A 136,271-nucleotide genomic window follows, 5' to 3' on the forward strand; every position below is an offset into this window, starting at 1 on the left:
AGTTATTAAACACAATAAGGTTCATGACTTGTGTTGTAAGATTAAATATTTTGACTTAGATCTATCTCTTGATTTTTTTTCAATTTAGTCTTTATATATCATTAATTTTCTTGTACATTTATTGGCAAAAATAATTCTTGATTTATTTAATTAAATACATGTATCAACTTTTTAATTTATGATTAGAGTTTTTTTCTGTCAAAAATTTTGTTTGAAAAGCCTGCTCAGTTATTTTTTTTGTGTTAAAAAACAATTATTTGACCCTACAATTTAGATAACTAATAATGATTTATTTCTTGTTGTTCTTCACATTTAACATGATATTAAATCAGTTTTGAAGGATTAATTTCTATGAAACGTTTCTAAAGGTTTAGAATGTAATTATCAGTTTTGTGATCCTTTTGTTGCTACCTAATAAATGGGACTTACAAATCAAAAGGATTAAAAAATGAGTTGCCACTTAATTTTTAAAGAGAATAATAATTCTGAAAATAAAATGCTCTAGTTACACATAAAAGGGTGACATGTTACTTTGCTGCGTGAGTTGACTTTTTATATGTTACTGTTTATTCTATTATTTTTTAAGTGTATATATGAATTTATTTTAATTCAAATCTCCAATACAGATTTTAAATTAGCATGAAAACTAATTCATCATATTTATTTTATTTGGGCATTTGAAACCCAAAATTAATTATTGGAGAAATTTTTTAATTTCATGATTTCTAAGAATTGATAAATTCATGAAAGAAAGTTAAATTAAATTAAAAGAAGCTAAAACCCCTCGAAAAAAACATTGTACCTCCACACTTAAAAACATTGTATACTAGAACAGTGTAATGATGATTTTGCCCCTCCACCTAAAAAACTTAACACTTGTTATCAAGGGCATTGGAGTCTTTTCACATGGCCCATTGTCATTATCAAATTAAACAGAGACAAATAAGTATTTTCTCATATTAATTACACAATGAAATAATAAAAATATTATTGGAAGCAAAAAATATAAACCTATCATTATAGGACATTTTTGTATTTTATAATGGTTTTTTTCATTATTATAATGTCAGATAACAAGCAAATTGGTATTTGCCCAAATGTAAAAAATAATAAACAATGAAAATACATGATGAAGCAACCAAAATGCTTTTAAAATAAAAAAGATTTAAACCTAGAGGCAATAGGTATTTTTGGCTTTTCACAATTGTTTTTTTGTTATTATTAAGTCAGATTAGGGGCACTTTTGGTATTTTTCCAATTATAGAAAATCATAAACAATTCAAATGAACAGTAAAACAATCAAAATACCTTTAAAATAAAAAAAAAATTTAAACCTGAAGTCAATAGGCATTTTTGGTTGTTTACAATGATTTTTCTGTTATTATTAAGTCAGATCATAAACACTTTTGTATTTGGATAAATAAAAAAAAAAACAAAACAACAAGGTTGGCGCACGTGTATGGCACTAGAAGGCACGTGGGAGACACTAGCGCACTTCTGGTGTTCAAAAATTCTCTTCCATCGTGTCGTTGGAAGCGTCATTCTGTCCCTTTCTATTTGAAGTGACGTGTGTTGGCATTGGTGCTCTAGGTTATTGTCAGTGGATTTTATTTTTTCTCTCTCTACTCTCTTGAAAATTACAACTTGCCACTCTTTGTTGTTGGTGTTTCAACTTTAATTCTTATTATTTTGATTTCTAATTGTTGTTCTTAACTCTTTTGTAGAAGTTCATTTGTTTTCAATTTCAACCTTCCATCTAAATTTACAAATAGTATTTTATTCAATTTGGTTTTTATTCTTTTGATTTCTAATTTTTCTCCTTGACTCTTTCATAAAAATTTTATTTGTTTTTAATTTTATTATTAAATTCAAATTGATAATATTATACTTTTCAATTTGATTCTTTTGGAAAGTTATTATTCTTTTTAATTTCAACTTTCAATCATAATTTTTTTATATCAAATTTGATCATAATTCTTTTGATCTATTTTCTCTTTTTGATAAATTGATTTTTCTTTTCAATTTAACCCTTCAATAAAAAATAAATTTTATTTTGTATTTGAATTTTAATCCTTATTATTCTTATTGATATTTTGTAAATTCTTTTGTATAAATGAAAATCTTTTTGATAATGGTTTTTTCATATAAGGTGCTTCAAGTCTAATTATTCAGGTCATGCGTTTGAAAAGTTAACATGGTTTTTTAAAAAATTATCTTTATTGTTTTATTTCAGTCTCATGATTTGGATTGCGGGTTTTGTGAAATATCTTGAGTTGGCTCAATCTTGATTACTTGGGTTACAAGTTTGTCATATTTACTTGAGTTAAACGAGATCGGTTTTTTTTATATCAATTTTTTACCTCATATTTTTCTTTCATATTTAATGATTTATGGATTGAGATACATCATTTATCTCCTTTTAAAAAGATATTTTTTTCTCATGTTATCCTAATAACTTTTCCTTTCGAATTGAATTCATCAATTATTGTTTTTTTTTTTTGTCTAGTTGAATTAAAGCTAGCTTATTTGACTCAATCAAATCTATAACCCGAATTATATATTTTAAAAAAACAATATATATTTACAACAACTAAACATTGTTTTCTACATTAAAATATGAAAATTGAATCCTGCACCATAATGGAAAGGAGGGGTTAGCTGGCTGAGGAAGTATGTTTAACTAGGAATCTATAGTAGATCTTAATTAGGAGTTGAGCCTTATTTTCCTGTGCCAAGATTGTAGCCAACATGTTAGAAGACATGTTTCTTTCATTTCTGCGCTACCAAGAGATTCAATTAATACCAAAATTAAGCCCTAAAATTGCATGAGATATTATCGTTTCTGCCTTCCTTTTTCTGCCCAAGCATCATTAATAAAACGGCGTCGTTGCCTTTCCATATTCATTAGCCTATTCTTCCATAGTTTAAGCAAAACACATCGTTTCACTTAAAGTGAAACGGCGTCGTTTTTGCTTTTCCGTCAAAATTAAGTTTCCTTGCTTTCCCGCTCTTTTTGTTGTTTAGTAGTCCATGGACTTCTGATTTTCTTATTTTGGTCAATTTTTAACCTTTTTCCTTTAATTCCTTTCAATTTCACCCATATCAAATTACAGCATGATGCCCTCTAATTTTTCTATTGCTCCCATATCAACCCTTGTGCTCTTTAATCTTTCACATCTAAGCCAACTTGATGCTTATTTTAAATTGTTTTTCACTTAAGCTCTTAATTGATTCTATAACTTGGCTATTTATTTCAAATTCATCCTTCAACTTTAATTTCCTTCAATTTTAGCCAAATTAAACCATTTTAAACCCTTTTTCTTCAATTTATTCTCCAATTCAAACCTTAATTATGGCCCTAAAATTTTCAAACCTAATTTTTGCCTATAATGCTGAATTATCAATTCAATTTCAAGCGTAACTATTTCATTTATTTATTCATTTATTTTTAATTTTTTGTATTTTTTTATGATTTTCAAGATTTTTTTACACATAAAAATAACAAAATAACACAATGATTAAAATTAACTAAAATTACTGAAAAAATACTTCTATTTTTTTTAAATATGAACAAAAATAAAGGTAAAAAATGGGTTACTAAATATATAATGTGATATACTTCATGAATGCTACAAATAATGATTCGAAAATAAATTGCATAACATGATCAGAATATCTGGTACTAATGACTTTCGCAACAACTTACACACAAGCCTAATGGCTGATGGAACCTAAAGATAAAAGAAGCATATAAATCCTAAAGAAACCTGCAAACTATTCAAATATTCCATACAATCTGATGTGATTGTTGTTTTTTACATGATCAATCAATCATTTGATGTTTCTAAGACCCACAAATCACCACTTATCACATATATTTATTTCTAAATAATTTTCTGCTCAAGATTACAGTTTTCTGGGTTGAGTCCAAATCAATCAACCTAAGTTTTAAGAGAATGCATGGTAGTGTGGCAGAAATTGTGTTTTATCCTAACCACCAAAATTAACCTTTGGTTGCCAATTAAAACACGGTTTTAGAGTGAGTCTCATTAAAAGCTAAGGTTTAACCACAGTTTCAAGTGAAGCATCTTGCTCCTACGTTTCCTGAGGTTAGACCTCAATTTATTCTCTCCCCACCGACAACTTGTGTAAAAAAAAGAGAGTGAAAGAACCATTGTGAAAAGGACATACCAAAAGACCACCATCTTCTTCTAAGAACCCCCATTTTCTTCCATCAGAGTTGTCTGCCACTTCTCTTCTTCTCTAATGTGTAGATCAAAATCTTGAGGTCAAACCTTAGTTTATTCTCTCCTCACTAATAACTTTTGCAAATAAAAAAGAGAGAAAACGAGAAAGAATCGTTGTTAAAAAAAAAAACCAAGATACCCTCATCTTTTTCTCTAATGTGTAGACAAACTCATGAATTCCATTATCACTTGTATCAACAAATCTTGGTAAGTAAACATTATGAAGTAATTTTGCCCTTGATTTTGTTTATTTCAGATGTTTTGTTCTTATTTCTCATGCCAAACTCACCACCTTTTTCTTTACTATCTCTTCACAATAAAAATCAAAGATTTGTCACCTATTTGCTTTCTGTTCTCTGCCAACCAATGCTGTGGCCATGCTTGGAGAGCAAGAACAGTTCCAAAGAGGCAAATCTCTACTCACTTCATTGATTTCAGTCATTGTAAATGAAACAACATACACAGAGAGGGTTTGTCATGCCGGTTCCATTCACATGTGCTTCTCTTATCAGAATTATTATCCAAAACAATTGCAGTTATTGACATCAAGAACATAACATGCCTGAAATACACAATTGTTAACATTTTTCTTAAGAACTGATGATTGAAATTGACTCCAAGTCATTGTAGTCTACATAAGTATGCTTCTAATACAAATCATGTTCAACATGCCCACTAATATGGCAACAACATAAAACACAAACTGCCAAGTTGCAGGTCATTACTACACGTACCATAGTTCTTCACTGGTCAGCATATTTTAGTATCCTGTTCAGAATCATCGTCCTTGCAAGGCTGATGTCGCGATTACACTTATCAGCATGTGCAGCTAAATCTTCAATGATTTCCATGAACACCGCCATCTTCTTTTTGATCTCATCTATCACAAGTTTCACAGCATCTTCTTCTCTGATAGCAAAGTCGGCGTTGTCCAAGAGTGACTGGATTCCCATTTGCAATTTGATGACAAGCACACGTATACTATCCATGTCATTGATTGTAACAAAAGTTCCAACCTGCATTGAGCTCACTAACTCCTTCTGTTCCTTCAATGCTTTCTCATAACGGTTCCAAAGCATGTTGCACCATTTTCCTACAGAACCAATTGGAACGGCTATCGCACCTGCTACGGCTGTTAAAACAGGCGGTGCAGCAATGGCAGCTGCTACCACTGAGATAATCAGCACAGAGACAAAAGCAGATACAAATAACACATTTGACACCCTCCTCCATGTCTTCATGGATTTCATTTTCTTATCAAGCTTCTTCTTTCGAGATTGCAATTTCTTCAACATGGACACCTGTTGCTCAGAAACTGATTGAAACAGAGCAAAGAACTGGGGTGTAAATGGATCACCCGCTGCCTTAAACTTCTGCAATCCTTCCAATGTCTTCACAAACTTCTTCTCAACTGCCCCATCTTGCATTTCTACTTCTTCCTCAAACTGCTTAATTGCAAACTGTATAATCAACTGGCTATTTTGAGCACGTTTAAGAGAACTTTCAAGAGCCGCACAAAACTCCATGGTTTTGACACTATTCTCAAAGTATTCCTCAACCAAACCAAACAATTCTCCATTATTCCATATATCCTCCTTGCTTTCCAGTATGACTTTCACAACATCTTGGTTCATTTCAAGAAGACAATTTGTGACCTCTTTAAATGAGCCTAAGGATAGAATCCCCACACCAGTAGCAAGGCTGTTTATCACATGATTAGTCCTTTCATGGAGAGCAGCATCAAAGGATTGCAATTCTGGATCTCGATTACAAGCATCCTCATATGAGCTCAAATCTTCTGTGAGTTGGGAATTGGTGTTAGCTTGGAGAGGTAGTGACGGGGTATCATTTCCTCTCGTTTTGCTAGATTGCCCTCCCATCATATCCAAATTATAACTGAAAATAATTTAACAAACCCAATGGGATCAATAGATTTGATCTCTTTCACTTCAAATGCAAACTTAGAAAGAATTAAATTTAAGCAAAACCCCAGTAAAGATGTGATCTTTTTTTTCCTTCAAATGCAGTCAGATTGCGAAACTATCAAATCTAAGCAAACCCGGTTATCAAGTTGACTTAAACAACACAATCCAATTCAGGAAAGTTTCAAAACTGTCCAAAGTTGAAGTTAAAACTAGCTTATTGAACAAGAAAAGACTCAGATTAACAGATTTCTACTATAAACTTCAAAACCCAGAACCAAATTCTTCACTTGATGACAGGAATTAGATCTACAATCAAACCGAAACCCCAAAGGCAAGCCAAAAATGTAAACTTTTTTTGGGTATGAAATAGCTTACAGTATATTCCTCTGTATCAGACGAGCTTCAACTACCAGAAATTCAGTTGAAATAAGTAACTTCCTCTCACAATCAAGCAACAAAAAAAAGAAAAATAATAAAAGCTGAGATCTTATGCACCCAAAAGAGATTTTGCTTGTGTGAATGTAAGAATTAAAGCAATAATAAGTGACAAGAAAATGAATTACGAGAAAAAGACAGGTTTATAAACAATGAAAATAAAGCGCTAGAAAGAGAAGAAGGGTTTGAAGGGGCCTAGTTCAGCAGTGGCTTCTTAGGACAAGAAAGCGGAGGAAATGAGAGAAAATGCGTGGAAAAGAGAAAGAAAGAACAACGTTGTCAAAGAGAACGTCCGTAAAGAATCAGTAGATTTTTATGTTTGGTTGCAAGAGTAAAGAAGATTCGAACCACGCGTCTGAACCGTTCTTATCTATTACAGGCCGGCTGGCAGGTTAACCCGGGATTCAAGAGCCGGAGTTACCCAAATAAAACCTTTTTTTATGTTTATATTTGTTTAATAAACAAAAAAAATAATTTATAAATATCTAGTCTAACATTATTTTTAGCATGTTTTTGAAATTTTATATGTGAAACAAATATTTATAGGTAAAAAAAGTATAGCCATTATCTCATTTGCTTAGGGGCAATAAAAGTTTTTTCTCTTGATTATACACACAAGCCTTCTATTATTATTTTTTATCAATTATTAGTTGATATTAAAGTTCAAAATTTTATTTTTTTCAATACGTGATTGAAAGCCTATTAGTATATATATTATATATTCACAAAAAAATTAGTTTCTTTCAATGTAAAATAAAAAAAATATTTTTTATTTAAATATTTTAATTTAAAAAGAAAAATAGTATCTTTCCATTATGAAATAAAAAAATATTTTAAATTTATTATTTATAATATATATAGTTTACATTCACATGAATTATTTTTTAAATTTTTTTCATGTAAGATATTAAAATCTTAAATATTTTTTTAATTTCCCGGGTTGACCCAAGTCAACCCGAGACCTGATCCCTTGACCAGGTTAACATCCAGACCGGTTTTAAATGAATGCGATAGAAATTGTTTTTTAAATTTATTTTTTCTTGAAAATACATTAAAAAAATTATTTTTATTTTTTAAAAGTTATTTTTGACATCAACATATCAAAACGGGATAGACACTTATGTTATTGCTGCACGAGTGGCTTGGCTAATTGACTCGAAAGGTCTATTTAAGAATATAATAAAGGTTATTTTTCAAAGTATTTTTTATTTAAAAATATATTTAATTTTTTTTTTAATGTTTGGTTCATAAAAAGGGTTTCAGAGGCCTAGTTCAGAAGTGGCTTATTAGGACAAGAAAGCGGAGGAAATGGAGAAAATGCGTGGAAAAGAGAAGGAAAGAACAACGTTGCTAAAGTCTTAAAGAGAACGTCCGTAAAGAATCAGTAGATTTTATGTTTGGTTGCAAGAGTAAAGAAGATTCGAACCACGCGTCTGAACCATTCTTATCTATTCCAGCCCGGCTGGCAGGTTAACCCGGAATTTAAAAGTCGGAGTAACTCAAATTAGATCTTTTTTTATGTTTATATTTGTTTAATAAACAAAATAATTTATGAATATCTGAGTCTAACATTGTTTTAAGCATGTTTCTGCAATTTTATATGTGAAACAAATACTTATGGGTAAAAAGATACAAAAAGCATAGTCATTCTCTCGTGCTTAGGGATAATAAAAGATTTTCCTCTTGGTATGCTGAACCTATACATGCGAGTCTCCTGTCATTTCCTTATTAATTATTAATCTATATTAAAATTTATTGATTAAATACTAGAAGAAAATTTAATTTTTTAATATATGATTGGAAGCCCATTAGTATATATAATTTATATTCACAAGAAAAAAACTGTATTTTTTTAATGTGGAATAAAAAATATTTTTTATTTAAATACTTTAACTGAAAAGAAAAAAATAATATTTTTTTAATATGAAATAAAAAAATTAAAAAAATATTTTAAATTTTATTATTTATGACCTGTAAGGATTATTTTTTTTCATATAAAATATTTTAAATTTTAAATATTTTTTAATTTTTGAGGATAACTCGAGATTACTCTAGACTTGATCTCTTAACCTTCACACCCAGACCAGTTTTAATAATTGTGGTCCAAACTCTCTTGTTGATTTTTCTTTCAAGAGAGTAAAGAATGTCTGAATGGAAGCAAATAAAGGTAGGCGAGCGAGACAGGAGCTTCTGCTGCTGTTATGGGAGTGGCTTGGCTAAGAATAAAAAATTCATTTTTTAAAAAAAAAAATTAATATATTTTATATGTTTAAAATTATTTTGATGTGCTGATATTAAAAATAATTTTTTTAAAATAAAAAAATATCATTGGTATATATATTTCGGTACAAAAAATTATTTAAAAAACTATCAGAATCACACTGCCAAATATTCTTTCATTGACGTAAATAATTGAAAAAGATGGTGGTTGAAATTTTTTCTTAAAATTTTTTAATTTAAAAATATATTAAAATATTTTATTTTTATTTTTAATATTAGTATATTAAAACGGGATAGACTCTTTTGTTGCTGCTGCTACTTGAGTGGCTTGGCTAATTGACTCGAAGGTTCTTTTTAGAAATGTAATAAATATTCTTTTTCAAAGTATTTTTTAAAAAATATTGATACAATGAAATATTAGATCGATCTAAACAAATTTTAATTAATCAGTCAAACTCATTAATATCACAATTTATATTTTTCGGTGCCAAAATTGATCTCAACCCACATTTTCTCTTTCTATTACTAGAATCTGACAACCTTTTCTTTCATCTCTCTCGAATCAGGGACTAAGAAATAAAAAAATTAATTTTTTGAATCAAAGTTAATTGTCAAAAATTAAAAGGATTGAAAAATGATCATTTGAAAGTACAAGGATCACAATGTTTTTTTCACCAATTTTGAAACAACTATCTATTTTCCATGTCTTTTTTACTTTGATCATTTGTCTTTTAATTTTGTCATTTGCTAATAATTTGGAAGCAATTGGCCTTCTATTTGGCTAAAAATTGATTCAATTATAGAGAAAAAAGTTCAGGAATCAAATGAAAACAAAATAAATTTACTGCTTAAATCCACAGTGGAGTGTGATAAATAATATAGTAATTGGAGCTATAATATTTTCCCCACAAAACATCATAGAGACCTTAATAAACTTGTTTATTGCCACAAATAACTCAAAAATTGTTCAAAAAATCCAAAATCAATATGAGTTTGAATAATTTCCTGATCTAATATCTGCCTTCTCAAGCAAGGGGAAGACTAAGGAACACCTTAACAAAACCTTTCTCATCGAATGAAACCTATTAATACCATGATTGATACTTTTTCGGTGCTAAAATCAACCGCAACCTATATTTTCTCTTTTTACTACTAGATTCTGACAACTTTTTCTCTCATTTCTTGAATAAGGAACTAAGAAATAAGAAAAATAATTTTTCAGATCAAAGTTAATTATCAAAAAACTAAAAGGATTGAAAAATGATCATTTAAAAGTATGAGGATCAAAGTGTTTTTTTCACCAATTTTTCACCAATTATCTATTCCTCCTATCCTTTTCACTTTGATCATTTGTCTTTTAATTTTGTCATTTGCTAACAATTTGGAAGCAATTTGTCATTTATTGGGCTAAAATGATTTAATTAAAGAGAAAAAAAGCTTAGGGGTCAAATGAAAACAAACAAATTCACTATTTAAATTCACCGTGGAGCGTGACAAAAAGTATAATAATTGAAGTTACAATATTTTCCCCACAAAACTTAAAGCTTAAGTTTCTTTTAATCAATGATAATTTTAGTAAATTAATAGATGTTTTGCTTTCCAATTCACGGTTTTTTTGAACATTTTGTCACTCAACTAATAGGATTAGGACAAGTTGAGGCTTGTATTATCAAATTAGTCAATCAAGTCCTTCGACTTTCTTTGCCGTCCTAGAAACGGGATGATGAGTCCAATCATTCTAATTGGTCCTTACACCAATATAGTTTTTGTTTTTTATATATATAATTTATATTTTTTTCAATTTCAATTTTATTTTTCAATATTAGATTTATTAGGGATTAAGCTTATATTTTTCAATTTATTTTTTATGAGGTTACCCTGAATTCATGACTTGAACAACGAGTTTGAGTGGTTAATTTAGTTGATTTGAGTTGTTTTACCTCCTTTTCTAATTAAATTTTTTTTAATTTCATCATTCAACATTAGGTTGATTGAGAATTATGTTCGTAACTTATTTTGGTCTGAGTTTTATGAGATTATTCTCATCTCATGACTCGGGTTACAGGTTTGAAAGGTTAATCTTGGTTAATTTGAGTTGTTTTTTGTGTTTTTTTAATCGATTTTTTCTCAGTTTTATCTTTCATCAGTAAATTAATTGAGAATTGAGTTTCATAATTTTTTTTTAATGTGTTTTCTATTGGGATATCCCGGTCTCATAACTTGTGTCACAGATTTGATAAGTTAACCCGAGTTGACTTGGGTTATTCTTTGGGTTTATTTATTTTAATTGACTTTTTTCTTCAATTTCACTTTTCAACATTGAGTTTATTGAAAATTGAACTTCATAATTTATTTTGATTTGCTTTCTAATGAGTTATTATTATAATCTCATGACTTGGTATGCAGATTATGAGGTTGACCAAATCAATTCAATATGTTTTTATCTCAATGTTTATTAAAAAAATTATTTTAAATATTTATCCTAAGTCAAATTATGTTGTTACTTGTTATTCGAGTTATCTTTAAATTTATTAAAACTACCAAATCGGATCAATTTTCATATATTTTAAAAAAAAATTACTAAAAAAAGTATTAATAATATCTAAACATATTTTTTACATTAAAAAAATTAATATGACTCATAGAATATCACGTTACAAATCATCTAGTCGGTTTCTAGAAAAGTAACTCTTAAAGATGTCCCCACAAACCATGAATCATCTAACCTCAAAATTTGGCGAATCTAAGCAAGAAAATCTCCATTATTTGCTTAAATATTGCACTTTCGTCACTTTCCATGTTACTTCACGATCAAACCAATTCATTTTTAACTGTTTAATTTGAAATTTTCACATATGCTAATTAAACTTTGATATATTTTTAAGACATTTGATTTTTTTTTTAAGATCAGGAAGTCTTTTTAAAAATAAATATTCACAAGATTTCAAAAATATAGAAAATTTATGTGATCACAAAATATGTTGCATGATCAAATGTGTAATGTGCCACCTAACTAAGTTATAACCAGATTAGTCTTGAAAAACGGATGTGCTAATATTTTGAGAACAAAACTAAAACTATCTAGAAAGTTCATCCGATTTTGTTAGGGCTCTCCACAAAATTTGGACTTTTTTTTTGTTTTTATAATTCAGTGAGTTTTTAATTTAGAAAATAAATGGAAGGGGGGGGAGGTTTGTCTGACAATCGAATGAAATGGAGTCTGATGGATGGGCCAAGGAGCCCAAAAATTTATAGTTCAAGGACTTGATTGAACAATTTGATAGTATAAGCCTCAGTATTTGAAATGGAGGGTCTACCGAGAAAAGTAAGGGAAAAAAAAACAGAGAGAGGTGGAAGGTTGAAGGCCCACCAAAGTCCAAATGGGTTCCTACAGTCTAAATGCAAGAGCCTACCAAAGGGGACTTTTCAGAGTTTAGGCTAGCATTTAGCAATGTTGGTGTTGGTTTTGGTTTTGGAGGTGGCTTTGATGCTCTGTTTGATTCCCAGGGTTATGTCACTGCTGAATGCCTTGAAAACTATGATTTGATGAAGCTGTGATTGATTGGATTATAATTTAATTTAAATTTAAATGGATATCGACCGTACCAATCTAAATAGATTAATATTTTTTAGATAGTAAAATTTTTTACGGATAATAAATAAAATATGAATATTATTAAATCCCACTAGAAAACTACCGAATCTAATTCAAAATATTTATTTATATTATATTGATTTATTTGTAGGATATTTAGATTTTTTTATGTTATATATATATATATAACTATTTTATTTTTAATTGAATAATAAATAATAATGGATGATAGATATTTATATGAATATCTAAATTTTGATAAATAATTTAAAAATATAAAAAAAATTAATTGAAGAATAATAAATAAAATATAAAAATAATAAATTCAACTAATGAAAACCCATTACCATTCCTCCTCATATTCTCATTGTCGTTTGCGGTTAGCGTAGCTACATTGAAAACGACATGGTCTCATAAATCCAGATAAATCTAAGATTAAGATGACAAATACAAAAACAAGGTACGGCTGGTTTTTCTTTTCCATATAGTTTTTTGATCAACTGCAATAACTAATCAATGAATTAAGTAATTATGAGAGAAGATTTTAGATGATATGTCAATGCAACGCAATTGAGTTAACCTTTTAAGAATGTGTTTGGTATTACGATAGATATTATGGTTGTAATTTGAAAAAAATTGTTTTATAAAAAATACTTTTAGTTAAGATTGGTTTGAAAAAATAGGTGTTTGGTTAAAACTGTGATTGAAATTGAGATTGAAGAAAAAGTAGTTTAATGTGTTTGGTTAAGAATGCTTTTGAAGTTGAGGTTATAAAATAATTTTAAAAAATATACATTAATATTGATGGTTTTAAATTTAAATATTGTAGAATTAATTACTCCTATTACATCCTGAAATAAATAATACTTTATATAAAGTATTTTTTATTATTCCATTAAACTATTTACAATTCCATCATGTATAAATTTCATCCGATAAGAACTACACTTTTCATGACTTGCAACAAATTCATAAATATAATGTGGTGGTTGACGCGCACCAACACATTTGGTAGTTTTTTATTGTTGCATTAAAAAGATAAAAAATTATAAAAAATAAATAATTAAAAAACATAATTCTAAATATCACAAAAACATATTCATAATTACCATCTAATTTCAAAACATAAATCAAAGTGTTAGGTCCACACATATAATCCAAAATCGATTATTTTTTTTATATATAATAAAACTAATTAATTATTAATACCTTTTTATTTTAAAATTTATTTATTTATTCTCTATGTATTTTCTTGGAAATGAATTAAAAAATAAAAAATATTTTTTTTATAAATAATACACAAAATTACTTAATTTTTTAAATAAATTTTATACAAAAAATATATCTCTTTTCTAAGGCTATCATAATTTTTGCTAAAATAGTAATAAGATGTTGTCATTATCATACTTATTTAATATAAAAATATCATAAGAAAACAATGACATCAACTAATTTGGAATCTCTGCATTCAAAAGCTACTCTTTCTTTATTCTCATTCTCTACTTTTCACATTTTCTAATAAGCAACTATGGCAAAAGCAAGACAGATTTTCTTCTGTATTTCTGCGTTTGGAACGCATTTTTATGTGGGATCCATACATCAAAAAGCATGGCCTGTTGTTAACCAAACATATTATAATTATAAACGCAGCTAAACGTGAACGCAACCACATAAACAAACAAAGTTTAAGTATACATGGAGTTAGCGAGGAGTACATCCATTTATTTAGCGTTTAGTTATTTTTTCAGATAGAAAAAAATAATGATAAAAATAAAAAAGACAATTTAAAAATAAAAGATATATAACTCCAATTAATTCATAAATAAAGAATAAACTTTAAAAAGATTAATTCAACATTTGCATATCCTATGCAGCTAAACAATTCAAACCAGGTCATATTTTTAAGACAATCAAAACATCCTTATAATTAATTGAAGTCATAAAATAACCTACATTAAATACAACATTAATGCTTAAAACTAAAATACACAATATTAATACCATTTGAGTTCATTCTTACTCCAAACATTAGAATTTACTTAATTATAAGTTACATGTTTAACAAAAACATCTTTCACAAAATCACAATATAAAATCCCAATAACAAAATTGTATACATGAGTCACTCAGTGATAAAACAGAGTAATATAGGCATTATCACTCTTGTCAGGCTTGAGATGGACCTAAAATAACTAATTAACATATTATTGTATTAACCTTTATTAACAAATCATATGAAAGAGCAATTAATTAAAACAAAACATCCAATCCATCATAATTTATTTTTATATCATTTTATTCTTCCTTGTTATATAAACATTTAAATTTAAAATTTCTTTAATACTTCATAATCCAACTATTTCTCATGGATACCCATAGTATTCGACTAACCCACGAATAGCCAATTTAATCAGGCAATTTTAAAGAATGCTAGTAATTTTGATAATCTCATTTGATTACTAATTATACTCGACAACCTAAATTGAATGCTCATCAAACCAACATTCCTATATATAAGTCTATAATTATGGTACTCTCATTAAATACGAATTAATTTGGTATTTTTATTTGAAAGTTCATAATCTGGTATTCTCACTAAATACCAATTAATTCAGCAATTTCACATCCATGTCAATTAATTTGGTATTTCTAATTGAAAGCTAATTAAATTTGATATTCTTATGTGAATACCGTATACTCTAGAAATCCCCTTTTGGATGCTAATCCTTCACATATACTTCATTCATTTTTATTTTTCTCATATAAGATTCATAAATTTCACAACATTAATGAACATTAAAAGAAATTGCAATTATCATTAATTAAGAATTTACTAATCATATTAAGAGTGTGTTTGGCAGTGTGGTAGTGGTTGCTTTTCAAATAGCTTTTCGTGCCGAAATACATGCAAATGATGTTTTTTTATTTTTTAAAAATCATTTTTGACATCAACACATCAAAACGATCTAAAAAGTACAAACCGCACTCAATTTTAGCAAAAATTTTTTTTTAAAATTTGATCAAACGTAGATTCAATCGCAAAGCCAAACAGACTCTAAGATGAATATCACCTACTCGTTGTCGGTTGTCAGATGTCGAATAATAGTCCTTGTTATCCGTGCCCCTTCCCATTTAAATTCTTTTTAGATTCAAAATTCTCTCCATAAAAAAAATTTATTTTCTCAATTTCCACACATCTCACAATTCATAGATTAAAAGACTTTCAAATATTTAAAAACTAATATTCTTTTTCATCAATTAAACTTTATTCATTTATTCCAATTTATTCAACGTCTCAATTATTTTTCATAAATTAAACACCATTATCAACACTTCTACTTTATTCTTCTAAGCCAAATATTCTATTTAAGATATTAATAATTTCTCTTTCAATTCTTCATTTATTTCAAATCTTCTCAAATTCATCCCCACATTTATATTCTTTCCTTCCTTCTATGTTATTTTTTTTTTCATCATCATCAAATTCATCCAATTTAACCCATAAGCTTAATAAAACCCATCCTCCCTTCTCACTATTACTTTGGTCAGCTGTAAGGATTAAGGAAAATGGAATTTTTTTTTTAATTTCCACACTTTTTACGTCTTTTTAACCATTTTCCATCTAAGTTAGTTTAGTTCTACATAATTCATACAACAAAGGTAGATTTTTTCCTTAATTCTTGCCTTAAACCTATTATTCAATCTTTTCTTATATCAAGAATCGTGATTAAAACACAATACCTCAAATTAATACACTAAATTTTAACCTAAAAGTTCATCCACGCAACTCATCAATCCATAAAAATGAATTCAAATTAAACATAAAACAAGATTGATTACTACTTAATCATAAGAAAATCAAAGATAGAAAGCAAGGGAAATAAGTTTTCTCCTCCTTTTCTTTCTCCCCTTTCTACCCGCCGCTGCTATTCACTCTCCAAAGCTGCTATTCACTCTCCAAAGCTAAGATTTCTTGTCCAAACCCTTTATAATCCCCTTTTTAATCCATTGACTCTCTCTTTTCTAGTGTTTAATTTGTTTTAATCTAGGTTAAAATCAAGTTGAAACACACAAAACTCTCATCCCCTCTCTCTATCACTTGGTCGGAAGCCATACATGTATTTATATATGTAATTTTGGCCTATTTGCAATTTTTCCCTAAGTTCTTTTTATTTTCACTTGATCCCCATTTATTTTTTTTATCTCTTTTATTTATCCAAATGCTTTTTTTAATTTCACTTTTAGGTTCCTCTTTAGCTAATCATAATATTAATTTTTATTCATTTTCTTCTTATTCTTATTATTCCTAAACTAACCCCTTTTTCATTCAAGTCAATTTATATTCCTTTTTATATCAAAATATATTTTATTTATTTATTTATTTTATTTCCCACAAACTCGAAAATTCTAACCGGAGATTTACATTTTCCCCTCCTTAAAGAAAATCCAATCCATGAATTTTTTTTTATGTCATATACATTCTAGAAATAACTCAAGGTATTTTCTCCTCCTCTTTGTTTCTCTTTTCAATGTCTCTTTGTTGACTTGGGAACTCTTCCATGATATTTTTACCATCGAGATATTTTTATTTCTAAATTCTTTTTTACTTTGATTTAGTATTATCATCGGTTTCACTTTTAAGATTAAATCTTTTTTAATTTCCAAAGGAATCTAAGGTAACACCCAAGAATGATCTACTTTAATTTTGTGTAGCACTGAAACTTAAAACACGCAATGAATCTTGGCTAAATGTGGAGGTAAAGTCAATTTATAAACCGCAAGCCTAATCCTTTTTATAAGTTCATATGGCCTAATATATCTTGGTGTAATTTTTTTTCATACCGAATCTCAACAAATATTTATTGGGAAACTTTCAAAAACTTTTATCAAAAAGCTTTTTAATTATCTATGGAAAAAAAAATTATTAAGTCCTTTTTAAATCCTTTTGACATGCAGAGACCTAATTGCAAGAAAATTTTAACACGAGAACTATTTTTTTATCAATAAGCTTCCAATTATCTGTAGAAAAAATTATTAAGTCTTTAGAACAAAAATAACTTTTTCCAAGAATTATAAGGACAAAATGAAAATTTGTGACAAATTATGTTTTAACAGGAATTGTATCGGCAAGTATATTTCAGGCATGATTTTATAGGGTAATTTCTTAATGGATATAAATGAGATATTATTTTAGTGGACAGGGTATAAAATCAGCCTAATGGATCGAATATTTGTACATTGTCATCCCTAGTCACCATTATATAATTGATGCGAAATTAGCTCTCGTTATATAGGTGGCTCGTGTTATATTATTAGTCGGGTTAAATTTTTCCAAACATAATAAAAGGATGTCCAAGCAATGATAGTATTTTTAAAGAAACAAGAAAAATCTATAACCAGGCTATTGATTTGAATGTATTTAATAATTTTTAATTAATTTAATAATATGGTTAAAAAAATCAATACAAAAAAACCCAAAACAATGCCAATGAAAAATAAAAAATAAAACACTAGTTAATATTATAAAAAGATACCTTCTAAATATTCTTAAAATATCTCAATAATCTTATTTAATAATAAAAAAATTAAATGAGAATGAGAAAACTTGACAAAGATAAAAATAAAAGAAATCTAAAGCTTAATTACCAATAAAAAATATATTGAATGATGAACTAAAAGAAATTAAAAAAAATAAAAAAACCAGACTCGAGTCAGAATGTTAAATATGTGATCTGAGCATGAGACTAAGATAACTTCACACAGAAGAAATTTAATAAAAACAAAATAGAGGTAAAGTCTCAAGCAAACTAAATTATGAAAGGCAAAACTGAAAAAAAATATAATTAAAAAAAAAACCTTGAGTAAACCCAGGTTAACTCAACTAACTTGCAACATGGGATATGAGATTGAGATAACCCCACATAAAAAACAGAAAAATTATAGAGTTTAAGACCCAACAATCCAAATTTAAAAAATGAAATTGAAAGAGAAACAATTGTAAAAGATAAACCTAAAAAATTAAAGTTAAATCGGGTTAATCTGAAACGTGTGACCTAGACCATGAGATTAAAATTACTCTATAAAAGACAAATATAAAAAAAATTATGAAGCAAAATTTCTAATAATTCAAAATTAAAAAAACAAAACAAATAACAACCAAAATAAGGAAGACTAAATATGGTATAAAAACTAAATGAAAAAAAAATGAGGGTCTCAATTGAAAAATAAAATAAATAAATAAAAGGCTAAAAAATTAAATAAAGTAGCAAAAAAAAAGAACAGAATTGTATATATGAATTAAATGAAATAAAATATTGATAGATAAAATTAAAAATAAGATAAATGAAAATAAAAACAAAAAGGAAAAGCAAAAATAGTAATTAAAAGGAAGAGGTTGAATATCAAAATTTAATGAAATAAAATTTTAAAAAATAAAATTAAAATAAAAAGACAAAAAAAAAATAATAATCAAATTCCTTGTAATGGACACTGACACGGGGACTTAACCATCAAATCATTCATCTTCATTAAAGCACCACTGACCTCAGCTTTTATACCCTATTCTCCGATTGTGAGTTGTGACTTGAAAAATCAAAAGGCACTGAACCCCACTCTCATTTTCTCCACTCGTGAATCATGGCCAATGACATTTCTCCATCATCAAGTCCATTATAGCTAAGTTAAAGAGTTGGTGGGTCTCCTGCCATTAAAGACTGATTTGACACTTCTTGTTTAGGGCTTGTTTATTTTTACGTTTTAAAAACGTTTTTAATAAAATTTAAATTTTTTTTATTAACTTCAAATTAATATGTTTTTAGTGTTTTCAAATTATTTTGATGTGCTGATGTCAAAAATAATTTTTAAAAAATAAAAAAAATTATTGGCATGTATTTTAACACAAAAAACTATTTGAAAAGCAACCGTAACCACATTGCGAAACAAACCCTTTTAATATTCCACAAAGGGATTCCATTTTCCATTACTTATCACACCTCCATTCTTCATGGAGTATAGGTATTCCTTTCCAGTTTCCACAACTTGAAAAGGAAGTTTTGTCTATTGTTACTTTTATATATATATATTGTATGAAATTCATCGAACAACATAGTCGTTGTAGTATAGTGGTAAGTATTCCCGCCTGTCACGCGGGTGACCCGGGTTCGATCCCCGGCAACGGCGTTCTTCTGTTTTCTTTTTTGTTTTTTGCAGAGAGAGAGATAGAAATGACATCCTTCTATTCTTGGCATGGAAAGGGACAAAAATATGGGAGTCTATCAACGTGTATCCCATGCTGCTACTGGAAGGTGAGCAAATATCAACTGCAGCCCAATTGAAGTTGATTTTCCATGGCGTTCCAAGTTCATGAATTCCTAGGACGAGGACAGTTTCACACGAAACAACAATGGAAATCTTGTCTTCCGCTAGTAAATACTGAATGGTCCACAACCATTGGAATGCTTAGGTCACCACCAGGTACCAAAGTGCGATGTCAGGATGATACTTAAGGCTGGTCTTACAAGCTCTGAAAAAACATGCATTGATTCATTGTATCTGAGATTTTTCTAGGAGTAGTCAACAAGGGACCTACGCTAGAAATCAAAATTTACATTTTGCAGTCAAAAAGAGGACGGCGAAATGAGAGTGGACTTCATCAAGGGATTCCCAATGTAATGCAAGAAATTTCTCTCATTATTAGGCGCCTCTGAGAGGCTGCACAAAAATTTGAATCGGAGTTGATTATCACAAAACTTCAAGGAATACAAAATCAGCAATTTCATTTTCAGTATCAATTACTCATCTTGGTTTATTCCAGCAACAAAAATATTAGAAAGAACAACAAAACAAACCCGGACTAGAACCTCGTTTATGGTTCTCCGATTAGCTGCTTAAGAGTCTCCAGAAGAGGCCTGTTCGTAATAGCGGCCCAGCGTGCCCAGCTCAAGTTCAAGAAGCTAGAAATCAGTGCTTTTGGCAGAAAACAAGAGGCAAACAGATTTGCATGCAATGGTGCTACAGGACATGAAGAAGCACACCAGCATGAGAAAATACAATAAGAGATACAGAAAACAAAACCACTTACAGTTTGCTGAGCAGAAAGGAAACATAAAATTACAGAGCCTACAACTGTGTGCTTTGAGGGAACAGCAAACTTCAAGCTTTCAACAATGCAGATGCCTCAAATCTATGAATGCATTCTTCATCTAGACAGAACTACAAAAACCAGGAAGTCCTAAGAGGGTTAGCTAGGTTCTGAAAGATAATCTTTATTTGCAATTCTTGAACGACACTGAAGAGCTTTACACGCTGTCACAAAACATTCTTCTTGCATTTAGTGCATATTGAATTCACTTTATAGACCACAATTCTTATCAATGAAAAACCTGACAATCAAGCAAAAAGAATGACAAAGCAACTAATTGTCAAGTAACCCCAATTTCAAGGGGAAGTTCAACATGCTTGTTTTACAACCAATGAAAACTTAAGCACAGGGAGAAAATTAAGTTGTCCCTATTGCAATTGATCTGAATCGCGACATTGGCACAACCTCAGTAACACAACATTGATGCAACAAGCACTCCCTCGAAAACCGTAGAGGAGATCTAACTTTATACAAAAACAAGGCAACCGAGAAACAATTGTAATACACCATAAATTAGTTTTGCCTGTAAGCAATGTAATTAGCCAAAGCAATCAACGGAGCGGCCTTCTCTTGATCAAATCCAGCAACCATGTCCTTGGCTTCGTTCAGCAACCTCTCAGCAAACTCCCGAGACTTCTCAATTCCCATTAACCTAGGATAAGTAACCTTATCCGCAACCAAATCCTTCCCTGCAGTTTTCCCCAATTCTTGTGAAGATTTGGTAACATCAAGAATATCATCCACTACTTGAAACAATAATCCAATACTTCTTGCATATTTTCTCAATTTCTCAACTTCCTCATCGGTTCCTCCACCTAATATGGCCCCTAGAACAACAGCACCTTCCAACAACTTCGCAGTCTTATGAACATGAATAAATTCAAGCTGCTCCAACCCCACTTCGGACAACCCTTCAGAACAAATATCAACAACTTGTCCGGCGACAAGTCCTTCAGCACCAATAGCTTTCGCCAATTCACCAATTGCACGAACAATTCTAAGAGGCGAAACATGGATTGTAGACACTGCCATATGTTCAAATGCAAATGACAGTAAAGCATCCCCTGCCAAAACCGCAACATCCTCGCCAAAAACAATATGATTGGTGGGTTTTCCACGGCGAAGATCATCGTTATCCATGCAAGGAAGATCATCATGCATTAATGACATAGTATGGATCATTTCTACGGCACAAGCAGCAGGCAAAGCCATGGATTCAGACCCACCAACAAGGTCACACGCAGCGAGACAAAGCACTGGCCTAACCCTCTTGCCACCAGCCAAAAGAGAGTATCGCATAGACTCATGGATTTTAGCCGGCTCTTTAAGTGAAACAGCAGCATCTAATGCTTTGTTAACAGAATTGGCTTTTTGTAGCATGTAAGACTTGAAATCAAAAGTGGGTTTTCGTTGATCTTCTTGAAGAGTCTCTTCTTTTGTGAGAACCGCACTAATTGAAGACATGGGTTTTCTCTGCTTTTGATGTACTGAAGGAATTTGAAGACTTTTAGAACCTGGAGATAAAAATTTTGAGATGGGTATGGATCTGGGTCCTGTATCTTTGTTGATGATTGATGTCCGAAACCATGAACCCAGATTCACAGAAGTCATTTTCTCTGTGTGTGTCTCAGAGGGAGAGAGAGACAGAGAAAGAGGGGTTGATCTTACTATGTAATTGTAATAAAAAGCTGAACTACAAGTGAAACACAGGTTAGGTTCTAAACAATAGCACTACAAAGGTTGGCCATGAGAGTTAACTTCAGCCAGAAATGGGAAAACATTCAAGTGTCCACGACCACAAGACCACGAATGAGAAAAGGAGCAATGAGATTCCTAATAACAAGTACTGAGACGATAAAGGTCTGCAGAGAGATAGGAATCTAGAGAGAGAGAGAAATTGGAAATTTTGGACATAGAGTGCGCGTGTGGAACTGTGACACTAACGATTAGAAATTTTAAATTAGTTTTTTTAAAATTAAAATTTTTTATATATTTAAAATTATTTTTATTCGTTGATTTTAAAAATAATTTTAAAAAAATTAAAAAATATTCTTTTAATATAATATAAAAATATTTTTAAAAATAAAAGAAAATTTTTTTTCACTAAAATTCCAATGAAAATAGAGAAGTGACAAAGATAGGATTTTGGATTGCTTTGGATGGGTCTTATAGGACGCTTTATCAGCATCTTTTCCTAAAGCATGTGTGAATTGTCGGAATTTGACTGGTGATTCTGTTTTTCCATATAAAAGTAGGTTTTTTTCAGCACGTTAAAATAATACAGCAAAAAAATATATTTAAATAAATAACACATGTTAAAAAATTAGAATTGAAATCTGCTACTTGCAAGTTGTTGCCATCTGTGAAATAATTTCCAATAAACAGACAAGAAAGATTAAAAAAAAACAAGGAAAAAATAAAAGAAATTTCATAACATAAAAACTTTGAAGTTAACGTTATTGATATTATTAAAAAAATCTTAATAAAACAAATATAATTATATATATAAAAATATTCAATCATAATAAAAATAAAGCACATGAGTCGCTCAAATACAAGTAATTTTTGAAACTTTTGAATGGCTGTATGATTCATTTTATTTATTATTGATGATTTTTTTAGTGTTATTGTTCAGTAAATTATTGTTTTTTTAAGTTATTAGCTAAATTCTTTATATTTTTAAATGAGTTAATTTCATTCTTGAATATTTTTAAATTTTCTAATATATTATTTTGGTAAAAGTTTTAGACTAAAAGTTTGTTATTTGATTTACAGATAAAAGTTTTTCATTTGTCTAACACACAAGGATATTTTGAAAATAAAAAATAATCATGTTTAAATCACTTGATTCATTATGATTGTTTGGCTAGAAAATATTGTCAAAATGATAAATTAAAAACTTAATGTTTATTAAAAATATAGTTTCATTAAAAATATAATTATGTATTGAAAATTACCCTATTATATAAGAATAAATTTTGCCATTAACTTCTTTTATGAATAGTTTAAATTTTTAATCCTACTTTACTTTTATTACATTTTTTTTATTAATATACTACATTATCTATTATCTTTTAGTATGTTTATAGAGTATCTTACTTTGACATAATTGGATTATATTAAAATATTATTTTCAAATTAATTAAAAAACAAGAGGTATAAAAATAAAGTTCTTAAAATTACAATATTATATTTTTTAAAAAATAATAATTATTTTATTGATGGATGATATTTGAAAAAAAATCCTTAACATGAAAAATAATGTAGTGTGACAATTTTTTTAAAATCAATTAAATTTAGTGATAGGCAAGGATAAAAAAGGGTAAAGTCTGACTATCCTTGTTAGAAAAAAGAAGACTTTTTTTTTAACTTTTAGCTATATTTTTAATATATAGATATAATACTGATATTAAATATCATTATTTATGAAAAATATAATTAGAGATATTTTGGTCAATCTAATATGGAATGAAATTTAGACATTGTGGCGTGAAAATATTAACACCTTTTTTTATAAAACTAAAAACAAAAATTAGATCACATCAATGCTTATTATTTACCTCCATGATTATATTATCATCTCCTTCATGTTTTCTGAAGATGACGTCGTGAAAGTTAAAGGTTAAATTGAACTTTTTACAGTGTGATCTTATGATTATAAATTTTTTTAGATTTGGATGTTTGAAGCATGATCACTTTGTGCTCATCAACACAATTATTTTTATTTTTATTATTTATAAACAATATAATTTTGTTATTCTTATTACTCAGAATATATCTAAACATAAATATCTATTAAAAGAATCCTTAACTTAAATCTCAACTCATTTAAGATCCAAATCAAATTTGTCCACGAGCTTATTAACAATTAAAATTCTTTCAAAAAATCTCGAAATCATTTTATATTACACATGTTTAACTCAAACATATCTACAACACTCAATTAAATATATTTAGAATTTTTCACTAACTCAAACTAAATTAAAAATCAACATTGTTATGAATAAAACACAAAAACAAAACAAAATGATATTATTTTGTTTTTTTAATGAAACAATGTTATTTTAAATAAAAATTAAAAATAAAGTATTAAAATTAACTTTTTAAAAAAATTTCATCCAAATTTAATCGGGTAAATTAAATCAAACAAATCAATTTAACTAGTTCAATTACAAACCGGATCCAAATAGAACTCAGCTTTGGCTTGGCTTTGAGTCAACAAATTATTAGTCGACGTGTCAGACCAGATTTTTAATAATTATGTTCAAGACATGTTTAACAGAGCATTATGATTCATCTTTTTCATGTGTTTAAACTGTAGTTTTCTCGTATAACATCAAAGAACCTCACACCAGAGCATGTCTTCAATGATAAACTGTAGCTAGCTCATAATTTACTTTTTGGACGCAAACAAGAAAGCCTTTCAATTTCCTTTGCTTCTGGGTTAGGGAGAAACACTCTCGCCTCTTTTTACTTACACAGTAGATACAAACAAAATAGAATACCATCCAATTACAAATGTTTAGTTGTAGATTTTTTATACTTATTTCAATAATAAAATATAATTCTTCTAATTTTAGGCAAGGGCCTCTCAAAATTATTTTTTTATATGTGATGATGTCCCAAAAAAATTCAGATAGCTTAGAAATAAGATTTATATGTTGGATAATTGGTTAATCTTTTGGTTTTAGCAATTCAATTCATTCCTCCTAATCAAGGTGACTGGTGCTGGGTACTTGGTAAGCCAAGGTAGTTGGAGATTGATATCTATAAAAGATCTTTTTTGGTAGATTTAGGAACTCTTAGATACTTAAGTAAATATCTTTTTAGAGAGAAATGCTCTAAAAATATATATGCAGTAGAAAATAGAGATTTTAAACATGGAGCTTAAATGATTCATAAAAGTATTTATAGCTTATGAGTCTTATCTTTTTGTGGAGAGGAGGAGCAAGAATGTAATTTTTGCTTGATAGTATTGATGAAGAAAAAATATCTAGTACACGAACATTAATGCGATGAAAATATGGTAAGTTCTCAAAGGACTTTTATATTTTATCCCTTACACATCATTAATGTTGATAGAAATATGGGAGGCTTTTAGAGGACTTTATACACATAAGGGTATAGAAAAAGTAGAATCTAAAATGTAACTGAGTCCATGAGGACCGAGCTTTTTCCATAAGTCGAGTCAATGAGAGCTAAGATATTTTATTAAGCTGAGCTCATGGTGTTTAGTTCTTCTTTTAAGTTGAGCCCACAATATTAAACTTTTCTCCTAAATTGAGTCTAGGAGGGGCTTTTTCTAGACCAAACCCAAGATGTTGGGCTTTTTTTTTATGCCAAGCTCATGGACGTCGGGCTCTTCCCTAAAGTTGAGACCATGGGTGGGCTATTTCCAAAGCTAAGCCTATAAGAACTGGATTCTTCTTCTAAAATGAGCTTATGATGTCTATGAAGGCTACCCTCTTTCTTAAAACTGAACTTATAGAGGTTAGGCTCTTTTCTAAAGTTGAGTCAATTGAGGCTAGGCTCTGGCACATTATTTGAGTCAATGGGTCTTAGGTTTTCAGTGGGGTTTATTAATAAGTTCGAATGATTATTATTACTTTTGTAAATACAGATTTTATTTGATTGCATGCTTATATAATTAAAATGTGGTAGGGGTTATTACTTCCTTCAGGCAAATTAACGAATTTTTTATTTTTATTTTCTTGCAAGGGTAAACGATGCTTATGTTACCATGCTTCCTATATTTTAAATTTAAAAATTAAATTTCAACTCAATAAAACTTTTTTTTTATCCTCAAATCTAAAAACAAAAACCTTAACTTTATGTAAATAATAGAATATGTGTGTCAAATTAAAAATTAAAGTATGAACTTTAAAAAATTTACATCAAATAAATATGTGTGTATTTCCAGTGTAATTTTTATTTCTATTTCATGGCCAGCTCTTTTTCTTCTATTTCACTTTTCTCTTTCTTTTAAAACAATCTTTCTTTCTTTCAACGAATTAGCTGCATGACTCTCGACCACCCGTCCATCTTATTATCTAGACATATCAAGCGATATGCTACGGGTTTGTATTTTTTTTTTATAAAAATTAATATATGAGTGTGATAAGCGTGTTTTAAATAAATAAAAGAAATTAATAATTTGAGTTATAACTGAATTTAATAAATTAATTTTATTTTAACTGGATGATAAAAGAATAGACAACAGTAATAAACAAATGATTTTTTTTAAAAAAAGACCACCATATCTTGGAAAAAAAAATCTTTGGAAGTATGAATTTGGATTAAAAATGGATAAAAAATCAACTTGAGTTAACTTGAAATAATGCAATAGACACATAACCTGAGTAATAAAAGGTGGGTCAATCCAAGTAAACCTGCAAAAGTCATGAAATAGGTCATGTGATTATGATAACTAGACATAAAACAAATTGAAGAAAACCACAAAGGTCATTCTTTTTTTTTAAGAAAAAACTAATGTTGAACGATGAATTTAAAAAATAAACTAGAAGTACCATACATGAAAAACAGCAAAGCACAATCTCCAGCAAATCAAACACTAAAAAATAAAACCAAAAAACAATTAATTGATGAAGGGATCTAAAACAAAAAAATAATATTTAAATGAATGATGATGAAAATCAAAATAAAAAATAAATTAGAAGGCAATTATTTTTTTTTATTGCAGAGTTAAATTGAAAAGAAAAAGAATTCTAATAAAAAGAAAAAAAATAAAAAAATGAGGACTAAATCAAAAAAAATAACACACCATGAACTTGGATTGAAATGTAAAATTGAAAACCAATAATACTTTTATAAAAAGACCAAGGAGAAAATCAAGTTCAAAAGAATAATGATCAAATTAAAAAAAATCAATATATAGCAAAATGAAATTGGAAGACTCAATTGAAAAGAAATAATATTTATACAAAAAAAGCCAATGAAAAAAAATAGAAATCAAATAAGAAAAGACAAAGAGCACCAACCTACAATTTAAGGGGGAGCTGAAAGAAAATAAGGGAGAAAAAGACCCACTAGCAACAAATTGTCCAACCTCAGCTGATATATATCGTGACCGCTCTTTTAAAAACATGATAAAAATACAATTTTGACCACTGTGAGGCACAACATACATGCCCCAAAATGCGTAGATGTCTCCCACACGCCAACAACTTTTTAAATTTTAATGTTATTTAATTTTTAACAAAAGACCACAATGTCCTCATTAAAATAATAATTAAAAAAATAACATGAAAAGAAAAGAAAAAACCCTTGACAAAAGGCTTCTTCAAAGGCATTTAAGTAATTTTATTGCATATTCAAAAGTTAAAAACCAAAAATTCCCCTAAATATCATACATACATTATCTGTCTCTAATGACATTTTAGTATTTTTATTATTCATAAAAAAGAAAACGACTATCACCTTCATAAATCAGGCCAAATGTTATTTGATTGAGGGATAAAATCATGATTTCATTGTTGAAATCCATAATAAAAATGAGTTTGGTGCTAAAGTAATTAAAATATTTCCACCCACTTGCCTTTTAGTTTCTTTTATTATTTTTATTTTTATTTTTATTATTTTTATTTTTATTATTATTATTATTCCTCAATTAACCAACGCTAACAAAAAGTCAATGAAAGTGTGTTAAATTAATCTTAATCTTAACCGTATTTTTATTTTTATTAAGATTAATATCTTTTCTTTTCTTTATATTATTTAGAAAATCTATTTAAAATAAAAATTATGCATTTAATTTTTAGAAAGTTTTTCTAATTAATGTATAATCTTTTGTATAAATAACTTTTATTTTTAAAAATAAAAAAAATTATTTTCAAATAATATTTCTAATATATGTAACGTTGTATATTTTTTTTATTCAATTTATTTAATGTATCTAATTTTTTTATCATTTAATTAAATAAAAAAATTATTTTAATTAATAAATTAAACAAACACAACCATATAAACATCATATTATATCTTGTAAAATTAAATAATTTGATTTCCAGTTATCTCTTGAATTTTATAGTTTTTATTTTAGTAATTGTTTATAAATTTTTTTAATTAAATATATATATATAAATTTTTTAATTTTCACTTAAAATTTTTTAAAATACAAAAATTTATTGAAAAAATCTATATAAAAATTTTTTTGTTGAAAAAAAAAATCTAACCTAAAACAAGAATATCCAGTGATAGCTAAAAGGCGAATGTGCCAAACGCAAGGGAAGAAAAAAACCTAAAAAGCATATTTTCCAAATAGTGAATGTGTGGGAGACTGTAGGAGATTCTCAAAAGATTTACTCTCGCTTGCAAATTTATTAGACCGAAATCTAGCAATTGATTTACCATATAGTAAAACTGCATTAAACCTATAATGTTATGGGTCTAATACTCATCAAAAGTTTTCTACAGGTGCAATGCTAATGGTGGATAATTTTAGTACAATGTCATTTCACCATAATTCCTCCTAAACAATGAAAATTGCGAGGGAAGCTGCTACAAGGCCCTCGAAATATTCTCCATGTGTTAAAAAGAGCATCTTAATAGCAAAGCAATCATCTCTATTATAACAGGCCTTTCACTTGTGGTACAGGTAAACAAAGCTGAAGATAAAGAAGCCAGCCATCTGCAATCAACAGGACCATATGCTTAGCACGCGCTTGCAAATACACAAATGATATGGATTCACAAAATAATAAAATTCCAGTTTTTTTTTATAGAGAATACCATTGTAAAAGAAGCTCCATAGTAGGGAAAAGCAGCTGTTATAAATCTCTCATATTCATTGTGTCTGAAGGGCCGAACTGGAATCTGCAATCACAGTATAAATTGGCTTTTTACTCGGTGCCTTTCAACAATACAGGACATTCAACATTAAGATGATGAATTATGCGCTGAGGGTATAATGACAACATACAATAATAGATGCAGGAATCTTCATAAAAAATAAAGGCAGCATGCATAAATTCATGCATTTTGTAACTAGAAGCAATACAATTTGCAATCAATTTCTTTGGGATTCATTATTATTGCCCCATGAATGGATCTTTGGACAGGTCAGCATATAATAATATTTCTCAAAGTGCGTTTCCCCAGATGAACATAAATATGTCCCTCCAGCCAAAAATAAAGCCACTGAATTGATACAGTTGCACCACTTCTCCTATCTGATATGCCAGAAAATTGTTGCCACCTGACCTAGTTATCCAAATTCCTTTTCATAAGAAGTCCCAAATATGTTTATCTTTGGTTATATAACCATCACCAAATTGCAACCAACATTCTCAACATCAATCATAACCAAAACAATCAATCCACTACAAAAATAAAGGAAACCAGGAAGTTGCTAATTTGATTAGGTAGAGGAGAGACCATACAAGTCTGAGAAGCTTACCTGTTTGGAGAGCAACAGGCTAGTATATCCAAGCCTGTTATACTCAACCTTAAACTGGAAAACCCCATAAACATCAGGCACCTTGAATGATGTATGATACAAGCCCTGAAAACCAGGTGCACAAATGATCAGAGACATTAGCACGAGCAGGGATGTAACTAGCAAGGAAATGAATATTGGATGATAGAAACGATGTACCTTCTTGTCATTTGATAGGGTTTTCAACACATAGGGGCTCATCATATAGAACTGGACCTGAACATCATCGGCCACATATGGCTCCCAGCTCTTTCCAGACCATTCATATATCTCAACAGAAAAATCCTGCACTCATATAGAAGTTCATGGTGATTGTCGATACTCTCTCTCGTATGTAGCTTCTCAGAAAAGAATTTCAAAGAACTAAAAGAGAACACAGCTTGACAAGTTACCAGATCATCCTTGATCCTGTACATTGCAGGCTCGTCTGTTTCCCCAGCTTTATTGTGTCTAAGATTCACAGCCTGGTGGTCAAGAACGAGACTTGATATTACACAATAGATGAAAACGCAACAAAACACAATCAAGTGAAAGAAAGAAAGATCCTAAAAGTTGCCATTGTATCAACAATCTAAAGACTATTCTTTAGTATGTCTCAAAATGTTGCAATTTGATTACACATTAGCAAGATGTATAAATAACTCAAGACAGCTGAAATAAAAGCCTAACCTTCAGATGACCTCTTTCATGGAAGACCCATTTGCTAAGTTCAGTCACAAATTGCTCATTACCAGATTTATCATATCTGCCAACACAAGGTCACAGATATCGTGACTTTCCTCCTCTAAAAATATATGAATTTCTCTTCACAAGCAAAACATATTGCCCAGCATATGGATGAAAATTAACAAAAGTATCCAACTAAAAATTTCAACAACCAAAATCAGGAGCAATGACACCCCCCTTCTCCCACTGTGAGCACAAAATCAGCCAGGTACTCTTTGATGAGCATACAAACACAAACATCATGGCTTTGTGGGTCCTCCAGGAAAGTTATTCCTCTTCTTATTGTATCCATAAGCATATTGTGAATGGGAATCAACCAAGGAAAATAGAAGCTATGTGGGCCTGGAGCTCTAACATCAATCAATTGAGGCCTTGACATATACAGAAGTACACACGCATTGTGTGTTTGTGTGAAATAAAAATTGAACTTGCAAATAAAGTTTGAGACATGTATGACTATAATGCTATCAACAATTCAACACAATCTCAGCCTATGTAAAGCCTTAATGATGTAAAGGAAGGTGATTTCCTTGTACTCTTCGAAATGAACTCGGCCACTAACCATTAGTTTTCCCATTCTCAGTCCACTGTACTCTATCTAGGTACACAGAAAAAATATGCATTTGCACAGCAAACAGTTAAAATGATGGATGAGACCATCTATATTGCAATTCGTGAAACAGCAGGTTTAGAAAAACCTCAGGTTCCCAAAGTAGATGTAAAATGAAAAGGAGTTCAATAAGAACTTCACTTACTTTTTTGGGCTCCCAGCTTTCTGTACGCTTGATCTGAAAAATCTGAATCATGAAATGAAGAGATTTTGTCAACAGATATAAACCAAATAATTGCTAGAGAAACACTAAAGTTGAAAAACCATCACATGATTGCATACCGGTTACTAAACATATCTAATGAGCCTGTAATCATAATCCGAGCATTGTTTCTAGCCTGCATTATGTAAAAAAAAATTGGTGAGTAGAAATTTCACCTCAATTTTTTTTATTTTTCTCAAAACCCAGCTAAGAGCAGTGTTCAAAACACAGACATCCACTATGACATGCAATAGTCATATGTACACGTGCGCTTGTATGCATTCAGAACCAACATAAGGAAGTATAATTAGAGACCAACAGAATGGTCAGCAAACAAAAAAAAAATAAACCATAAAGTACAACACAACAAACAATTGTTATTCAGCTGTTGCGTGTGTGGTAAGAGAAAACGAGTGACAATTTGATGGAGGGAGCCGAGTTACCTGAATTACTGAAACTAATGAGATGGAAGATCCGGTTAATGATGGAGGACTTGACAATTTGGAACTTGGATTAGCTGAATAAGCAGAAGGAGACGCAGAAAGGACCTTCAATACCTATACATCATGCCACATGCCCCAGAAACACAGAAACCATTAGCACAAACCCTTAAAATACTTTTTCATCTAGCTACAATTAACAAAGAAATAAAGAAAACACATTTGACCTCACCAGGGTATTTGCTGCATTTAAAGAATGTGCAATCCCTTTAAAGAGCACAGGAGCCTGTTTAATCCAAAACCCATAAACATTCAAAACTCGAACCTTAAACTTCACAAGGAATTAACTGATCCATAATAGTAGGAACAAAACTTAATATAAGGAACGAAACAATCAGACAAACCAACCTCAATCTTATTTTTTCCAAGCAGCGCATCAGAATCAATAAAATCATCTGCAGCAATCAATGTATGATCACCCTCAGTCCCAGCGACTGCATAACTTTTATGATCAATAACCAGAGCCGATGGATCCTACAACATTACATAAACTCAATAAACAAATTAAACTAAATAAATAAAGTGACAAAAACAACCAATGAATCACAAATTCAACACTAACCTCATCAAAATCAACCCCGCATTCAGTAGCCACACTCTTAATCAAATCAGAAGCAGAATTATCGGCCGCAATAAGCAGATCATGACCCGAGTCAACAAAGTCAAGCACAGCAGCTAAATCTAATGCACCACCAAATCCTAACGATAACAAGAACAAACAAAACCCAGTTGCCCAAATCACAAATCATTCCCAAAAAAGAAAAAAACGTAAAAAGAACAAAACCCATTTTCTCAAATCAGAAACAGGACCATAAAAACCAAAACTTGACAAAGATAAACAACAATTTCTTTCAATTTAATAACTTACTTTCGATTGAAGGAGAGAAGAGAATCAAGCCATCATACAAGTACTGGCCATAACGTTGAAGGGCGAGTTTTGGGTCATCAGCAAGCTTGAAATCGAGATCAAAACCGCGAGATTTGAGAGAATTGAAGAAGATTGAGAGGGAAGATTTGAGTGACAAGTCGTCGAGGAGGACTAAGAGGCGACGATCTGAGGGCGAGTCAGGGGAGAAAGAGAGGGAGAGAACGGGAAGGAGGAGTGTGACTGATAGAATTGTTAATACCGAGAAATTGCTTCTCGCCATTTTTGTGGTTGTGGATGGGGTCTTTTGGCTGTCTCGGTGAGAGAGAGAGAGTGGCTGAGGGTTTACCCGGTGAGGAGGAGACGCTAAGAGGACTGATAAATGGATTTTGAGAGTTTGCTACGGGAGAGTCCACCTAGTTTTTTTTCTGAAACGTTTCGAATGGAAATTAAATTTCTTCTTGTTTTTTAAGCAAACTTTTTAACAATTTTTATTCTTATTTTTTTAACCCGAGAGCCTATTAATTATTCCATGTGGTTTACTTTTTAAAAAAATAAGAAGATATTTTTATAATTTTTTTAATGTATCATGAATTTTATTTTTTTTATATTTATTTATTTATTTATTAAAAGTTTATTCATAAAATAATTAATAAGATGTCATTAATTATTATTTTTACCATAAGAATTTTTAAAAGTAACTTTATGATAAAGGAGATTTTTAAAAAAATTTAAATTTAAATTTTGAAACAACACTAAGAAGATTTATTAAATTCATTGTTGATATGATGGTTGCACAAATAAGATCATTTTGGTAGGGATATAATCTTAGTTTACATACAAATTAGTTTCGATAATATTTTTATTATTAAAAAAATGCATGAAAAATAAAATTAAGGTAGTGTATGATAGTAATATACATCTTTTTAACTTTTTACCCCTTTATTCATGGCATCTAGCCAATTCAATCTAATTGAACAAATTGTAAAAGAAAACATATTAAAAACATTTTATAATTTGAGCAAATAAGCACTTTACATTCCATAGTTTCATTTAATTTACATTCTTGGTAAACATCATCTTAAAACAATGATGAAAATGCCAACATTTATTAATAACCCAAGTCCCAAAAATCTAAGGTAAAAACACCATTCTATCTTCTTTATCTTCTACAAAAAGAATGACAAAAACCTCTCTCTTCATAAGCTAATGAAAGCAAAGTTGATTTTTTATTAAAATTTCTCAATAACCAAACAAAAGGAAATCTCCTCAAAAACCTAAAACAACTTCTTTTTTTATGCTCATCAAATTTATCAAAACACTCAAATTTTCAATCATTTTCTCAATTCTTACCTTTCTCTCCTCCCTCATCTTCTCTAAACTATTTATCTCCTCCCATTGTAAATCTCATCACTACAACCCTTTTTTTTTCAAATCTTCACAAGCCCAATTCATGTGATTCTCTCACGCTTTAGGGCTATGATATTTAGACACTTCAAAGACTTGGTTTTCATATTATATGAGGTTGAAAATAGATGTATGATTGAGAATTTAAGTGCTAAGAATATAGATTTTATGATGGGTTTTTATTATTTGTTAAGGAATGAGCTTAAATATCAACATTCAAGGGTTTTAAGGCTTTTGATTCCTTGTGTTTTGGTGTGACAGAGAAGGTTTAAGGACCTGTATTTGGTTTTAGATTTGATACTTCAAGAGAAATGTAAGATTTTTTTATCAAAATTAATGATAGAAAACAATCTTTGATTTGACAAGCTTTTTTTTTTTAAAAAAAAGGACTAATGAGTTTGTTTAGATCAATTTTTAAGTCTTTTTCGTTATTTCTAGATAAAAATGCTAATTTTATTGTTTTATGGTTTTTGAATGATTTTCTAATAAGATTTAGCTCTTTCTTTTGTTTTGTGAGTTGTTTTTCAATATGTTGAAGAGTTAGGATTTGAGCAATATGGTATGGGATATATTGATATTTTTCATATAGATCTCACTACTTTGTTATGAATTTGTCTTGGCTAGAAAGTTATATATGTAAATGTTTGTTGATGTTGAAATAAAAAAAAAAAGAGTTAAATCACATTGAGCCTCCAATAATATGCTTATTTTTTTTCTTTTTAACACCATTCTTTTAGAAATTAAACTTTACATATTAAAGTTTATATATTCATAACACTTCACATCCTCTTGCTTATACACCAAAAATTATTGAATTATTTATAAGATTTTTCTTATATTCAATTTAATGACTAAAGAGTCCATATTGTGTTAAAATAATGAAAATATCACTGAAATTTTCATTGCTAATTTTTTTTTAAAAAAAATTAGTCATTTTTCAATACCTTCATAATATAAATATCATCATTTATATGTTTTTAACAAAATATCCCCCTCTTACATCATCATTTCAACCATAATAAACATTAAATTTTTCATTTTGCTTACACATTTTTCTCAACAAATCTTCACCATTTATATAGCAAACACAAACTTACAACCATATTATCATCACAAACACTATTTAAGCATAAAACTCACCATTATATTCAAGCAAACTAATAGCCAAAATTCAAACAAACTAACTCATAAAATTTCAGTAAACACACTATCATAAATCCAGCAAAACACTGCCTAAAATTCAAGCAAACGCTGCCAACATTTCCAACAAAACACATCTCAATTTCCAGCAAACACTTCTAATTTCCAGTAAAATCAATCTCTAAAAATTTAGCAAACATAACCAATATTCTCAATAAAAACACTGCCCAAAACTTAAGTAAACATAACTAGCATTTTTAACAAAAACACATACCAATTTCCATCTTATGTGCAACCAATAACAACCCGAAATTCATTGTCAACAACCCAAATTTTACAGCACATTTACTACCAACAACAAGAACACACATTATCAACATGTCATTATATTCATCAAATGCTAATAGCATACAAACTTGCAACAACGTAGATGGACTAAAGTTTAAGAATAAAAAGTATATAAAACATGTGAAAAAACAACAATTAGGATATCAAAAACAAGCCATGTGATAATACATTCATTGATTCGTGCAAACATATTAATAATATTGAATTAACAATAAAAGAATGAGGAGATGTTAATGATATTGCTTGAATACTATATGAAATGAAGAAAATAAAAAATGAATTATGTAGAGTTTGGATCAAGATTCATAATATAGAGACAAGCTTTGCAAGTATAAAGTTGTTGCTAAAATCTAATTTAATGTGCAATGTTAATGTTTCTAACTATGATATTCTTCAACATGAACAGATGAAAATGAAATACATGTATAAACTATTAAACAAAATTCATGAAACATCAATATCACATATATCTAAAGCATACACATTAAATAAAGTAAAACTTATAATTTAAACATGTCATAACCACAACAATGATCCACAATATTTAAGTTCTTCTTAGGTTCAAATAGTTAAAACAAAATTCATATATTAGTTATTCTACATCCTTTAATCAATACATCTAGTTTGGGCTTAGATCTTGAGAGAGAAAATGTAACATCCTCAATTATATAAACTCAAATTATATGACATATATTCATAGTTACCAATATATATATATATATATATATATATATATATATATATTACTAAAATTTCAGTAGAAATTAACCATGACTAATTAGGTTAAATAATGGAATTCTTGTTTTTAAATTAATCATGTTTTAAACGTAAATTAAGAAATTAGGATTTTGTGAATAATAACTCGTGAGCTTTAATTCTAGGTTTTTTTATGGTTTCTAATAAAACATGACTAATTAGGTTAAATAATAGCTAAAACGCATATGGGGTTCTGAATATTATCAATATTCAAGCAAAAAATAACTTTTTAGGGTTTTTCAAGCTTTAAGATTAACTTTTAAACAATTATAAATATTCCAATTTTTGGTTAAATTGAGTCAAAACAACATATAATGTAATCAATTAACAATATTTAACAAAAACAAAATGCATTAACAGCACATTTCAATATGTCAATTCAAAAATATGACATGCATGTAACAAAAACACGTTGAGTTCTAAATAAGAAAAGAGTAAGACTCTAATAGTGCATGGGACAAATAGTGTCTAAATAAATAACAAACATAGCTATAAGGGAGAAATTGATTAAAAACATAGATCTTGATTTCAATTTAGGGTTGTTTATAAATATAATATTGTCTAAAGAGAGAGAAAAGTAATTCTAGATGAGAAGAAATATGAGATATGTTATTTATGCAAGCTTTTAATATATTATATATGAAATTGATTTAGAAATTTTGTCTGATTTGAAAGATTTTGTTAACTAGTGATGTAAAATGTAATTTAAAAAAAAACAAAAGCAAATAAAAAAAACTAGAGAAGGCTTAGTGTAATTAATCATAAAAATACAAAAATAGTAGTTGGATGATGATGGTGATGAAATAGAAGAAAAAAAAGAGTGTAAAGAAGATGATAAATATTTTATTTTTAAAGGCATTTTGGCAATGATAAAATCATAATGGCAAATTTACAATATTCCACACATTTATTTGACCTAGTCATCGGATTAATTATTTAGTATGTAAGATGAAATTAATTATATAAATAATAGGATATCAATTTTAATAAATATAAATATGATATATTGAAATAAATGATGTTTTAAGTAATTTTATCTTTATAAATAATATATTCTATCTATATATTCATTTGCGATTTATTCTACTTAACTTGATTTAATGAAACACGATAGATATAAATAAAAACTTGTTTGACGTTGGTGTTGTGTGGTTATACCATAAAAAAATAGGATTTAGAAAAAAAAAAGTATTAAATAGTTTAATAGATGAGCTATTAAATAAAATTGGGTTGAAAAATGATTGATTACATGAGCTATTAAATAAAAAAATTATTCAAAAAACATCATTGTAGTAAAATGGCATGAAAAGTATGTGTAGAATCTCAAACAAAAGATGACATTTTGTTCATTGACGTAAAACAAATATAGCAACATTACTAATTTATGGATGTTTTTTTTAAGAATTAAAAGTTTTAAGTAGAAAACAAATTGATGAACGTCTCTAACAAATTGACCTCTAAATAAAGAAAATCAATGGTTAAAATTATCGAAAATATTTAAGTAATTTTGGTAGCATTTTGTTCTTCTTTAACAACACTTTCACCACATTGTGCTTTCGATGAGTGTGATTGAGGTGAAAACGTCTCTAACAACAAGGACAAATTGGATTTAAATTTGATGAAATTGTGTCACTGAGGTTGATTTGTCGACTTGACATAAAAAACATAAACTTGGAGGGTTTTTTTTTTCTAATATTCCAGACACTGAAAATGAAATAAAATTTGGAGAAATTCTTCCAACCTGCTAAATTTTTTTTTGAACCATAAATGAATTTTCTTTGTAGTTTCAAAATAATTCCAATGTGTTTAAGTGAGCTATAACTTAGCCCCTATAATTTGTCAAAATTAATTAATTAATATTTGTAGTTTTAAAAAATAATTAAATACTTTATCCACTAATATTGACCGTTTACAATTTAGTGTTTTTTATTAGAAAAAATACCTTCTATCCTAACTAAAATTTCCATTACACATGTTTTTCTTTTCATTCTTCTATTTTTCATAATAAATAAATAAATTAGTTAAGAATAGCTTATAACTAGATTATAAATATAAAATATATAAATTAAAGGTTAGTTTAACTTAGTGATTACCACAAATATATTATAATACATTGTTTGGTAGGAGTGTATTACTTACTGTTCAAGTAGCGGACCCTATCAATAATTAAGGTATGACCTTAGTTATTATTGTGAGATAGATTTAATGGGTGTTTGAAAGTGAGTTTTAATCTACTTTTCTTTAAATTCTAGTTTTTTTAATAATTTTTTTAGTATTTTTAAATATATATTAATATTAAAATAGAATTAAAAAAATAAAAATAAAAAAATATTTTAATATTTCAATAATGTTCTCAAACCTCCTCTTCCTATTGGCTTGCTTTTAACATGCTTTCCCATAAAGAACCCACGTTTCAATGACAAAGAGAGGGAGAGAGTTGGCTTCTAACTAACCTTTGAAAATACACAGACCAAAATACCCTCACCATCTACAATTATCATCGGATGTTTTTGCTAAAGCTAGTCTCCATCAAGCGTGCTTCGTGCTCCTCTCCGAATATGACCTTAATGGTGTATCGGTGTATTTATGACGTATTAATAATAGTATACACGATAAGCTAATTTGAAATTATAAAATTATTATATGTGTTTTTTTTTAGTTGTTTTATTACCTAAAACACTTTTAACAATAATTTTAATTAAATTCATGGGAATTAATTTTTTAATTAACAACTATTTAAAAAATAATTTTAACCAAACACGTATAAAATCAAACTAGTAATAATTAAAAATTTATTTTTAAAAACTACATATAAAAAAATTATCATAACATCAAACATATTATGAAATTACATCTTAGGAATTTTGTTTTTGAGAGATAAAACTCATCTTAAGAAATTAGAACAACTTAACATATTTAGAGGGTGCTTGACAATGTGATAGCGATTGCTTTTCAAATAAATTTTTGTATCGAAATGCATGCTAATAATTTTTTTTTATTTTTTAAAAATTATTTTTGACATCAACATATCAAAACAATCCAAAATGTACAAATCATATTAAATTTTAGTAAAAAAAAATTTAGTTTTTTTAAAATGTAGTTTGCACCGCGTTCCCAAACATATTCTTAATATTTTTGATTTATAAGGATGAAGGAATTTACACTTGAGCTTTCAAATTCCTAGATTTTGAGCATTGAATCTTTAATATATCTACTGTTACTAAATTCTTAGAAATTTTTAAAAAAAGAAGGTTAAGAGACAAAAATTATGCAATACTTCAACAAAACTAATTTGAATTTGTGGGAGTTTGAACACAATTTTGTACAATCATTATAGAAAAAAAAAAACCCAACATTTTTTTTTCTGTACAAAAACAAAAGATAGTCAAAAAGATTATAAATACAAAATATTCCAGGGCAGCGTAGCAAATAAGCAATCCACGCCATCTCTCCTTCACTTATCCACATATGACTTGTGTTGTGTCTACACTACAGTGGGCCGCAGGCTCTGGTTTTGGAAAAATTACAAGCCAGCTCCCAACTATGCATATAATTTTCAATTAAGTCTTTCAACTTCAATATTAAACAATATTATTCTAAGACTATCATATTTTAATTAACATTATCCCCTTTTCAAAACAAAAAAATTAACAAGATTTATTTTCTTATGCAAGTTGTTATGCATTAGTGCTTACAAATGACACCTCCAAAACCTATAAAATTACGTACATATTTAGAGAGTGTTTAGAAACGCGGGTTAATTTGTGTTTTTTAAAAAATTAAAATTTATTTTTTTGTGAAAAATTAATTTTTTTATATGTTTTGGATTGTTTTGTTGCGTTGATCTCAAAAATAATTTTTAAAAGATGAAAAAAAATTATTTTAATGCATTTCGACATGAAAAACACTTTAAAAAACAATCACAACCATACTCCCAATCAGACCCATTAATGTTGCTTACAAAATTATTTTTGTAAAATACACTTACCATCATCATTTGATTTGGGAACAAAATAATGCTTTAATCTCTTTATATTATACTATCTTGGCTTCCAACTTAAGAGAGATGGTGACAATTATTTTCTTAAATATATCAATATGGTTTGAATGACTCACAAGAGATACTAGGTTAAAATTTTAATTTTCATATACAAAATACCATGAGAAATGTGATATTTAAAACCAAATAAATATTTGCATGTGAAAAAATGCATACAAATCTCTAATTTTATTAATGATTTTGATGGGTGAAGCAAATTGAGGGCTGAATTGCATAAATTCGAAACTAAAGAACTTAGTCGAAATACTTTATAGAGTTAGAGGACTTTGGGCAAGTTTGTGCTTTTCTTCGTGCGTTTGCAACAGAATATTAGGAGAACGAACCAAAGGGCCAGCCAGAGGGGGTGGGTCCCGCCTTCATTACTCGTAAATAATTTGCATAGCCAAATCTGTGTGCACTGTGCAACAGAGAAATTTCCCTTTCCCCTCGTTTTATAAAAAGGCTTGCTCGTAAATCCAAAAAAAAAAACTTACTCCTCTTTTTCTCTCTGTGGATTTTCCTCGAACAGATAAGGTACCTTTTAAGATCCATGTCTCTCTCTCTCATTTTAGATTTTGGTTTCTCGCTTTCATCGATTTAGGCATTTTGATTTCTGGGTTTTGAGCTGGTATTTTGTTCTTGTTATCATTCAGATTTTTTTGTGTGTGGTTTCACGTTTTAAAGTTTGGATCTTTTTTGGGCTTTTAGTTATTGCGGTGGAACCCTTTATTTTCGTTTCATTCCTGGATGATTTTTCACTCGAATATAAAAGATTGCGATCTAGTTTTAAAAAATTTGTTCTTTTAACTTGAAAGCAATGGATATCCAATTTTTCAATTAGTGAATGACTCTAGAGAATCACGTCTTCTTGATGTTTTTGGAGGGTCCTTTCTTGGTTAGAGCAAATCCTTAGTGTATTTAACTGGGTATTTGTCTTCTTTTTTCTTTCCTGATTGATTGGTTAGTAGTTTTGTGTGCGATTTTGATTTCTGTTGTTACGGTGAGTAGATTATGTTGATACACGTGATCTTTGTGAAAATCTAAAGGGATTTGATGGCTGATTAGTGCTGTTCTTTTTCTATGACAGGAGCTATGATTCGGCTATTTAAAGTGAAGGAAAAGCAGAGAGAACTTGCTGAAAATGCTAATGGTGGCGTGCCGATCAAGAAGCAAAGTGCTGGAGAATTGCGTCTTCATAAAGGTTTGCCTCTTGTAGTTAGTAATTGCACGGTTTTATTTTGTTCTGTTTTAATTACTCTCGTTTAAGTTTTTGACGATGAATACGTGCCTTATTGTAGTGTTTACATGTTAGTTCTTAAAAATGTTTCTCAACCCAAGTTAGCAATGTCATAATAATTTTTTGTAACTTTGATGTACAAGGAGAGGAAGATTAATTTGTTGGATGATTTCTCTTGGATGAAAAGATTTTTGTTTCTCTTCTTGGGCTAAGAAAGAGGTGTGTGTTGAGTTGAAAGTTGCAAGTTCTGTTGTAATGTTTCAAGCAACTCATTGGCTCAAAGAAACCCGCACACATAGCATATTATTTGATCTTGCGTTCTATCTTCTTGCACCTCCCACTGGACCCTTTTACTTGATGTGATATCAAGTAACTGGGATAGATCAACAACAGATTTCTGCAGATCAAACTATACATGAATTTGTTTTAGTAACAAACTTGATCCTGAACCAGTTTATAAAACAAACTTTTCTTATTTAAGTTGGTTCTAGTTGTCCGCTTCAAGGAACACTATATAAAATAGATAATCTTGGAAGTTGAGATCATTTCTTATGTGGTGTTATCTTATTGACATTCTCACTCATTTCCTACATTACATCGCATGTTGCAGATATTTCTGAGCTGAACTTACCTAAATCATGCACCATGACGTTCCCCAATGGCAAGGATGACCTTATGAGCTTTGAGGTTTCTATCCGGCCAGATGAAGGATATTATTTGTAATGAATTTTCTCTAAAGTTTAGTCTCTGTATTTCATTAGTTTCTTTGTTATATGATCTGAAAACTGTATCATTTCTTTTCTAGAAATGATTATTTTACTTAATACTCTCATTTGTGTTTGAAGAGGTGGAACATTTTTGTTCTCTTTCCAAGTTTCCCCAATCTACCCACACGAAGCACCAAAAGTTAAATGCAAAACCAAGGTATTTTATTAAGACATTGCTTTTCTAAATTAAGTAATGTTTTAATGGATTAAGATGGTCTTCGTACATTGTTTGTTCAACTTGCAGGTCTACCATCCAAACATCGACTTGGAAGGAAATGTCTGTCTCAATATCTTGCGAGAAGATTGGAAACCTGTCCTCAATATAAACACTATCATTTATGGATTATATCATCTCTTCACGGTATTATTTTGTGTGTTCAACTATCAAGTTCATCCCTGTGATTTTGTTGGCATTTGGTATCTCTGACCTCTTTACATCCATTCAGTTTACTTCATTTAATATTGTGCTTTCAGGAACCAAATTACGAGGATCCCCTTAATCATGATGCTGCAGCAGTGTTGAGGGACAACCCAAAGATGTTTGAATCTAATGTGAGAAGGGCTATGACTGGCGGGTATGTGGGGCAATCCTTCTTTCCACGGTGTATTTAGGTTCTATGTGGTGGTACATGGTGCCAATTCAAATGTGTTATCAATGCTTGAATGCCCGTGGTTGTAAAATTTATTTTCAAATTACGTTGTCATCCTTTTTGATTCTCTGGGTGGAGCTTGGGGCCTTAGTTCCTAGGATTACCATGCAACTGAAAACACAAACATAATCTGTATGCTATTGTAACTCTTGGATGCAATTTGTATGTCGACTTGTTATATTATTTATTTCAATGTGGAGTGAGGTTAGATAAGAATTTGCGCATGGCTTAGGGAATTAACGTTCTGTCTCGGTCTCCATGCGTGCGATCAAGCGTGAATTATCGGACCTCATTGTATTATTTCACTGTCATATCTGGTTATGGAAATACTTCTCTGTCCGTTCATATCTGATAATCTTTGTAAAATCCAATCGAAGGTGGTTTCCTTGGATTATTTAAGGAGATGTTTGGACTTGCTTCACCTGTCGTTGATGCAGTCTTGAATGCACTAGCGTGGGTTTGGAAGACCACATATTTGCACTTTGCTGGAAGCTCAGGTCAATCTCATTGGCTCCTTTGGAATCATTATGGAACCATCAACTTCGGGTTCCTGCACACCTAATTAGATAGCTTTATCTGTCTCTTTTCCCATGTGTCGTGGCCAATCAACAATCTGACGCCTCAATTTGGACTTTAGCAATTCAAAAAACACAGATGGATGATCAAGTTGTTCAAGTGTTCATCAGCAACGTAGAACAGCCTTGATGATCTGGGGTGGTGCATGCGAGTGCACCAGACTCATTCTAATGTATCATTTCTTCCGTTTCCTAACACAGGAGTAATACTTTGGTGAATGGTGTATATTGTACCTAAATAGATAGCATCAAATCACACAACATTGAGAACACAAGCTTAGTTATGAAAAGCAGTTCTCATTAATAATAATAATAATAATAATAATAATAATAATAATAATAATAATAAACCCCATCCATCTTTCACTATGGAGCAAGGCTCAGTGCACTGTAGAAGATTATTACTGATGATTTTGCTCTCTACATTTGTAAGGGCTGGGTTTGGGGCCAAAATAATCTTTTTATAGGTTCAATTGGCATTACCAGTTTGTTTAGGGATAAATTGATATCTTTATATTTTTATTGAACAGTTAAATTATTAATCTTTCCTTTAAAAACAAAAAATATAACCTGGGGGCAAGGGGTTATTTTGTTTTTTTAATTTTTGTAACATTGTAGTTACTTAAATACCCTTGCATTTTTGTTTTTGTTTTACTTTGGTCCAGGGGTGTTTTTGTCATTTTCCTCTAGTTTTTCTATAATTGCCAATTCAAATTAGGGCAATTGGATCTTTTGACATATAAAATATATTTTAAAAAAAGATTGTTGGCGCGAGCGGTGGGAGGAACTTGTGCCCTTTAGGGTAGCGCGTGCGGGTTCCTTTCCAGTCAAAATCACCTTTTGTAGCAGCGTTTGAAGCAGTGCATCGAGATCTTTCAGGAAGTGGTGTGCATGACGACGGCAAACGAATGGTGGGGCTTCAATAGACTTTTTTCTCCTCCTGCCCTTTCTCTCTCTCATCTCTTAAACAAAGCGCACAAGCTTCCTTTCATTTGTTTTGTAAATACAATGTGGTCCTTATTTTTTAACTTTCATCTATTTTGTTTTTTTTAATCTTTTGTAGGTTAATTTTCATTTTCAATTTTTTCCTTATCATTTAGTTTTCATTTTAAATTTGGACCTTATTTTTTTGATTTTTTCTATTGTTTTTTAATCTTTTGTAGATTAGTTTTTTTTCAATTTAATCCCTAATCATTTAATTTCATTTATTTTTTATTTTAAATTTAGTCTTTATTTTTTTAATTGTTATTTATTTTAGTTTTAACATTTTTCTAATTCTATTTTATTTTCAATTTCATCCTTTTACATTAAAAATTGCAATTTAATCTGAACCTAAGAGATATAACCTCGACCCGCCCTGAACGAGTTGGTGTTTTCGGATGATGACCTTACCCAATGGGTGAATAATAAATAAGGTATAAATATTATTAAAACATACTCAAAATCCACCCGAACCTAAGCCAAAAATATATATTTATATTATACAAATATATTGGAGAACATCTTGATTTTTTTTAATACAAATATAGTGTTATATGTATGTATGTATGTGTATGTATATATATATATATATATATATATATATATATATATATATATAACACTATACACACTATTTTATATTTTAATAATTTGACATTCACACACATGCTTCAAATTTAAATATTATTTAATTTATAGATATTTATATTTTTTATCTGGTGGGTAACAAGTACGGTATAAATATGAAAAAAATCAGACACGTAGGTACTCATTGTCATCCATACTCAACATTTCATTTCGATTTATTTTTTGTCAATTTTTATTTGCTTTCTTTTTATTGCTCTTTCTTTTGTTTTGGTTCTTTTTTGTATTGTTTTTTTTTTTTCAAATTTCATCCCTTAATGTTTTATGATTAAGAATTTTATTTCATTATTTTTTTAGATTTACCTTCAATAGGGTTTAAATATTAACAAGGATTGACTTCAATCTTTTTTTAGGTTCTTTATATATATAAAAAAATTAATCTTATCCTTCAATGTTTGATTTATTAAAAATTAATCCTCACATTTTTTTTCAATTCCCTTATATTTAATTATCTTAATCATATGCTCATAGTCGTATATTTGATTATCTTAATCATATGCTCATAGTCATGTAATTAATAGGTTGACATAACTTAAGTCGTGAATTTTATATGTTAACTTATAGATAGATTCAGGATTTTTTTTTACTTTTTTTTACTTGATTTTTTTTTTCATTTTTTAATTTCTATATTGAAACTATGCTAGTTTATTGACTCGAAAAAAATCAATGACCCAGTTATCGGTTTTTCTTTTTTTAACATGCTAATTTTTTCATTTTTTAATTCCAATATCAAAACCATGCTAGTTTATTGACTCGAATAAAGTCAATGACCCAGTTCGGTGTTCGTTAAGAATGCTTGCGTTGCCTTGGCTTTCCTTATTTACAACGGAAAAAACAACTGGCGCCACGGGACACCCATCTAGTCGGAGCTCAAAAAAGGTCAATCATCAAGAAAATGGTCATACAACGACCAGCACCCAGCCAACTACGTGCTGCATGTCGATACGCTTCAAGTGAGATGCACAGAATTATGAATACTCGAAAAAAACGCTTCATGAAAAAAATGTTGCATGGTGGAAAATCTGAAAAGGCTTCTTACATGATCTCTAATGCTTTTGAACCCGCCATTCTTGCATTTTCACGGTCTTGCCTAAAATATCTATACAATGGAGTGTAAAACAAGCAACACAAACCAAATGGAATTGCCATCATCGAAAGAAGCCCTTTAGACAGTGCAGAAGCTTCTCGTACAGAACCTTTAATTGGATCAACAGACTTTGAATCATAACCAAACATCTGCTCTGAAAGGATTCCGACCAATGGAGCCGCAAAAGAAGAGAACGATCCTTCAAAAGCACGATCATATGCATAAATCATAGTCCGGTGTTTTACAGGCACCACCTCAGCGAATATTGGGGCATTGACAGCAGTACCATTCCAGCTGATTGTTAGGCCCATCATGAAAAGGGTAACAGCAAAGGTGAAATAGCTGCTTACTGATTGTGGAATCACTTTGAGGAGAAACCAAGAGAATGGGATGCCCATGAAGGCACTAAACTGGGCACACATGATACGGCCAGAGTGAGGGTAAATATGTGACATTCGATCAGCTATTATGCCACCAAGGAGGGACCCCAATGAACACCCAACAGCAAAGAAACTTAGGAGAGCTGCTGTTTTGTTATGATTAAAACCTGAAAGTTGAGACCATGGCATTATAATGAGACAATGGGAAACAGCCAATCTATTATTATTGAATGTTCTGGAGTAATTATCCTATTGCAATAGATTCCCTACACCATTTCAAAACCACATGAAAGGAGGAGCGATAATATAGTGATAGCAATTGGCTCCCTCATTGCATAACGAAACAGGTGAATTTCATGATGGCACTCAATTTTGATGAATGATGCAATGGTAGCATATCATCAGCAATTTCAATGTATTTCTGATTAAAATACAGTTTGGAGTGAAATAAAATTGGAATGTACTTACCAATCAGTTCAAACCACATGGTAAAAAACACCATTGCAGTCCATGGCAGGGAACCAACAATGCCCTGCAGGACAATTATCTGAAATGTTTTCACTTTCATAACGGCTTTTGTTGCTGTCCAGGACTCTGTCCAAATTGATAATTCATACGAATTTCCCTTTTCTACCAGTTCATCTCTGCAGCAAAAAGAAGTTGAATTACCAAACCAAAAGAATCAGAGACATTGACTTCCCCATCACCTATTTACACAGAAAATCGAAAGAAGGTTCAATTACAACAGGCTGTACTTTTATTTTTAAGTTGAAATGAAATTTTGATTAAATGTAAATTGCGATAAGCAAAGCTTGTGAAGAAACTATATAATCTCAAGAATGTGATAGGAACCTTTCAAAATTCTCACTGGTGTCACGGTTGACACCAATTGTTTTCCTTGGATCAACCACAAATAAGAAAACAAGTAACCCTATTAGTAAACTCAATGATGCCATCATGATGAAGGCAAAACGCCATCCTTGTACACCCCAATACTGCTGACCAGCCATAACTGTTGCCAGAACACCACCACCTATACCACCCAAGTTACCAATAAAGCTTAGCAATCCAAATCCAGTACCCCTCACACCATCCTTATAGCTATCAGCAATGAAAGATTGCAATGCTGGTATTACAATTGCCAGTCCAAAGCCATTTACTGCTCTCCAGAATGCAGCTTGCGAGAAATGATGGCTTGCACCCACCGCAGCAGTTGATAAGGCCCAACACAAAGTTCCCATTGCAAGAACAGTGGGACGGGCGTGGTTTATAACTAAAATACCTGCCAATGGTGATGACAGTCCCTGCACAAAGTTCCTTATGAAAGTAAGATACCCCAGATCAGATGGTCCAGCATTAAAAGCTTCACTAACTTCTTTATAAACAGCAGGAAGGAGATTTTCATCAGCGCGCTCCATTATAGCAGCCATGTTTATAAGAAAGATAGAAAGAGAAACCCCCAAAATCTTTCTTCCTCTGTGAAAAGCAAACATATTGCCAGAATACAAAAGATAGAATCAATACACTTGAGTAAAACTTTTCCAAACGGACATTCGATTGACTATAAAAAATGACATTCTAAGAGGTTATGCTTCAGGCACAGGAACATACTAGCATTAATATCTATGAGAACATGCAAGCCTACTATACAATCGACAATCCATCAATTGATGTATAGTCAGCCCAGAGATCATACTGAATCTAAGTTGAGTAACATGTGGGACTGGCATTGAACTCATTTACAATCTATAATTCTAACTTTTTTGACGAGTACTCATCTAATGGTATTGAATTCATTTAAAATCTATAATCTAAATGGTTTTGAAATTTTTAAACCACAGGACTGAGTTTACTAAATGACGGGCTCAACAATTATAAATAGAAACACATCTTCAATGCATCAACAGAAGATTTGAAATTTTCCTACAATCTCCACCTTCTGCAAGTCCACCCAAAAAATGATAGCAACCTAGTAATAACATAGAATGAATCCCAGTTTGCGAAGGAGTTGTGATTAACCTCAACGCCTAAATCAAAATCAGAAAGAGACAAGCAGGATGCATTCATAGTGAACAACAATTTCTCTACAACCACAAATGTTTGAGAAGCAGGTACACCAACAACGACAAGCGTCTTTAAATAAGCAATTCAAAACCTACCTGTCGGAAAATACTAGGGAAAATTGTTACTAACTGCTGGTTAGTAACAAATTAAACAAGGGATTAATATCAACAATTTACATACAAAATAGGAACCCCACTATCTAAGAAAAGCACTGTTGAACTTCGACACTTTCTGAAAACCATTCACAAAACGGCAACCATATGTCTCAATATTGAATCCACATCACACTATCCATGAACAAAACCTATTTCATCAGAGTAGAATAACAAAACTAAGCCTTTGATGAAATTAACAAACAAAATTGCTACCGTGCATCGTTTGACCATTGACCAGACCAGCTCTATAATCTCTAAAGAGTCCTAACAAAACCCCATTAAATTCTTTCTAAATATCAAGAAAAAAGCAATAAATATAATCAACGTTGACTATGAACAAAACAATCACTGAACCAGAAAACTAAAAAACCGAAACCAAAAAAAGAAAGATTAGATTTCTTGATGAAAACCAATCAGCAAAAAAAACTTACTTCATGGCATCAATAGTTCTGGGAATCAAAGACTTGAATGGTGTTCGAAGGGAAGAAGAACCAAATCTGTAATGGGTCCGTTTAAGGCCCATCAATCAAGAAACCTCGATAGAGTCGTTGACTTCCTATAAAAGAGGAATAGTAATAAATCGTTAGCAACTATGGCGGATCTTGGACCCCAGTTAACAAACTTCCCTTTACTTTACAGTCTATAAGAGCCAGCTAAAGCCAATATTTATACTCGGGACAAAAAATCAGTAAGGTAAAAATGGAATATTCAAATCTTCTTCGAACAGATGACTCAAACATGTCACCAAATAAAAATATTACATAAAAACTGATGACACAGACTTGCCAACGTTTTATCGTACTGTTTGTTTTAAGTATTGGAGGTTTTCTGTGTCTGTTGGAAACGAGTAATGTTAATTTTTATTTTTCAAACAAAATCATGCATTATCGAATGGGTATTTCTTATATTAAGTAAGTGAATACCACTGATTAATAATCCAATAATTGATTGGTGACAATATTATGCAAAATTAGCTTTCGAGAAATTGTAAAAAAGAGAAAAATCGAATTAATTGGTACAATGTTTCTATCCATGCATGTAACCTGTTTTTGTTTAGTTAAGAATACTTTGTAATAACGATGTCATATTATTACTACATATATGCATTGATGGGAGAGCTATTTATACCTAGCGGTTTTTATAGACCATTGCTCATTCACATGCATGCAAAATCTTATTCTAAGAAACACGAGGCTTGCAGCTCAGTAGTTTTGGCAGGCTTTGTCCTGCCTGGACGTCCTGGGTTCGAGTTTTCATGTGTACCCGCACTTGAGGGTTTAGCTGCTTTGATCAATTCGTGTGACTTGTTCCGTCCCTGTCCCGGGTTCGACCTTCTATGTGCACGTCTGTCATCCCCGCGGTGCCTTACATGCTCCTGGGATTGCAGGATGTCCAGCGAGCCGTGGGGAATAGTCGTGGTGCGCGTAAGCTGGCCCAGACACCCACGTAAATAAAAAAAAAAAAAAAAATCTTATTCTAAGAAACAAGAAATATGTTTAATTACTTTCATGGCTAGTGTACAATCATGACTTCTTGTATGATTTCAAACTTTTTTAAAAAAAATTCTGAGGTTCAATAACAAAACAATAGAGGATATAGCTAAATTAATATAGTGATACTTATAAAACATTATTAATTGGAGTTAAAATGTCAAATCCCAACTTAACAGGCACCTACAATGGTTAATGATCATATTAGCACGTTATACATGATCTGTCATTATAAATGTCATTGTCGTTTGTTTGTATTTTAGAAAAAAACTAGGCAACACGGACATGCTTGACCTTCTTTTTTATGGGCTGGGTCTAAGCATTTGAGATCTCTTTATAAAGGGTTTTTTATATTTTGATTTAAATTCATTCAAATTAAATTATTTAAAATATATTTAGGATATTAGTTTATTATATATTGTTTAATTTTTACGTTTTTATTAGGTAATAGTAGTTTTTTATAATATTATTAATATAGCCTTTTTTATAACACACATGCATTGTTTGGTATAAAAAAATTTATTCAGCCTGTAACAGAGTAGTGGCACGTTATATGGTTAACTAATATATTAAAATGATTGGGGTGGTACTTTCACATGATCATTACTATGATTTTATTTTATTTCTTAATTATTTTCTCGGTTGAATTCTTTTGTGACAAATTTAATGAGTTATGGATTAAATTTGTAACAAAAAAAATCAAAGAAATAGGATCAACATTTAAAAAACATACAAAAACCACATGGCAAATATAATATTCATGCAAAAGTTATTTTGATCCAAAAGTTCATTTAGTTTCATTTTTTATGGTTGAATCTAAAAAAAAAAGAGAGATAAACTTGTTAGAAAACAATAAACAAGAGAGAGAGAGTTATTGTTTGGTCATATTCTAGTAATAAAAAAAAGTCAATTTTAATGTAAATTAGTTTTATTTGATAATAGGGTTTCTATTTAGATGTTTTTTTACTTTCAACTTACGGAAAAAAATAGATTAAGTTGAGAGATTATTTTTTTCTAGTTTGGTTTTGTAATTTTAGATCAATTTTGGGGTATTTTAAATTGATAAATTGATTCACTGACACTATAAAAATGTTTATTAAGTAGAAATAAGTTGAAAAATAAAAAACAAATTGTCCTAAAAAGCCTAACCTAATTTTTCAACCTTTTTTTCAATGATAGGAAACTGGAATTGTGAATGATATATCATTTGTTTTTTATTTTTATAAAAAAATGAATGATTAGCTAAAAAAAATCAAATAAACCTCGTGGTATGACCCTAGGTTTCTAGGCACAAAGGAGCCTAAACTCTTAGGTTGGCCAGGCCAGAAGCCAATTTTTTTATGTTTTCATTTAATGAATTAATGTCCTTATTGTTATTTATTTATGTTTTTTCACTTTGCATGATTTTTTTTATTTAGATTTTAATTCATACTATTGTTTCTTTATTTTTTAAATCGTTTAGCTTATTTTTTTAAGTAGTTATTTCTTTTTAATTTTTTAACTTTATAATGCTTTAAAGAAATTATGTCTATGCATAATGTATTCATAATTTCAAGTTAAAAAACTAAAAATGGGGTTTTGGGATTCCAAAACTTGAAACCCAATTTACAAATCACTAGAAGTGATAGAAAAATATTGTAAAGAATGAGATGGCCCGTCGTCCGTGTAAAACAAACTAGAAGAAACAATGCTCCATTAAAAAATCAATCTAAGCGTGTGTAGGCTATTAGGTCGCTGACCAGGTACGCGGGCCAAGCCCACCCGCCTGACCTCCTTTGTGTTTTTTATTTTAATTAATACATTCTCTTTTTATTTATCTTTTTCCTTTGCATTGTATTTTATTTAATATTTAATTAATATCCCTCTCCTTTTAAAAATTATTGTTAGTTCGTTATTTTTTATTTATAATCTTTTGAAGAGATTGTTGGAATTTATCTTTAAAAATAAAATTATTTTTTTGGGAAAAAATAATAATCTTGAAGATAAAATAATTAAAAATTTTCAAAATTAAAGGGAAAAATCAGGGTTAAATATTTTCACATGCTTGCTATTTTAGTATTTAATTAGCATCAATAATTTATTTTTTTTGGGTTTATTGGTTTGTTCTTTTTTTTTCTATTAAGCTTAAACAACATGTTTTTGTGTCTTAATTTAAAAAACAAAATCATAATACTTAAAAACATATCTACAAATTGTAGATAAAACTTGCAAATAAACCACAAATTGACAACATTGTAGACTACAATATTAATATATTATTTTATTATATTCAAAATCAATTTAGAATTCAACCCGAGACATAGCATTGGAGATAAAAGTATAAAACTAGTAACTAAACTAATATAGACCAGAATGGCATCTATTATTTCCTGCCACTGACAGGCCATGGGCCGAACGAATCATCACCCCCAAGGCCTACGATGAAGTCATGGACCTCCTTTCTGGAATCTCTTTACTATTCATGCCGCTTGCCCATATACAGCCCCCTTTTTTTTAATTAATATATATATATATTATATTCCTATTAATTTAAGTCAAAATATTCCAATCCAGATCACGAGCCCACGGCATTTGTGGGTAGCCATTTTTGTTGAGCTTCGTTGACATGATTGTTCTATCACGTGTCAAGAAATTACACGTGCAGTACAAGGAAGCAGACTACTGAAGTATCTTTCTTATTCTTTAATTAAAAATATAGATAAGAGTCTATCTCAAATTACTGAGACACGTTTAAGTTCATGAATCCCTCTACAAGAGGGAAAGAGCTGTCATTGGACAACAAGGTCTGGTTCAATGAATTCAAGCCAATTGATCATCTGACATGGCAACCCAAAATTAATACTCCACCCCTCCCAATTTGTTTATCCTCTATGATTGTTTTATAAAAATTAAAAAACATTATAAATATAATGTCAACCATCCAAAAACATAATAACTTCTTATGTCCTTTTCAACTTTTTTTACAAAGTTTAATAAACATGGTTTTAATAAATAATATAATTGAAAATTAAATATTTCATAATATAATATGTCTCATTAAAATAAAACTTGAATGATATGATACGTTAACTCTAAATTTGAATAATATAGGATCTTGACTAGGTTTTAAATGATCTAAACTCGGGCTTCCAATTAACCCGGTAAAATGTGAATGACCCGATTTTTTTTATATTTTTTAATACATTTAAAAATTATAAAGTTAATTTATAAATAATTGGTCTCACATATTTTTTTTATATAGTCTATATCTTTATGAAATATTTTTTAATTTTTCTACGTGGAATAACTATATATTTATGTTAATTATTTCTTAATTTTTTATGATATATATATACACACACATACATGGAATATTTATTAACTGTTTTATGTTAGATAGCTATATATAATTTACATTTATATAAAATATTTTTAATTTTTTTAATTATAAATATTAAAAATTAAATTAATCTGAATTAACTTAAAATAATTCATGTGATTTTGGACCCGGTAACATGGAATGTATACACAAAAATTCTAAGACAAGAAAAAATAAAAATATGGACAAAAAAAATGTTAATAAATTCTAAGTTTAGACTTTGATATAGAATTAAGGAAAAATGAATGCTGTAGTACAGTCACCACCACATGTCACTTCACAAGAAAGTGGAAATTACCTGGAATGGACAGAGCTCGTCTCCCCCACGTGGGCTTTAAAGTCCATTCAAGCCTACGTGGGGCATGGACCCCAATCTTTGTCGGATTCACCAAGAATCATAAATAAAAGCAATCCACAGTTTGCTAAGTGAAAATGTGGGAGTGTGGCCACCTCTCTGCCATGGAAACCACATGATCGATGATAAGTCTGCAATCCTGCATCATGGGTTGTTGAAAAAATAAGCATATGTGGGGCCGGACTTCTTATTCTTATAAAGCAGTGACAATGGCTAAATTTGATATATCATACGATTGATTCCATTAAATTTTAATTGATACAGTTTTAACTGTGAATAAAAAGTAAGTTACTTTTCATTATAATTTGTTCTTGAATAGGCAATGTATAATTAATTATTTTTCTTACAGCTTCTCTTGAGATTAAAATTTGTGAATAATTATTTTCACAATTTCTTTTTGAAAAACTAAATTTAATAAAGAACGATAAATAATTTTTTTTGATATAACTTAGATTATTTTCAAAATCAATGAAAAATCTTATAAAAAAAATAAAAAAATAAAAAAAATTTAATCTCTAGTTAAATAAATATTGAAGAATAAAAATGAAAAAACATGAGTTTTTTTAAAAAAAACAAGTAAACTTGAACGAATATCTTAAACTTGAGTTAATCTCTCAAACTCGTAACCCGTGAAATTTGAGATCCGGACTCAATCAAGAAGCTCTGTAAAAAAATATATTCAATTTTAAAAATTATCTCAAATAAAATAAATAGTAATTAAAATAATAGGTACAAAATATGACATATGAAGAAATTGGATAATGAAATTGAAAAAAGTTCTTATTTTATAAATTATTTTAAATAAAACAAATAGTAAAAAAAAAACCAAATCTGAAGGCAAAATAAATTCAAGGGCTGCTTTGAAAATCTAGAAAATCGACGTAGAAGTTGAAGGGGGGAAGAAAAAAAAGATAAACAAAATAAAAGGTCATTGCTATTAAAACAGAGGTGTGATATCTCACACACGCTGCCTAGAAATGAAAGGGTTGTCGAGACTATTCAAATGTCAACTGAAAGCCACCATTTAACCACTCTATGACCCCTCATGTGCAAGGCAAATATCATTTTCAGATAATTTAGTAATTTTATTATTTTAAAAAATAAAATAGAATAAAAAAAGATCAAATTTGAAGGTAAAACAAATTTAAGGGCCGCTTTGAAAATCTAGAGAGTCAACATAGAAATTGAGGGGAAGGGAAAAGAAAAGAAAGGTAAACAGAATAAAAGGTCGACAGTGTTAAACTAGATGTGATTATCTCACACACGCTGTCTAGAAATTAAAGGGTTGCCGAGATGATTCAAATGTCAATTGAAAGCCACCATTTAACCACTGTATGACCCCTCATGTACCGGACAAATATTTTTTCAGGTAATTTAATAATTTTATTATTTTAAAAAATAAAATAAAATAAAAAAAGATCAAATCTGAAGGCAAAACAAATTCAAAAGCTGCTTTGAAAATCTAGAGAATCGACTTAGAAGTGGAAGGGGGGAACAAAAAAAAGATAAACAAAATAAAAGGTCATTGCTATTAAAACAGAGGTGTGATTATCTCACACACGCTGCCTAGAAATGAAAGGGTTGTCGAGACTATTCAAATGTCAACTGAAAGCCACCATTTAACCACTGTATGACCCTTTATGTGCAAGGCAAATATCCTTTTCAGATAATTTAATAATTTTATTATTTTAAAAAATAAAATAAAATAAAAAAAGATCAAATCTGAAGGTAAAACAAATTCAAGAGCTGCTTTGAAAATCTAGAGAATCGACTTAGAAGTTGAAGGGGGGAACAAAAAAAAGATAAACAAAATAAAAGGTCATTGCTATTAAAACAGAGGTGTGATTATCTCACACACGCTATCTAGAAATGAAAGGGTTGTCGAGACTATTCAAATGTTAAATGAAAGCCACCATTTAACCACTGTATGACCCCTCATGTGCAAGGCAAATATCCTTTTCAGATAATTTAATAATTTTATTATTTAAAAAAAATAAAAAAAAATCAAATCTAAAGGTAAAACAAATTCAAGGGCCGTTTTGAAAATCTAGAGAGTCAACGTAGAAATTGAGGGGAAGGGAAGAGAAAAGAAAGGTAAACAAAATAAAATGTCGACAGTGTTAAACCAGAGGTGATTATCTCACACACGCTGTCTATAAATTAAAGGGTTGCCGAGATGATTCAAATGTCAATTGAAGGCCACCATTTAACCACTGTATGACATCTCATGTAGCGAACAAATATTTTTCAGGTAATTTAATAATTTTATTATTTAAAAAATAAAATAAAATATTTATTTTTAATCAATCTAATAATAATTAATAAATTCTTGCAAAACAACAGTATTATTCTCAACAGCTAGTTTACTGGCTTTGACTTGGCAATAACAGAATAATTATTTTACTATTTCAACCATAATAATACGCGTCTTGGTCTAAATGAGCTAGTTTAGGGTTTTTGTTAATGATACTTCGATCCACGCAAGATGCATCCAACATAGAAATGAATATAATATGATCATTTTGATTAAACTGATCCTCCTTATCTTCCTAGGGAATCGTTCACCTGCTCATAACCAAACAAAAAAGCATTGGAAGGATAGAGCCTCCCCGTGATTCTCTGCTACCGATGGAAGACCATCAGGGGTTGCTCTTGGCACACCCCTGTGAACCAAGGGCTGGCTGAAGTCAGGTTAATAAAATATTTTAATTTTTATATTAAAATAATATTATTTCATAATTTTTTTTAATATATTTCAGATCTTATAGCTACGAAGAATAACAATATCATCGCCATTTTAACCCATCTTAAAATCAGTTAATAATAACTTATATTAGTATCTCAAAAGGGTTTTTTTAATGATAAAATAAAATTTAACATTTTTTTTTTAAAAAAAGGAGTTCATTTACCAAATCAAAGAATAGGATACATCTTCATGTTTATAGCAGCTATTAAATATTTTTTGTTTATAAATATATTAAATTAATATTTTATTGTTTTTTAAAATTTATTTTTAATATCAATACATTAAAATAATTAAAAATTTATTTAAAAAAAAAACACAACCGCGGCAGTTAATAAACAAAACACACAGGGTGTGCCAATAGCAACTTCCAGAAAAACAAACAAGACACAGTCCATGGTTTCCGTATGAAAGGAACACGCGCATGGCATGATCTTTTTAATACCACACGTGCAGGAGTTCTTTTTTATTATTATTTTTTATGCCTTTGAGGAGGGATGGATTGGGGCATGGGCACGCAAGCCAGCTAGCTGTCCTGTCTCCTTCACCTTAGCTGGAGCCGCACGTGGCCATGGCCCGACTATTGGGCCTCTTGATTTAGACTGTTTATACTTTTTTTTTTTTTAATTAATATCGTTATTCAAACTAGCTTGTATACTAATTAATTTGGACTGTTTATACTTCTTTATTTGGTCATTTTCTTGCAATTAATTAATTTGGTGAAGCACTACTTATTATTAGCATTTTAAACTTGTTAATATTTTGCTCCCTTTTTTTTTCAAAAAAAGATTTGATTTCATCAATAAAAGCAAATTTATAAATGAATTATCATATCTCAATAAAATAATTAATAATAATGATATAAATGTTATTATAAATTAATCTGTATTTTCTTTCCAGGTTTAAAAAAATATTTTAATAACATGATAACATTGAATTTTGACACCATTTAATGAAAAAACCGTGTTTTTTTTTATAATAAAGACAAGTTATGGAGTGATCAATCTTTACTATAATCGTGCTTTAGTAATTGTATATCTGATTATTTTCTTTCAATAGATACATTTTTTAGTATAAAAAACTTCAATTTTCTTAATTACACAATAACAAAGGCTACTACTTGTCTCAAAACCTATTAAATCATGAAAAGACAGACAGAGAGAGAAAATGAGAAGAAAAAAATAATTAAGTTAAAGGATACTCTCACGCGATATCCTTGTGCTAGATTGCAATCTATTTTTTTTAAATACAACTTAAGTTTAGTTTAGTTTAGTTTTTTTTTTCTTGATAATTTTAAAAATATATCCTTCACAACAATCGAATGTATAATTTTCATGGGTATTGATCCTGAGATATGAATCTATTTTTTTTATTAAAAAAACCTTATTAATTATCACACTAACTATTAGTGTTAAAATTAATTTGATATATATACCAGTTATTAAATTTGGTTCATTAGATAAACTTGTTAACCTGGAGCCTGCCTCAAGTCTACAAAAGGTTTTTTTTCAAAACATTTTGGAAGTTGATTTGCTCAAATTTGGATGGACTAACGGGTCAATCAACAACCTCGTTGATCCGATCAAACTTGAGTAGCATCTAATCAGGTTAACTCCCAAAACTTTTTTATTTAAAATGATATCATTTTAGTTTTTAAAAATTTTAGCTCAAAAATATTTTTTAGTTCTTTCTTTAAAAATATAAACGAATGTCGTTTTAAAATATACTGGAATTAATTTGATAAGCTTACAAAACAAGCCTTGAGCTAGGTATGATAATTATTGAAAAATCTTTTTAAAACATGATTGAAATTTTTGAAATTGAATTAAAAGTGAAATCCACTCAATCTTGAAATTAAAACTTTGAAATTTAATTTTTAACACAAGCACTTTAACAAAGAATATTAAAATGATTTAATAAATTATAAATAAATAAAAAGCTAATCTCGAAGAAGAATTAATTGATATATTTTAAAGAAAATTATAACAGTATGAAAACTTTTATCCCATGTAAAAACACAAAGTGAGTTTTGAGCTTAAACTTACATTCTTGTGCTTGATCTAGATATGAGTTTGCTGTAAAATATTTTTTTTACCAACTTAAATTTAAAAATGGGTTTAGTCCATGAATAATTATTTATTTTGGCCTAATTGTTTGTGCAACCAATAAATATAAAAATTTAGCCACTTTTTTCCATAACAGTTTTTAAAAAATCTAAATAGTTTTTTCAGCTAAACAAATATGATTTAAAGTCAAATCATTCATGTTTAATTTTGGTTCCAAAATCACATACGAAAAGGGTAGAAAAATAGTGTTTTAAGGTTGGTTTTTTCAGCACAAACTCTGCAAAACAAATTGACACTTTTCTTAATCTAGTTTTCTAGCATACTTTATTTGGTTTATGTTTTGTTTTCCTAAGCTCGTCTCGTAGAAAGATAATTAAATACTATTTTTTTGGTTTAGTGGATATTATTTAGGAGAGCACTAAATAAAAAAAATTGTTAAAATCCTAAAATACTTATTAAAATTAGTCATTTTGCATTAAATGAGAAGTGATTAACCATCTAGGTGGTGGCCTAATGGTAAGAGCTTGGGATTAAGGGGTTTGCTCCCTCTTAGGTCTCAGGTTCAAACCCTATGGCTGCTCATATGATGGCCACTGGAGGCTTACATGGTCGTTAACTTCAGGGCCCGTGGGATTAGTCGAGGTGCGCGTAAGCTGGCCCGGACACCCACGATAATCAAAAAAAAAAAAGTGATAAAATTTCAAGAATAAATGATTAATTCTTAACGATAACAATAATTTTTTAGATTGGTTGTATATTATGTACCCGTATCTTTCATTAATTTTGTTTAGGTATATCTTCAATATATATTGAGAATGTATGCTAAGAGCTAATATCAATTTTTTTATGCATGTTACAATCATATTTCAATATTTTATTCAAGTTTATATATTTTGGTAGTAAATATACTAGTTTTTTTTAATTATAATTGCAAGTTCACCATGGTTTTATTAATTTTTCTTAATTACAAGCTAATTTTTTATGCTCACTTGTCTACTTATATATTATTTTTAGACAACAACAATTATCGTAAATATTTCACCACAACAAATAAAATTGACAATTTATTTTCATAGCAACTAGATGAAGAGTTTATTTTCAATATATGTTGAGAATGTATGCTAGGAGCTAATTATCGTTTGTTTTTGTTTATTAAAAATATATTTTTAAAAAATTGATTTTTTTATTTTTAAATTAATTTATTATCCTTTTAAACACACAAAAGCAAATATGTATAGTGATTGAAGGCGAAACCAGATGAAAGAAAGCGCAAAGAGCCGAGCCGATTTCTTCATTTTCGTTTTCAGAAACAAGGAAAGAGAGTCTTAATGGCCCACAATCACGTGTTCTGTGGTGAAGTCGACACGTCGAGGAGATGACGCGGTCCCCACACAGCCAGTGTGATGCGTTGGGGTTTAATTTTTCTTATGGGTTTCTGTGTCACACGTGCGAAGCAGTCTGAGCCCCCACCCCCTCCCTCTCTCTCCTCCACTGCAAAAGTATCTAAAATTGTTTGCATGATTTGTATGTGAAAGTGAGAGCCTGGGGGCCTAAGGGTTCGTTTATATTTTGTTATTGATTGTTTTCTAAAATATTTTTTATTTGAAATTATATTTAAATATATCTTTTATTTTAAAAAAATTATTTTTATATTGGTATACTTAAGAATATATAAAAAAATTCAATCAAAAATTTAAATCTTTTAAAAATATTTTTAAAACACAAAATTAATATCTTTTCGTTCTTTAATAGAAAGTGCTTTTTCCGAGCTTGTTGCTTGTCTGTATATGTGCCGTTCAAACCCAACATCACGTCAGACCCACCTTAAAAAGACTGAAAGCATCTTTTTAATTAATCATCATTAAAAAAAAATAACATGCTTTTATGCGGTTTATTAAGTGTAGTAATGATGGTTTTAAAAATATTTTTTTATTTAAAAATTTAAAATAATATTTTTTTATTTAAAAAATCATTTTTTGATATAATCTTTTAAAAAGTAATATTAAATAAAAAAAATTCAAAATTTACCTAACCCGTTTAAAATTCATTTGAAATGCAATACCAATCAAGAGCTAAATCCACATTTTATTATTATGGATTATTCATTAATCCTCTATTTCTATATGTTTGTGCGTGTCCGTGTGAGATCCACTTGTGCACTTAATGTTATGATTACTAGGGACAACCTAGAATTTAGATTAGGCAAGAACTGTTCAAAATATAAATATAAAGAGCTTGGAGTGGCATCCATGTAATTAATTAGATGGGTTATTAACCTTAATTAATGAAGATTAAAAAAGTGATTTCCGATTTGGACACCCGTGGATATTATTACAGGGACCATTCTATGCATGCTAGACTCCTAATGCCTAATCTACCTGTAGATTTAGGCTTCCCAGTCCTTGTGAAAATTGATGCCCATGTTTTCAACAACGGAGGCGCCCCTTCTTCTTGATGGCTTCATTTTTATTTTTTTATTTTCTTTCGGTCATTAGCATTTTTTTTAAATATTGATCATAATTAATAAAGAGTTTTATTTGAGGTAGATTTAGAGTTAATTACAAATTTATTTATTATTATTTTTAAAATATAATTAAAATCATATTGTCAAAATACTTATAACAATATTGAATGGTTAAAATAGAGTTATGTTATTTTCCTATAACCATTTTTTTCTTTTTTTCTTTTATATGCCACATTAATTTACATTGTCCTTTTTCTTTTATTAATCATTAGATATTAAATCTTGTATTTTGATTATTAGATTTTTATAAAGTTTGGATTGATTTTTGTTAAGATTAATTATTTTGCATGAGAAATATTTTTTAGTTTTGATTATAGAGAACCGATAGAAATAATAAAGGTCAATCATGTACTATACGGTGACGGATTACTTTTCACTTTCAATACTGAAATTTGCACAGATGAAGCAGCAAGATGGTGAGGTCACAGTGACTCACCAACTTAGTCTTGAGAAAAAAAAAACTTAAAATGAAAATGTGAAATTAGGCAGGCCATAGAGATCTACGGTACTATTGCAGAACATGGCAGAGCATAGTACACTTCTCCACGTGTCACATTTTTCTTCATCAGATGCTCAATTATGTTGATTTTTACCTTTGTGATTTGCTAGCTAGCTGTCATAAGTCACAACAGCATTTACTACCCACTCCTAATTGGCTTTTTTAGATTTAAGTTTGTTTTTTTTTAATTGAAAAATAATTGTTTTTAGAAAATGTTTTTTTTAAATAAATTATTTCTTTAGGTTTAATAGTATTATAAAAAATAAATTAAAAAATATTTTATAGTATTTGACTTTGTCATAGAAAATAAGCTGAAAAATAATATATTAATATTTTTTTTCAAGTTTATTAAAATAATAAGAAACTAATCTTATAAATTAAAAAGTTAAATGAAAATGAAATTGAAAAAAAAATAATTTTATAAATTATCTCAAATAAAATAAATAACAATCAAAATAATTGAGATCAAAACTAACAGATAAAAAAAATTAAAAGATGATGAAATAAAAAAAATTACAATATCATAAATTATTTCAAATAAAATAAATAATAATCAAAAGAATAAGAACTAAATTTGATAAATAAAAAATTTTAATTAAAAAATAATAAGAAAAAGACAAATAACAATTATAAAAAAAACCAAAGTTGATATAAAAAATCAAATCAAATCAAATTTTAAGGGGTGAAATTGAAAAAATAAAGATTTAAAACAAAATACATAACAATCAAAAGTTTGAGGATCAAATTTGATATAATTAGCAAATAATATGATATTTTTAATTTTTTTCACAACTTCTAGAAAGTGTTTTTCACTCAAAATAAAAAGAAAACGTCTTTCTGGAAACTAAGCTAAATTTTTCTTTGACTGAAAATTATTTTTCGTTAACCAACTTTTTTAAAAGCAAACAAATACAGAAAAGTTTGGAAAGTAATTTCTAAAAAGCTACTTTCCATGAAATAAACGGGTTCGTGGTTTATTTTTTTAATTAGCCCATATCTCTCTTCCTGATAAAAATAAAATAATGGTGTTTATATATATATATATACACACACACACATATATATTCTGCTTTTATAGGTATTGAGATTAATATTATCAATTAGAATAATTTATGGTTAGCTTGTTTGGACCAATAAAATAAAGTATACATGCTCTGCTTAGAAAAACCCAATTAGTACTATATCCATGATTACTATTTGTATCATATTTATTGTAATCATTAAATTTTTTTCTCTTCAATGTTATTTTTTTGTAGTTAAATTAATAACTAATTGTTTCATAAAAATAAGATTTAAAGATAAATGACCAAAGTTAAAGGGGCAAAGAAATTAGATGATGCTTTTAAAGTTGGCGTTAAAATTTAACTTTAGTTCTCGTATTTTGTGTATATATTTTTAATCTATTTGGTTTTTAAAAATTAAGTTTTGTTTAAAACTTCATTTTTATTAATTTTAATTTTTTATTTGAGAAAAGAGAAAGAAAACCGTTGGATTCCAGTTGAAGAGAACTGATTGACATTAACTATGTCCACTAAAAAAAATCAATCTTAGTATTAGTAAATTTCATTTTATGAGAGGAATTATACCGGAGTCTTCTTTTACCTTCACCTTACTTGAGAAGGTAGATATAGGCTTATATAATTGTTTGGATTCAAGTTTTGTTTTTTTTTGTTTTTTTCACTAGATTTTAGGTCATTTGAAGCCATTAATAAGTTGTTTGGATCCTTATAATGCTTTTTTTTGTGTGTTTTTAGGTTAAAAATGATTAAAAATGAATTTTAAAGTATAAAATACTTCTGCCTCAATTTCTCAGCAACTCTTTGGTTATCAAATTTCGGTTTAGCAGATGGTGCATTATCAATTTTGTTTTTTTTTCTTTAACAAATTAAAGGGAATAAAATGCATTACTATTAAAAAGGGAGAGAGAGAGGCATAGACAATGCAGTGTCTGTCCTCTAAGTGAGGCCTTCTCTTTTTGGGCTAGGTGCATTGGACCGCCCGAGCTTAAGTGTTTGTCTTTTATTTGTTGGGTCTATCTTCTTCTTCTTTTTTTCCTAATTCTTTTTTTTATTCAATTTCATTCAATTAAATAATTATATAGGGTTATTCCGGTTTTATGATCCATGTCACATGTATGACGAGTTAACACGAGTTAACTTATATTTTTTTGTGTAATTTTTTTATACTGATTTGTTTTTCAATCTTATCATTCAACATTAGGTTGATTGGAAATTAGATTTCATAATTCATTTCAATTTGCTTTCTATGATGTTTCCCCAGTCTCATGACCCAAGTTGATTTTTTTTTTTTATCATTTAACAATAAGTTGATTGAAGATTAGACTTTATAACTTATTTCGATTTGCTTTCTAAGGGATTATCACGATCTCGTGACCTATTTCGTGGATTTGACAAGTTGATTTGGGTTGATCCAGATCAATTTAACATGTTGTCATATCAATAATTAAAAAGATTCATCATCTTGAATTCTTTTTAGTAAAAATATGTTTTCAGCGATCATCTAGGTTACTTTTAAGGTTATTAAGTTGACTAAGTTAACATCAGGTCAACTCTTGCATGCTTTTTAATTTATTTTTATTAGAAAAATTGCTAGCAATGTTTAATTATTTTTTCCATGCTAAAAAAATCAATCTAGGTTACAATTTAGCATAAAACAAATATCTAGTTTGCTTAAAAAAAATCATTTCTGTATTTATCGGGTGTTTTATCAAACTAGTACAATTTAATAAAAGTTTTTAAGAAATAGCACATGAGAGAAAAGTATCTGGAAAACAGTATAAACTTGACTTAACCGGTATTGAGAAACTTGGTTTTATTAACAATTGCTATTGTCAATGGCGGTTGTGTCAAGCAACATAGCCTATCCTAAAATCTTACATAAAAACAAAATCTAAACCGCCACAACCAAATGCCAAACAAAACCACAAATTCTAAACCACGACAATTAAAGGCCAAAAAAAACCATAAATTACCAAACCTCAAACCCGTAATTGAAACATAAGCTATTTTAACATCATTTTTATTTGTTATCTATAATCCCAAATTATTGCGTATGTTTTTTAAATATTGTTTTTATTTGTGTATTTTTTAAGTTATTAATTGATGATTTGAAATTTTAAACAACCTGTTCGTATGTTCATTTGTTAATTAACCAAATTAAATCATGTTTATATAAACTAAGTATGAAAATAAATAATATGTAAGACAAATTTAAAATCAACATGACAATTAATAAAAACAATATTATAAAAGTAGTAATAATAAAAATGACTCTTAACTAGAAAACTAACACAACATTATAATATATCTGAGCCTATCTATGCTTCTGCGACGACGAGCGGAAGAACTAACTTCATCAAAAACATGACTTTCACCTATCTATGTAGTCTTATCCTCTGAGACAACCTCATCGAAGCTCAATGTCTCTCCTAACAAGGCAAGTGTAGTACGACGTGTCTTGAACCAAGAAGATGCATAATAACGAGCAAGTCTATTATCATCGTCGAGGCTGCATCACATTGATCATTCTGTAACAACTGTCCAAGCTAATATGAAGCAAATAGAAATTATCAATCCATAAATAAAATACATTTTTTTTTGTCAAAGCCTATAAAAAGTAACAAATACTTACAACATTTGAAATTCGACGTGCATGTAGCTCATACTCCATCTCTTCGCATGGAGGAACTTGCGCAGAGTTAGGTGTAATGATTTGACGTATTATAATCAAGTACTATCTCATGTATTCCTCCTAAAAAATTACATGGCGCACCTCTCTAAAAATAAAATTTCTCCATACATCGCACATCGATATATATTATAATCAGTGTGCCTACCAGAACGAATAATGAAATGCAATTGATCACTCATATCTATGTCAGATGGGATGTTCAAAACATATACCCCCACACCATCGGTTAATAAATAAGCAATGAAACTTATTAAATAAGGTTTCCACAAAAAATATTCTTAATCTAAACAACATAATTTATATGTTCAATAACATATTGCTTGTAACCTAATGGAAGTATAAGTGATAGTTCCACTGGTTATGGTGGTGGGGAGGTTGGACATAGAAGCTTGGGCTCGCGATTAGCAATAAAAAAAATGGTAGAAATACTCGTGGAGACAAGGGGAAGATGATTTTGATATTTTGGTGGAGGATTGGATGGTGTTTTGGGCGGTTGGAGGCTGTTTCCTTTAGGATTTTTGGTTTCTAGGGTTTTTTTCCTCTCATGAGCGACGACTATGAAAAAAAAGAGGTGTTTATAAATACTTTACAGTTTTGTTATGAAACCACGATTCTGAATTGTGATTGTTAAAGAAATGCTACTGGGAATAATGGTTGCATTAAAACCACGATTCTAAATCATGATTTTTATTTAAATTGTTATTTTAAATAATAGTTCTTTAACAACTGTAATTTCCAACAGCTCTTTACCAACTATGCTATCTTTTAAACTATGCTATTTTTTTTAAACTGTGTTATTCTGTATTAATTTTTTTAAACTATGTTATTTTTTTAAAACTGTGTTATTCTGTATTAACTTTTTTTAAACTGTGTTAGTTTTAAAAAAAAACTCATATTTCATACCGTGCTTATTAGAAAAACACAAATACGGAGAAGAAGTCCCCCTTCCTAAAAGTATAAACATTCAACTGTTAAGCAAGACTTGAAATTTCTCAATTGCCCTTTTCCAGAAGAATCCAATAAAATCTCTTACTAATACCAGCAGTGGGGTGTTCGGCCTTATAATGCAACTACTTTTGTAAAATTTTAATTTTTTTAAATTAATTTTTTTATATATATTTAAATTGTTTTGATATATTAGTATCAAAAATAAAATTTAAAATATAACAAATTATTAATTTAATATATTTATAAACAACACTATAAGAAATAAGCCCAGTGTGAAACACAAACACCCCAAGTGTGAAAAAGGAAGGGAAAGAGAAGGATCTAAAGAAGCAATATTTCTTTCATAAAAAAAGCGCTTGAATAATAAAGAAAGAAAGAAAAAGGCAGAGTTTTTTTATGATAAAGGGAGAGATCTCACAGGCAAAACCATAGAATCTAGAGAGAGAAAACAAAACACGGAACAAGAAGAACCTGAGAGAAAGAGAGGGTTTGCCGGGGATAAAGAAGGATGACAGCTGGTGGATCCTCAGGGAGGTTACCAACATGGAAGGAAAGAGAGAATAACAAGAGAAGAGAAAGAAGGAGAAGAGCTATAGCTGCTAAGATATATACAGGTCTTAGAACTCAAGGGAATTTTAAGTTACCAAAACACTGTGATAATAATGAAGTCTTGAAAGCTCTTTGTGCTGAAGCTGGTTGGATTGTTGAAGAAGATGGTACCACTTATCGCAAGGTTTGTTTGATTTTCAATATGTTCTTGTTTCTATGGATCTATACATGCATGCGGTAGAAGTTTGTTTGTGAATTTTTTCGTGTTATCGTTCTTGGGTTTATGGCTTTTTGATCTGTTTAGTTTTGACTAGTTTTTCCTTCTGATTTTGTTTTCCCTGAATCTATTGACTTTGGAGTTTTGGAAAAAGGATGTGAAGCAAGTATTCTTTTTTTTTTTCCCTTCCTTTTTTTTCCCCTTCCTTTTTTGCATCCAAATTGCTGTCATTTGCAGTTACGTTTTTGTTCTTATCACTGTTTTGTTTTTCTGCGATTTATTGGAATTTTTTGCCCTGCTTTAATTTGATGTGGGAGTAGATTTCTGTTTCTGGTGGATTGTGGGTTGTAATCAAGAAAACCTTTACTGTTAATCTAATCTTCATTTACTGCAGCCTGTGTGTAATCAGTTTCCCAAGTGTCATGAGTAGTCCCCTAATCTCATCCACACTGTAATCAAACTAATTTAGGATGGAAATTTATGATTATAATTTTAACGAAATGTATGTTCTGCTTAATCTGTCTGCGTATCTTTTCTTTCATGTAATTTCATGTAATTTTGTCACAGCAATGACTAATCTTGCTGTAATGTGCACTGTCACAGGGCTGCAAGCCGCCTCCAACTGAGATTGCAGGCACTCCAACAAATATCAGTGCATGTTCCTCAATTCAACCAAGTCCACAATCCTCCAATTTTCCAAGCCCTGTAGCTTCCTACCATGCTAGTCCAACATCCTCCTCATTCCCAAGCCCCTCTCGTTTCGATGGAAACCCCTCCACTTACCTCCTCCCATTCCTCCGAAACATAGCTTCCATCCCCACAAACCTCCCTCCTCTTAGAATATCCAATAGTGCTCCTGTAACCCCACCACTTTCTTCCCCTACATCTAGAGGTTCGAAACGGAAAGCCGACTGGGAATCCCTCTCAAATGGTACCCTTAACTCGCTTCACCATCCCCTTCTGGCAGCTTCTGCCCCATCAAGTCCTACGCGGCGCCACCATCTAACGCCTGCCACAATACCAGAATGTGATGAGTCTGATGCTTCCACTGTCGACTCTGGCCGCTGGGTGAGTTTTCTGGCAGTGGCACCCCATGTAGCTCCTCCCTCGCCAACTTTTAATCTTGTTAAACCAGTGGCACAACAGAGTGGTTTTCAGGATGGAGTTGATAGGCATGGTGGTTTAAGCTGGGGGGCAGCAGCAGAGAGGGGGAGAGGTGCGGAGTTTGAGTTTGAGAATTGTAGGGTGAAGCCATGGGAGGGCGAGAGGATTCATGAGATTGGGGTAGATGATCTTGAGCTCACACTTGGAGGTGGAAAAGCCCGTGGTTAAGCCTCCAAATGATAATCTAGCTTGGGAATGTAGCTACAAGAAGTAGCCTGAGTTCACTGTCCATTCTTAATGGTGTAATTGGTTTTACCAATTGCATGCATCACTTGGGGCTTACCCGAGGCGACTACTTGCTTGGGAAGACAACAAGATCACTTTTGATGCTTCCTATCCTTGATTTTAGTTGTACAGTTTTCTTTTTATTGAAGCCTTGCAAGAATCGGAATTTATAGGATTCGGTTGCTGATTAGCAAAAAATTCATGTAAGGCCTCATGGAAAGGGGCTAAAAGTCCCCAAATTTTCGTATGGGGAAAAGACTGGAGCGAATGATGTGGAAGGTTAAACTCTTCCTTCCCTTGTTTAAGTCTGGAGCATCTGCTTCAATTCTTCATTGACTGTAGGTTCCTATTTAAGCTTTAATTGGGATGGATGGTCTTGCGAGCTTCAAATGTAGAGATCGTTTTCTTTTTGTTCTTCGGGATTGAGTATTTTCGTTTCTTTTGTAGACATTTTAAAGAAACACAAACAGCAATTTGAATGTTGCTAGTTATTATCCTTTTGATTGCAAAAGCAAGGAGGTCCCTTGTCTTTCCGTTCAAATAATTGAACTACTGCTTTTTAATCATGGTTAGTAATCAAATGTCCTTCCAATATATCATCTCATGCTTTCTTGTAGAAGGTCAGCCCCACCCGCAAAATAATGTCATCTACTGTTACATTGCATGCTCAAATGTACAAACTGTTGCTGTTAAGATCTTTTCTTTTGGTTTGTTAGTGCCATTTTTCTGTGGCAGGACAACGGACTCTCTGCTGCTTCTGGCCTTTAGTGGGTCAAAGGGCATCTTAGAAAAACTAGCCTACAGGGCCCCCCCCTTTCCATGTGATTTGTTTTTTTTTAATGATGGAGCACGTGACCTATGCCATGCTTGATGTCCTTGTACACCACCTATTGTAATAACTCCCCCCTCCAATTATGAGTGGTATCAGCGTTCTGCTCTGAATCCTGCTAGGAATAGGATAGCTTTTTAGTTTAGTCCTTGCATTTACTCCCTTTGGTATTTCATGTTTTCCATGAATTTCTTGTTTTTCCTCCCCTCGAACGAGTTAATGTCATGCAATTATACAACACAATTAACAACAGTAAACATGGTGTTCTTACCTTCTAAGGAAACTGGTGGCATTGTTATGGACAGAAGATGGTATAAGCTTTCTTAACTCAGCTATAGCCAAACACCAATGGTACTGCTGTCGGAGAAAAGCACCTCATTACCCTTTCCCAGAAGCGTAAGCTCAAAAAAAAGAAAAGAAAAAAAAAGAATAAAACATTGGTGCATCTAACCACGGGGCTTTAGCCATTATAGGGAACTTAGCTCCAGATTCTTAGCTTTAGCCATTATAGGGAACTTAGCTCCAGATTCTTAGTATCAACTTCCAATGAGTCAATCTCTTCATCAAAGCCTAATCGAAGTCTATTTTACCTCCAAAAGCTTTGCCTTTAATTAGAGTTCTCATCTCCTCTTTGACAGTACCTGTTCCATTACAGGTTCTTTTGCTGTTCCAATCTAGCAAGCAAGAAACCAACATTCATTCCTAAGCCCTGAAAGGCTTTCAAAGTCTTCTCCCACTTCTTAAAACTATCCTGGAAGGTAGTAACAGTTGAAACTTTAATGGCATCTGCAATGTTAATAGTCTCGGCAATCATTCCCACAACCAATTTGCAGTTAAGGCACTCAACAAGATGGTCGTGGAGAAAGCGTTTTTGACTGCAGCAAAGCTCATAATACTTTATTTGAAGGCGTTTGGAGAGCTCACTGTTGATAACTAAACCATTTACAAGAATCTTGAAATCTTCAAAACTATTCACTTCTTTAAAATCCACAACAGATTCCGACGACCTGATTTCATCTAAGATTTCGGAGCCAAGATCCTCACTTTCATTTTCAGAATGAGCTGACACTGGTCCATGGTCAGTAACATAGGCCCTTGTGTTATCATTTTCAATGTTCTCTTCAGGGTTGTCCTGCAAGGGGTGTTCAAAATCCTGACCTTCCATTTCTTTGCTTCCCAAGCTTAGATTATCCAAATGAACTGCATCATTATCCTTAATAAAGATTAGATTATGTAACAATTTCGGCAATTATGATTGATGAGTTAGAGTGTCTCTACTGATCTTAGAAACAATTTACCAGGAATTATATGTTTATCACTAGAATCCAATTCCAGAAGGCCAATAGCGCCATCCACTCATCCTGAGCCGTTTTTTCACACAATGTAGACCTTGAAAAGAAGACAATTAGCATCAAGAACAATAAAATACAATGTCAAATTACAGAAATAATCGTAACAACATCAAATAATATTGATGAAAGATATCTCACAATCGACTTCAAAGGGAAGAACGAAACTTCCCTCTAGCATTAATAAGCTTAAGAAATTGTTTCTTGTTCTTAATTTTTCTATAATACAATACAAAGATTGAACTAGATCATTGTCTCTGCTACATTGTGAGTCGGGTCAAATTTTTCTTGAAAGTAAAAAATAATTTTTTTTAGTGGAAAAAAAATTTAAACCATATAAGGGTTAATTCGATGTGATTTGAGTGACTTTGATGGTCCAAAAAAAACCCAAACAACCCATAAAAACATATTTTGACTCAATTTTTTTTTCAAGAAGACATTTTTTTAATATTAAAATAACAATATATTGGGTTGACTAGGTCAACCCGGGTTAACATGTCAAGTTGGTTACTCGAGTTATGAGATTATGATAACCCCACAAAAAATAAATCAAAATAAATTATAAAACTTAATTTTCAATCAACTCAATGTTGAAGAATAAAATTTTTAAAAAAATTAATTACAAAATAACCTAAAAAAGCAACCCAAGTTAACATGTCAAACTTGCGACTTGGATCATAAGATCAAGATAATCCCATAGAAAAAAACCAAAATAAATTATAAAGTTCAATTTAGTTTAATGCTAAAGGACGAGATTAAAAAAATAAATCAATTAAAAAAAACATAAAAAACAACTAAAGAATATTGTCGATAGAAGCTGGCCAATTTCAATCAACTTACATTATTCATTAAAGAATATTGTCTCTCATTTTAATTATAACTAAAATTATAAAATTTAGTTTTGATCTTCACTTATTTTCTCAATTAAAATGCAAAAATAATTTTTTTTTATTGAAGGAAGGGAAACACACACCTAAATTACTAGATATCACAACTTGACAAAATTGTCCAGTACAATTCTCAACCCGACTCCTCTAAAATTTTAGTCTATATCTAGAGTTTTATAATTTTAAATCAAACAAGGCCAGTTCCATCAGCAAGTTAATATCGATGGATATGATTTCTATGAGAAACTAATTTCAAATTCAATCATTTTCATGCCATGAACTCTTCTGGAAATCAAGTGATGAAATTATCCAGTATTTTTGTGCATTAACTTCACAATCAACAAAACATTCCATTCACCTTCTCATCATTCAAACAAGTATTTTCCTTTTATTTATATTTTACAATATCATTAATTTCAGCCTTATAAATTCCATCAATCCCACTAATGTTTTTATTCAAAATAGTCAAAGCTACTTCATGGAAAACATATGCATTAATGTAATTTACAATTATACTACTTTTCATATTCGTATTCTCTATCAATTATTTCTTCTTTGACTGGCACTATCACCTCTTCTCTTATCATAATTTATTCTTGAAATTTTAATAATCTCTCCCTTACATGAAAAATCACTCATTTGCACATTAATTCTTCACCTTTAGAAATATCAACCCTCCTTAATTATAATTTCTCAACATTATAATATTTCACTCACACTTTCTATTATAACTAAATTCTTTTAAAACCATTTTCCTCACACAATTTTACATTAATTCACCACAATTTCACTTAACCACACACAATTCTATTACAAGAAATTGTATCTTTCATTCGCTGGCCATTGAGCCCTTAAGGACCTATGATTTTCTTTATTATTTTGTTTTAATTTAGTATCCAATACAACCTAATCTAATGTAATCTAATCTAATTTAAGTTATGATATATAATCTAATCTAATTTAAGTTATGATTTATATAATAAATATTTAGTTATAGTTTTGAGATAGAAAAACATAAGTAATGAAAACAAATCAAACATATTTTCTTATTTTCTTTTTATAATTTTAAAAGAATATAAATTTATTCTAAAACTGCTCTAAATACAAAATTATTTTATGTTCATGTATTTATCTTTTCAATTAAATACATTTTTGTATCTATTCTTTCTATCTTAATACCACTACAAAACTCTTAAATCCATGTAATTTGTCTTCTCCCTCGTTTAGCATCAATATTTTCTCTTTTAATTATGTTTAGTGTGTGTTTGATATTATGGTGATATGTACTTTTCAAAAATATTTTTGATTTAAAAATTATTAATATAATTTTTTAAATTTTTTTGGTATTAATAAATTAAAATCATAAAAAATACTAAAAGACATTAATTTAATGTTTTCTCAAATAAAACACATTTTTAAAATACATAAAAAAATAAAAGTTAGTGCACTCCTTACCTAATTATCCGCTAACCAAATCAATCTTACCAAATTACAGTGTATTTAACAAGAAAATCTAAAATGATTTCATAGCTAGAAAATCTAACTACCATTCGAACCAGCTCTGTCTTAATACGTCCAGTTGCCTTCTGAGCATCAGGCAATTTCATTTCCCTAGGAAATTCCTTCTCCCCATGAATTAATTAGAATGCTCTAGATCGAATATATATTAGATTGGTGGCTAGTGTGACGCGCGCCAAGAGCCTGACTAAATTTTTTAAACCAGAGAAAAAAATTTAGGAAACACTTATATTTTTAAAGAAGTGTGAGAAGTTTAATAATTAGATTAAATTTTTGATTAATTTGATAATTGTCATAACCTAATTTTTGAATAACTCAATTTTTAAATAAATATTAAAAAATAAATATATTTGAGAATAAATTAAAACAACACAAATTCAAAGTTTATGGATGAAATTATCAGATTTGAGAGTAAATTGATCAGAAATTGAAGAATTGATAAGTTTGAAAATTTAATTAAAATTTGGATTAGTTTAATTAATGAAATTAGAAGAATTAATAAGTTTGTGGACTTAATTAAACTTTGATTTAATTAATTAAATCAATTCAGGGACTTAATTGAAATTTATCCAAGGGTAAAATTAAAAATTTATTGATTAAAGGACCCAATTGATACGTTTCAAACAGAAAGGGACCAATCCATAATCTGTCATTTTTTTCATGCCAAATGACGCCGTTTTGATCCCACCGTTCTCCATCCCTTTCGTTTCGCACGGAGAAGACCGATTCAACAGGGAAAAATCCAGCAACTCAAGGCCACTACACCACGATCTCTTGCCCACGATCCCGCTCATGGATTGATTAACAGGGGAACGGGTTTCTGCATGCTCTCTGGCTCTATAAAAGGCAGAGCAGAGGCAAAAAGAGAGGGGGAGAAGGATTTTGGGGGAATTGAACCGAAAATCATTGGAGGAACCAAGGCAGAGAACGTAAGCACACCAGAGGCGGAAAAAACCCAGAAAAATAGAGCAATCAACCCAGAAAAACTGGAGCTAAAACAATGTAAATTTATTGGTCTATTCACTGACGCTAGAGTCAGGAATAAAATATCGGTTTAAATTTATATTATTTTTATTCATTGTATTTTATTTTATTTAGATGAATAAAAATAATGTAAATTTATTGGTTTATTCACTGACACCAGAGTTAGGAATAAAAATACCGGTTTAAATTTATATTATTTTTATTCGTTGTATTTTATTTTATTTAGCTAGAAAAAATAAAAAAATATGTGCATATGTAAAAAATAAATTTATTTTTGTTTATTTATTCACTGATACTAGAATTGGAAATAAAAAAATATTAATCTAATTTATTTTATAGTTACGTGATATTTACCAACGCCAGAGTTGGAAGTATCCGTAGTTTAATATTCACTGGTGCCAGAGTCGTGAATATTATAAGCAAATTATCATATCGTAAACTAATAAACATTTAGCAATTTAAGATGAAACTAGCAATGCAGCCTGCCTCAGGTAGGACGTTTAAGGGGTGATAATATCTTCCCTTTTACGTAACCAGTCCCGAACCATAGAATCTCTGTTGACCAGTTACGGTTCCTAGTGACCATAATACTAGGTGGCGACTCCTTAAATAAGATCATTCCCCATCAAAGAATAAAATGCCAGAAATTCATTCTTTTCAAAGATTTTTAAAGCCGTCGTGATGTCCAGGTGCGACAATAATATAATAAAAATATAAGGCAATAAAAAATTTAAAAACAATGTTGAACGATGATATTAAAAAAAAGAAAAAAGAAAAAAGAAAAAGAGATTTCAATCCCTATTATTTTTTCAAATAATAATCCAAGTTATAAGACTAGGAGTACTATACATAAAAAAATTATAAAGTTTAAAACTACACAAAAAAACTACACAAAAAATCCAAAATAAAAAGTAACAATAAAAGAATGAGGGTTAAAATCGTAAAAATAAATCAAAGGGTAACAATAAATTTTCAATTTGAGAGTTAAATTGAAAATAATAAAATCATGAATAAAAGGATAAAAATCAAAACAATAAAAACCAAAATGAAAAAAAAAATACAATATAAACTTGGATTGAAAGGTAAAATTAAAAACAATAAAACTTTTATAAAATGATTAAAGAAGAAAATTAGAAATTATAAGAATATGGATTAAATCTAAAACATCAAAACATAATAAAAAAAATTGAACATGCAAAATTTCTCAACATATTATTTTACATGAAAGAGTCCTAAAAGTAAATTAAAAAGTTTATGTATGCATCCAACTAAACAAATCAATAACTATTGTCTAAATAAATGGAAAAAGTCATTCAACAATATACAAAAATTTGAAAAAACTAAAAAATAAATATAGATCAATATATTTACTATTGCAACACAGGTAATTTACTCGATTGTATTTAATGAGCTTGTTTATTAAAATAAATTATTAATAGAAAATAACACACATATAAAATTTATTCAATAAAAAAACAAATATTATGCAAGATTTCAATTATTAAAAATCTTATTAAAAAATAAATATATATATAAAAATTTAATCAATATGAAATTTTAAAATAGTCGAATGTAGGGTTATTTCTTTCTTCCTCTTCTTTATTTTATTTTATTAGTACCAAGCAGGTCCAAAGGCCTTAAAAATAGACACGACTTGCCACTTATTGTCTTAATAAGCTATATTAACGAACCACGACTTAAAAAGAAAATATTTTTTTTTATCTTTGTAACTTTATATTATAATGATATTCTATGAAATCTTAACACATCAAAGATTGAAATTGTGAAATTAATTGAGTTAGAAAACTGAATGGAAATGAACTTCATAATAAAGTTGCATTAAATTTGAAGTTGGTTATAACACTTGCACAATTTAATAAAAAACAAGTGAGGGGAATTTGAAGGGTATATTTTAACTCTCCAGTTAAATTTATTTTTTTAGAGGCTCGTCTGAGTCTTACACTATAATTAAAAAATTATATAATTAATTAATATACTTGTAAATATTAAAAGTATATTTGATAATATAGTTGCGGTTGGTTTTCAAATAACTTTTCATGAAATACATGCCAATAATATTTTTTATTTTTTAAAAATTATTTTTAATAATAATATATCAAAACAATTTAAAATATATTAAATTTTAATAAAACAATTAAAATTTTAAAAATATAATTTTATCCGCGTTTTAAAAAAACAAGGTTCATGATGCCGGGGTTAAAAATCATACTGAAAAATCAGAGGAAAAGGTAATGTCAGCGATCTTTCAAAATCTTTTTGGGCCCTCGCAGGTCACTGATCAGTACAATAAAAACCTTATCTTCTTGCAATAATTTTTAATAACACATGGCTCTAAGTGCAATGGTATTTTTTTTCTTTGTCTTTTTTCTCAAGGGTGATGGTGACTAGCTGATTTTTTTCCTTGCAAATCCAGGACGTTAGGAGGCGAGACATGTTATATTATGTTTGTAAATCTTTCTATTGGAATCAATTTAAAAGTTGTAATAAAATATTATATTTAAAATATTAAGAATTGAATTTTAAATGAAATTCAAATTTCTAAAAGTAATACAAAAAAAATCAGAAGGTAACTCTTGTAATTCCAAAAAAAGATAAATTTAATACTCAAACTAAATTTACCAAAATACTCATCTATTTATCTTTTCTTTAAAAAAAATATTTGAAGAAATAAAATAAAAGTAATGAGGATAATATAAAAAATAAAATAATTTGAATTATATCCTTTTCAAATATATGTAAATTCAACTTATTTACATTTGAATTCAAAATAAACACTATAATTAAACATATTGATTCCAAACAACTCATTACAGAAATGCTATCTTTCAAGTTATTTCAAGCCAATAACATAAAATAAATAAATAAATAAATAAATTTGAGTTAGCTGTAAGTTTTAAGTTAAGAATTAATCATCCTAATCCTCAATAACAATTAATATTATACTAGATCATTGACTTGTTTTATACTATGGATCGAGTAAAAAAAATTTGAATATAAAAAAATATTTATGTATTATTAAAGTGTTTTATAATAGAAAAAATTTAAAATATGTAGATGTTAATTTATTATATAATTGACTTGACTTGATAGTTCAATTAAAAAAATAATATAATTTGACTATTTTATTTAAGACGACATTCAAAACAAACGGCATAACCCCTAGTCTGTTCATGCCTTTTATTTTATTTTATTTATTGATATAAATATTTAAATGATATAAATATCTGGTAGCTCTAAAGTTAATATAAATATCTCAACTAATCTCATAAAATTAATATAAATATCTGGTAGCACCAAAAACTTTTAAATTCATAACCATTAAAAAAAACAACCTTAAAATCTCAAGAGTTGAGCTACCACAGTTTTCTTCGTCACCTTTCTTCTGACAAAGGGGGTCGACCTGCTCTCCACTCCCTGTATAAACGGCATCACCACAGATATTGTCGCCATCACTATCCCAACAATTTCTCTTTCTTCTGTTCTCCACTCTTTTCTAGCTACCTGGATATTTACTTTTACTCATGGAGAACACAACCGACTCGAAACCCCATCTAGTATTGTTAGCCAGCCTTGGAATAGGCCACCTAATCCCCATTCTCGAACTCGGCAAACGACTATTCACACACCACAACTTTGACATCACCATATTTGTTGTTGTTACTCATTCTTCAGCAGCAGAATCCCAAGTTCTCCAATCAGCTATGACTCCAAAACTCTGTGAAATCGTTGAACTTCCACCGGTTAATATCTCTAGACTTGTCAGTCCTGATGCTGCTGTTGCTACTCAGATTTGCGTTACCATGCGGGAGATCAAGCCAGCTCTTCGGTCTGCTATATCTGCTTTATCATTTCGTCCTGCGGCCTTGATTGTTGACTTATTTGGAAGTCAAGCTATGATGGTGGCTGATGAGTTTGAAATGCCCAAGTATGTATATATTCCTTCGAATGCATGGTTTCTAGCACTAACCATATATATGCCAATACTTGATGAGGTTGTGCAAGGAGAATATCTTGATCAAAAGGAGCCATTGAAAATTCCTGGATGCAAAGCGGTCCAACCGGAAGATGTGGTTGACCCCATGTTAGACCGCACCGACCAACAGTATTTGGAGTACGTTCGCATGGGGATGGAGATCCCAAAATGTGATGGGATTTTGCTGAACATATGGGAGGACCTGGAACCCAAAACATTGGAAGCATTGAGAGATGAGGAGCTCTTGGGTCAGCTTTGTAAGGTTCCGGTTTACCCGGTTGGACCATTAACGAGGCCACTCAAACCACTTGATTCTAGGAGTGGTGAGTTATTTCTTTGGTTAGATAAGCAACCCAGTGAATCTGTCATCTATGTATCATTTGGAAGTGGTGGAACTCTGTCCTTGGAGCAAATGGTCGAGCTAGCTTGGGGTCTTGAGCTAAGTCAACAAAGATTTATTTGGGTGGTACGCTCACCTTCAAGAAAAACAGGAGATGGGTCTTTTTTCACTGCAGGGAGCTGTGAGGCTAACAGCATGGCAAGCTGCTTTCCTGAAGGTTTCTTAGATCGAATTCAAGAAGTGGGTTTGGTGATTCAAGATTGGGCTCCTCAAGTGGACATCTTGAACCACCCATCAGTGGGAGGGTTTATATCTCATTGTGGATGGAATTCGACTCTGGAGAGCATCACCAATGGAGTGCCTATGATTGCATGGCCACTATACTCCGAGCAACGGATGAATGCTGCTTTGCTAACCGAAGAGCTTGGTGTAGCTGTGCGACCAAACATTTTGGCATCAGACGCAATGGTAGCAAGGGAAGAGATAGAGATGATGATTAGAAAAATCACGGTAGATAAAGAAGCGACAAACATAAGAAACAGGGTAAAAAAACTCAAATACAGAGCAGCAGAGACTTTACGTAAGGGTGGTTCCTCTTATAATGCGTTGTCTCTTGTGGCCAAAGAGTGTGAGCTAAGCTGGAAAAGCATGGAGGTGAAAGCATCATGAAATGCTTGATATTTTGTTGTATTTATTTCCATGTGTGCTTGCACATATTCTCTTTAGATTTTTCTAGACAGAGGAAAATGACCTGGAGAAAGACGGGAAGTAGTGACGCTCTCTCCACAGAGAATGGTTGGATATGATTTAGCTCTCTCCGCATGGTGTGAGGTTGTATAAGATTTAGCTATTTAGCTCTCTCTAGTAGATTTAGCTCTTTCCATAGTGTGTATGGTTTGATAAGACTTACTTCTCTCCGAATGGTGTGTGGTTGAATAAGATTTAGCTATTGTTATGAGATATGTCTATAGATATAATGTTTGAGTATCTAAAATTAAACAATCACTGTAAATATTTGATTTTATTAAATATATAATCAAGTATAATCTTTATTAAAATTATATTTATAACAAAATAAATAATTTTATGATTCTTTCCTGAAATTTAATATATAATGACTTGCTTTATTTATAAAATTAAGCTAAGATTTATACTTTTCAAAAACAAGAATTTGAATGCATATTGCAAAATGATATTTTGTTATTTAACACTTTAACGAGTATATTTAATTTATTTTCAAAGTGTTATTCTTTAAAAGAAATAAGTTAGGTTATAAAGTAAATTATGTGAAATTCATTCGAATTTTAACTACGTTGTTTAAAACTATATATTATTCTTGAAAATAACACTGCGGCATTAATTTAAATGCACAAGGGTCCTCCTTCAATGGTATGAGGTATTAGGCTCGAAAATTAGGGTTATTTTTTATATATATGTCCTTGGGGGATGTCACGTGTGGTAGAAATTGTGGTGAAAAAGACTTATTGACTTGACTTCATTGTCAACTACTGGTTCAAGCCTTCGAATTTCTTCCTTCTGGGCGTCATTCATGTAGCTAGCCAGTAAAAAAAATATATGCGTGTGTGATTATTTTATTTTATTTTATTTTCGTCAAAATAGGCATTGCATATCTCTTTTAATTCCCACTAACCTGACTGCTTTTCATGAGAAAAAAGGGAGAGATAATCTAGAAGTACTCAATAATTTATCAAAGATGGTTATAACAAGAAGAAAGTGTATAAGACACTCATTTAAGTCCACAATATTCTGTCTAAATTAAAAAAAAATAGCCAAATTGTACGCACTTTATAATCAACAATGACTTCAATTTCTTATAATTAAATCATTCTAAAAGTCTAAATAACAAGTAAATAGCCTCCTAAATAGCTTAATTATATAATATTTTTTGGTTTATGTCCTTGACATTTTAGATTAATTTGTTTACTTTTAAGTTTAGTTGGTATAATATCTTCATATGTCAGTAATTACTTCATATGTCAGTAATTAGATACCACCCTTTATCTAAATTTCATGTTTAAGCTAATTAAGAAATTTAATTTTGAGGCAATTACTTGAATAAACTCATAATTAGTTAGTCTTTATTTAGACATCTTTGATCCCTTTAGTTTTATACTTTTACATTTAAATTCTATATTTTTTTCATGTTTCAGTCCTTAACTTTTAAGAGAGGAAAAATAAAATTATTGAAAAATAAAAAAGGAAAGAGAAAGTGGTCAGTTAACCATATTCTAATAACACAAAAGTTAATTTTGGTGTTAATAGATTTCTCTTGATAAGAAAAGTGTTATTAAGGTGTTATTGAGATGTTTTTGAACTTTAATTTTACTAGAAAAAGCAAATCGAAATTAATGAAGAATTGTTTTTTATTTAATTTAATTTTGCAATTTTTAATTGGTGCAGAGGTGTTATGGGATCGGAAATGGATTAATTAAGATTCTTATGTTGTTTATTAGTTATTTTCTGGTAAAAATAGTTTGAAAAAAGTTTTTGGAACCAAACAAACCTAAAATCTAACTTTCCAACCACCTTTTGATAGTTGGAATCGAAACCAATAGAGAATGCGTCTTTTGCCACTATAAACAAGATGTTTTTTTTCCACTTCATACGATACGTTGATTGTTTGATTTGATTTTCTAAAAAAATAAAAAGATAAACAACATGTTATTCACCCTTAAACATAAAACATAATAATAAAAAAGGGCAGGTGCCTGCCATGTCTATTTTCTATTGGGCTAGACACCCAGGACCAATCTTTTATGCCCATGTGTCTAGCCTCTCTCTATAATCTTTGTTTGTCTAATTTCTTTTAGACTTTGATTGAAAATACAATATAAATAAAATACTTAATGTGATATTTAAATTATTATTTAATTTTTTCCTAGTTTCTAAATAATATTATAAGTTTTTGTGGAAATGTTATTTTTTTAATTGTTATATACCTAATATGAAAAAAAGTTCAAATGTGCTCATGAAAATTCAATGAAAATAATCTTTATATATATATATATATATATATATATATATTGACATTATTTTATCATATTATTTTTTATCCTTCAATCACATACAAAATATCAAGTCATTATTTTAATATTTTTTTTATTAAAACTTGTTTTTGTGATATGATAATGTTTTATTTAAAAAGCACTAATTTGATCTAAAAAAACATGTTAAAACAATAAAGAAATGGACTAATAAGAAAAATTAAGTTTAGGTTGAAGAGAGATATTTTTCCTAATTATTTAAAATGATTGAAATTTTTAACAAACTTTTATTTTAATCTTCTCTATTTTTTATTCAAAGAATGTGCTCCTAATAAAAAAGAGTTTTATTCAAACAAAAAAATATGAATAAGAAAAGAATATTTATTTTAACATATCCATTTTAATTATAAAAGAACTAATTAAAAATAGATTTTCATAATCGGACCACAACATCATGTAAGAACATAATTACTTCTTTTATTAACAATAAATTTAATTTCATACCCTAATTTTTTATTTTAATATTTTTATCCTTGTAAGCTAGGCGTTTGTGACTTGATCCTGATTTTTGTTTTCAATTTAATCCATTAATTAAAAAAATAATTTGGTCCCTTGTTTTATTATTTTTATTTTTGGTCCATATAGTTTTATTTTTATAAAGGTTGAATTTCATTCCTAAAGTTTTCTATTTTGTTATTTTAATCCCTATAGTTTAGGTTTTTACATTTTGATCCTAATACTTTATTTCCCTTGCATTTAAGACCTTGAATGTTGAGAGAGAAAAGAATAAGTCACTGGAGAAGAAGATGAGAGTGAAGGGTTTTGACGTGCTACATTCCAACAGTGAAAAAAATCAATTTTTGTGTCAATTGGTCCGTTACCTACACTCTTTACTTATATTCTATATTTTGTTGCGTATATATATTATTGTTAATTAGCATGATTCTTTCTAGCCTATACCTATACAATATCTGCACGTGCATCTATTTTAGCTTCTTTTTATTATTATTATTATTAAGGAGATCAATTTTTAGCTTTAATATTTAATTAGCATTCATAACTCTTTTACAATTTATCAATTTATATATTTTTTAATTTATTATACTAAGGTCCTTCATAATCTTTTCATTCCAGGACCGCTAGGCTATCCAGGACCGCTTTAATATTTAGTTAGCGTTCATAACTCTTTGCTTAATTTGTAATGACTAGGTGTGCTAGGCTATCCAGGACCGCTTGACTGATATGTTTTTTTTTGTTTTTTAATTTCAATTTATTAAAAAAATTAATTAAGTAAAAATATATTATATATATTGTTTCATTTAATTTTTAAATCAATTTGAGGTATTATTTTATTATATACCACTTCTTTTCGGATAAGATTATATTTATTTTTTTAATAATATTAACAAGTGTTTTTCTTATAGCCTGTCATGATTTTATTTAAAATTATTCAATGATTTTTTTGCGAGTATATATTTTTATTATTTTATAGTTAAATAAAAAAATTAAGTTATTAAATCAAGTGGAGTTTGTGATCCGGGACATGTATTTGACATTTTAAATTAGGTTAACTTAAGTTGATCTAATATTTTACTGTTTTAATATTTAAAAAACAAAAACTATTGTGTTTTTTAATCTTTATAAAGTCAATTTAAATTTTTATTGGATTAAGTAAGTTTTCTTTGAACTCTTCAAGTTAATCAGGTTATAAATTTAATTTAGAACTTGGGCTCTCCTATGACAATGCATAAGTGTTATGTTATTCTTATATTTTTAATACATTCACATCAAAATTATTAAAATGTTATTTATTTTTGTCATTACCCAAATTTTGTACTCTTCTTTTTATATATATATATATATATCAAAAAGTATGAAATGAAAAAATGAAAAAAAATGAAAAATGAGGAATAAATTGAAATTTGGGCCAAGACAGCATAAATTGGAAGTTTGGGGACTTAACTGAACTCGGAATTGTTTAATTAATGGAATCAGGGACCTAATTGTTAAATATCAGAAGTTCAGGGGCCAAGTTGAAAATGGCCATTTCAAGAAAACGGCGCCGTTTCTGAATCCACTATTCTCCGCCTTCTTCGTCGCTCAAGGGAGACCTTTTCAACAGGAAATCTGTAATTGCAGATCGTGGGACATGATGCAGTCCAAGTCTCCTGTTTTGTTTCTCTCAAGCACGCATGGACAAACGTGGCATATTTTTTTGATAAACAAATAAAATTGATTTGTTTATGATAATATTTTTTAATCTGGCTCACAAAACAGTACAGGGCATCTCATCTAATATTTTGCGGTGGCATGCATAATGTTGGGGCTAGCTTGTGGCTTTTATGATAAAAACGGTCAATATTGAATAGAGATATAATATAAAATTATTAATGAGATATTACTCATATATTTTTATTTTTTCTAATTAAAATTATAATTTTTATATAAAATAATATAAGTTTGTACATGTTTTAATTAATATCAAAAGATTTTACTTGAGAAGCATATTATAAAAATAAAAAATTTATTAATGAGATCTCATCAAATAATTTAATATTCGTGATTAAAATAATTTCTTGATTATAAAGTTACAGTTTTATTTTTATGGAAGACATTTTCTTATCAGCTTATATATATAAACTAATTGTTTTGAACAATTTAAAAAATGGGAACTATGCACTCACATGGATCGATTTGGTATATTTAGATAAAATGAATTTATGCTAGTGTTTGTTTGAAAGATGAAATTAAAAAAAAAAAAAATTGAGTATATCTCTTTAACCATGAGGTAAAGAAAAAGAATTGTGCTAGAAAATTAATTGTACACGGTATCGAAATAATAATAAAAAAATTTAATTAGTTGCATTTGATGTGTATGATATGGAGTTTTTAGAGAAAAAATGTTAAACGGCAAGATTTAAAAATAAAGTGACAATGATACAAGAAATATATATTAATAATTAAGATGTTAAAAAATTGCTTGGACAAAGTTTGAAAAATAATGAGAAAATCAAACAATTGGTGAGACTTTGGGCTTCGATCCCCATTTTCAAAAAAAAAAAAAAAAACAATTGGAGGATGAAATGCACACCACAACTTTGAAATAACCATTTTTGTTGTTGAATCCGATCATTTGGCAGCAGAATCTCAAGTTCAATTCAATCAGCCATGACCATATGGGAAGATTTGCAACCCACAGCACTAGAGGCTTTGAGAGATGAACAACTCTTGGTCTGGATTGCTAAGGTTCCGGTTTTACCCCATTGGACCAATAATGAGGCAAACCAAACCGCTCGGTTTGAAGAGTATATTGACCGAATTCATGTATATTAAATCTAATGAGTTATTAAATTTATGTTTATTTAAGCTTAACATATTATCGAACCCAAATATATTAAATATCACGACTAGCTAAATTCATATTGATTTGGAATCAACATATTACTGAATTTAAATATATGAAACCTCACAACTCATCGTGTACATGTCCTCTACTTCAGTTATCTTCACGTTAAGGGTTTAGATTTTTTCACAAAATATCATAAAGAACCGGTGGCTGAACTGTCAAACCGACAGTTGAATCTATAAATCAATATTCTGAAAATAAATTGTGATCAACAACCTGCCACCAGTACCATACGCTTCAAATACATAAAATACGGTGGATATGGTACTTATCAATAATATGTGCTCTGTCCACGTAGCTCATCAAATACAGCTCGATTGACCATATGCAATCTTAAATAATAAGAGGGGCAACTGCTGCTCCGATTACTTTTATATTTATCTATTAGGTTTGTATAATTTTATTTTTTCATTATTGGTTTCGATCTTTTCTTTTATATCTTCACCACTTTAGGTTTTTTATTTTTTCATCTCTCTCTCTCTCTCTCTTTTTTCGCACGATTCAAATAAGCACATTAGAAGAAATATTTTAAAATTACAACTTATTAACGCTATTACAAAAGTAAACAGTGAATAGTTTAGCTAAAAAATAAATTAATTCACTTTACACACAAAAATAAACATTGCAGAGTATTTACTTTTACCATTCGTGTGAACAGTACAAATATCCAATTTTTTTTAATTTTTAATTATGTTTTATTAAAAAAATTAGTATTTAACATTATTCAATAACACTACATAAATTAAAAGAAGATCGCATGAAGGTGTAGCATTTGTAGAATTTGATCATAATCCCAATTTTATTCTAGATAATATTTTTATTAATTTTGTTGTACGCTCAAAAAACCATGAAAATTATAATCATTGTCGGATTAATTTCGTACATGATGAAATTGTATACAGTTTAATGGAACAATAAAAAATATTTTATATAAAGTATTATTTATTTCATGATATAATAACAGTAGTTAAATCTATAATATTTAAATTAAAAACCATCAATATTAATATATATCTTTTTTTAGTTATTTTTTAAATTCAATTTAAAAAATATTCTTAATCAAATACATTAAATTATTTTTTATTTAACCTTAATTTCAACTACAATTTTAATCAAACGCATATAAATACCAAACCAACCGCTATTAAATTTTTCTTTTATAAAATAACTTTTCAGCAGAGGTGATCCGAGCTTTGTCTGCTCTTTGTCCTGTTCTTGCAATCTTCGTAGCAGGCTCCGTTGTTCATATCTTTCCTGGAGCTTGGTTTTCCTCCAGTTTAGACAGCTTATTGTTTTTCGTCTTAATTTCTTTTTTGTGTGATGTTATGTTAGGTTTTCTTGTGATTGCAGAACAAACTTAGGTTCTAATTAATTATATCAGCTCCTTTCAATATATATATATATATATATATATATATATATATATATAAAGGAGAAGGAGCAGAAATTAAGTAAGGATGCAAATAGATTCAAACAAGTAATGCCATGACATGAGGAGCGAGGACCCAGATTTAAGCGAACAACACGAGGAGGAGACAAACTTTGCAAGATCAACGTCGATTGTCCGCGCAAATCTTTATTAATCAGCCTAACTATTAGTAATACTAATGGTTGAAAAACTCTGATACCAATTATTAAAGATTAAAACATATAATTTTTTAACATCCCTTGTCTAGGTAATTGATATTAATTACCTTTAACTATTATAATTTAATAAGAATTTTATGATGGTCACAAGAGCAGACATGTCTGCACATGATGATCACGTCAATTTTAACTGATAGCGTTTCAATCTTATGACGAGGGACGGATTAACAATGCCGGAATTAAAACACTATACACGTAAAGTATTTATCCTCCAAACTCTTGTTCATGTATAAAATTCTGCATCCATATTCTCTTATACATGTATAAAATATGTAAATATATTATAAAATAAAAGATAAGATAAACGTAAAATTTTTTGTTTATCTAAAAATCATTGTCATATCTCAACAATCCCTCTCTACGGGATTTTTTTTTCATTTATGAATAGTTTGAGATAGTTTTTGTGTTTTTTTTGGGGTTTGATGGAGTTTTCCCTTGGTTTTTAGCTTGGCAGTTCTGTTTGTGTGGAGGCAAAGCTGCATCCTATGGTTGTTGCTATGTTCTGGTGGTTTTTGTAAGGTATTGTGCTTTGGAGAGAAATCAGTGTATTATTCAATTAAAGAAAGTGGCTTTAAATAGCCTTTACAAAGCAACAGAAATGGAAGATTTTGTGCAACTAACACCCTAACAATTAGGGATCTTATTTTAACAAGTCAATTCAACTGAAACTAAAAATAACTTATCATTTCCTCTCTTAAACTAAATGCTTTTAAGTATTTAGTTTATTTGAAACCTCACATACTCCCAGCATCTGTCGCAATTTCTGAAACTGATCTAACTTCAGTGGTTTAGTCATCACATCAGCTACTTGTTCCTTTGTGCCACAGAATTCCAGCTTAATAACACCATCTTTAACCAAGTCCCGTAGAAAGTGGAACCTCACATCTATGTGCTTGCTTCTACCATGCATGACCGGATTTTTTAAAATTTTAATGGCAGAGCTGCTGTCACTCATGATTACAGTGCTTCTTTCCTGCTGATAGCCAATTTTCTCTAGTATCCTTCTCATCCATATAGTCTGACATGCACAATTTGCAGCTGCCACAAACTCAGCCTCAGTGGTTGATAACGTGACCAATGGTTGCTTCCTTGATGACCATGCAACAGCTCCTGAGTTCATCAAAAACACATATCCAGAGGTGCTTTTTCTATCCTCAATATCTCCTGCATAATCACTATCAGTGAATGCAAGGAGTTCTTCAGCTTCTCCCCTCTTGTAGAATATCCCATAATTCACTGTCTCTTTTAGATATCTCAGTGTTCTCTTGGCTGCTTGCAGGTGAAGTTCAGTAGGCTTAGACATGTAACGACTAATTAAGCTTACACTGAACATAATATCAGGTCTGGTTGTGGTGAGGTACATAAGGCTGCCAACTATCTGCTTGAAATAAGTTTCATTGATTCTGACTCCTCCTTCATCACTATGCAATTTTGAACCTGGTACAATTGGACTACCCACAGCAGTGCTATTTTCCATGCCGAACCGTTTTAGAACATCCATTGCATATTTCTTTTGGTAAATATATATGCCATCAACAGTTTGCAAGACTTCTATACCAAGAAAAAATCTCATACCTCCCAAATCAGACATATCAAATTCCCTTAACATGGACTCTTTAAATCTACTCATCATAATATCATCATCACCAGTATATATCAAGTCATCCACATAAATACTTACAATGAGAATCGTACCTTTACTGCTGGTTTTAACAAACAATGTTTGTTCACTGTGACATCTTTGAAATCCTTCACTTACAAAGTGTGCTTCAATTCTACTAAACCAAGCTCTTGGAGCTTGTTTTAGTCCATATAAGGCCTTCTGCAATTTATACACTTTGTTCTCATTCCCTTTCTGCTCATACCCTTTTGGCTGCTCTACATAGACATCCTCACTTAATGTTCCATGAAGAAAGGCAGATTTTACGTCTAGTTGGAAAATCTTCCATCCTCGCTGGGCTGCCAAAGCAATGATCATGCGAACTGTGTCCATTCTAGCTACAGGAGCAAAAACCTCAGTATAATCCACTCCTTGTTGCTGGGAATAGCCCTTAGCTACCAGCCTTGCTTTGTATTTGTCTAGCCCTCCAAATTCATTGAATTTGGTCTTATAGATCCATTTAACCCCAATCATCTTGGCACCTGCGGGCAGCTCAGTTAGCTTCCATGTTTCATTCCTCTCGATTGACTCCATCTCAGCATCCATTGCCAGCCGCCATTTAGGACTTAGTTGAGCTTCTTCAAAACTGGTTGGATCTGCACATACAACTTGAGCCAAATTAGCTTCAAAGTCCTCATCAGAGAAGGCCTCTCCAGTGACATAGTCATTCAAGTATGATGGGGTTCGATGAGGTCTTCTTCCTTCACTACCATTTGTTTCTGTTGTTGACCTCTCATTGCCAGTACTATCTACTCCATTAGCTGCTGTTGACCCCTCATTTCCAGCTGTTGACCCCTCATTTTCAGTGTTGTCTGCTTCATTAGCAGCATCACTAACATCAGCATTATCTCTCATGCCATTATTTTCAGCATCTTCACCTGTATTAGCATCATCTCCATCATCTCCAGAATCAGTATTTCCAGTATCATCTTCAAATACAGCATCATCACCCCATTCCAGATTCATCAAAACCTGTTCTTCAACACTTTTATCCCATTCCCATTGTTTTTCTTCTTCAAAAATAACATCTCGACTGACTACAATCCTTTTTGAGATAGGATCATATAGTCGATATGCTTTAGATTCATCACTAACCCCCAAGAGAATACAAGGAAGACTTTTATCAGTCAACTTAGTTCTTCTAGCATCAGGAATATGGGCATATGATAGACACCCGAACACTCTAAAGTGTTCCACAACAGGTTTTACTCCACACCATGCTTCCTGTGGGGTAATGTCTTTTACAGCCAAGGTGGGACTCCTATTCAATACATATATTGCCCAGGTTACAGCCTCGGGCCAAAAATTCTTTGGGATTTTCTTTTCAGACAGCATGCTTCTTACTAAATTCATTACTGTTCTATTTTTTCGTTCTGTGACTCCATTTTGTTGTGGAGTGTATGCTGTAGTTAACTGTCTCTTAATACCATGTTGTTTGCAAAAATCATCAAACTCTTGTCCATTAAATTCCCCCCCTCTATCAGTACGCAAACATTTAATGGACAAACCGGTTTCATTCTCAACATGTTTCTTAAAGCATTTAAACATGTTCAAAGCTGCAGACTTCTCACTCAAAAAATATATCCATGCTTTTCTACTGAAATCATCAATAAAACACAATGAATACCTCTTCTTGCTGTTAGAGATTGGAGAAATTGGACCACAAATGTCCGCATGTATCAGTTGCAATCGTTGTGTGGCTCTCCATGTGCTTCTCCTCGAAATTGGCCTTCTGTGTTGTTTCCCAAGAATGCAGGCAGTACATGTCACGGTTGATGCAGGTAGTTGTGGAAGACCATGGATCATGTTTTTAGCTTGTAGTAATTTTAAGCCTTTATGGCTTAAATGCCCATACCTGCAGTGCCAAAGATGAGTTATGTCTGCAGTTGTTGTCTGAAAACATGTAATCTTCTCCTTCGTGTGCTGAGTATTTGCTAGCAATAAGAACATCCGGTTTGCTGTCATCTCAGACTGTATCACAAGGCCTTTCTGTGGATGATATATATGACATTTTCCTGTCTTGAACAGAATCTCAAAACCTCGCTCTTGTAACTGCCCAATACTTAGGAGACTGTTCTTCAGTTCTGGAACATAGAACACCTCAGTGATGACAAAGCAGTTTCCATTTAGAAGTAATCTCACTCTTCCTTTCCCAAGAACAGACATCTTGGTATTGTTTCCCAACTTCACAGTCTCCCGAAATGACTCATCTATTTCACAGAATGCAGCCTTGTTTCCACTCATATGATTTGAACAGCCTGAATCAAGAAACCAAAGATCTCCTTGAGTTGCCTGGCTCATCTCAACAAATGACATTAAAAGCATTTCTTCGTGCTCATTCAACTGAGCATAATTGGCCTCCTTCTCCCAAGCTGGGCACTCATATTGAAAGTGTCCAAGCTGATGGCACTTGTAGCATTCAACGGTAGCTTTGTTCAAAGCTTGACGACCTCTCCCTCTGCCTCTGCCTCTATAATCACCTCTGCCTCGTCCTCGACTTCCATATCTATCACCTACTGTCACTTTGAATGCCTGTTGCTCACTATGGCTTCTTGAAAATTTTTGTTCATGCACAGTGAGCGAACTTTGCAATTCGTCAATGGTGAGAGTGTCAATATCCTTAGATTCTTCAATTGAAACAACTACATAGTTGAATTTTTCAATTATATCCTTCATCTGTTCTCCATTACTCCTCATTTTGTTCGCTATACTCAGGACACAAGCAAAGTATTCAGTAATAGTTTCACTTACTTTCATTTCCAGAACTTCAAAATCTCTTCTTAAAGCTTGAAGAGTGGATCGTTTGACCCTTGCGCTGCCTTCAAACTTCTTTTTCATGGAATCCCAAATCTGTTTTGAGGTTCGCTTTTCCAGGATTTGTTCAAGGATTGTTCTGTCGATGGACTGGAACAAGTAATTCTTGACCTTGAGATCCTTCACCATCAAATCATCCAATTGCTTGTGCTGTTCTTCAGATAACACCACGTTGGCCACTGGTTCTGGGTAACCAGTTTCAATCAAGCTCCAATACCCTTTGGACCTCAAAAGGTTTTCCATGAGCATGCTCCAATGGTCATAATGACCATCGAAACGTGGGATAGCTGGTTGTAAAAAACTCTTCTCTTCACTCATCTCGCTTTTCGCTCTGTGTTTGGGTCTCTCAAGTGTTTCTCTCTTTTCTCTCTGTGTTTGGATCTCTCAAGAGAAAACAACTGCTGTGTTTTCTTCTTCTCGCTATGTGTTTGAATCGCTCAAATGGTCTCTCTTTTCTCTTTGTGTCTGGATCTCTCAAGGAAGAACAACTGCTTGTGTTTTTCTTCCTTCGGCTAGAGCAAGCTCTGATACCAATTTGTAAGGTATTGTGCTTTGGAGAGAAATCAGTGTATTATTCGATTAAAGAAAGTGGCTTTAAATAGCCTTTACAAAGCAACAGAAATGGAAGATTTTGTGCAACTAACACCCTAACAATTAGGGATCTTATTTTAACAAGTCAATTCAACTGAAACTAAAAATAACTTATCAGTTTTCTTGCCCTTTTCCTCTTCGTTTGTTTCATAACTTGCTAGACCTGTGTGATTTGTATCTTCTCTTTCCCGCTATCTTTTTTGGCGTTTTTTAATGCAATTCTCTTGACAAATATCTAGCAGGGCAACACAAGGAGATCGATGATAGCTCTCTTCAAGTGCAAGTTAAATGTATTTTTATATAACTCCATAACTTGTTTGGGTCGGCAAAGTAAGGTAGATGGCTATGCTAAATATCATGATATAAAGATGGCGCAACGCTCGCGATTCATTTTCGACAACAATTATTTTTTCATTGATCACATGCATACGTATTTTAAAACACGAGCAACGGTTGTACGAGTTAAGAAGCAGCCTAGCTGTTAGGGCAATTCTATATTTTCACTTTCTATTATTTATTCTGAATGCTTCCCCTATTTTTATATCATTTGTGCGGTGTATATATTTTCCAAAAATATTTTTAACTATTAATATATATATATATATATATATATATATTAAAAATTTTAAATTATAATTAAAAATGGCAGATCACTGTGGATGAATTCGGAGAGGGTTAAATCATCACAATGGGATGCTGTTAATATCATAGCCGCCCTAATTAATTACATGGGGCAAAATTAATGGCTATGCAAGTTCGCCACATCAATGAATCCGTTCAAAATTTAATTATTTTCACCACTATTATTGGGTCCGATGGAGGGCTGTACCTAGGCAAGTCGTTCATGTCAAGTGCTATGATTCGATAATAAATTAAGGTGGCTCAAGTTTCTGTGGTCTAAAGCGTTTTTTTTTTTAAATATTTTATTATTTTATTTTTTTGAATTATTTATATATGATGATATTAATTTTTTTTTTAAAAAGGTAAACAAAATATTATTTTAAAATAAAAAATATTTTAAAAAGTATGGAAAAGGTTTGAACTTTCAACCCCACCCGTCACATGCATGAACCATATTATATTATTATAGTAGGAAAGATAATTAGCTGTGTGTAATATTTAATCATTTCAAGGAACATTATTTTACTTTTATTCTAGTTAATTAATAGGATATATCCAAATATAATAAATTATCATCTCCCCGCCATAATAGCGGATGAGATTGAGGTCAACTCAAAATTAAATATCGGTAGGAAATAAACGAAGGAAGTTGATAGCCATTAATTAAAAGTCGTAATCCCATTATCTTGGATTTATATAGTTTTGTTTTCAAATATAATTTCATTAATATTAAAAAATACAAATACAATAAATATATTGATTCTTTAAATAAATTATATACCGTCTTAATAAGCTGATTATAATCTTAGTCATTCTGGATGTGTTCTCTCTCTTTTTTTTAATACATATTCCACAATTCTCGTAATGCTTTTAATCAAGATTTAAAATTCTCATTGTATTCCTATATATATATATATATGAATGTTGCCCGTACATGCACCTGTATATATGATGAGTTAACCTTATGTTAAAGTAATTTTTTTTTTTAAAAAAAGTCAGGATCGACTTGCCAAGGTCATATCCAATCAAAATCATGTCATGTGCTAAGAAATTTGAGCCACTTTTCTAACTGCAATCGGCAATCAATGACGTCAAGTAGCGTTCCAATTAACCTAGCAGAGGCATAAATTATTTTTGGCCTAAGTCAATATATGGATTTAAATATGCATGGATGAACTTGCTTATAAATATCGTAGCGGGCTTATTATGCAACAACGGGAAAACAAATTAACCACTTCAAACCCAGCTGGGTGCCAATATCAGTCTCTATACAGTAGCTATTCAAAACCTCCAACCATGCAAAACACAAAACCTCATGCAGCCTTACTAGCCAGCCCCGGCATGGGACATCTCATCCCTGTCCTTGAGCTTGGTAAGCGTCTTGTGACCTACCATGGCTTCCATGTGACCTTACTTGTCGTGGCAACTGATACCTCCACCACACAATCACTTCTAAAAGAACCATACCCTAATATCAACATTATCACACTTCCTTTAGTTGATATCTCTGGCCTAATAAATCCTGCAGCAACAGTTGTAACAAAACTGGCAGTAATGATGCGTGAGACCTTACCAAGCCTCCGTTCTGCAATCTTGGCGTTGAAGTCTCCACCAACAGCTTTGATTGTCGACTTATTTGGCACCGAGGCGTTTGCTGTTGCTGAAGAGTTCAATATGTTAAAATATGTTTTCGACACTTCTAATGCATGGTTTTTTGCAATCACAATATATGTCCCAACCATAGATAGAAATCTGGAAGACAAACATGTCATTCAAAAACAGCCACTAAGAATTCCAGGTTGCAGGTCGGTTCGGTTCGAAGACACTCTTGGGGCATACTTGGATAGGAATGATCAAATGTACATCGAATACAAACGTATTGGGATTGAGATGCCAATGGCTGATGGGATTTTGATGAACACTTGGGAGGATTTGGAGCCTACTACTCTTGGAGCCTTGAGAGATTTTCAAATGTTAGGACGGGTCGCGAAAGCACCCGTCTATCCAATTGGTCCCCTAGCTAGAAAGGTTGGACCTTCGGTTCCAAGAAACCAAGTATTGAATTGGCTTGACAACCAACCCAACGAATCTGTGATTTATGTCTCATTCGGGAGTGGTGGTACCTTGTCAACCGAGCAAATGGCAGAGCTGGCTTGGGGGTTGGAGTTGAGCAGACAAAGATTTGTTTGGGTGGTACGTCCACCAATAGATAATGACGCAGCCGGGGCATTTTTTAACGTAGATGATGGATCTGAAGGAATCCCAAGCTTTTTACCGGAAGGGTTTTTGGCCAGAACCCGCGAGGTGGGACTAGTTGTCCCATTGTGGGCGCCACAAGTGGAGATCTTGGCACATCCATCTGTGGGTGGATTTTTGTCACATTGTGGTTGGAACTCAACCTTGGAGAGTATAACCAATGGGGTGCCTATGATTGCGTGGCCGTTATATGCAGAGCAGAAAATGAATGCTACAATTCTTACGGAGGAGCTTGGTGTGGCTGTTCAACCAAAGACTTTGGCATCGGAACGCGTTGTGTTAAGGGCGGAGATAGAGATGATGGTAAGGAAGATTATGGAGGATGAAGAAGGATTTGGAATAAGGAAAAGGGTCAACGAACTTAAGCATAGTGGAGAGAAGGCTTTGAGCAGTAAAGGTGGTTCCTCCTACAATTCACTGTCTCAAATAGCCAAACAGTGTGAGCTCAGCTTGCATTTCCAGAAAGCAAAGGCTCAAGGTGCCTAGGCTGCAAATTTATTTACCCAGGATGTTACTTATTGTTCCAGTTAGCCATGTCCTTCTAGCTACCTCCGTAACCATATACTATTCATTTCCAGCTTCAGCTAGCTAGTTAATAAGTGTTAGGAACCTTTTTCATCTTTTACTGTTGTAATGTGGTGCTTGAGGCTGAGTTCTTGTACTTCAGCCTTTCCAAGGTTTTTTTATTTTACAATGAGTGTATTGTTTCTTTTTACGTCAAAAAAGTGTTTTTAATTTTTTTTATGATTTTGAATTATTTTAATATGTTCATATCAAAAATAAATTTTAAAAAATAAAAATAATTATATTATTTTATTGTATTTCTAAATAAAAAGTAGCCATTACTATAATTCTAAAAACTACCTATAATTAAAGTTTATATATGTTGTTCTAGACAGATGATAAATCACTGATCTCGTCTTGTTTGTAACTTGTAATAGTAGTAAGACTCTGCTTGCCCCCTTTTTTGAGTCTGGAGAAAGAATAACCAACATTTAGCAAAAGAAGAAAAAGAATATTCAAATTAGTCGTTCCCTAAGTAGACACTCAGTTGTTTAGAACGATCATATAACAAAAATAAAAGTAAAAGAAGTCATCTGTAATAATAGAAACACGCAATTGATTGAGTTTAGAATTTCAACCTGAAAATCAATGGTTCAAATGTCAGTGAGAGCATGAGGGGGAGACTTTGTAGAAAACAGAAATACATCTGCGTTTTCTAACCTAATTTTCCATGCAAATATGCTTCTTAAAATATTTTTATTTAAAAATATATTAAAATTATTATTTTTTATTTTTTTAAATTTATTTTTATTATCAACACAACGAACCACACATAAAAATACAAAAAAAATTAATTTAAAATTCAAAAACTTCAAGACACTGCTGTGTGCGGTTGCTGACTGGCTAGCTGTTCATCAGTTAATTTTGGACATGCATAACACGGACAGAGAGGACTTGATTTCTTGACCAAGGGGATTGCTTCCTTGCTAGATATTGTAATTTGTAAGGGTTGCTTTACCTCGTCTGCCACGTTCGAATTTGTACTTGGTTGGGCTTAGACCCTGATTATTATCGAGGAAAACAAGAAAAAAGAGCCAATATTGAACCTCAACGTAAACCAAGTTGTAATAAAAACAATATTTCAAGGCCAAGACTCTTAGGAGGTTTTTTATTTTTATTTGAAAACATGTAAAATTTAGTAAAAAAAAGCAGTTGCAAAAACATATAAAGTGGAGTTAATATCATGGAGCAAAGAATCAATGACGCAGATAATCAAAATTGATCGAAGATCTGATTATTCCGATATAGAAAATGATGCCAAAAGAGTTAGATGACGTTTTTAAACTAGCTTTGAAGATCATAAATTATGGTCAATTGGGTTTAATAATAGTGGGTTTTTATATGGTAGACCAATTAATCAAATTTCTTTTAGTATAGAAGAAAGTAATCTTTGAGTAATTGATCAAGATATTAGAGAACGACTAGATTTTTTTTCTCCAGGACTCAAGTGAGAAAGATAACATGCCAATTTGAAGTCATTGTCCCTACTTCTAGACAGATTGTGCTCTTTTATGTGATGGTGCTTCTAGATAGATTTAAACGGTCAATTAATTATTTCTTCCATTAATTCAAATGTCTCCGATGGCTTTTCTTGCGTGTAAATGGTTGCCCCGTGCATTGGGTCCTTAATTATAAGTTTCTTCGATCTACATGAATCACGTACTATATAACGAATTCTTGAAACACGATGTAAGAGGAATAAACGAAGAGTTGAAAAGTAGAGGATAGACGCCAGCTAAATTAGCAATCATCATGCAGAGAAGTATTAAATTCTATATTATTCTTCAACCCATCTTCATCCCACTTGACTGGAGACCTTGGTGGATAGAAACCCTACTAAACAAAGCTTTTGTAAGACGTGAAGAGACAGTTGCTCCAAACTTCTAGACCCTACCCACATGCTTATGTATGGTGGAGAATAGAAAAGCCTTCACCCCTCCAGACCACCCCTTTTGTTTACGTGAACTTAATTAGCAATAACTCAAGGACGATAAAGGGATAGTTGAGCATGGACGGAGGCCACCATCGCCATCTGAAGTGAGCTATTAATGTAAGGAGGCTTATGTGTGCTGGTTGGATGAAAACTATAACTAGTTTATTAATATTAGCTCAGTAAACGAAAAAAGTAATGCATGTTCTTGCCTGAGATACATAGGGAAATTTATTAAAGATTTTGCTGGTTTGAAATCTGAAAGTGAGAGTGTTAGGAGGAAGTTTATATATATATATAAAGTGCTTTTGGATACCTACAGGTCCTACACAGTGGAATCTAAGCCTTTTTCTTAATATCAAGTAATTCGGATTGTCATCTATATATGGTTTAAAAAAATAAATGAAAAACATAGGGTTTTTTGGCCTTGGCCAAAATAGCTTTGCTGGTTGCACTGGGCAATACCCCTTGATAAGAAAGTTGACCTTAGGGGCCACATTGACCTTAGGGGCTACATTAATTATACTGTATACCAAATTTTGGCTCTTTATTCGACTCAGAGTATATATTGCTTTCAACTTGTTTTTTCAAAGTTGCCATTATCAACTATTAAAATGGCTGCAAAAAGACTGGTCAGATGGGCCATTCTTGGAGTGGTAGGATGATGGCTGTAAGGGCAATTAATTGGCTCTATCTATTCTAACGTGTAGTATCTATCAGGTTATTATGATGGTGTATACTTTATCTAGTTTAGTGGGAGAAAGAAGTATTGAATATCTTTGAAAAATAGTCATTCAAATATTTTTCAGGTAAAAAAATAATAATAAATAATAATTAGATCATGGTTTTTTTTATTGTTAAGAAACTTTGATGTTTTTATAATTTTATTCTTAATTTAAATCAATTGACTTTGTAAAAATTAAATTGTCTCATAAAATTTTAAATTTCTCAATTAAGCTCAAATTGGACTTTCAAACTTAATTTTTCACCAATTAAACCTCTAATAAAATTAATTTGACCCATAAAGTATAATTACATCCTTACACCTAATTAAATCCTTTAATTGGATCCAAATTAATTTTTAAATATAATTAAACCTTTAATTTGATCATGATTAAATAAAATTGACCTATTAAAAATTTAATTATGTTATGGGACTTAATTTTTATGTATATTTGTTTAATAATCATTTAATTAAACCTTAAATTTACATTATTTTTTTAGTTTTAGATATAATAGAGTACAATTAGGTTTTTAATTTAATCCAAAATTATAGCTTGATTTTTATATATTTTTTTAAATTATTTTCAGCCAGATTTGTTTTTTCTTTTTAAATGCCAGTGTCTTTTATTTTTTAATTTTAATTTTATTTTCTTTGATAGTGCATGTGCAACGGTATTTATTTGTCTTGTGATACATGCTTGGAACACACAGAGTAAATTATAACTTAGCCCTTGCCTGTTCTACAAAAATAATTACTAAATCGTCGTAGCTTTAAGAACTATATATTTAACTCCTATATTTTTTATATTTATTTATAATTTAGTCTCTTGTATATAATTTTGTGATCTCTTCTAATTTATTTTATTTATTTTTCATTTTTTAAAATATAATAATGAAAAAATAAACAGGGTAGATGAGAAATTTGACCATGATAAAAGGTTTCGGAATTAAAAAACTACTAAATTAAGGATTGTAAACACCGTCAAGGATTTATTTAATTATTCTAATATTATAGAGATTAGTTAATTAATTAATTATTTTTTTTATAAATTATAAAGAATGAGTAATAAATAACCCTTGCAGTCCAATTTCTATTCCAAATTCACAGAAGTTGACTTTGGAAATCAGCCGCCAATCATGCAATACCCCCAGTTGACGGTCAATCCATCCTGGAAACATTATTAATACCACGGACCGACTCCTTGCTTGTTTACTGGGCACTGACATGATTTATGAATTTCCACACTTTCTAATAATTTATAACAAAATTAAAAAAAAAAATTAGAGTGATGTTTTTAAGGTCTCAGCAAAGTTCATAGATAGCCATTTAATTAATCATCACACATTGGAGTCAACAGAATCTGAAACAAGTGTCATAATTGAGTTTTTCTTTTGATTTCCAAGTCCATAAGCATAGAAAATTGGCCTTTCATTTTTTAAAAAAAAACAGAGTAAACTTATTGGAATTTTTTTAATTTAATTAAAGATAATAGAGTTTTGAGATATATGACTATTTGGTAATATAGATTCTCGTATCATTTCTATTGCAAAGAAATATTTTAATTTTAAATTATTGAATAAAATCTAAAATATTTTTATATTACTCTTTAATCCTAAATAATTGGAATGATTAGGTTAAAGAAGTTATTCACTAGTGGAAGAAACACAATATTAAAGGAATGTTAAAGGAATTTAATTAATATTTTTAATATTTTTTATTAGAACATCAAAACAATAAAAAAAATAAAAAATAATAATAATTTTAAAAAGAATATTGGAAAAGTCTTGAAAGCTCTGATTTGATTGAAACGTGTTCCAAAGGGGCACAAGGACTATGACATCGAAAACCATGGTTAGTGAAATGAGGTTTTGAATTTTGAAGGGCAGCAAGTTGATATGGAAAGATATTTGTTATGTGTAATAAGCTACACATATTAATTAATTAACAATTAAAACGATTTAAATAATTTAGAAAACAAAAACAATATATGCAAATGAAAACAAATAAAATATATAAACTATAATAGGAAATTATCAATTAGAATATGTAACTTAATTTGGAATATATATTAATTAGTACTCGTAGAGTATTTTCCTAATATTTATAGGTTATTTTTTAGAGAGTATTTATAGGTTATTTGTTAACATTTTATAGTTTGCAAAAAAAAAAAAAAAACTATATTGATCAATCACCCAGCCATCTCTTTAAGAAATAATTTTTATTTTACTATTTTATTTTTATTGATTAATAAAACATGACCATAGAAGTTGATAACATTGCTATACTATACAAATTAAGACATTAAATGTAAGTCGATGGGTAAACATAATTATTTCTTTCCAAATGATTATTTTTGCATTAATTGCTACTTTGCTAATATTACGAACAGGTGTAATTGTTGTTTTTCCTTCTCTTAAGGTTTGGACAAGCAACAAACATATTATATTTTTCAATGCATAATCATGGATTAAAATAGTTTTTTTTTCTAGTAGGTATTCTTAACTCATATACAAAATTTTTAAGAGTTGCGAGGCACATTAAAATTCAATAAAAACTCCTCAAAATACGAAAAGAAAAAAAATTAAGGAAGGGGTCAGACCTTTTTTTTTTAACTTATTTTATTATTTGTAAATGTAAAATTAAGTGTAATTTTATATATATATATATATTATTAGAAAATAATCAAAATATTTAGACGTAATCTATTAATAGTCACTTCTATGAAGGTTAAAAATTATTGCATGCAACGACTGATCATTATTTTTGGATCGAGGTAAGACCAATAATATGATGTATTCTTTATTAAATTGTTTATAGCTACACTTTATCTATAAATTGTAATTTTTATTGTAAAACACACACACACACATGCAATTTGAGCATTAAGTTCTTCCTAACATTTTTATAAAAAGTGTTTGATTTAAAACAATTGTTTTCTTCCTTTCTATATATATATTTTTTAAATAATCTAAGGACTTGATCATATAAACACATGTTTTGACTAATAGAATATAATTTAAAAGATTTTACATCGTAAAAATCCATAAATTTAAAGGGGAAAAACAAGGATCAAAATACAAAGTTTTTTATTTACACAAAGTCACCTAATTAAATAAATTAAATCCACATTAGGAAACCTTGGAAACTCTTCCCACATATTAATTTGGTTCTGTAGAGTATTCTTTTTAAAAGAAGAAGAAGAAGAAGAAGCTTGGCATGTCTTCTGTCGGTGAAAAAAAAAGTTGCGCCATGGGATCTTAATTTCTGGCTCTTTTTATATATATATTTTATATATTTGTGTGTATTTTTTTATATATTTTTATTATTATTTATAGAATATTTTCATATAGTAATATAAAATTATTATTGTTACTCTACCACATGATTAGTTACCTCTGAACCAGTAAAAAATCTTTCCACATAGCAAGTTAATTACGATAGATATTTTCATCACATAAATTCAATAAATTTAATTTAAATGATTTTTTGTTGTATGTCGAAATCGTGTTTGTTTTAAAGGTGAAGGTTGAAGTTTAGGTGTGAAATTCATAAAAAAAAAACTAAAAAAAAAAGAAAAATTAATTTTTATAATTAAATTTTATATATAATTAAATTATACTTAACCACAACTGTAATTATAAAAACTAAAATAACTATAAAAACTAAAATAAATAGCGGATTAGTTATCTCTAAACCAATAAAAAATCTTTCCACGTAGCAGGTTACAAATAGATATGTTCATCACACAAATTCAATGAATTTAATTCAAGCTATATAGCCGATTAATTACCTCTCAACCAATAAAAAATATTTCCACATAGCGAGATAAGATTATCTAAGACCCAAACGTACCTAAAGAAAGAAAAAAAAGGGCACAAGGCATGCATCTTCTTCATTTTTCAAAAGAAATCTTTACATCTTACCAAAACTCAAACTGATTTAATTTTGCAGGCAACTTCAACCACAGAAATACAAGCTAAGTCTACTAGTAGCAAGGACAATGCCTAGTGGTGCATTGAAATTTTTATTGACTTCAGTCGCGCTGAATTACAAGCCCTTTGATAGTAGATTATAACTTAGTCGTCCTTGTAGTTGAAGACAATAATTATAGTTTTAAAGATTTTATGTTTAAACCCAGAATCTTTAAATTTATTTACACTTCAATTAATATTCTATGAATTTATGTTCCTTTTCAATTTATTTTGTTTTTCTATTACTTGTAAAGGTGAGATAAAGAGGATTTGGCATGCAAGGTGTGAAAAAAAATAAATTAAAAATTGTTAACATCACTCAAGGAGTTTTTATTTTATTTTATAAGGAATAATTAATTAGTTTTGATAAACTACTGAGATAAAGTTATAGTTAACTCTGTTCCTTTTTTTTAACATCACTCAAGAAGTCATAGCATATCTTTCTTTCTTTTTCTGTCTTTTTTTGTTTTTGTTTGCCATATCTATATATATATATATATATATATATCTTGCTTTGACTATTGGTTTTATGAGCTTCTTCTATGATTATTAAAAGAAAAGAAGTTATAATTAACTCTTTCCATCCTGTTCCAATTTGAAAATGAAGATGACACCACTGCTCTAATATTTATTTACGGGTCAAGTTGACGTAGCTTGCCCTTTTGGGGGGTTTGTGCTCTGTCTCATGTGGACGTCTAATTTGCTGCTTCGCTAATATACGGTGTATCGGAGGTCATCTTGGAAGCAAATTGAAGCCATTGGCCAGTGCTTATGTCGACTGTGAAGTTGGATGAGTAATTGAGTCTTTAATTTTGATGAGATTGAGAGCTGCAGAAGGGTCATGTTTTTTTGTTTTATCTGTAAGAAAAATAGGAAGTAGATACTTCTAGAGCATGCCAATCAAAATGAATTAATGAAAGCAGAAAAAGTTAAGGTTTGGTAGCCTTTTCTTTTATGTTTTTGTCTTTTAAAAGTATATTTATATATTATTCTTTTATGATTTTAACGTGATGATGTAAGAGGTTTTTTAAAAAGTTGTATTTATATATTTTAAAATGAAAATCACTTTACAGCACTGCGTCAAGAAGCGCTAACCATGACAACATAGAACATTCAAAGCGGTGTCCAAATTACAATTGCTTGTGCTAATAGTCCCTCATCGAAGACTAGCCTATAAATGTCATAGCAACACCTTGGCATGAAACAGAGCAAATATCTACCTCCTCCCGAGTTCCGACCAAGCTCACAGAAACCTTTGTTCTTTCATTATCTGCTTGCAACCATGCAAAACACAAAACCTCATGCAGCCTTATTGTCTAGCCCTGGCATGGGACACCTTATCCCTGTCCTTGAACTAGGCAAACGCCTGGTCACTAACCATGGCTTCACCGTCACAATCTTTGTTGTCACAACAGACAATTCCCTTTTAAAATCCCAACTTCTCAAGCAATCACCTTGTCCTGACCTGCTTAACATTGTCTTGCTACCACCAGTGGACGTTTCTAGCCTAATCACCCCAACTACTGGCATCTTAGCACAACTAGCAATTATGATGCGGGAGGCTTTGCCAAAACTACGGTCTGCAATACTAGCCATGAAGTTTTGTCCAACGGTTCTTGTTGTTGATTTTTTTGGAACCGAAGCTATGGTGATTGCTGATGAGTTTAACATGTTGAAGTACGCGTTCATGACTTCCACTGCATGGTTTCTTGCACTTACATTACATATGCCAACTATTGATAAGGCAATTGAAGACAACCATGTTAAGAACCAACAAGCTCTATTGATTCCCGGCTGCAAATCACTTGAGTTCAGGGATACGTTTGAGCCAGTTTTAGACCGAAATGATCAGATGTACATAGAGTACAAACGCATGGGGGTTGCGATGCAGAAGTTTGATGGTATTTTGGTGAATACGTGGCAGGATTTGGAGGGCACAACACTTGGTGCACTTGAAGATGAAAAGAGGTTAGGGAGGGTGGCTCAGGTTCCGATCTATCCCGTTGGGCCACTGGTTAGAGCAATTACACCAGGTCCAAAGAGTGAGATGTTAGAGTGGCTAGACATGCAGCCTATTGAGTCTGTGATTTATGTCTCGTTTGGGAGCGGGGGAGCCCTATCAGCCAGGCAAACAACCGAGCTAGCTTGTGGGCTAGAGTCAAGTGGCCAGAGGTTTATCTGGGTGGTTCGTCCACCCATAGAAGGCGATTCAGCAGCAACCGTATTTAAGACAAACCACAGAACTGACGACACCCCAGATTTCTTGCCTGATGGATTCTTGACCCGAACCCGTAAGATGGGACTAGTTGTCCCAATGTGGGCACCTCAAACCGAAATTTTGAGCCATCCATCAGTGGGGGGATTCCTATCACACGGCGGGTGGAATTCAACCCTGGAAAGTATAGTTAATGGAGTTCCCATGATTACATGGCCACTCTATGCAGAGCAGGGGATGAATGCTGCAATGCTTACCGAGGATATAGGAGTGGCCATTCGTTCGAAGTCATTGCCAGCAAAGGAAGTGGTGGTTCGAGAAGAGATAGAGACAATGGTTCGAACGATCATGGACAAAGGTGATGCAAGAAGGGCAAGGGCCAAGACTCTAAAATCAAGTGCTGAAAAAGCTCTGAGCAAGGGTGGCTCCTCTTACAATTCACTTGCTCATGTGGCAAATGACTGTGAGACGGCCTTCAAATACCTGAAAGCAAAGGCTCAAGGTGCATAGAGGCCACGAGCAGCATCCTCGAAAAAAGTATTTTGCATATCTACACGGACCTCTACATGAAGTCCTCTTTGAATTTCTATCTGAGATTTCTTTTCTTTTTTTTCAGTTGATTGTTACTTGGAATGATGAAAGATGCTCTCTCTCTCTCTCTCTTGTTAATTACTAAATAATCTGGAATAAAATATATAACATCTCAGATTCATCCAAAATATTCCTCCATCTCGAATCATAGTGTTCCAACCAGTCCACTCATCGAGCTTTAATAGGCTCAAAGTTGATCAGCATTATCTTTCTTACATCAGAACCGGCCGGAAAAGCTGAAAGGCCGGTGGAGACTAACATAGAGTATACCATTAAATGGTTCAACAAATCCACTAGAGTACTCCAATGAAGACGGGAAAATAACATAAATGCAACAGTAGAAACTTCAACTACACGACAGGATGTTCAACCCCCTTATGCCGAATGAAGAGAGTGCATGTAACGCAGCATGACGACTTGATACTAGATGCTAGAAACAATTAAGAGACTATTTCCTAGTGTGGCAGCTCCTATCTTTTCTTTTGTTTTTAGTTAATCAAATAGTTTATGTTTTTTTTTATTATTATTAAACTCTGTGTAATTATATTTTAAATTTTAATTTTATAAAAATTAAAATAACGTATTTTTTTATTTATATAAACTTACTTTTCATTTATTTTACATGTACTAAATATCTATTTTTTCACCGCAACTCCGAAATCTGCCACGATGTCAAAGCTTCAACGGATCCTAGTTTTACCAAAAGGTACGAGGAATTAGAATACAGTTCTGCGGTAATTTATTAACAGCCATTGTATAGTTCCTAATCACTTTCACCCACAACTTTTTCGACGTTGTTTTCACTCGTTCGATGCAGCTAAAGTCAAGCTACGCCTTCCCATCAACAGGCATGCAAGTTCGAAGTCTTGCCGTGAGAAAAAAAAAATACAATAGACTGAGGAACACAGAAAAATACAAGAAACGAAAAATATCAGCAATATGTAAGAAAAGTAGAACTGTAATAGTCTCTGCAACGATTTTGATGGATCAATATGTTATGTGGTCAAATAATAAGTGGCTCTCGTCTGTCTTTCACCGAAATTGCGTTTTGTATCAGTCTCCTTGACCATTCTCACATTATTCTCCAGTCTTATTCCAAAGTTCCCGTCCATATAGGTTTATGGGAAATGAAGCTCCAGAACAACATAGAATATTTATTGGTTCAGCATATTAATAATTTAGGAGATGCACCAATTAGTAATGTTTTAGGAATGAGAGTAAAGAAGAAAAACTCTAGATTAAGTTGAGATAAATAAGACGTCAATGAGTTCTCTTGAATGAATTCTGAAGTACGACGCTGATTGTGCCCTGCAAAGTGCGGGGTTGAAACTCAAAGCATTACAGGAGGAATTGTCAATGCAATTATGCTGAAAGCTGGCGCAAATCCTACGGGGAGACTAGAGGTGTCTAAGCCATAGAAGTTCTGATGATTAGAAATATTATTGAAGACAAAGGCGATGCAAGAAGGGGCAGAGTCAATTTGGCACTAAAATTAAGTGCTGAGAAAGCTTAGAGCAAGGGCTGTTCCTCTAATTCTTTTGCTCAAGTGGTGAATTACTTTACGACTAGCTTCAAATACCTGAAAGCAGAGGCTCAAGGCCCTCAAAACCAATAGAGATACTCTAAAAAGCTACTTGCTGCAATAACTACAGCATATCCATGCACCTACAACAGGTCCTCTTCGAATATCCATGGCGGTTGTGGCTGGGATTTCTTTTTCTAATGAAGAGGTCGGAAATAAAATTTAGCTAATATCATATAAAAGACTAAATCTATTTACGTACTTGGACATCACAAACTGATTTTGGAGCTTAAAAATATTCTCTTGTGAAATAAAAATAAATATGAAGTTTAATGCGCAATTACAGGCTGAAGTTCAATTTTCTTCATCTTACGTTCTTATTTTTTGCGAGGGTCCTTGGCTACTAGAAACAAGAATCACACCCCTATGGGTTCAGTAGCTTTATTCAGCCATGCCATCTCAGATTCATCCAAATAAGGGGCCAGAATATCCATACATCTTCCATGGTAGATGTTAAGCCAATTTATCTCTTCAGGACCTAGAAGGGTCAAGTCGATCATCTTCGTTTGATATGGTGCCTGGACATCAAGAGATCATGGAAGCTTGATATAGTAAGACTGAATTGTAATTGGGCTTTTATTCAACAAATACAAAAACCTCGAATGTGCAGGGAGGAAAATGGAATATATACAAGTTAAATCTACAACAAGGTGACAGAAGATTCAATCTTTATGCTAGCTGGATTTTCGCAGAGAAAATGTTTACCTAGTACCAAAGACAGTAGTTTTAAAGTAACTTCTCAACAACATTTATAGCACACCTTCAACTTTAAAGCTAGTTGAGCCATGGGGAAGGCCAAATTAAATATTATCATAAACTTTTCTTTGTACACAAACTATGAAAGTATTTCCGGAGCAACCAAGGAGGCAAGAGCTAGTAAAAGGCTCAAGTTAGAGCTTGGGACCGTCAGTCTCATACACTTCAAGATTTACTGTTCCAACTTCACCAAAAGAGTTACTTTTCATTTCTCTAAATTCAAATAGTTCTGTTGAGCAGTTGATCATTTTAACTCCTTGGAATATTGGATTAGTTTTCCAGTATTTGTGTCTGCTTACTTGGACTGGCAAATGATTCCCTATCTTTTCAAGTTACCTTGACTATTTTGATTCATAGGTAAGGCAAGTTATATATTCCTATTTTTTTCCTTTTCCAAAGAATTCATTTCCAAGAACCTCAAGAAACAGATTATTAGAAACAATTGAAGCATATTCAGGAACAAGTGACAAGGAAGTAGAACAAGCACAATCACTGCAGAAATTTGACGGATGCGCATGTGCTTACCCATGTTATGTGCTCGAATGATAAGTAGCCCTTGTCACCAAAATTGAATTTTGTATCAGACTCCTTGACGATAAGCACATTCTCCAATCTTATCCCGAAGTTCCCATCCTCATAGTATCCAGGTTCTGAGAAATGAAATCCAGTATTATACAATTTCAATGGTTCTAGCATAAAGATACATTTTTGGTTCTTGAAAGTAGAACAAAATGCATAGATATCATTCAAACAACATGTAAACATTAATAAGATATTAATAATTTAAGTTGAGATTAATAAGTCTGTAAATATAGATAAGCTATGTCAGGGTGCATAGTCCTCATATGATGGTCTCTTGACTACTCCTGAGCTCAATGTTGTCCCAGTAAAGTGCAGGTTATGTTACTCGGAACAATATGCAGAGACAGAAGTTTACAGAAACAAGGGCATTAGAGTAGGAATTATTAATATAATTAACTCAAAGCCAAGGTAAACCTAAGGGAAGACCACTCTGAGTATGAGAGCACACCTGCCAGAATTGATAGAGAATGCAACCACCATTATAAAAGAAGAAGAAGAAGAAGAAAACACAAACATATACATGAAGGAAATATACACGGATCTAAGCCCCAGTATTTTGGAGATATTCTTTCTGACCTACAAGAAAAGCAATGAAGATTATAAACTAACCATCCGTTACAGTCATGGAAGCTTGCAGTGGCACATTACGAGCATGTGGTCTGAAACTAATTAAATGAGGTCCTGTCAAGATAGTTTCAAAAACAGTAATCAGCTTATTTATCAAACTAAAAACAGAGAAGAAAAAAAGGCAACAGTTAGCAGCTGTTGCTCATTGCTTACCTTCATGTACATTTAGGTATGATCCAATACCATGACCAGTGCCATGTCGATAATCAAGACCATCCTTCCATAAAGGAATTCGAGCAAGAATGTCGAGGGCATGACCTATAAAATACAATAAAACAATGGATGAGTGAAATCAATATAACTTGATGTTTCACTGTAACATGGTTTACCAGTTGTACACATGAATACAAACAAACGACAGAGATAAAAGATGAAATTACCATTAGTTCCATTGGGAAAACAGGCATTACCCAAAGCAATGTGACCCTTGAGAACCTGTATAATATTAATTTCATAAGAGTTGGATGAGAAGGAGTGGGAAGAGAGAAAGGGAGTGCTTTGTAATGATATCAAACTACAGTAATCTCCTGTTCCATATAATTGAAATGTTCAAAGGGAAGTATGAAGCCACATACCGCAGTGTAGCATGCTTTTTCATGCGTTGATGGATTCCCAAAATGAACCGTGCGAGTTATGTCAGTTGTTCCATCCAGATACTTCATGCCATAAAAATATCAAAGGAAAATAAGACATCATTAAGCAGTATAATATTATACAGAGTTTGTGATTATAAACCAAACAATTTATGAACCTGTGCTCCAGAATCAAACAGATAGATGCTGTCTGGATTGAGCTCTGCACATGTTTCAGCATGTGGAGAATAATGGATGATTGCTGCATTTGGACCGACTGATGAAATTGTTGGGAAACTTAACCCCCTAAAATGCTGCCATTTGTATCACATAACCAAAAAAAAAAAAACCATCTTATCAAACTACTTGAATGAGAAACAAAAACAATATCACACCAAAATTAAATTCCGTGAAGAGATAAAATGAGCCTTTGCTTGTTGCCATTCTCACTTACAAATAGCTTTATTCCCTGAGTTGAAATGATTTTAGGCTAGGCTGCCATCAATTTTCATACTAGGAACCAAACTCTCCAGCCATAAGGAGATCCAGTCCATTTTATCTAAATTTTCACCATCATGACCAATCAAAGGAGAAAAACCCGAGCAAATTATAAAGATCCCCTATATACATTTCTGCACTTTACTGTTCATTAATCAGGTCAGGAGGCATAGCAGGGTCACTTCAAAAATAAATGTTGAAACTTTCCTATACCTGGTAACCAAAAACCACATGTAAAACACTACTATAAAGTAGAAGACGCTAAAAATCCTTAATTATGTTGACAGAAAAAACTCACTTTCAAATATTGAAGAATAAAATCACAACTTCTTAATTTAATTCAATTGATCTAAATTCATATTTGGCTCTCTTCCATAATCCTTCCTCCATCAACAAATATCAAACATGGCGCAACAGATTTGCACACTGCTCTTTGGATGATATATATCAATAATCAAATGTCAGTTTCTCCATGACAGTTCAAATAAAAATAATAATGCATTGAAACAGCAACTTAATGCCTAGAAACTGACAATACCTACTTTTTTACAGCATGAACAGAGAACAATAATACTACAATAACTTCAAAAGAAAGTCTGTTCCAAATAAGACAATTTATATCATCTGTTAATTAAACTTTTAATTTTGTTTGATGTAATAAGAACTTTTTTCCAAATGTATTTGGTGGGAATACCTCTTTGGATGCTCGGAAACCCTCCAGCTTATCACTAACAGTTACCTCTGTCAGTCTTATAGCTCCCCTGCCATAGCACATACCATTAATATGAGGAAAATGCCTCAATGTCATGTCAAGCTTAGCCATTTTGTGTGCATTCATTGTTCGGTGATCTTGTGCATGACACAAGAGGTAAAGAAAAATGCCAAGATAAAAAAAATATTTGGAAGAGAGAGAGAAAAGGGGAAACGATCATATAGCATCGTTTAAAAGTAAACTTCTGGCAAAAAGAAATAGTAGTCAGTGATGGCAATGATGCACTTTATCCAAAAAAAAAAAATGACAATCAATCATTTTGTGTGACATACAGACCAAAGCAAAGCTTGCAAAAAGTTTTCCTAACACTAAGTTAATAATTTATATATATATATATATATATATATATATATGAAAATAAAATTGAAGTATCAATAGCCATATCAGGCCTAATAATACCTTAGTGATGAAGCTGTACAAGAAATAAACATCCAAACATTCTAAAACCAGACATCAAATATTAATCAAATTTCTTTTTCAAAATGGGATGATCTTGCATCGCAAGATATAAATTTCCAGTTTCATGTCTTACTATAGAAAATGCTCATACTACACATAATGGATGAAATAAATGCAAATGAATGGGACAGCTTTTCTGCCACTTCTAGTATGGACCATCTAAGAGCATGGCTTGTGAGAGAAGGCTCCTAAAAATCAGCAGGATCCATTGCAATTTGGTACTAATAATAAGATTCCATTGGTTTTATAAGCTCCATTTCACATGCATATACCAAACAAGAAATATATACTAAAATATAAAATTAACCAGATGCGCAAAACTTCAGTCTATAATCAATCTCATATACACAAACATTAAATGCAACAATGGAGGACTTGTTAGTATGTTGACGTCATACTTTTTATCATTTTGTCTTGCTTGATACATAGATATATCAGCAGTCTGAATTTCAAAGATTGCTGTTTATTCAGTAGTAAACACAAACTTCTCCAATATTTTTTACAAGGAAAAATCAGGTTACATCCTAATGTCTGATGCAGCATTTCCGATATGAAACTTTTTGGATGTTCAATTGCAACGTCTAATCATGGATAGAAAGTAACAGTATGACAACGGAAAACTTACAAATCCTTTTTCTTATTTGCACTTTGCCCCTCCAAGAAGTAGCCTGAAGCCCCATATGATTCCTGCATCTGCATGTCCAAGACAAGATTTGGCATCAGGTTAAAAAGATTTTCACAGACGCTGGTGAATGTGTGAGTTCAAGCTTGAACACATTGAAGAGGATGAAACAACCAAAAACTGATTCATCAATTGTTACATCTCAGAGTTACCTGCTTATCTAACCAGACAAGATATTGCACAACAGCAGCACCATCCCGAACATGTGCCTTCTTTAAGCCATCCAACTCAACAGGGTTCTAACATATTGAAACAATTAGCAATGAGAAAAAACAGGCCCATATGGCGTGCATGAACACAATTAAATAGATTTATTGCTATCAGTAAACCGAACACAATTTATGTAGCTTTTCAATGAATCTTTAGAGGGACAACTGGACTTTAACATTAAAAGATCACATTGTATTGGCTTGTTTATGGTTACAGAGAACTTGTTGGCGTTGGCTGTGATTGCACTACCTTTAGAGCTTTTGCAAGGGCCAAAGGAGATTGTTGCATGTGCACCTTCTCAGAATTCAATTTTGAATATAAAGCATAGCAGCATGAACCAGGGTCAACCCATATCCGGTCATTATTATTTCCTTCTGCTTCAGTTGTACCATTTCCCGTGGTGGTATCAGTTCCTTTGACTTCAGATGTCGAGTCAAGCTGATCAGATGCAAGCAAGACCACATCTGAACTCACATCAGCGTAATCTCGAACATCAATTCCATTCTCCTCCATATAACGGTTTGTCTGCATAAGAACAAATGAATTAGGTATTCATAACTATTCAACCTACTAGGTTAAGCTTCTTTCCACAACTTCATATTTGTGTATGAATCTAGAAGTATGTTTGAAAGACAGAAAGCAAACATTGTTTTAAAGTTGACATGGGATAAAAAAGACTTGGTGAACACCAACATTTAATTGAGTGCTAGCTGAAACATAAACTAATGAAAGTGAAAGAATTCAATATAAAGATCATTGAGAAATCTTGGATATCAGAAAACAGTTGAAAGTTGAAAATATAAAAAAAAAAAAAAATTCTCTAGGTTGCAGAAGAAAAACATTGCATATGTACACTGTAAAAAGCATCTACAATTGACATGAATTATGAAACTGACCTCAGCAGACACCTTCTTCTTGTCCACATAAAGGAAAGCTGAATTGGATGTTATTATAGCAAATGCATGAACAACTGGACAATAGGACACATCAGTCCCACGAATATTATACAACCAAGCTACCTGCATTGAAGAAAAATTGGTTTAACATTTCAATATGTCTGAACAAGCAAATTATTTGGGAAAGAATGATATAAACTCACCTCATCAAGTGTTGTGACAACTATGCCACGAGTTTTCTCATTTTTGAGTTTTTCTCTCAAGTCCTTCAACTTCTGTGCAGCCGAGCATCCAGTAAACTCTATCGGATGAACCACAACTGGATTTATTTCCGCTGGCGGACGACTTTTCCAGACCTCATCAACCAGATTGGTTTCAGTCTGAACCAGTTTCTGTTGTTTCTTCGCAAAAGTCAGTTGCCACCTTTGCGCAGTATCTACCGATACACACCATGGATCAATCCCAATAGCCGCCTCCACAGGTAGATTCTAATAAAACCAAGTATAAAGACAAGCTTAACACCATATAAACCTAAAAAAAAAAAAACGAACTACTAAAATCATAAGAAAAAACATAGAAATGCTGGCTAAGTTAAACAATTAACAGCCATCCCTTTGACATAAATTCAATTCAAGAAATAACAAAATCCCAACACAGAAGATAGCAAAGTGTTGACAAAAAGTGTAAAGAAATATAATATAAGCCTCACATCAGCCACCCATGCATCAAAACCAGGATCCTCTCCCATACGCATTAACGTCCACTCAACACTAAGTTGCTGCGTTGCCTGTAAGAAATACCGCCCGTCCGTCCACAGCCGGGCATCCTTCTTTGTAACAAGCGCCAAACCTAAGCTCAAAAACAACATCATACACTTACTTAGTTACAATCTGGAAAAAAAAATCACAAGAGGAATCAATAATTGAAACTAACAAACCAGCGCTTCCTGTAAAGCCAGAAACGAATTCGCGTCGCTTGTCACGTGCAGACACGTACTCACTCTGCAAAAAAAAGATCATAAAAAGTATGATCCAAACATTGAAAAGTTTAGAAGATGATTGAAGTGAAAGCGTAGTACCTGATGATAATCTTCAGATGGAACAACTAAGGCATCAAGCGGTGGAGAATGAGACGCCATTAGAGACCTTAAAGAAGCTAGTATTTCTGACATGATTTTTCTTCTTGATTCAATTTTGAGTGAGTGAGCGAGCGAGTGAGAGATCGAAATGGAGCAGGGGACCTTTATACTGGAGATAAAACAAATCAAAGCGAGAATTGGGAACTGTCGAGGATGCGTCAGGAATTATAATGGTTGGGAGGTGTGAAATCAGATACTTTGTTCGAATCTCTTACATTTAGTCCTCCAACTAATTATTTAATCAATTGGGGTCATCTATATACTCTTACTTGATCGAATACTCTTGTTAATTGGAGATCGTGTTCAGAAATGCACGTGCAGTCACGTGCTTTCCCCTTATCCTAATTTCTCAACTGCCGGACATAGAAATGTTCAATTGCTGGTTTCAATTTAAGACAAGTTCTTGGACATAAAAATATTTAGCATTGTAAGGATTCAATTGAGAAGAAGGTATATAGAAAGGGGATTTAATATATAAATTGGGTAGTTGGGGGACTCGATCAAAAAACTACATATGGCAGGGAAATAATCTGAGGTTTCCCTCACGAAGTTGACCTTCTCATCTTATCGGTAACGTAGGTATTATTTTTTAAAATTTATTTTTAATATTAATATATTAAAATAATTAAAAAATATTAAAATAAATAAAAATAAATAAAGTTTTTCAAAATTGCTTTTACAAGGTTCCTTAATCTTGGTAAAACAGTAAATACTCGCCGTTTTATCAACGCAAACAGGTATTTATGCCACATGTAGAAAAGCCAGCATGGACTCCAATAATCTGAAAAATGAATCAGATTCCCTGTGTCTGTGTCTGGGCTGCTTTGTATGCATTCCAATGTCGAAAAAAAATTAATTATGAGATTGGATTGATGGACTGCACAATTCTGTACGCTGTTTATGAGATTAGGCTGTTCGTAATAGCATAATCTTTAAAAAAAAAAAAATCCTCAATTAAAAAGTAAAAGCATGTCTTTTGAATGTTGGTAACTTGGTACCACTAAAAGGAACTTTTTTATATATAATAATAATAACGATAATGATAATAAATACTATTTAATAAGTTGGCGTGCAATCCAAAAAATCCCATAATGTCTGATCCCATGTATGCTTTATGCGCTTAGGCAGCTTCAACATCACGCTTTTGGCTCGGTGTGAAGTAAAGGTGATTATTTTTTGTATGATTTAGTTTTTATAAAAAAATAATTAAAATTAATTTTAAAAAATAAACCGAAACTAAATTAAAACTGATCGGTTTTGGTTTGGTTTGGTTATTTTAGGAAAAAACACTAGTTCAAACCAACCAGCTCGATTTTTTTCAGTTTGACTCTGTTTTTTTCTGGTTTGGCTCTATTTTTTTGGGTTTGGGTTCAGTTCGATTTTTTCGATTTTAAACTTATAAAACCGAACCGGTTGATATTTTAAAAATTCTAATCAGTTTAATTTTTTTTTTTTAGTTTTCTCGATTTAATTAGTTTTTCTGTTTTTTTATCACCCCTGGTGTGAAGTATCTATGGAAAGTTTTTTGGAGTTATGTTAAAAATTATTTTTTAAAGTGTGTATTTTTTAAAATATATTAAATTATATTTTAAAAAAATATTTTTGATATTAACACATTAAAATAATCTAAAAATATTTAAAATTTTAATTTGAAATAAAAAAAATAAAATGTGATAAAAAGTTAGTTTAACCATAACCCTTAACCGCGCTATAATAAGTGTTTGATTTTTTAGGTTTGATTTTCAAATTAATTTTTACAAAAATGTATTATATATATTAATTATTTTTATGTGTTGATGTAAAAAATAAAAGAATATTAAAAATATTATTTTAATATATTTTTAATAAAAAATACTTTTAAAAAATATTATATACTATATTATCCAACATATACTTATAGGAGAGCAAGTTTCAAAATAAAAAGGCACGATGATAAATCTTGAAATGGTTAAAAAATTATACATAATGTGTTGTTTTTAATAATGTAGTTTGTATATTAAAAAAAATAATTATGTTGTTCTTTTTCAGTTTATATTATTTTTAAAAATTTGAACAAATTTTATTTAAAAAAAAAGAAAAGAAAAAGAAAAACACTTAATATATATAATAAATACTATTTAATAAGTTGGCGTGCAATCCAAAAATCTTGTTCTCAATCCCATAATGTCTGATCCCTTTGATGCTTTATGCCCTTAGGCAGCTTCAGAATCATGCTTTCGGCCCGGTGTGAAGTGTTCAGGGAACTTCTTTTTCTTTTTCTTTTTTTTTAAGAAGGTTAAAAATTATTTTTTAAAGTGTTGTTTTTTTTAAAATATAATAAATTAATATTAAAAAAATTATTTTAATATTATCACATTAAAAAGATTTAAAAACACTAAAAATTTTAATTTAAAACAAAAACAAATTAATGAAAAGTAGATTTAACCAGGGTCCTTAACGGAGGCTATGATAAGTGTTTGATTTTTAGGTTTGATTTTTTTCAAATTAATTTTTTTAAATATATATTAGATTAATATATATATATATATTAATTATTTTTATGTGTTGATGTTAAAAATAAAAAAATTATTTTAATATATTTTTTAAAAAATATCATATATCATATTATCAAACATATATTTTATAGGAAAGAAAATACTCACAACGATAAATGGTGAAATGGTTCGAAGATTACACATAATGTGTTGTTTTTAATAATGTAATTTGTATATTAAAAAAATAATTATGATGTTCTTTTTCAGTTTATATTATTTTTAAAAATTTGAACAAGTTTTATTTAAAAAAAAAAACACTTAATGAGTCAGGCCATTCAATGCTATAATCTCAGATTAATTTTGTTCATTTTTTAAAAGAAAGCCAATACAAAGCAGAATTGTACGGTCCCATTATTCCGTACTTCAAGCTTGTGTTCTTGTAATTGAATTACAGATTGCTTCATACTGCTTTTTTATGTATCAGGAGCTTCATATATCCATATCCAAGTCAAAGAAAAACAAAAACGAAGATCCACATTCCAGCTTTTATCTAACAGCATCTCTTCGCCTAGTCCAAGTTCATTGAGCCTGTTCTTCCCATGCCCAGTCTGCTTTAACCAGAGAGCATTTCTGGCTTTTCAAGCAAGCGTTGTGCTTAAAGTGAATCTCCATGCATGTCATAGTCCTACTGAACTAATTCTTGTATCAGTCAATGGTCATGGATACCTCTCCATTGCACAGTCAGCACGTATGAGTGGATAAAAAGACTTGAGTAAGTTGATGTCACAATGGCTCTCTGCTAAAATATGCCATGGAAGAAGAAATGAGCTTTTACCATAATCTGTGGTTGTTGAAATCGTGTTTTCAGTAAACTTTGTTTCTTGTACAGTTGGAACTTTCTTGCTGTGCTACCACACTGTAGGTCATCTAACGTTGGGGTAGATGTCCCTGTCCAAAGCTAACAGATTTCTTTAAGCATATTTGTTCAAGTCATCATTCAAGGACAAGATCGCACCAGAAAGATTCCCCAGGAAAATAAATTCCAAAGCTGCAAGCAAGTAAAGTTCTTCGTCCTCAAAAGTGTATGAGCCTAAACAGGAACTGTTTCGTGTTCTTTATTTTTAGATAATGATAGATATAAATGAACTATTAGCAACTCAAATGCTTTAAAACCATGTTTATTACAATGACCCGGTAACATGCCTCATAATTTTATTGAATTAAAAGAAATTTACTATGAAGACGTAATTGATAAAAAAAAAAGGCATATTCGGGGTTGTTCGAGCTTTCATAAGAATATATTGAAGTTGTTCAATCCTCTTATGATTTAATAGAAAATCCTCATAAATTTTTCCCGTGATTTTCCCATAATCTAGAATTCTACTTAAATAGAAGAGAGAAACTAATTTGAATTCATATTTAAAAGATCCTAAGATGATAACTTTAAATTAAAATAGAAATAAATCAAGATTAGGACTATTATAATTGCATCCCCATTAAAAAAACCTTGCCTTCAAGGTTAAGGTTAGGGTAGGTTCCTTTAGCAGACATGTTTATGTTTTGATGTTGTTGCTTTAGTTCTTTCAAAATTATTTGTTGAGTTTGTTGGTGTAGTTGATGCTCCTTGCTTCTGCTGTTGTTCATGCCTGCAATTGCTTCAATAAGTTGACATCCTACCTGGTTCTTTCTGCCATGGATCTACTGCTTCAATTTTTTTCCCATGATTTTTTCTTAGCTACTTGAATAGAAGAGAAAAACCAATTCAAATTCAAAAGATCCTAATCAATCAAGGCTACGGCACATACTCCCAATCAAACAAAAAATAAATCTACAAAATAACGTGTCCAACAAATCCATATCGTTATTCCAACAATTTGGAGTCATAAACAGCTTGCAGCATTGAGTGGAAAAGGGGAGAAATGTGGAATAGAATTGACCGTGTATGATCCTCCAATCCAAATATGACAGTGAGTAAAACAACAAGAACAATTACAAAAAAATGCACTCAAATTAACGTAGATAAAGGGATGTAAATGCGTTCTAAAGAGTAAAACATGTCATCAGGTCTGGGCAAGCCTCTTGACCATTGAGGCCATATATTTACCCTGATGTTCAGCAAGTGCCAACTCTGTTTCATTTGCTTCTCTTGAGCCATCCCCAGCATAAACTCCAGCGCCGTATGGAGAGCCCCCTCGAATGGAATCCATCTTGAACATGCCAGCTCCAAAGGTGTATCCAATCGGAACAAATAGCATCCCATGGTGGGTCAACTGGGTAATTGCGGTCCATCTGTCTCAACCCAAACAAGAGGATTAAAGCAATGGAAAACGATTAATATAAATTGGTTTTCTAGAAAAGAATTCATACAGCTCATTCATTTTCATAAGCGATCATAACAATCCAAACCACCATCTCTATAGCATTATAATCCTTTAAAATGTTAGGTCAGCAGAGATGACTTGAGAACAAAAGCCAAACGCTCTCAGTTATCAAAACAAAAGATAAAATGTCAGAATCCCAAAATAGATGCACTACATTTACAAAAACAGAAAAGAAACCAACTTTTTTTTGCTTATGAAAATGCATGATTTCATATTTAAATTAAGTTTTAGCAACGACAAGGAAAAAATATGCACCTCAAGCCTGAAACAGAACCTGAAAATGCCAATACAAAGGTAACTCAAGCTCAGTTTGGTTGGCTGACTTAGATAGTATAAATGTCTTACAAGCTGAAGGCATGTCAAAACTCCTGGATGCTCAAACTAATGCTAAAATGCACCTGGTTACAGCTATATATCAGTGTCGACTCTTCACTCGTGCCACTCTTCCAAAACCCCTGTTTGCTTCACTTTTATAGTATCTTGCTCTGTTCTTACTGAGCTATATTTTTGCCTCGTTTTCATCTCAATAAATCTCCTCTTTTTTTCCTTCTCTTTTTTACACTAATTCACAGACCAAAGAAGGTTTTCAACTGGCTATTTGTATAGGGGTTAAACAAATTTCCCTGCATCTGAATTTCCATGTTTCAACGATACCTCTACTTTCCGTGAATCATTCTTTCTTACCTAAACCCTCACCCAAGTAAAGGCTTGAATTAAAGAGAAAAACAAGACCTTCATAAAATCTTAAAGAATTTTCACATGGAATCAACAAGAACCTGTGATCAAAAGGGCACATCACAAAACATAATTATGATTTGTTTTAGCCAGTAAAAGCGATGCATATTCTAACAGAAACAATATTAACTTTGAATCATGAAGTACAAGCAGAGCATTATTAACTTACGCAGTAGTTTCTTGACCTCCACCTTGAGTCCCAGTACTAACAAAAAACCCAGCAGGTTTCCCAGCAAGTTTCTGCTCCTTCCACAACTGCCCCGTCGAATCGAAAAACGCTTTCATCTGCGCAGCCATACACCCATACCTTGTCGGAAACCCAAACAAAACACCATCCGCATTCACCAATTCCGCCGCCGTAATCTCAGGGATCCCAACATCTTTCTCCGGAACTTTCATTTTGATCAAAACATCATCAGACAACGTTTCTGCAACCCGATATAGAAAAGCCTCAACTCCTTCCACTCCGTCCACTCCTTTCTTCATTCTCTTGGCCAATCCTTCCACATGCCCATACATGGAGTAAAACACAATAAAAACTTTCAATTTTGATGAAATTGTGGGCTCTAGTGATGTGCTTGCGATATCATTAGTTTCCTCGTCGTTAACAGGGATTGGTTCGGCTTCGCGGGTGGTGGAAACAGGGTCGTCGGACACTGGTGGTTGTTTTTTCTTACTCGGAACGCAGCCGCCTCCTTTTCCCATTTTAGAAATCAATTCCGATCAGATAATCGGGTGATTTCGACAGTGAATTGGAGAGATAATGTTACTAATAGACAGAGCGTGTATGCGTTTGGATCTAAAGATTAGTCTTTCTTTATTTATTAGTGTTAATTAAGTCGATTGTTAATGATTAATTAGTATGTGATAAGTTGGAAGAGAGCTGTGGATTGACTTTGAATTTTAAATTGCCATGTGGTAGTTCAAACTGAGATCCCGTGCCGTGTTTAATGGTAATTGCGGTGCAAATTGTTTCGAGAGCATGCGAAAACGCGCGTCTGAACGTGTTTTTAAAAAATTTAGATTTGTTTTTTTTATTAAAAATTAATATTTTTATATTTTGAATTGTTTTAATAGTTTAATTTTTAAAATATAAAACATATTATTTTGATATATTTCATCATAAAAAAACATTTTAAAAAGCAACCATACTCCCAAATAGACACTTAAATACTTTTTTAAAATATATATAAAAAATTATTTTTAATATTAATATATTAAAATAATACAAATATATAAAAAAAAATCTCAAAAGTTTTTCAGAATCACAGTTTAACTATACTTCCGAACACATTTTTATTCTCAATAAAGGCAAAAATTAGTTCCCCGTCTTTACAAAGACCAATGGACAGTTAAAAAAATTTAAAAAAATTATGATGTTGTCTTTGCAAACATGATATATATTACAGCAACAAAATAAAATTTTAAACTTCAATTGAAATTAGTTGTCATATCATTTTTTTTTCAATTATCAGATCATTTTTAGATATTTTATAGGTTGATTTCACCACCATCTATTTATATTTGTAACAAATTTTATTTGATAATTTTATTATATTAAAATATAATTCATATATACATGCACAAGTATTTATACAGTCATATAAAGAAATATGTTAGTTAATTGAGAAAAATAAAACATAGACTTTGTTTTCCTTACAAGTCAAAGATCAAGCAGATAATCTCTAACTAAGCGTATATGATCATTAACATATTGTTCCCCAAGTTTCAAAACCTTGTTCTTTAGCTCAATTGATCTTATTTGACTGCGATAATATAACATTATTTCAAATTCACACCATGGATAACATGGGAGCAAATTAGGCAAGCAAAATTGCATCGGCTTCCTTGGTTTTGAAAATAACTTGCCCAAGTCCATTTGGGCGGCTAAACTTGGATTTTTCTACGATCATGCTTCGTGGAGTGCATTGAAAGAGTGGGAGGCTTGATCCAATCCTATAGTTTATTTTAAAAAACATTTTTTATTTAAAAATATATTATAATAATATTTTTATTTTAAAAAAATTATTTCTATATTAACATATTAAAACGATTTTAAAATATAAAAAGCTAATTTTAAATAATTTATTTTAAAAACTTTTAATGAAACATTATTTAAAAAATTTATTTCAAATAAGCATTTAGACTTATAAAATGAGCAAGGTTTTTTGTTCTTTTTCTAGACTTATTAGTAGCCCACAAGTCTTTATCTTTATGATGGAATGAAGAATTAGAGTCGCAACTAAGCTATTCTTGGTAGGTATTATTATTTTCATTCGATTCGGTTTGTATATATAAAAAAAAGTAACAAAACCGAATTTTTTTTATAAAAAAAATGAAACCGAACCGAAATCATTTTAAACTAACCGGTTTTGGCTCGATTCGGTTTGGTTTTTTAGAACAAAAACCAGTTCAAACTAGTTTGGCTCGGTTTTTTCCGGTTTGACTCGATTTTTTTCATTTTAGCTCGACTTTTTTGTTTAGCTCGTTTTTTTCCTGGTTTTTCGGTTTGGATTTAGTTCAGTTTTTTTAGTTTCAGACTTACAAAACCGAAACCGAACCGGTTGGTTTTTTAAAAATTCTAATCGGTTTTTTTCACGGTTCGACTTTTTCAGTTATTTTTTTCTCTAGTTTTCTCGGTTTTTTTTGTTTTTTTCTCATATCTAATTCTTGGTAGTATCTAGTATTGTGGTAGTTATTGTTTGATAATATTTTTTTATTTTTCAAAATTTATTTTTAATATTCACATTAAAAAAATTAACCTTTTTTTAAAAAATACAATATTACCAAGAAAACAAACACTTCCCTTTGATTCCTCAAAGGAGCGTTTAGTGGATATAATTTAGCTTGTGCATATTGTTATTGTAATTGTGTCTTGTACCTATTTCCGACATGTTGATGCAAGTAGACCTAGATCCAAGGAACAATCCAAATATCAGTCAACTCTGCTGGAGAGTTAAGGGAGTTCCTAGAAGTTGGAGATAACTCCTTAGTTGCAGGAGGTGTCATATTGCAAGTCCGGCAACAAGAGTAGCTTGTGTCCGATACTGATAATGGAGGAGAGGAGATTGGCATCACGGCTGTTGTGGAGAACCTACAAGATGAAGAGCTTTTTATCCAGTGCTGGAGCGTGCACTATAACTAGATGATCACCATATATTTGATTCGTGAGAGGGCAAACATTGACAGGTATCTGGTGATATGGCCAATGGCGAACCAATTTTGATTAGGCCTGTTGGCTTTTTTTTTTTTTTTTTGGAATTCGAGCCAGCTTCATTTTTTCTTGACTAGGTTTGTTTAGAGGATGATCTTGACAGGTAGCCAAGATCAGGGACTGGTTTGGAGAGTTGTTACAGAATTAGGGACTGAGATTAAAAAATACAAAGAAAAATTGCCATGCATGTAATGCCCGCATGCTAGGGCGTGGGACAATACTCCTCTTCTACCCACAGTGCGTGAGGAGGCATCCAAAGTCGAAAAGACTCTGGGCCACCTGGGTTGGAAGTGTTTTGGACCCCACTTTATGATCAGACGACATGTCATCGAGAGGTCTGCAAAGGATGAGTGTCATCGCTATTTTGGTTCCGCCTTCTTTTTCTCTCTTCTCGATTGAATGCCGCACCTCTTTTTTAGAGTTTGTATACTATTGGGCTTGGTTTAAAGCCCACTAAGTAACCATATATGGGCTTGGTTTCAACCTTTTATCCCCAGCAAATCAGGCTAGGCTTTCCAGCATTTTTTTTAAGAAACTCTTGGGCTCGATTTCACGATACTTTTTTCATAGTCAATTATGATCCGCGATATTTTTATTTTGTTTTTTTTATTTCTTTTTTTATTATCTTTTTAATTTGAATAAGTTTTTAATAATATATTGTTGTTTTAATTTTTAATTTTATTTAACTTGGTCAAATGTGGCCTGCATAAGATTGCGAGATATACATTTGTTAGTTTTTAAAATTAAAGGCATTTAATTGATAAAATTTTGAAAGTACAAACACTCAAATAGAAAAAATAAAAGCATATATATTCAAATAAAATAAAATAAAACAAAACAAAATGACATAAATCTCATCATCCTTAACAACATTTTGGTAAAATACTAAAAATTCTTAAATCTCTATAATTTATTCATTAGTAAATAATTCTACTTCCAAACCTATATAACTTTACATTGTAACGTTTCTATACCATTTCTTTTCATTCTACAAGAGCTATTGAATCAAGCAAGCAAGTTTCCTTTGAATTCTTCTTACCATATGGCCGAACCTACCAAGATCAATTATCCAAGTTCTTTCATTTCAATCACTTCACTTTCCTCACATTAATCCCATGTTTAAAACTTATTACAAGTTATGTTTTACATCTTTAAGCAAGTTATATAACATAAACCATGTTCTTCCTTACACTAATACAAGAGCACATAATTAATTATACATTAAAATTCTCAGATTTGAACTAGTTTCTTCTCTTGAAATTGCTTGTTCTAACTCATAATATTATAATTTACAAATCAATTTTTATCCCTCCTTCATGCTCAAATGTGGTCGGCCCTAACGTTTGGTTTGTTCTCTTGATGTACTTCAAATTTCCTTGTTAATTCCTTTAAGTTTTTTCTTTCTTTCTTTGCTAACTTAACATATTTGTTTCACTAGGCTCCCAAATCAAACATGTACAAGATCCCTAATCCACCATATTTTGGGTTTTCATCTCCTCCAACATCTTTACTCAAAACATAATGTATGGAAATACGAAGAACTGTCTTAACACACAAATTTGAACAATGTTTCAAGGATGTTATAGATAATTTCTTCTTCCTCCTCCTCCTCTAACTTGTCTCTCCTTCAATTTTTTCTTCTCTAGCCGTCCCCTCTCTCTTTCAATATCTTCTAGTAATAGTTTTTTTCTTCACACACACACATACACACTCTTTTAAACATCAATATTGTAAGGCATGCATGCAAATGATTTTGATTTTTTTTGAAAGAAGTTGATAGGATTAAATAAGGTATAATTGTGTTATGCAATCACATTACATAGAATAGAAATTCGCTGAATTAACTAGCTAAATATAGAAATATAATCTTTCCACTATTTGTTTCGTGCATAGTAATCAAAACGTTGATTCAAAATACAACAAGTTGTAGAGACTAAATATAGTATCGATAAATTATCTAAGAGGTCATAGCAAAACAACAAAACCAGGTATTCTGTACACTTCTTGTTTAGCGAGGTGATGCATGCAAATGATTTTGACGACGGAAACACTAGAAAAAAGGAGTGGTTTAGGGCTATCTGGCCGGCACTACTAGTGAGAGGAAGCGTCGTTCTCTTTTGACTCAATGTATTTATAAACCCCCCCTTGTTTTTTTCCCTTGACAGCACCAACTATTCTTGAATACTTGATTAGTTATAGCAGTAGTCGCAGGGGGTATGTATTATACTATTTTTCACAGCAATTATTACTTGGGCATATTTAGTTTTTTATATAAATAACAAATAAATAAAAACATCAAATTAATTATATTATATCTGTGTCGAAACACATTTTTGTTTTTTTTGTGTTTTTTTGCTTTGGTAGAAGTGCATGCAATGCTTACCAAAGTTCTGTACTCTAGAAATCAAGTGGGGATTTAGGTTGACTTCTGCTTCTTATTCATTGGTGGTTGTTGCTTATTTGTACTAAGCTTTTTCAAAACATCTAGCATGATAAAAAACAAAAAAACAAAAAAAAAACCTGGATGAGATTATCTACTAGCTGCTAGTCAAAAGGCAAAGCATTAAATTAATATCGGCATGCATTTCCAATTACTAGCTAGCTTGACAGAGCGACCTCGTGATACACTAGATGAAGAAGATGTTTACATTAGATTGTTACTTAATCACTATCTACATTATCCTAATTATAGTAATATCAGTTAGCTAGCCAGTTACATATACAGATTAATCCATTCCATGCCAGGAATGTAATTGTTTTCTGGTGGCATGTAGAAAGCAGCATCTTCATATCCTTCCATTGCAAACTCTCCAAGAAATGGGGGGTCCATAGCCATCGACAAGGATGAACTAGGACTATTAGTGGAAACCCCATCAATACGGTCTGACAGCCTTTGGATCTCCTTTTCTGCTTCAGAGAGTTGTTCCTTGAGCTTTAAAACCTGCAATGAATGAACCCACGATTTAGTATATTATGTGGAGAAAACAAGAAGAAAGGTGATATATGTGAGAAATATTGACAGAGGAATATTTGTTTAATCAATCTTTATAATGGCGTGCCATTTCCAAAGTGGGAAAGTGCCACGTGCTGGTGTTCTAGTGGCTTTGAAGGGCCCAATATAACAGTTAACCTTAAACAATGCGGTACGGACACATGGTGACTAGTGGATTGAAACACAAAGTAGTAGAGCAGTGTTTTGTTGTTAAATAGAGTGGCAGCATGCTGTTCCTTGTCAAAATTTTGGTTCACTTTGAGGATGATATTTTTCCTTTGTAGCCTAATCCAATAGCTAGCTGGCATGGCTTTTTTTCTTCGAACCTTGAGCTCATGTACGTTCAAGAATATGGTAGGTCACCATGTCTTATTGCAGTATAAGAGATTAGGCACGATATAATCTTATTTTATTGTTTTTCTTCCAAGAAAGTCAGTAATGGAAGTCATAAATTTCGGAATTGAGCAGCACTATCTTATCGTTAAAGATAAAACAAAGTAGCAGTAGTAGTAGTTACATGTTGAGTAAGGAAGTAGAAGTATGTGGAAATCACTAGAGAATACTATTCCAAATTGTCATTCTTTACTTTCTGTTTGGATGCTCGAAATAGGAAAATCCTGCCTTGCTTTTGTACTAGAATCTAATCAACACAGAAGACAAAAAAGTATGCCAAAGAGAAGACATTCAAGAAACCAATTAATGAGTTGCTAGACTAGTCGAGTCTTGCGTTTGCAGGGAGAGCATGCACATAGAAGTCAAATTGGAGTCCTCAATTTATCATTGTGCATGAAAAAAATCAACCACGTGAGTCTACTTTTATTTTCCAGGGTGTTACAACTCAGATAGATAAGTCTACTTTTACCATAAATCAACAAACTCCATCATGTAAATAGTCACACTAAGTTGAGTGTTTCTTCATGTAAATTTACGACTTGATCAAGCAATTAGCTATATATATATATATATATAGAGAGAGAGAGAGAGAGAGACTCAATTACTTCATCGGTGCAATAAAAAGAAAACAAATTTCGAAGCCTTTCTAAACCAATAAAGAACTTAAGAGACATTTCTAAAAATTAAACACAGAGAGAGAGAGAGAGAGAGAGAGAGAGAGAGAGAGAGAGATGGACCTCGGATTCAAGCTGGCATTTCTCGACAACTATGTTTTCATGGGATGTCTTCAACTTTGTGTACTCCTCCTCTAGCTTCTTGTTCTTCCACCTTGCCCTCCGGTTTTGAAACCAAACGGCAACTTGGCGAGGATCGAGTCCCAACTCTAAAGCAAGCTTGTCTTTCCTCTCAGATTCCAACTTATGTTCATTACCAAAATTCATTTCAAGGAGATTAACTTGCTCCTCATTAAGTTTCCTCTTCCTTGCCCCACTAAGATCGGCGTCTTTGTTCTTCTTTCGCCTTCGTCGTGGTTTAGATTCACCTAAGCATGATCAAAAACTCATGTTAAGTAAACATCGTGAATCACTTATTTACAAAGTTGATGATCAACACAAAAAGAAATCATGATTGTTAAATTCTATTCTTTTTTGCTGTATTGTTTTTTCGTATCTCTAACCTTGTTGTGGAACCATTTGAGTGAATACACCTGGGTACAATTGAGAGGTGAGTGCCATGTGATCTTCAAGCTTGTAACTCATGGCAGTTGTCTTCCTATTGGTTCGCACGCTCCCTCTCTCTCTTTTCTTTTCTTTTCTTTTTTTCTCTTGTCTCACTCAAGATAATTAAGATGGTGTTCTAGGCGTTGAAGGAGTGGACAACCTAGAGAAACATGAAGGTGCATTTTATAAGGGTTGATAGGACTTAAGTGGTTGTTTGTCAAAACGGACTTTTTTGAAACTTGGGCAGTGAGGACTTTTAATTCTATCGTATTATCAACAATGCCATTAATTCATGTACCTTGACCAATATATGGGGGTAAGAAGGAAAGTGTCAACATCCCTCTGAATGCCCTCCTCCCTTTCCTTCACCGATTTTTGCTTGTTGTAAAAGCAATTGATGAAAGTGAATAAAGATACTAAAAGGGTGCTTCCCATCCTTACATGCTACCCCAATGGAATTCTTTTTTTGTTACAAATTAACTTCCATAATAGCATGAAAAGAGAGGGTGCGGGTGGAATAAAAGGAGGTGATCACAACACGACGACGACCAAATGTCCATTCGGTAAGCTTAAGGTGCGCACCGATTGATAGTCGAGGCATGCATTTAATTGTGCTATAAATTGAGGAGAGCATGATTAACTAGACCAAATTCCATGATTACTCATAAGGGTAAGAGACAGGTGGAGCTAGGTGATCAGTACTGAGGCACAATACTTCAAAGATATAAATATAAATGATCAGAATACGAAAGCTGATGAAGGTTTTGATGGGGCATGAATATTCAACCATTAATCATTAATTATGCATTATCCACAGTACTACAGTACTATCTAGGGCATGGAATAGGTTTCGTTTAGGCTTTCCTAATCAGGTAATTAGTGAAGGAAGAAAGGGTGATTATGGTGTGAACAAATTAAGAGCTCACACAATCTTGTAATTTCATATGGGTTGAGATCCCAAACCTGACTAGTGACCAACTTGAAGTTAATAAACAATTTGATACGGTTGGCCTCTGGATTTGGAGATGCAAGTCACTTTTGTTGTCTAATTAGGTGGTATTCTCCTCTTTCCATGTCCAACCTCACTAGCCAAGCCGCCCTCTTTTAGCTTAGCTCTATATCGCTTTTTAAAACTACTGAGCCATGAGTGGCTCGAGATGAGTGAAAATGTAAGAATTTCACCATTACTTTACAAGTGCATACAGAGGAGAGGGTGTTTGGGAGTAAGAAACGCACAAGAAAATGTCGACTCGTAACCTTTATCTTGGATTAGTTTTGATTGAGAGAGACAGGGTACAATTAAAATAAATATAAATTAAACAGAGAGACAAATAAAATATTAGGATGATTGGAGCCATTGCAGGCCACCAGAGATGTCGTCACTGTTGACGTCCTGTTTATAATCCCTTGGGAATTAATCCTAGCTATCTTGACACAAAGTAATTGCAGCCTTCTCATACATTATGCCCTCCATTTTATATACTAGTAATATCCAAGATATTTCTGCATCGATGGAAGGGATCTTTGCCAAGGACCACATGAACTTACTGCAACAGACTTAGAAAGAAAAAAAAATAGAATAGCAAATCATTCTCCAAACAAAACCAGCGAGTTATATATTGGGTTGTTCTCCTTTTATTTTCATTGTCTTAATTACGTTTTATCCTCTAATGATCTCTATAAATTAATTGCTCTTTATTCTTCTACTTATCGAGATCCTTGATAGAGAAATGAACAGCAAATTAATCAAGAATCTTACAATATTTCCTTTAATTTCTGCCTAATCAGGCAAACATAGGTCGCTTTCACATACAGATCATTCACCCTCTTCTTTTTGTAGCTAATAGATTATAATATGTGACAAGATGGTCTAAAATGTAAGTGGACAAAATGGAAAGGAAATATGTGGCACTAACATGACCAAGTTTTCGAAATTTTTCAAGTCTGTGAACGGACATGAAAAGCATGGTGGCCACTTTGTCTGTGCTTCGAAACATACGTTCAAGCTTCTAGCTAGCCAAAGGATCTATAACAGACCACAGTTCATAAAGGAAAACAAAAGGGATCAAATGAAATTCTCCATGGGTGTCCTTGCCTACCAATCACTTGTACGATCTTTTTTTCTTTTTCTCTTCTCTACATGGATGGTCAGGGATAGCTAGCCACGGGCTAGCTATTCAGGGGCACGGACCAAATCAACCGGTTAGTCTAAAGACTTTGCGGAAGGTTCAACTCATTCGACAACCAACAGACACAGCCTGCCACGAGGAACATGGTAATGCAGATATTTATGGCTCTATCATTTTGCCCCGTCCAGGACACTGGAAAGCTAAGCCTATAACAAGATAGTACACTCACTTTCTAGTGCTTAATGATTCTTTTTGGATAATTGATCACAAGTGGAGTAGTTTTTTTCCTGAAACATGGTTCGGTCGTGTCATACTTCTATTGCCTTTCTAATCACTTGTAGCTTCTTCCCTGTAACTCATTAACAGTGATTAGTTAATCCCTATTGTTTCAAAGATAATTAGATTATTTTTTAACCATTTCTGATCTATGCATTTTCAATTTCGTAGTTTTTTTTAAAAAAATGTGCTTCCTTCTTCTTCAGAATTGCATTAAGAATTCGATAAAATTGCTTGAGTAAACCTAAACCAAGAAAAAAGAAGCACTAGATTAATCGAATTCCTACATCAAAATTAAGATTGGCCCATCGTCATCCCAAAACAACATGTAGCATACAAAATATGGAACATTCCAAAGCATCCATGCAAAAATAGGGACTGGGAGACCTCAATCCACAACTAAATCATTGAAATTGAATATGAAACTAGTGAAAGGAGTAAGTTATAAGGAGATTTAAAAATATAGGGAATATATATAACAATTTGCTACAATATATATATATATATATATATATATATATATATATATATATATATATATATATATATATATATATATATATATATATATATATATATATATATATATATATATATATATATATATATAATAACTTGAATCTAACTTCTAACATTGCGTGAATATAACCACATGTACATGACACATACCTTTTTGGATGGTCCATGGCGCCAATATTGGATTAGGCAACAAAACCCACGATGGTTGGGCATACATCTTTTATCAAGAAATACGTGTTTGAAACGTTACATATATGGGACTCCATTAATTGATGAGTCTAATCAAATTACAGTGAGTTGCATGTAATTAACATAAGAGAGAAATATATCTTTTTAATTATATACAACCCGTGAAAGATAATATATATTGTCTAAAAACTCTACTTTACTTGGGAATATTGAAACATGCATGGCATTTCAGTATAGTATATGTGATTCTCGTGGAGAATATTGAGATTCAAACCAACCCATTAACCAATAATTAAGCTTGTAAAAGAAAGAAGCACTGCTTGTGCGCATGATCTAAGAATATAAACCAAGATTAGTAATCATAGGCTATATATACATCCCTTAATATCAGATGTTGCTGCATGCAGCACACATATATGGGACAAGTGCATTAGGGAATTAATTTGGATGTTGATGAGATTAGAGAAATGGATTTGACTGCAAAATTAATTGACTTGATCAACATATACTTTTATACAATGTTGTGGGCAAGTGTCGAGCTTGGAACAATTTTTTTTTTTTTTTTTTGGAAAGCTTGTTAAGTAAAGAGCAGGTAGAGTAATTAAGGGGATGGCTGAGTCTCGAGCGCGAGCCAAGCGTGGAGAGAGACGAGGATGGTGGGCTAGACAAGCTGAGGCAAAAACCAAAAAGCAGACAGACTCGTTGTTGCTGCTAATTCGTAGAATAGAAAAGGACTGCGAGCGAGAAAGACAAGTTGGCCAAGGAAAGGGCACATGGGTCGCAACCAATAGCAGCTTTTACGTGTCTCAACCCCCGAGAACTTAGAGAGGGGACCACATACTCTATCCATCCACGTGTACCTTTTCCATAGATGTAGACATTTTACTCCAACACGCAAGTTCACCAACAGGACTCCTCTCCTTTCACATTTACCACCGCTGTCTTCAGCCGCCATTGTTTAACCCCCCTCTAATTAATTAATTAATTAATCACTCTTAATTAATTTTCCAATCAAACTTTATTTCACTGAGGTAAGGTTAGCCTGAGGTTTATCACGGGTTTAGAGGCCTGAGTTTCACTAAATTTTGATTTTAAAAAATATTATAATTTTATATTGTTTTGGTTGTGATATTCAGAATAATTTTAAAAAAAATAAAAGATATTATTTTTCTATTTTTTTAAAAGAAAAAACACTATTTATTTATTTTTATTTTAGCAAGTGCAGATTCAGTAGCTAAGAGAAAATGAGAAGAAGGCATATTTAAGGAGATTTTGCTTCATATATATAGCCATTTTGAGTCTTTGCTTTTCCATATTTAAATAAAAATGTGAAAAGAGATTTAAAAAAAAAAAAGATGTTAATTTGACTCGTCTCCCAATTATTGTACGTACCAAGAGAAAAAAAAGTTATAAATTATACTAGCTTTTCTATTATTCGAAGAACACACACGATTGTACTCGATGAATTTTAGGAAGACAAACCAATGAAACGTTTCCACCATGAGAGATAAGGCAATACGAAACAGAGAAACACAAAGCTTTTTATTTGCCCGTTCTTTGTTAATTATATGTGCATATGCTTATACCTTATCCTAAGAAATAATCTAGTACATATGCATGCACGCGTAAAATCTTTGCTGTCTTTCGATTGGTCTTCATCAAGCATGTATAAACAACAGTTATAATATATATATATATATACATACATACATAGATGTCTCCCTTCCTTCTGGGCAACATCGTATGACATGTTCTTGAACGGGCAAAGGCATGCCATGGAAGCAGCTGGAGGAGGGCTTTGTTGATCAGTTCTTTGGTAATATAACGTAATACAAACTAGCTTAGTTCAATCGTGGAGCGCCTTTTGATTGGGTTTGATAGATGTGAAGCATAATTCAAGCCTTGATTTTATCAACCTAGCTATGACTAGGAAGGGTAACATCTTTCTGGGAGCCAATGAAGTTGTGCCATATCTAAAGCTAGTATGCAAAGCTTCATTCATTTGCTAAGAGGAGGGACTCTCCGGAAGGTTAGGTTAATGATACGTATTTAAGTAATAAATTTAGATAAGCTTGTGAGGCTTATTCTTTGTTTACTAGGGTTAACTTAGATTAGAGAGTAATTAATGACAAGTCTGGTAAGAAAGGATAAGGATGAAGCTTGCTAGAGAGTTGAAAGATTTACACACAGACAGAGAGAGAGACTGCCAGATTCTCATAAGCTGGCAGCTTGAGTTAACTGCGTCCTACTACTTGAATTTGTTTATTAGAAGATGCGCATGGTGTGGTAGGGATTCCCATTGTAGCTTTTGAGTTGTTTGCGAGTTTCAATAAACTTTTTCTTTGACTAATTAATTAAATCAAACTACTAAGACGCTTAAAATTAAAGTAACCGGTGTCATGTTTATCCCGACACTTGCAGCTCCTGTTTCCCATCTTCCAACTTTCGTTTTAATTTGAGGCTAAGTAGGCATTGGTAAATTAATTAGATTTCCACTTTTGATTAGGCTAATCAAAACCCTCCCCTTAATTATGGAAATTTAACAAATCCCAAAACATCTAAAGCTCTAATCTCATTCGAAACCAACTTATATATATATATGTTAAGAATGTGTTAACAAAATCTTTAGAAAACTTTCACTTTCATCCCTTTTTAACGAGAATATACAGTGGTCCCGTGTTCTTCTTATTTGTTTGGAGATGAATTGCAGCTCTTCTTAAGTATAGGTGGTAAACATGCAGCTCTAATGTCCAATGGGAGCTTAGTTTAATGAGTTCTAGCTAGCAATGATCTTCCTTGTAGTGGTTGGAGAAGATATGACTCTCAATTCACGAGTTCCCACATATATATAGTGATTGTTACTTTGAGGGAGAGTAGCAAGACAAATTATTCTCGTTGCAACCATGGATTTATCAAAAAGTACTTGGAAGAATTCAAATGACTTGGTGTTCTAGGGGATAATATGGATTATATATTTAGCTTCTTTTTATTTTTCTTGAGGAGGAAAATCAAGAACTCGTAGAGATCAGGGACATATTTTCCTTCTCTTAGGGAAAATAATTTGAAAAGGGATGAGAAATGAAGAATCTATATGTATTTAAGAAATCATATGTTAGTAGGAACCGAAAGGTAACTACTATACAGTACTTATCATATGTATATATGAGAAAATAATCTATATGTTTTTTTTTCTATATATCTTCTCTCTTTTTTCCCAACAAAGTATCTCCTTTTAAACCCTAATTTAGGTTGTGATTGACTGTTTTTAGCTGGCTACAACCCCTTTTATTAATTTTTTTTCTTTTTTTTGTTTATTTTTTATTATCAAAGTTTGATTTTTTTATAGATATGATTTGTAGATATTATTTTCTATTTGAGCGAGAGTTGCATGTCTCTAGATACAAGACATGTCATTTGAAGCATTATATCAATATGTAATTTGAAATTGATTAATTCATAGATATGATTCTACGTGTTGTAACCCAATTTTGGATCCACCAAGATTTTCTCGAATGTTATTTTATTTCTATTATTATTTATAAAAATCCAAAAAAATTAAGAAAAAAGTTTAAAAATTCAAAAATATACTTTTCTCGAGTCAACCGCATCTTTCCATCAAAACCGAGTCCACCGGGTCAATACGGGTCAAACCATGTCGACCAGGGTAAAAATGAGTTTCGGGCCGTTTCGGGTCAAAACCGTCATTTTTGGTCAAAACCGAGTCCACCGGGTCAATACGGGTCAAACCATGTCGACCAGGGTAAAAAATGAGTTTCGGGCCGTTTCGGGTCAAAACCGTCATTTTTGACCAAAACCGAGTCCACCGGGTCAATACGGGTCAAACCATGTCGACCAGGGTAAAAAATAAGTTTCGGGCCGTTTCGGGTCAAAACCGTCATTTTTGACCAAAACCGAGTCCACCGGGTCAATACGGGTCAAACCATGTCGACCAAGGTAAAAAATAAATGTCGGGTCGTTTTGGGTCAAAACCGTCATATTCGGTCAAAACCGAGTCCACCGAGTCCATACGGGTCCAACCATGTTGACCGGGGTAAAAAATGAGTTTCAGGTTATTTTGGGTCAAAACTATTATTTTTTGTCATTAAAATTGATTTTTAGCGGTTGAAACGAGATTTTTCTAATATTGATTTGTTTATTATTATATATAACAAAACAAAATTAATAATACAAATTTGTTATATTAGGCGGGGCAGTTACACTAATTGTAGGCGGAGTAGTTGGCGTACACAATTTTTCTTAAAGCAGATCCGTGTTGTCCCCTGTCATTGGCTATAAATAGCCAGTGACAGTACGCCAGAAAGGAAAAGAAAAGGAAGAAAAAAAAAAAAAGAAAAGGGGAAAAAGAACAAAGAAAAAATCTTTACTATTCACGTTTTTTTCACTATTTCTTCATGCGAGTAGGATATTGATTTTCAAAAAAAACAATTTGAAAAATACCAAATATATCCTAACCGTTAGATCTAGAGTGTTTAGATCTGAACCGTTGATTTAATAGAGTACAATAGAGCTTACCACACCAAATTAAAACCCAAATCAATCTCAGCCCTTAAAACAATTCTCCTTTAGATCCGTTGCGCCACGTCATCCGGTGTACCGAGCGTTAGGTACACCGCGACACACCAGATCACGGCTCCTCTCATCCGGACCGTCGATCAACTTCCAGATCCAGCCAATCACAGCCGCAAGATCAGTTCAAAGGAGATCCAACGGTTCACAGCCTTCAGATGCACCGGTGAACCATGCGCGCGTTCACACCATAGCACAGCTTAGAGTCTCTCTCTCCTCTCGCCGGCGACTCTCTCTCTCTCCCCCGATCTCCCATCTCCGGCCGTCTCCAGCTTCCGCACCACCACAGAAAGTTTTCTCCCTTGATGTAAAGAAAAACCCCGGTGGTTTTCATTGATTTCGCCGCCTCAGTTGGCCGGAAAAGGGCCGCGATTGTCGGCGGCCACCGAAGCTTCAAGTCGTCGATTCTCCTTCGTCAGCCATCAACGACCGACGATACCACCTCCATCAGAATCCTCGTCCTCAGATCTACCAGGATCGACCGTCGGTTGGACAGAAATCTCGCCGGGAAATCTCGCCGCCGCCCACAGTAACCGCGCGTGTGCCACACGCGCCGCCAGTGGCATTTTCGTAATTTTTCGAGAAATCCGAGGGTATTTCAGTCCTTTACCTATACATTGACACTCAAGTAATTTTTTGGGTTTCAACTGGTATTTTTGATATTTTTTTATATATAAATGCTTGTAAATTTTCTTGCATGTTGTAAAAAAAAATACAAAAAAACAAAGTCGACAAGTCTCCTAATTTTTAGGGACTGATGTCAGTTTTAACGCGTCTCCTATTTTTAGGGACCGACGTTAACCGTTTTTAAAAAAAGGCAAATTACCAATAAACCCAAAATATAATGGATTACATCCATTATTTCTTTTGGTAACCCAGACGTAACTCTCCTTTTTAGGGACAAACGTCAGTATTTTAGACAAGTCTCCTAATTTTTAGGGACTGATGTCATTTTTAACGTGTCTTCTATTTTTAGGGACCGACGTTAATCATTTTAAAATAATTACCAATAAGCCCAAAATATAATAGCATTTGAATCAAATAAAAAACACACAAGTAAGGGTAACCTTTCTTTTGAAAGGATGTTTTAAGGGTGGTGTCTACCTTCCCTTAATCATAACTAACCCCGTTCCCGAATATCTGGGACCAGTGTCTAATTTGGGATTTCTAGTTCCCTCAAATTACTAGATGGCGACTCCAATAAAATCTTTGTTTCCCCCAATCGAGAAAAAAAACCCTTTTTGTTAAAATAAACAAAAAAGCGGGAGCCGTCGCCCGACGTCGTGTATCGACAGAATGGCGACTCCACTGGGGACTTAGGGTTGAGCCAACTGCTTGTGTTTGCTTTTCATTTTTTTTTTTATTGCTTTTTTTTGGGTATTTATTTTATTTGCATTATTTATTTTATGCAATATCTACTGTGATTATTTTCAATTTTCATATCGTCACATTCATACATGTTATTTATTTGTGTTTTCACACACTTCACGGTG

At 31.2% G+C, this 136,271-nt stretch overlaps 12 protein-coding genes and 1 non-coding gene across 15 annotated transcripts; 6 read left to right on the plus strand and 7 right to left on the minus strand.

The window, feature by feature from the left end:
- Positions 1 to 4,806: 4,806 nt before the first annotated feature.
- Positions 4,807 to 6,916, minus strand: LOC133673481 (UPF0496 protein At2g18630). The gene is made up of 2 exons (XM_062094329.1): positions 6,548 to 6,916; positions 4,807 to 6,143 (listed from the first exon to the last, which is right to left on the minus strand). Exon 2 carries the CDS (start codon positions 6,128 to 6,130, stop codon positions 4,991 to 4,993), a length of 1,140 nt encoding a protein of 379 aa, XP_061950313.1. The 5' UTR covers positions 6,131 to 6,143; positions 6,548 to 6,916; the 3' UTR covers positions 4,807 to 4,990.
- A 12,613-nt stretch (positions 6,917 to 19,529) lies between these two features.
- TRNAD-GUC (transfer RNA aspartic acid (anticodon GUC)) lies at positions 19,530 to 19,601 on the plus strand. The gene has a single exon. It is a non-coding gene; the product is annotated as a tRNA-Asp (tRNA).
- A 1,238-nt stretch (positions 19,602 to 20,839) lies between these two features.
- LOC133672330 (geranylgeranyl pyrophosphate synthase, chloroplastic-like) lies at positions 20,840 to 22,492 on the minus strand. Its single transcript, XM_062092713.1, has one exon. It carries the CDS (start codon positions 22,171 to 22,173, stop codon positions 21,076 to 21,078), a length of 1,098 nt encoding a protein of 365 aa, XP_061948697.1. The 5' UTR covers positions 22,174 to 22,492; the 3' UTR covers positions 20,840 to 21,075.
- A 6,376-nt stretch (positions 22,493 to 28,868) lies between these two features.
- Positions 28,869 to 33,334, minus strand: LOC133673389 (dolichyl-diphosphooligosaccharide--protein glycosyltransferase 48 kDa subunit-like). The gene is made up of 13 exons (XM_062094154.1): positions 32,923 to 33,334; positions 32,617 to 32,753; positions 32,403 to 32,528; positions 32,227 to 32,280; positions 31,998 to 32,111; positions 31,635 to 31,690; positions 31,498 to 31,539; positions 30,686 to 30,761; positions 30,409 to 30,480; positions 30,176 to 30,301; positions 29,978 to 30,082; positions 29,311 to 29,394; positions 28,869 to 29,209 (listed from the first exon to the last, which is right to left on the minus strand). The coding sequence occupies exons 1-13, from the start codon at positions 33,200 to 33,202 to the stop codon at positions 29,162 to 29,164; spliced, it is 1,320 nt and encodes a 439-aa protein (XP_061950138.1). The 5' UTR covers positions 33,203 to 33,334; the 3' UTR covers positions 28,869 to 29,161.
- Positions 33,335 to 40,964: 7,630 nt separating this feature from the next.
- On the plus strand, positions 40,965 to 43,479 carry LOC133672412 (NEDD8-conjugating enzyme Ubc12). Of its 2 annotated transcripts, none has more exons than XM_062092819.1 (6): positions 40,965 to 41,143; positions 41,697 to 41,810; positions 42,457 to 42,565; positions 42,692 to 42,770; positions 42,858 to 42,974; positions 43,088 to 43,479. In XM_062092819.1, exons 2-6 carry the CDS (start codon positions 41,702 to 41,704, stop codon positions 43,223 to 43,225), a joined length of 552 nt encoding a protein of 183 aa, XP_061948803.1. In that variant the 5' UTR covers positions 40,965 to 41,143; positions 41,697 to 41,701; the 3' UTR covers positions 43,226 to 43,479. The 2 variants fall into 2 exon arrangements, with proteins under 2 accessions (XP_061948803.1, XP_061948804.1); XM_062092820.1 differs by lacking the exon at positions 40,965 to 41,143 and adding an exon at positions 41,215 to 41,237.
- A 2,953-nt stretch (positions 43,480 to 46,432) lies between these two features.
- LOC133672445 (uncharacterized) lies at positions 46,433 to 49,977 on the minus strand. The gene is made up of 4 exons (XM_062092869.1): positions 49,582 to 49,977; positions 47,784 to 48,407; positions 47,400 to 47,575; positions 46,433 to 47,098 (listed from the first exon to the last, which is right to left on the minus strand). The coding sequence occupies exons 1-4, from the start codon at positions 49,671 to 49,673 to the stop codon at positions 46,500 to 46,502; spliced, it is 1,491 nt and encodes a 496-aa protein (XP_061948853.1). The 5' UTR covers positions 49,674 to 49,977; the 3' UTR covers positions 46,433 to 46,499.
- Positions 49,978 to 67,116: 17,139 nt separating this feature from the next.
- Positions 67,117 to 69,495, plus strand: LOC133673364 (BES1/BZR1 homolog protein 2). Its single transcript, XM_062094113.1, has 2 exons — positions 67,117 to 67,577; positions 68,214 to 69,495. The coding sequence occupies exons 1-2, from the start codon at positions 67,353 to 67,355 to the stop codon at positions 68,940 to 68,942; spliced, it is 954 nt and encodes a 317-aa protein (XP_061950097.1). The 5' UTR covers positions 67,117 to 67,352; the 3' UTR covers positions 68,943 to 69,495.
- An 8,405-nt stretch (positions 69,496 to 77,900) lies between these two features.
- LOC133672712 (anthocyanidin 3-O-glucosyltransferase 5-like) lies at positions 77,901 to 79,858 on the plus strand. Its single transcript, XM_062093212.1, has one exon. The coding sequence runs from the start codon at positions 78,109 to 78,111 to the stop codon at positions 79,567 to 79,569; it is 1,461 nt and encodes a 486-aa protein (XP_061949196.1). The 5' UTR covers positions 77,901 to 78,108; the 3' UTR covers positions 79,570 to 79,858.
- A 13,995-nt stretch (positions 79,859 to 93,853) lies between these two features.
- Positions 93,854 to 95,644, plus strand: LOC133672855 (anthocyanidin 3-O-glucosyltransferase 5-like). Its single transcript, XM_062093399.1, has one exon. The coding sequence runs from the start codon at positions 93,941 to 93,943 to the stop codon at positions 95,384 to 95,386; it is 1,446 nt and encodes a 481-aa protein (XP_061949383.1). The 5' UTR covers positions 93,854 to 93,940; the 3' UTR covers positions 95,387 to 95,644.
- A 7,604-nt stretch (positions 95,645 to 103,248) lies between these two features.
- Positions 103,249 to 105,031, plus strand: LOC133673124 (anthocyanidin 3-O-glucosyltransferase 5-like). The gene has a single exon (XM_062093780.1). The coding sequence runs from the start codon at positions 103,288 to 103,290 to the stop codon at positions 104,812 to 104,814; it is 1,527 nt and encodes a 508-aa protein (XP_061949764.1). The 5' UTR covers positions 103,249 to 103,287; the 3' UTR covers positions 104,815 to 105,031.
- A 1,666-nt stretch (positions 105,032 to 106,697) lies between these two features.
- On the minus strand, positions 106,698 to 113,818 carry LOC133673123 (aminopeptidase P1). Its single transcript, XM_062093779.1, has 16 exons — positions 113,610 to 113,818; positions 113,469 to 113,532; positions 113,241 to 113,380; positions 112,735 to 113,019; positions 112,532 to 112,654; positions 111,885 to 112,160; positions 111,578 to 111,664; positions 111,369 to 111,436; positions 110,207 to 110,273; positions 109,194 to 109,328; positions 109,018 to 109,098; positions 108,823 to 108,877; positions 108,596 to 108,700; positions 108,425 to 108,496; positions 107,759 to 107,883; positions 106,698 to 106,995 (listed from the first exon to the last, which is right to left on the minus strand). The coding sequence occupies exons 1-16, from the start codon at positions 113,700 to 113,702 to the stop codon at positions 106,834 to 106,836; spliced, it is 1,938 nt and encodes a 645-aa protein (XP_061949763.1). The 5' UTR covers positions 113,703 to 113,818; the 3' UTR covers positions 106,698 to 106,833.
- Positions 113,819 to 117,956: 4,138 nt separating this feature from the next.
- Positions 117,957 to 120,099, minus strand: LOC133672311 (probable NAD(P)H dehydrogenase (quinone) FQR1-like 2). 2 transcript variants are annotated; one of them, XM_062092695.1, is made up of 3 exons: positions 119,429 to 120,099; positions 119,209 to 119,300; positions 118,294 to 118,432 (listed from the first exon to the last, which is right to left on the minus strand). In XM_062092695.1, the coding sequence occupies exons 1-3, from the start codon at positions 119,962 to 119,964 to the stop codon at positions 118,410 to 118,412; spliced, it is 651 nt and encodes a 216-aa protein (XP_061948679.1). In that variant the 5' UTR covers positions 119,965 to 120,099; the 3' UTR covers positions 118,294 to 118,409. The 2 variants fall into 2 exon arrangements, with proteins under 2 accessions (XP_061948678.1, XP_061948679.1); XM_062092694.1 differs by lacking the exon at positions 119,209 to 119,300 and having other exon boundaries at positions 117,957 to 118,432; positions 119,429 to 120,092.
- A 4,937-nt stretch (positions 120,100 to 125,036) lies between these two features.
- On the minus strand, positions 125,037 to 127,278 carry LOC133673487 (homeobox-leucine zipper protein ATHB-40-like). The gene is made up of 3 exons (XM_062094334.1): positions 127,036 to 127,278; positions 126,596 to 126,900; positions 125,037 to 125,414 (listed from the first exon to the last, which is right to left on the minus strand). The coding sequence occupies exons 1-3, from the start codon at positions 127,115 to 127,117 to the stop codon at positions 125,187 to 125,189; spliced, it is 615 nt and encodes a 204-aa protein (XP_061950318.1). The 5' UTR covers positions 127,118 to 127,278; the 3' UTR covers positions 125,037 to 125,186.
- Positions 127,279 to 136,271: the final 8,993 nt, after the last annotated feature.

Source organism: Populus nigra, chromosome 14 (genome assembly GCF_951802175.1).
Source record: "Populus nigra chromosome 14, ddPopNigr1.1, whole genome shotgun sequence".
In the NCBI taxonomy this organism is placed as follows: domain Eukaryota; kingdom Viridiplantae; phylum Streptophyta; class Magnoliopsida; order Malpighiales; family Salicaceae; genus Populus; species Populus nigra.

Bases quoted from the DNA above. Each gene is read 5' to 3' on its own strand.
- LOC133673481 (XM_062094329.1), bottom strand. From the start codon at position 6,130: ATGATGGGAGGGCAATCTAGCAAAACGAGAGGAAATGATACCCCGTCA.
- LOC133672311 (XM_062092694.1), bottom strand. From the start codon at position 119,964: ATGGGAAAAGGAGGCGGCTGCGTTCCGAGTAAGAAAAAACAACCACCA. The intron at 118,433-119,428 runs GTAAGTTAATAA...GGGTTGAGACAG, and splicing joins GGAGGTCAAGAAACTACTGC to ATGGACCGCAATTACCCAGT.
- LOC133672412 (XM_062092819.1), top strand. From the start codon at position 41,702: ATGATTCGGCTATTTAAAGTGAAGGAAAAGCAGAGAGAACTTGCTGAA. The intron at 42,566-42,691 runs GTAATGAATTTT...TTGTGTTTGAAG, and splicing joins CCAGATGAAGGATATTATTT to AGGTGGAACATTTTTGTTCT. The intron at 42,771-42,857 runs GTATTTTATTAA...TTCAACTTGCAG, and splicing joins AAGTTAAATGCAAAACCAAG to GTCTACCATCCAAACATCGA.
- LOC133673364 (XM_062094113.1), top strand. From the start codon at position 67,353: ATGACAGCTGGTGGATCCTCAGGGAGGTTACCAACATGGAAGGAAAGA. The intron at 67,578-68,213 runs GTTTGTTTGATT...GCACTGTCACAG, and splicing joins ATGGTACCACTTATCGCAAG to GGCTGCAAGCCGCCTCCAAC.
- LOC133672712 (XM_062093212.1), top strand. From the start codon at position 78,109: ATGGAGAACACAACCGACTCGAAACCCCATCTAGTATTGTTAGCCAGC.
- LOC133673487 (XM_062094334.1), bottom strand. From the start codon at position 127,117: ATGAGTTACAAGCTTGAAGATCACATGGCACTCACCTCTCAATTGTAC. The intron at 126,901-127,035 runs GTTAGAGATACG...GATCATGCTTAG, and splicing joins TCAAATGGTTCCACAACAAG to GTGAATCTAAACCACGACGA. The intron at 125,415-126,595 runs GTCCATCTCTCT...CATTCATTGCAG, and splicing joins AATGCCAGCTTGAATCCGAG to GTTTTAAAGCTCAAGGAACA.
- LOC133673123 (XM_062093779.1), bottom strand. From the start codon at position 113,702: ATGTCAGAAATACTAGCTTCTTTAAGGTCTCTAATGGCGTCTCATTCT. The intron at 108,701-108,822 runs GTAATTTCATCT...TGTATTTTATAG, and splicing joins TTTTCCCAATGGAACTAATG to GTCATGCCCTCGACATTCTT. The intron at 107,884-108,424 runs GTTAGTTTATAA...TTCATTTCTCAG, and splicing joins TTCCATGACTGTAACGGATG to AACCTGGATACTATGAGGAT.
- LOC133672855 (XM_062093399.1), top strand. From the start codon at position 93,941: ATGCAAAACACAAAACCTCATGCAGCCTTACTAGCCAGCCCCGGCATG.
- LOC133672445 (XM_062092869.1), bottom strand. From the start codon at position 49,673: ATGGGCCTTAAACGGACCCATTACAGATTTGGTTCTTCTTCCCTTCGA. The intron at 48,408-49,581 runs GTAAGTTTTTTT...TGCTTTTCACAG, and splicing joins AGAACTATTGATGCCATGAA to AGGAAGAAAGATTTTGGGGG. The intron at 47,576-47,783 runs GTTCCTATCACA...TTTTTGCTGCAG, and splicing joins ACCAGTGAGAATTTTGAAAG to AGATGAACTGGTAGAAAAGG.
- LOC133673124 (XM_062093780.1), top strand. From the start codon at position 103,288: ATGAAACAGAGCAAATATCTACCTCCTCCCGAGTTCCGACCAAGCTCA.
- LOC133673389 (XM_062094154.1), bottom strand. From the start codon at position 33,202: ATGGCGAGAAGCAATTTCTCGGTATTAACAATTCTATCAGTCACACTC. The intron at 30,083-30,175 runs GTACATCGTTTC...CCTGGTTTTCAG, and splicing joins CCCTATCAAATGACAAGAAG to GGCTTGTATCATACATCATT. The intron at 29,395-29,977 runs GTAAGCTTCTCA...CTGTGATTGCAG, and splicing joins GCCTGTTGCTCTCCAAACAG to ATTCCAGTTCGGCCCTTCAG.
- LOC133672330 (XM_062092713.1), bottom strand. From the start codon at position 22,173: ATGACTTCTGTGAATCTGGGTTCATGGTTTCGGACATCAATCATCAAC.